A 144,179-nucleotide genomic window follows, 5' to 3' on the forward strand; every position below is an offset into this window, starting at 1 on the left:
TAGACACTGGTGCGCAGAAATGCTCAATCGAACATCAGCGGGTTCCAGGTATACCAGTGTCAGGGCAAAGCAATGTTTCAGTAGGGTTCTCAGGTACACCAGTAATCTGCCCGGTTTCAAACCTGGTGCCCATTACATTGGGTCCTTTCACTGAGCAGTGTCCATTCCTACTGACCAAGAATTGTGGTGAGAATTTGTTGGGGAAATTGAAAGCTGTGATTTACCTTTCACCGGATGGAGTGTATTTGACGATTTCGCCACAACAAAATCCAGTTTTGCAGTTTGTATCCATGCAATTGCCAAATGAATTAAGTACAGTCCCAGCATGTCTATGGTCCATGAATGATAATGGTGTCAATGTTTTGCAAGTAGAGCCAGTCCATATTACCTTGAAACCAGGTGTTGCCTTGCCATGTATTCCGTAGTATAGAATCTCAGTTGAAGGTGAGCAGGCTTTGAAAAGCATTGTATCTGATTTGGTACATCGAGGAGTAATTGAAGAAATTGAAGGGAGTGTGTGTAATAGTCTGATTCTTCCAGTATACAAGAAAGGGGATAATGTGATCCTGTTCCATTTTATTATTGATTTGCGTGCGATTAACAGGATTGTTGCTCCACAGTTCACTATTGTCCCAGATGTTTCTACAATTCTAACAATGATCCCGGCTACCGCCACTCATTTTAGTGTGATTGATTTGAAGAATGCTTTTTTTAGCATTCCAGTGCATGCTGATAGCAGATATTTGTTCGCATTCACATTAGGTGGGCACTCCTTCATCTTTATACAAGTACCACAAGGCTGTACAGAAAGTCTGAGCATCTACAGCAGGACCTCAAGCAGGGCCTCAAAAGAACAATTGGACATGTTAGAACTACCCTCTTCCTGCACACAATTACAATACATTGATGACTTACTGATAGCAGCAGATTCAGAGGAAGCTTGCAAGGAGGGCACTGTATTGTTATTGACACACTTAGCAGAGCATGGCCATAAAGGATCACTTAAGAAATTTGAATATTGTTGCCAGGAGGTGGCCTATTTGGGTTACCTCCTGTCGAAAGAGGGCAGATGCTTGACGCCAGAACAAATTCAGAGCTATCTGATACGTCTGTCCCAAATACGCAGAAAGAGGTCAGAGCTTTAACTGGCATGGCCTCACATTATAGACTGTGGATTCCGAACTTTTCTTTAATGATTAAGCCTATGATATGATATGATATGATATGATATGATATGATATGATATGATATGGCATTTATAACGCGCCTATACTCAAGTGTTTCAAGGTGCGAAGAGGCAAGAGAGGGTTAACAAAGGGAAGACAGACAGCGAACATACGAGGCCAGGTGTAATTCAGATCGTGCAAGTGCATGGGAAGGGGGAAAGGGACAAGTGTGCGAGGGAAGGGAGAGGGGAAAGTGCAGTACATGGGATAGTAGAATAAATAAGATAATTAAAAAAGGCCATATGGTGGAAAGTGCAAGGTAAGTGCAGACATACATGCTGGTAGGGGTACTGTAGGGATACAGAAAACAGTCCCCAGATGCAGGGGTTGCCAGGGAGGCAGTGCAGGTGTGCAACTGGCTGGGGCTGGGCCCGAGATCAGAAAGGGTGGCCAGGTAAACGGTGCAGTTTCAGCCAGTAATTCAGCAGGGGAGAGGGGGAGAGAAAGCAGAAGCAAAGAGGAAGGTTTGGAGGTGCTTCTGGGACCGGAGATGGTTCTTCCCAAGTTTCAGGGAGGCAGGAAGGGGGGTCTAGAGGGAGGCCCCTGCCGAAGAGAGAGATCTACCACCAACTTGTTTCTTGTAGAAGTGACTGAACCTGAGGGATTTGGCGGCGGATGAGCAAAGAGCTCGAGAAGGAAGATATTTAGGAAGAGCGAGTTGAAGGTATTGCAGCCCCAGGCCCCAGAAGGCCTTGTGGACAATGCAGAGGGTTTTGAACTTAATCCTTGCAGACACAGGGAGCCAGTGCAGAGATTTCCATCATGGAGAGATACGATCCCTGGGCTTGAGGCCAAGGACAAGTCTCGCAGTCCTGTTCTTGATAAGTTGCACAGGGCGGAGAGTAGAGGCAGGCAGATTTAGATAGAGGCTGTTATAATATTCCAGCCTAGAGAGAGAGCCTAGGGAGCCTAAGGCAGAGGTCATTGGTGGAACACCACTCCTGGATAGCAGACAGACAGTCAGAGATGAGGGAAGGAGAGGAGGAGGCCGAGGTTAGCCTGAAAATGAGCTGGGTATCATCCGCATAGCACTGAAAATTGGGGCTGAGAGCGGCGAAGCGGTGGGCAAGGAGTGCCAGGTATTGGTTGAACAGCCAAGGGAGAGGTTAGATCCCTGGGGGACAGCACAGGTAGAGAAAAAGATATCAGAGAGGAAGGACCTGGGAGGATCGGTCGGAGAGGAAAGAAGTCAGCCACGGCAGCATCTGACCAGTGATACCCAGGTTATCACGGAGAAGGTTAAGCAGGATGGCATGGTTGACAGTGTCAAAGGCAGAAGAGAGTTCAAGCAAAATGAGGACGAACGGGGTGTTAGAGTCAAAGTTGGAGAGCAGGTCTTCACAGATGTTCAGGAGAGCAGTTTCAGTGCATCTGGCAGCTCTGAAGCCAGACTGATGATCATGACGACAACCAACAGATTTGTGTGTGGAGATTAAGCTGGGAAATGCCCAGTTTCTCCAGGAGCTTGCTCAGGAAGGGAGTGATGGAGATGGGGCGATAGTTAGCTGGGCAGGAGGGGTCGGCAAAGGGTTTCTAAAGAACAGGGTGCACAAGGGAGTGCTTCAGGGGGGATGGGAAGACTCCAGTGACGAATGAGTGATTGCAGAAATCAACCAGGGCAGGAGCCAGGGAGTCAATGTGGTCCTTGATAGTTTTGGAGGAACAGGGGTGAACCTGTTTTGACAAGACTTTCATAGATCGGACTTGTCTAGAAACCCCGTCAGCAGAGAAAAGGGGAAAGGCAGAGAATGAGGAAGTGGGCATGGGTGCAGAAGAGCCAGAGGAAGAGCAGGGACTAGAGGGAGGGAGGTGATAGGGGGAGAGTGAGGACAGCATGTCCTGAGTTTTTGAAATGAAGTGAGAAGCTAGTGCCGTGCAGAGGGCCTGGGAAGGAACAGGAGAGGTGGAGCCTGTGGCAGGATTTGCCAGTTCCTTGGAGATTTTAAAGAGTTCAGCCGAGTTGTTAGATGCTGCAGTTATGCAGGCTTGGATATGACATCTCTTCTTGGTGAGGACGGAGAGCCAGTATTGCCTTTGCAGCAGGCGGCAGGCCAGTTTGTCAGTGGATGAACATGAAGCACACCATTTCCTCTCGGCCACCCTGACCTTGTGTTTTAGGGTGACGAGGTCTAAGTTATACCATGAGTTACACTTAGCTTTGGGCTTCCGGTGGATTCTCATGACAGGGCAAGGATATCAAGAGTATCAGATATAGAAGAGTGGAGCGTGGAGATGGCTGTGTCAGGGTGAGAGTCAGCAAAAGGGGAATGAGTGGGTGAGAAGGTGGCGGCGAAAGCCTCAACTGACACGTGCTTCATAGGTCGGATGACCGCGAAGGTGGGTGGCAGTGATGGAGATGGCTTGGCCTGAGGGGTAGGGAGGGTGAGGTGGGAGGATAGGAGAAAGTGATCACTCCAGGAGAGAGGAGTGGAGAGAGGGACAGAGAGGGAAAGATCTGAGGAGATCAGAACATCAAGAGTGTGCCCTGCTGAATGAGTTGGGCCAGAGGGAAGAATGGTGATTGAGAGAGAGTCGCAGAGGTTGTGAAAGAGTCCAGAAGGGGGACAGGAGGCATCCAGGTGGATGTTGAAGTCTCCAAGAAGGAGGATTTGAGTGGTTGAGGCAAGGAGTGAGGAGGAGAGGTACGCCCACTTTGTGAGGAAGGCATTGACGAAGAAGAATATTCCTTCTCCCTTTCATTGGAACATGGCTTGCCAGACAGCATTTGATTCGCTCAAAGCTGCGTTGTGTTCAGCTCCAGTTTTGGGCACACCGAATTATGAAAAATGTTTTGTCCTGTACGTGCATGAAAGAGATGGTTGCGCTTTGGCTGTATTGATACAAGACCATGGGGGAAGAATAGACCACACGATTATTTTTCCTCCATACTGGATCCTTTTGCATGCACTTTGCCGCATTGTCTGAGAGCTTCTGCTGCATCAGTAAAGCAAAGTGAAGGGATGGTTCTGGGTCACTCTTTAACCATCATGGTACCTCACTCTGTAGACATTCTGTTAAATTGAACGCAGACACAACATCTCACGTCGGCTCGACTAACAAGCTACGAGCTGATTCTCTTTGCTCCACATATGCAAATTAAGAGATGTTGTGCTTTGAATCCGGCTGAATTACTACCTTCTCCACAGGAGACAGAAAACTGTGACATTGTATCACACAATTGCCTTTTTGTAACTGAACAAGATACTAAGGGAAGGGTTGACCTCAATGACACACCCTTGAGAGAACCAGATGGAGAGCTATTTTGTGATGTCTCTTATTTCAAATTTCCAGACCGCACATCCACTGTTTACTATGCAATCCCCACCTTGACTACTATTGCAGAGAGCAAACAAATCCCACATAACTCGGCCCAAGCCCCAGAAATAATCGCCTTGACTAGAGCCTGTGAAATATCTGAAGGTCTTAGTGTAAACATATTTACTGATAGTCAATATGCGTTTGGGGTAGTTCATAACTTTGGACGTCTTTGGGCTGAAAGGGGTTTCTTGACATCACATGGTACGAAGATCCAGCATTGCACTTTGATAGTGTAGTTGTTGTCGGCACTCGCACTCCAAACCAAAGTAGCAATAATGAAATGCGCTGCACACCAAAAAGTGACGTATGTCGTAGGAAAAGGGAATGCTTTTGCCGACAGAATTGCTAAGCAAACTGCAAATGACGTACACTCCAAAATGTACATTGTAGATTCAGCAAGATGTGTCACTGATACTTGCATGATGGAAGAAGGGATTGATAGTGTAAAATAAATTCAGACAGAGGCTACTCCTGAAGAAATGAAACAATGGTGAAAGGGTCCCAAGGGATTAGACAATAAGCGTTGTTGGGTTGATCATGATAAACAAAGATGGATGTTACCCAATGCATACGTTTCCGCCATAGTCACCATGGCACATGGCCCGACACATTTATGTGTGAAAAAGATCTGTCAGCTTCTAGACCCTGTCTGGTATAATGAGAACATCCCAAAGGTTGCTGAGCATCTTGTCCAAAATTGTATGGTCTGTCTGCAACAGAACACTGGAAAGAGAACACTCACACCTAAGGGTAGTTTTGGTCTTCCCTCCATGCCATTTGAAATAATTCATTTCGACTTCATTGAAATGGAATGCTGTCAGAACTACAAATATGTCCTGGTGGTGATCTGTGCTGTTAGTAAATGGGTTGACGCCTACCCACTGAAATATTGTACGGCTATGTCAACTGCCAAATCTATGTTGAAAGAGTATTTCCCCAGATTTGGATTATCAAGAGTAATTTGGTCTGACAATGGACCGCATTTTGTTGCAGCTGTAATACTGCAAATATGCACAGGCCTGCAAATTGACAAACGTTTTCACTCAGAGAGGCACGCTCAGAGTGCCGGACTTGTGCAACGTCATGACAGAATTCTGAAGAATAAACTAGTGAAGATATGTGCACACAGAAAATTGAAATTGCCAGATGCCTTGCCTTTAGCCTTATTTTCAATGAGGACAACAGCACAGTCAAGAACTGGTCTATGAAATTATCATGGGGAGGCCAGCAAATGTATGGAATGTACCTAGGCCCAAGAAGTTGAGTGACATAGAATACCTCTGTTAGCCAATTACTGTTATCAGTTGACTCAAAACCTGTGTTTGATTCATCAGCAGGTACAAGAGGCTCTTCCTGCCAAACACGAAGGGCCAGGTCACCGTCTGCGGCCAGGGGACTGAGTCCTCATGAAAAGTTTTGATCAGAGAAACTGCCTTGAACCTCCTTGGAAGGGTCCCTTCCAGGTTCTCCTGGCCACGCAGACTGCAGTACATATCAAAGGCCGAAAACATTGGATCCATGCCACGCACATGAAGCAAGTCCCACTCCCTCTGCTCTATGACAAGTGGGGCGACAAAGACATTGATGACACCATCTTCCAGAATGCATCAGCATCAATCAACACACAGAATGCCAAGCCTGAATTGAATTCCCTTCCTGAGCCCAAGGGGTCTGGGGAGCTTGCAGAACCATCTCTGCTGCCTTCTTCTTTGTCTGCATCATATTTCTCCAACACTGTCTCTGCATCTGCACCTGTTCCTGGAGACAACAGTGTTTTGTTTTCTGATCAATCCCTGCCTGGTTCAACCAGGTACAATCTGCGACCACGTGACAAGAAGAAAGCTACAAATTTGCAGTAGCCTTTACCTTCGGCCCTGCCACTTGCAGGGCCGGGGTTGAGGGGCTAAGGAAAGGGAGAGTATGAGCCAGAAGGAGGCACTGACACACACATTCCTGGTGCTTTTGAATGTATACAGTCTTTGGTACTTGTGGGGACAAGCAAGGTTATTGTTCCAACACATCTGTGATCTACTTGCATTCTCTTTGAACCAACAAATTGAAGGATATCTGAATCATGCCAGCCCCTCATCAACTGTCTGCTGGAAGTTCACAAGAGGGCAAAGGGTTGGCAAGGACAGACAAGCTGCCTACAGGGAAGACTAAAAGTGCGATCAGGTGCACAGAGTATAAATAAGTGATTTTTCCTCTATATGTGCAGAGGGTGCTAAGAAGTAGGAGTATTCAAGGAACATTTTATTTTTTGGACCTATTCAATTGTATTTTTTGTTCCCGGGTTTTTAGTAGGGCAACATAACCATAACATCCCTTTCATAGAGTTTTTATTTTTTTTCTGAATTTCACAGGTTTTTAGAAGGGGAACTTAATCATAACATCTTGTTAATAAAGTGTTTTTACTGAATTTACACTTTCATCAGGTGATTTTGGGAGATATGTAGTATAATTTCATTACTTTATATACATGTAACATTGAACATACTGAACCCCCTCACTAATGATATTTGAAAGGCATGGACTGAGCGCCTGTCTGTGGACGGGAGTGGATGAGGACAACAGTACCCAAACAGTCAGGGGGTATCTGAAATTGTACTATTATTTTATATGAAAAATGCACAACTTTGAAAAAGGACACATAAAGACATTACAAGTACTAATAAATAAATAGGTGAACCTAAAGGTCTAAACGATAACCATGCATTTAGTGACCATGTAGAATGAAATGGATTATACATAACAAAAAAAGGTATGCCTCCAACATAATTACCTCACAAAAACTGTGCAGCCCGGAGCGACAGTAGATGCACACAGTACAACAAAGACAAATTACAACAAAATAATATGTGAACTTCATTTTTCTTATGTGTGTGTAATTTTTTTGTATGATATATATATATTTATTTATTTTTAACAGACCAGGTAAAAAAAGAAGAAAGGCCAACAAACGACACAGAGGAAGACAGGCTGAAAAGGATAGAAGTGAAAATGGACATACTAAATGACAATTTTAACAGTTTAAGCCAATTTGTGGAGGAATATGTGAGAGGAAAAATATGATATAACTGTCCCACCTGTGCCAGTCCCCTTCTCCATTTTCTAGTGAACCATCCCCAAACCTTCAAGAAGAAAATAAATGTTTTGATGAAACATTCATCCCTTCACCCCCTCACAAATCATCCCCTCACAACCAGCCCGTCTTAAACCCTAATTCCCCAATATTTGTTTCAGTGTCTGCTTCCCCCTGTATTTCTCTTGATTGATGTGTGTTTGTTGTAGTGGAAGGGTTTGAGGCAAAAACTTTTTAAAAAAAGAGTTAAAATGTCCGCAGACAGCGCGCCTGTTCTAGCTAGCCGTAAGCAATAGAATATGGATGTTCTAACGGCAATACACCTACCCGTACCAATGGCAACCAAGATGGAACTGATCTTAGAACGCACCATCTGTTCAAGTTGTGCGTAAATTAACAGAATGGGACGTCCTAAGGACATTATACCTCTCCGTACTACTCACAAACGATATAAACAAGTTCTTAGAACACACCAGGTGTCCGGGATGTCTGTAAATGAACAAAATGGGAGTGTCCTAGGGACACTTTACCTGTCCGTACCATCCGCAGCCAAGATTGAACTGTCCGTAGAACAGGCGCAGTATGTCCGTAGTCAAACAAAATGGAGGTGTCCTAAGGACACGGTATCTGGCCGTACAGTCAGCAGATCATGTGCGCACATGTGCACTACACCCATAAGTACTGCGAACATCGCGCCTGTCCGTAACTGTCCGTGTCACATGTGTCGCACTTTTAATTAGTTTCACCCACGTGCATGCGCTCGTCTGGTACTCTGCATTTGCTGTCCAGCGGGCACCCATTTCCCTTGCGGATGTGTTCAGGACGTCATCATGTGACCGCACACACGCTTAACATGTGGACTAATTTGCGCAGTTTGTCTACTTCTGCAACATTTCAAAAGAACTTATACAAACATGAGAAATCATTTAACAGTATAAAATCACCATTTCACATGTCCCATACAATGGCCCTACCTTTGAACGTATTGTTTAGAATTTTTGCAATGCTTTTGAGTGATCAATATGGTCACGAGTTGCACCCCTCCACTCCTATAAATGGCCACACCCATGAGCTCATCTTTATTGTGTTTCTGGCTATATCAGATTGTGTTGTGCTGCCTTTACTGCTGTAGCGAACATTAGCCGACTAATCCTTATGGCATCCATGGCTACTGTTGCTTCATTAGCCTCAGCACCACCCCCAAACCCTCCACCGCCAATACCTCCCCAAGGGCCTGCAGAGGGAAATACAGGCGAGGATGTAGAGAGCGAGGAAGAAGAGGAAGAAGAGAATGAGGTGGAGGAACTCTGCACTACAAGCACTCGCCGGGAGTCGTGAGTGTGGCGGTTGTTTACCGTTTATGGGAACATACCAAAAGCACGTGTGAACCAGGTCAAGTGTAACCAGTGCAAGTTGGTGCTGATTCGCAGGAGACCTGGTGCGTACAGCTTTGGTACGACAACCATGAAGCGACACCTAACTCCGTTACACAGTGCGGACATTAGCAAGGTGGTGCCATGTGAAGAACATAGAAGATTGAGTTCCTCCACAGCATCCTCCGTGTCCGATCCTCTCACCACAAGAGACACTCATGTGGGGGAGCGCATCCCTCAAGCTGCCTCACAAGCCATTTGCGATTCTGTTGGCCCTTACCTTTCTTCGGGTCACAATATTGTGTATGTACTGCGACGCAGTACTCTGCAGGGGGGAGAGTCTTCGAAGTGCTTTTGAGGCTATCCTCACAGAGCACCAGAAGAACTGCCCCCACCTAAGTAAAGCCCACCCTACATCTTTCTCTCTCCACCTGCCATTTCTTATCCCCGTGGTTGGTGTCCCTTGCTTACCCTCCTTTGCCCTCCTCTCCTAGTGTGTCATGTGCTCAAAAGCGATAAACTGGAAAACAACAAAAATTACAAAAAAGGCTCTTTTCAGAGCCGCCTTTATCAGTTTAATATTAGAACTGTCAAGTGACCGTTGTAGGCCCCCGCGCACTATTAAAAAAAGTCTGTGGACAGTCGAAGGATGCACACAAAAATAAATAAATAAAGCGGGGCAAAACCAATGCACTTTTCGCTGGGAGTAAGTGATGGCTCTGAAAAGAGCCGTTCGGTGGTGTTTTGTGTGTTTCAAAAACTGTACTTTGGAAAAAACGGATTGCCAAATAGGTGACTATGAATCCAAAAAAGGTTGCAATGCATTTTGTACATTGCGAAGAAAAATCTGATTGCCAACATATGTGAGATGGACTCCATCTCTGCGAAAAATGAAAGGGCTGCAAAATTAAATGTTTTCATTGTGGACCAAATGCAGATGAACCCAGCCATATTTGTCTTTGTGCAATATGGGAAAAAATGATTTGGCAATTTGGAAACATGTCCATGACCTTCGCAAGTCCTTCCTTCATTGCAAATTGAAAAGAAAATCCAGAGACATGGCCTAAACTGTTTTGTCTGCAATGAATGATAATTATATCTGGATGAAGCTCTGTCTGTAAAGTAGCACAGAGAGATACCAAGTCCAGCCACCTCATTCCACGCACGCCATGCAAGTGCACTTCCACATGAGGAAATCCAAGATCTGCAGATAGACCGCAACTTTCTCCATGCACCTTCAACCAATGTATCCATGAGTATCCCAAAATCCAAATAATCTGTTTTCGAGCACACAGAGCCATGGCAGTCTGGTCTCCTGTCAGGGAAAATACATTCTCACTAAATGTCTCCGTTCAGAACACACCCACTGAACTTTACTGACCAATACCTACCTTCGCACATTCTCATTTGCATGCGTCTCCACCACAGAATCCCCGTTTGTAATACGCGCTGCCTGCATACTACCGCCATGTCCGCAGACACGTAGAGGATCAGAGCGTGACGACTGTACATATAAATATTATTCCCCTTTTCCCCCTTAAGGTGGGCTCTGAAAAGAGCCATTTATTTTGTTTTTTTTGGCAGATGCCTTACAGACACCTGATATATTGTTTTTGTTTAAACATTTTTTCTTCTTACTTTAATCCTACAATCATTATAGAACCTTCTCCAAAGCAAGCCTTGCATTCCAAAAGAACATAGCATTTCCCAAAGAAGATAACGCAACACCACCTCTTCAAATTGAGCCACATTACTGGGAACAATGTTCTCATGGCTGCAGAAAAACATACCAGCTCGTAACATTAAAGCACGCATGCCGCGATTGATGTTACACCTCCCAATACTTTGATCAGGACAGAAAACAGAACTGTTGTCCCATTTTCCTCTAGGGAATAACCCAGAAAAAATTACTTTTGCAGTTGGAAAGATGTTCATGACTGCTTGGACCAACTGTTCCAAATCTTCCAACAAAGTACGTGAACTCACGTAGCCCAAATGGCAAGCACTGTAGTGCAAAAGTACCACATGGGCAGTGGTCATCGTACGCATGTCTCTGCAAACTTGGAGAATTGCCGCAACATTGCAATCAGTCTCAGCGCTCCACACCACCTCCACTCCTCTCACATCGAAATTGTGTGCCACATACCTACTATCAGAATAGTGCTGTAAACCATGGACAAAAATATCTCCAAGCACCAAAACCCTCACTCTCTCCACCTCTGCCATCTTCAGCATACGCACCCGCCTTTCGACACAAAAGAACAATGTGAACATCTGATTGGCTGATGCCTACAGTCCCCTTTCCATGCTGGATTTGCTGTAGAACCCTGTATGTGACACGCCCTACCCGCGGACAAGCGTTGTCTATGTGAGGCATGTAACTCTTAGCCAGTCCTTCTACTCTTTCCACACCACTCGCCAATCCATTCCCTCATTGGACACAGCTAAGCAGTCACACAACCATCCACCAATCACATTCAACATCTCTACATCTAACTGCGTCATCAAAGTTTTGCACTACAAATGTACTATTGATCACTCTGAATGCAAGTCGCATATCATTACAAAGCACCTACTTCAAAAACTACTGTGCAAGTGTCGCAGATTTCTACATACAGCTCCATGCATGCGCACATTCATCAGTATAAAGTACAGTTATGCATATTTTAATCAGAGAACATGTGCAACCCTCATGATTTCATTTAAACAAACTAATGCCACTAAATCTGCATTGCAATACATACCAATGCTCCCCCTTTAAGTGCAAGACTTCTGATTTTTCATTGACAAACCGCACTTCTTACTGTCTCCCACATAACCTATACATATGTAACAACCCTCCCTATTTAGCGCAAAACTCGATTTTCCATTAGACGATGTCACAATTTTTTAGTGTGTATCCCCTCCATTAATGCTACTTCCAATGCGATCGTATGAGAAAAATAAATGCTCCCGATTGCTGGGGTGACATCTCCCTCTGAGGGTCTCCCGATTTTGCGGATTCGTACTTATAATATGAAAGTAGTGAAATTGTTCCCATGTACTATAATGACGTATCACTTACAAACCTCTCTGCTATGGACAACACAGTTTAAAAAAAACAAGGCATTTTCATAAACTAAAAATTGTACTGATTTGCGAATCACGTTCAACTAACATACTGCAAATAACATACAAAGGCAAGCACATAGTGAAGTGAAATGCACACATGCATTGTGTTGAGATATCAAAGGAGAATACTCCGACGAAAGATGCAAAATGAACGTGTACAGTAACATCACTGCTTTATAAACACAAAGTTACTAACTTCTTCTTTTTACAATCGCAGTGAAGACTACTCTCCTGAAAATCAACAGCATCTACACCGCAAATGACATATCTGAAGAAACCTGGTAATTTCCCAGAAATAAGTAAGTACAGTATTACCTTTATATTCTTACTGTTCCTCAAAGAGACTGTGTGGTTTATTTATTTAATTGGCGCACCAAAACAAACATTGATTTCTGAACCATTCTACCCACAAATCCCCATTTATTAAACAAAGAATAACAGGCAGAATGGCTCACAAATCCCTGTGTTTTTGGAACACAAATAACAGACAGAAGCCTTAGAATGTTAGTATTAGAAAACAAATAGCTGTTTCAATTTTATACCATTATGTTTACTGTTAATGCTTCTCCTCAACACTAGCTCACTTTGTACTATCATATGAAGCACATTGTAGTAGTATACAAACAGAAAAATAGCCTTCACAAATCATTGTAACGGCTTGTGGGATGTTTTACCCATGCAACCGAGCCCTACCACAAAAACTGTGCATTACTGGCATTGAAAACATCATGATGGCCAGAACTCCCCAGAAAATGCACAGGGAAAACATGAAGAATAGGCTGCCACCCATTTTTGCCTATGTTGTGAGCACAGGAGGGCACTGCCTAAAACCACCATTGGGCTACACACACAGTAGCCTGAAACCATTGGGAATGGCAAGGCTGATTGCCAAAAGCAACCCAGAGCTGTTGGGAATTCATTTTCTTGATGTCAAAAAGTTGCTAAAATCATGGGGGTGCAGTACCAGCTTTGTCCACAAACTGGCGCTGGCGGTCTAAACTCTGACAGGAGAACTGCTACTTCAGAAGCTAATCAGCCTCCTCAGACAGCTGGAAACTTCAAAGCCTTTTTGGTTAATTAAAAACATTTTAAACACCTGCTGTTCTCTGAACAGGCTGATTCAATTAACATTGCAAGAGGCTGGGAAACCTTCTCACCTCAGAACTACACACAAGAAGCCAGGAGATCACATGGACATGCTAACCAAATACAGAGTGGCCCCCTGGCCAGCTAACCTCAGCCAACATATAAGACTCTTGCAATTGAATGGGGTAAGTTGATTTTCAGTGTGGACTGTAAACAGAGCCCTGCCTGGGAGAGGAGAGACATGTGGTACTCCCAAGTTTCTGGGGGTGGACTCAGACACTTTTGTGGAATCATATTGCAGCAAAAATATGTTTAAGTTAAATGCTTCTAAAATATTGTATTACGCTCACAAAAATGTGTAATTTGGAGATCCTTATTCTAAGAAATGTACCCACAATTCAAGACTTGATTCAACTTTGTACCATGTTCTGAGGCAAAATCCTGCTATTTATTGATATTACAGACACTGGGTTTATGCTAGAGACCTAGTAAATTAATGGAATATGGGTAGAAAGGTGGTGTACATGTGTGCCATTTTTGGTAAACGTCCGATATTGCTAAATCAACTAAAAACGAAAATAAGTTGTAATTTTTGAACGCAAGCCCCCAGGAAGATCAGAGTTGGGCCAGAATGTACCTTAAGTAATCTGTAATGTGTACATGTAATGTCAAACAACTGTGTATCTGGGAAATATGTGTAGTTATGAAAAATGATTTCTAAGGTAAAAGCAAAGGGGCGTTTCTTCAATAGATCGCAAATGGCTGACATCACTCTGACACACTATCCGTTCTCAAATCAGGGACCAAAGAATCCTTTGACCTATCAAATCTTGAGAGGGTTGGGCATGCAGAATTAGCCGACCCACCCACTTTCTAAACACATAAAAAGAGCCACTGGAAGCCAGATAGGACTTTCTTTTTCACTTTCTGCGGAGCATTTTGACAGACAACTCCACATCCAGACTTCAGACTTCACATCCAGAGACTCCTGACTCCAGAACAAAACTCCAAGAACTCTAGAACCCAGCAGCTGAACTCCTATCAGCAGGCCTTCAAAACCTAGCAACCAAACCAAACTATTCAGACAGCCAGGCTGAGCTGTCTGATTCTGGCTAGCACCCTGTGCCAGTACCCAGAAAGCAGTGCTGAATCCAGAACCACAGACTAGACCAGAAAGGAGAGCTGTACCCAGACCAGACCGCTGTGAGCAGAACCGGTGCCTGACAGACCCAGAAGGCAGAATTATCCAGTGAGCAGAACCAGGCAGAGACCGTCCGTGGCGAGGGAACCGCAGTCCAACCCTGACCCGATCCCTGGCAAAGTCGCATTCCTGTCCAAAATATAGTGTGAGTACCGCCAGAACTGTGCAAAACCCAATCTCTTAGTTTAAAATAATCTAATTCAAACTATTTTAACCTATCGAGAACTGCATCCTAGAAATCTTGTGTTCCTTCTGTGATCTTTAAAGCTGAAAACTGTCATCTGTCATTCTGAAACTGCGATTTAATTTCTGAAAAACTACCTTCACAAAATCGACCGTATCTCCAGAACCGTTGCTAGGAGCGAGTTTCAACTGTCATCTTAAAGCCTACAATCTAAGCTTTCCAACACGCCTACTTGCTACTCCTTATAGTGCCTCCATAATCATGCCCGACGCACTCAGAAAATTTGCCGCGATTCGACATTTTGCTTCATTTTAGCCACGGGTAAAAATATTTGTTGTTGCTTCCATCCCTGAAATCTGTTTTCAACCTAATAACCATCCCTGAATTATTGATAGGGCTGGCCTGAACTGATTCAAAGTATCTATCACCTACCCTGAACCCCCTATAGGGAATTAAAAGCATTGTTAGCATATTTTTCACTTAATTGCAACCACATCAAAGTATATTGCCTGTGTTTAAAACTCCTACCTGTTTTCCTCTAAGCTTGCTAGGGGGGACTGAATTATATTTGATTGCATTCCTGAGAACTGTGTGCTTTCCTTCCATCTCTTTACATTGCATAAAGGGGGGGGGTGAATTGCTACCAGGGGGAAAAGTGATTACATTGTTTTGGTTGAAATCATATCAAGTTTCTTTTCTGTACTGCATTTCATTCATCATTTTATTGTCTTTGAAGCCATATGAGCATTCTCAGCTACTTTATCCTCTCTATATCAACTTCTAAGCCATTAAAAAGAGTGTACCACTATAACATTATCCATTGTTGATCAACATCATATTCTCAAGTGTGATATCAAATATTAATTTATTATAAAAGTGTGATATATATATTGTTTAATTTTCAAATAAACCTTTTAATTTGTAAAACAAACCTACTTCTTGGCTCAGTGGGGTCAGGGGGATTCTAAGAGAGGGGTGTTATATAAGGGTTGTCACCCAGAGTAACGAACTAGACATAAAGATATATCAATAAGGGTTTCCCTCAGCATCCCAGACTAGGCATTGACTTAGCTGTAGTGTTGAATTGAATCCGCTTACAAGCCCAATGCACATTCACACACCACCACAAAGAGCTTCCCCATCAAACTCATGCACGCATGCACACAGTACACATACACTGTACAACAGACCAAACCATGCCTTCTTTTTTTTCAACAGACCCCAAAGAATGCCTACCAAAAAGCAAGTCTGAAGAAAGGAACGCAGAAATAGATCAAATGAAAATAAAAGTGTCCAAAGTAAGCATCGATCTGTAGCAGAGTTTGTAGAGAACGTTGGAACAAAACAGCTAATACAGTCATTTAGCGAAACAAAGGAAGCTTCAACTACTGAAACTTTACCTCCTCCATCAAAATGTGGCACGAAACACAAAACTCTTCACAAAAAATTGGCTACCAGAAATGCTAACAATGCTCCTATTAATGCTGATATAGTAACAAGAACCCATAGTAAAAAAAGTATTTTAGCAAAAATGTTTCACCACATAGTCCTTCAGAACCTAATAAGAACATGACCGAAATCATCCTCAACCCTTAAAACCTACCGTAGAAAATTAATCCTACAAGCTTTCGTGGATAGTGCAATCCTTCTCAAAAGGAAGTTGTTTATATTAGTGTTAAATAGGATGAAACCACTAACAAAACTAAGTACTAAACTACAAAAGAAACTTATCAATAAATGGAATGTCAACTAAAATAACTTCTTACATATTTGTGTGGGTGAATGGAGTCACACAACAACCAGAGAACCATATTTTAATGAAGAAGCATACAAACAAAATCAAACAAACACAATTGTCATCCACAGCAGTGGACGAGGGTGTGAAAAAATAAATAATACCATCATGGAACTAGAAACACTGCTTACAAAATTATCCCCTGAAACCTCAGAATTACCTCTTGATTCGACTGAACCAGACCGTCCAGTATACAAATGGTTGTGCACGTCAATATGTGACATTCCGAAAAAAAATCTTTCAAATCTTTACATCAGTTCCTCAATCAGTATGTGAAAGGTAAAGACAAAATTAAAATGAAAGTACTGCAAAATATCGATATCTGTCCAGTGCGCGAATAAACAGGACTACAAGGACATTCATTAGCTTGCATTCCAGGACCTATTTGCAAAAGCACCTTCCATGATATCAAAAGGATATCAGTACATCATTCAAATGTAAGAAATATAGTGTATTAAATATACTATGCTAACAGCCCAGCTTTAGAATTAGCCAATTTAAATAACACTCTTCTGAATGGTACACCAAATTGACCGTATTCTGAGAAAATATTTTGGAAGTGAAAGCCACTTACAAAATGCAATCGTTTTAGAAAAGACTAGCAACAATTCTGCACATAGCAACCTTCTATTACAAATATACAAAAAAGAAATACTGACATTTAAAAGTGCATCGGCTGAAGTACCAAACCATGTGTGTGTGTATTGCCACAGAATGTTTCACAAAAGGAACACAACAAATATAGACATAACATACAAAATAGAAGACAATGAAGATTCCAAATGGTTTGAATTAGCTCTCTACCTTTTAGCAGAAAACAAATACCAAATAAGTGAATCCCTAATAAGTTGCTGTTACTGCACGACAAAACTGAACAACAACCAAACTCCTTCACGTGCTATCACAAATAATTTGGAATGGTTCCCACTACCAAAACCCCTGCAATAACTCAAGTTGTATGAGAGCATCATAATTCAAACAGTTCACCCATTTCAAGCAATTATACACCTTCAACCAAAAACAGCAAAATTACCTCCCTCTGAATTGGTGAAAGGCTTTTGTGGCAAAGTAGTTTATTTGCCGTTAGATCTAACAGAAAATGTATACACTCTACAAGTGCAACGTCCAATAGAGCATTCTTTAATTGTCTTGGTAAATGGTGTACCAACAAAAGACAAAAAAAAATGGCAACAACTGGTGGACTTGCATAAAGTTAGACAAGCCTTGCAATATCTGAAAGACAATAACAAATACTACAAAGAAATAAATATTGAAGAAAGCTTAAGGGAAACAACTGAAATAATTCAAGAGTCATCAGAAAGTGGTCAATTTGAACGTCTGCATCCTGCTGCAGTATCCACCCTCTTGGACCATTACATAATTCATCCATTGCATTCCAATGAAAGCATAGATGATGCACTAGAAACTTAACAAATGCGACAAACCAAAGGGTCACCAATGAGCATATGGGAAAACAGTATAGAAGCACATGCTTTTCCACTGCTATTTCCTACTGGCAAAGGTGGAAGATACGATGATAGACCCACTCAGATTACGGCATCAGAATACCGCTCATTACGAATGTATTTGCAAGATCCCAGATTTAGAAAAAATGGAAAATACATATTCCACCTGCTCTTTGAAAGTGAACTAGCAACCCTATGTTACGGAGTTGCACACATTTTGAAATCTGGAACCCACTTTCAAAATATGTCAGTTATGCAATTAATACAAAAAGTACAAGTAAAAGATGAGCTTTTACAATCAAGTGTAACAAATTTGTTTGCAAACATGCGTGGTACAAAAGAATACTGGTTCTGACGGCACAGAGACATATGTTGTATGATCAGAAACCTTGGACCACCAACTTCGTTTGTTACACTAAGTTGTGCAGAATATGCATGGGAAGATTTCCATGAGTTCCTACGCATATCAAACAACAACAAAACCAACATAGATTAACACTTTGCTCTCTAGATCCAGTTAATCTGTAAAGATATTTCCATCATTGTTTCATTGATATGCTACACTTTTTTATTTGTAATAAAACTGTTCCTCCCCTCAGAGAAGTGCAGCACTTCTTTTTGAGAAAAGAACACCAAGCGAGAGGAGCACCACATATTCACATGTTTTTATGTATCAAAGGTGCACCTAAATTTGGCCACGACAGTGATGCCACTGTTTTGCAGTTCATCCAAAAATATGTCACTTGTGAAATCCCTTCACAACGGACACATAGTGACCTATATGGACAGATTTTACAATTTCAAAGACACAAATGTGGCAAACACTGTTGTCGCAAATACAAAAGCAAAGGGAAATACTACACCAATTGCTGCTTTGGTTTCCCTAGACCAGTTACAGAAACAGGTGAAGTGAACAACTTCATGTCTTCAGTTAGACATTGTGTTAAAGGTAAATCACCTAAGAACACGTATTACATAAAAAGACCAGAAGAATCAAAATATATCAATGATTACAATGCAATCATTGCCCTCTTATGGAATGCAAACATAGATGTGCAGTACATTGCAGACAAGTCCACTGCAGTTGCACTATATGTTACAGCCTACTTAACAAAAGCAGAAAAAAACAGAGCTTCAAGAACTCTGGAATAACCTATCATCAGACAAAACACTATCTCAGACATTGTACAGCTTAGGCATAAAAATGCTCTCTCATAGAGAATGTGGCACCTACGAAGCTGCAGATCGTTTAACCGGTACTGCTTTGTATGGACAATCTGAAAATATAGTATGTCTAAGTCTTGGTCCTGCTAAATCTAGAAAAATAGTTCTCAAATCATATGAGGACATAGAAACAATAGCCAAATCCCAACAGCCAAGAGATTTTGAAAAACAATTTACTAGACACATACTACCCGAACAGGAGTACCACTTTGGAAACCATGTGTCTATAGCACATAGCCCAAAAGTTTGCATACAAAAATAATATAAAACTAGATGAAAACAAAGGTAGATATAGAGTGACAGATTGTGAAGGCAGCTTAGTGAAACTTACCAAATGAAGCTTAATTAATCATATCAAATGGTCACTAAAAACTCCTCAACAGAAAGAACTATATTACATGTCCCTGCTACAACTTTTTAAACCATGGCGAATAGAAGAAGAGATACTAGATAACTATGACTGCTATGAAGACGCTTTCAATGCAAATGAAAGCACTATCACCAATGTGAACTTTACGCAGTACAAAACAATGTTGCACAATGAACAGCAACACAAGAAGAACTCCAGGTCCAACTAGATAAGGATGCTCCTGACAGTAGTCAACCTTCTGTAATAGGAAGTCAAGAACCACTGGGACAGCCACTAATAGCATATGAGGCAGAATTAGCTATGACAGAAGTAGAAAACACCATGTGTAACTATGAAGAAGGTACAGAAAACTTAACTGTACTACAATCAAAACTTAACAAAGACCGGCACAACATTTTTGAAAAAGTAACAAAAGAAATTGCACATGGTGTACAACACAAAAATAACAAACCTATACTGCTATACGTCAGTGGTGAAGCTGGTTCAGGCAAAACATTCTTAATCAAAATCATCAGCAAGTTCCTTCAACAATTGACAAAAAACAAACTGTCAGCTGTTGTAACTGCCCCTACAGGTTTAGCTGCCTACAACATAGGCGGTGTCACTTTACACTGATTACTACTCCTTCCAGTAGAACACCAAAACAAATTAGACTATTACAAACTTTCTACAGAAGCTGCAATGGAACTACTCAGAGTGTTAAAACAAAAGAAAATGCTACTAATAGATGATGTGAGCATGGTCTCCAACCTAATGTTGGCTTTGATTCACCTCAGATTTCAAGAAGTACTTAAAACAAACCTCAAAGAGCTCTTTGGAGGAAACCACATTATTGTTTTCGGAGATCTTCTTCAATTGACACCAGTGAAAGGTAAACCTATTTTTAAAACCTTAGGACACAAACCCCGCGGTAAAACTGTTGGCAGCGTAGGAAATGTCAACCTTTTTCAACATTTCCAATACAGAGAATTAACAGAAAACAGACCTCACTTACGCCAACATTTTAAAAAGTATTAGAGTTGGTGTACTATCTCAAGAAGCACCAGCAATATTAAAAACCCGGCACATCCATGCACTTTATGGTGATAACTCATGTGCTACTGATGTTATGGAACAATTAGCACACAAAAATGTCAATTGTATGGCCGTAATGTCAACTCTTGCATGCTGTTCCAAATTCAATGAAACAATGTTGAAAAAAGAAATGCAATCAGTAATTGAAATTTGCTCCACAGACAAACTGGACGTAGATGGTATGACACTACCCATGTGTCAACAAGCCACAACAGGACTAAATACCTTAGAACACAGTTGGGTTGGCGAAAATATAAAAATTATCCTTAAACTATAGAGTAATGCTTAAATGTAACCTTGACGTGGAGCAAGGACTAGTTAAAGTAGCACTGGGTACAGTTGTTGGCTTTAAAACATACCCAAGTGACAACAACATTTAGTTTGTCAATATTCTCTTCGACAAACTTTCAGAAGTACAAAGCATAGGCCGCTCAACAGCTCGAATCCTTCTCTTCAAAGACATGTATTTTCGCAAAGAACAATTTTCTCTAACTCTTGCATATGCAGTCACCATTCATAAAACCCAAGGTCTTACCATAGACAAAGCATTGATAGATATTGGTAACACAGTCTTTAAAGAAGGCATGAGCTATGTAGCACTATCACACTTACGTACACTTGACGGTCTATTTCTAATCAACTTTGATGCAAGTAAACTGAACGCTGATATTCCTTGCATTTTACAATACAATAGACTATGTTCACTGTACACCCCTCACCTAAAATCATATCCTGTTTCACAAAAAGGAAAACATTTGAAAAGATAACTAATTCAAACTGAAATGCAACAGGATCTGATTACAAATCCTGCAAAGAGAGCAAAAGAAGCGAATACTTCATCAATTACCACAACCAAAGAAAACCTATTAGTGAAAGTAACTCAGTTACTTCTTCAAAGATGCAACACACACTCCGGAAAAATGACTTGGACACAGAACTATCTGGTCCATTCAAATTTTCAAATGTAACTGGTGTTAATTGCTACGCAAATGTAGCAATTCATATTCTATTTCAATTGCCACCAATTGTTGAAAACATTTACTTACATAGTACAGACCAATTGTGTTTGCAAATGTTAGTCCTCCATAGAAATGCAACAACCAATCCTGACAACACGTATAGTGTTCACGGAATAAGACAAGAATTGGACTACTGTGCCGGAATGGTGAAATTCACTATAAACCCACAAGAACATCCACAAGAATTTCTAATGTACTTAATACAAGTACTGGAAATCATACCTATAAATTAAATCTTCCTGAGTTCATACACGTGGAAACATACGATACGTGCACTCTCATGTGCAGCAATGTGACACAGGAACAATTCCCTAATGAGCACTTTCTGTATGTATCCATATCTAATTGTGAATCCATTCCATTTCAGCAACTTGTACAAAATGCAAACCACTGCAGATTATGTAATACCTGCAATTCAGATAATTGTGCCACCTTAATAATACAAACAAATAGTAGCTACATAATACTAATGCTTCTACATTGCAATGCAGATGGTACCAAAAACAACTGCAAGCTGACTGGATTCACACACGGTCAAGTATCACTTGGTAAGAAAACCTTCACAACAATAGGTATAATCTACCACGCAGGAGCCACAACCAATGCAGGTCACTACACTGCATATATTAAAAAGAAATGTGGATGGTTTGAATGTAATGATAATACCAAACGCTTATTTAATCTTCTTAAAACCAAAATTTAATAACTAATCTGTACTTCAACATTAACATAAATTCAATTAAAAAACTATAAACAGTTAGAATACGCCAACAGGTATCTAATTGGCCCAAGATTCTCTAACAACCAAACAGATAAATGAATACCACTAAATTGTAACAAAGAATAGACAGTTAGAATATGCCAACAGGTATCTAACTGCTTCGGAAATCTGCAACAAGCCAACAGATAGAACATTAACCAGAAACAACAAGTGAACACTGAAAGGAAACAGACTGTAGCATAAAACATTTTTTTTTTTAATCCGACAAAGATTGTTTTTTTCCCACACACCCAATGATTTGAAAAACAAACACAAAAACTGAGGAAATGCACAGTATACTGGTTTGTAAACCAAATATGAGGGTCCAAAAAAAGCTGAAATTTCTATTATGCAATGTAATAAGTCTTTATAGAATACATACACAAACATGGTCTTTTCTTTCATCACAGAAATTGAAAAACAATATTTCCTCCAAGCATGAAACTCATATAACAAATATATGGAATCTCAACAAATCAAGCAGTAAGTATAATTTCAAACATTTGATTGATATTCGAATCTACAGGTCTGATATATGGCTGTGATATGGTGCGGTGGTTGTAGCCAGGGCGTAGAGTCTTGTGTGTATAGCCTACGGCCTACAGCCTACAGCCATGCACCCAAGACCACAACCACCACATTATATCAAACCCATGGTGGCTTATAACTTCACTGCTTATAACTTCGGTCTTGGGTGCATGGCCCTTGGCCATGCACCCAAGACTCTAGACCCTGCCCACAACCACCTGATAAGTATTCGATTCTATGGGTGTAACTGTGGGTGTGATATGCTGCGGTGGTTGTGGACAGGGCCTAGAGCCTTGGGTATATAGCCTACAGCCTGTGGCCATGTACACAAGATTCTAGGCCCTGGCCACAACCACCACAGCATATCACAACCATTGTGGCTTATAACTCATTATCACACCCATAGAATCAAACATTTTAACTGCAGCATATAGGCAATTTCCACCCAAGACTCTAAAGATCTAGAGACACACGTCGCGGGGCGTGAGACCGAGTTGGCCAACTGAGACTTTTCCTTTGCAATAAAACCTAGCTTTGGGAATACAACCTCGTGTCTGGCGTATCTATCGTGTGTAGTGACTCGCCTTGTTTCCATAGACGTCAGGGTCCCCTAGGGGCCCCTTTCAAGATGGCGCCCGAATAGGGACCCTCCCCCACTTGTTCCATCGCGTAACGTTGTAATTGAGAAAGGCAGAGAACGGCGAGGACGGGACGATCGAGTCAGGATCAAGAGGTGTTTGGGGCGCCCTGTAAAAGTGATGAGAGACTCCTTTGCAGATCTGCACACATCTGATCCCTGATCGATGTGCCTGGCTAGAGAACAAGGAGGCGAGGGTCCCGAAACGAGGCGGAAGCCAAGAAACGCAGACACAATGTCCTTTGGTGTGTCAGTATAGAGACAACTTGATTTATCAGGTGAGTCATTCCCCGATTCAAAGCATCCTGATATTGGTTGAGAGTTGACTTTGCAAAATCAAACGCCCTAGGTAAGGTTGATTAACCAGGGGGAAGGTTGAAACATGCCTGGGGTATTGTCCACCCTAGCAGAGTTTTTCCACTGTGGCAGACAATCTTTGGAAGATGGCCAAAGTGCACCACCTGGGGGAACGCCAGCGTATGAGATGTATGTGAAGTATGGAGTGGGTGCGATAATATTCTGTGAGTCTTGGCATAGGCAAACCAGAAAGCAACAAGACCATCAGTGGCCGATTAATGGTAGTTTTGAGATAGCGAGGATAGACAACCTGGAAAGGGTTTTGATAAGAAAGAAAGCACGTCCTGCAGCATTTGAGACTATTAAAGACTGGAGAAAGGAAGCAATGCTCCAATTTAAAAGCAGAGCAAAGCATGCGCACAGGCATAAATAAAAAGGTGAGGTAGCGGAAGAAAAAGAAGAGGAGGAGTGGACTGAGAGTCTAAGAAGGGCAGGCAGGCATGAACAGTTGAATATAGAAAAGATATACCCAGAACGAGAATTACACTTAGCAGATGAATTGATAGAAAATATATTGACCCATACAAAACAAGGCCCAAGATCAGAAGTAAGACCAGACACGTCAGTAGCTATTGCCCAGACACCGCCCGTAGCTCAAGCTCCCCCTACGGTAGCTCAAGCCCTCCCACAACCACAGACCGCGCACATACCATTTCCTATTAGCCAACTAGGCCCACAACAGACACTCCCTGTTCCCATTGTCCCATCTGCACCTCCCGCCTTAGACACAGACTCGGTACCGTCCCTTCCTCCCGGGGTTGAAGTTGAAACCGCGGGGACAAGAGGCAGGACTGACCAACGGGGGTGCACGAGGGTAAACCGCAGCGCAATCAGCAAAGAAAGGAAGGTGGAATTGCAGCAACAGGCAGAGATGTATATAGATGGGAATGATGGGACGGCAACATTGTTTTCGATATATAACTTCCATAGAAGCAACGAAAGACAGGTAGTGTTGGAATGCATGGGTGAATATTTGGTGGAGAAATGGAAACAGCTAATTGGGAACTTACCACCGCAACGATTGTTAGATTTGAATGCATTAGCACACTGTAGGGAGAGGGATGAAGAAGTGAGAGAACATGTTTATAGACTTTCTGAGCTTAGAGATGAATTAGATAATGATTATGTCGAAACGTCTTCTGCACCTGTCAAAGTGTTTGCTACACCTGCATACAGGAGTAGGGATATCGGGAGACTTGGGAAGGGGGAAAAGGGGTCGCATAATAAACGGCAGCAATTACCATGGCCAGGGCAGAAGGAGATGGTGAACGAATTATCGTTGCTAAAACAGGTGGGGGCAGACTTGAAATAATGTCTAATAAGAACACAGGTACTATTGCAGCAAGTAACAGGACATAATATAGGGCGAGGGAATGCACAAGGAAGGAATAGTTTGAATATGTATGGGGGAACAGTCGGACCAAATCAGTGTGCATATTATAAAGAGGAAGGACATTGGCGAGCGCAATGCCTGCATCTACAGAATAGAAATGGGTCTGGTCAGAGGACACAGCATAGAGGACACCCAGGAGCGAATGGACCAAATAGGAATAGTATGCAGCAGCATCATAATAACGGAGGTAATCAAAACCAAGGCCAAAACCAAAATGCCCCAAACCAGAGTCAGGGAAGCAAAATCAACAATATGGAAATCAGAGTGGGGGAAATAGAGGGAAGAGTGGAAATGTTTTTGATACACAGCCAAACACGTATTACAGTAATAGTAATGATTACACATCGGACGATGTGTTATTTCCCCAATAGGACAGCCCAGGACAGGGGTCAGAACCAGTGTCTATTCCTGTGAATCAGAGAGGGCCCTAAGTAGAAATGAGAGTCGGGAATGAGGAGCACCGCTTCCTTGTAGATACAGGAGCACAGAAGTGTTCAATAGACCATCACTTGGTTCCGGAAATACCACTGCCAGGGCAAAAGAATATTCACGTAGGGTTTGCAGGTACACCAGTCATAAACCCAGTGTCCAAACCAGTCCCAGTTACCATAGGACAATTTACTGAACATTGTCCTTTCCTTCGGCAGACGGAGTGTTTCTAACGATATGGCCACACAATGCCCCTGTGTCAGAATTCATGTCTGAAGCGTTACCAGGGGAGCTAAGTAAAGTACCAACCTGTATATGGGCAATGCATGACAACAATGCGGGATGTTTAAAGATAGAGCCAGTAAAGATTATTTTAAAAGAAGGTGATACCCTACCGCGAATACCCCAATACAAAATTTCGGTTGAAGGTGAGAAAGGATTGAAGTGTATTGTTACTGATTTGGTGAAATTAGGGGTAATCGAGGAAATCACAGCCAGTACATGCAACAGCCCGATTCTTCCGGTTTATAAAAAAGGAGGTAATGAGGTACTATACCGTTTCATAATTAATCTATGCGCATTGAATAAGGTAGTAGATCTGCAATTTCCTCTAGTGCCAGACGTCACTACAATATTGACAATGATACCTGTTTCAGCAGAATATTTTAGTGTAGTAGATTTGAAAAATGCATTCTTTAGTATTCCAGTGGACAAGGACAGTAGATATTTGTTCGCGTTCACATTAGGAGGACGATCATTTACATTTACGCGGATTCCGCAAGGTTACACGGAAAGTCCAAGTATTTACAGTAGAGCATTAAAAGAACAGCTAGAAATGCTGGAATTACCCATGGGTTGTTTACTTTTGCAATACATAGACGATCTATTGCTGGCTGCAGACACAGAGGAAATTTGTAAAGAAAGCACTGTATTACTACTGTTACACCTAGCGGCACATGGCCATAAAGCTAGTTTGAAGAAATGTCAGTATAATCGAAAGGAGGTGGCTTATTTGGGCTACCTACTTTCAAAAGGAGGGAGAAGACTAACACCAGAACGCATAGAAAGTATTTCTTGATTGCCTATTCCAAAGACACAAAAAGGAGTCAGAGCCATAATAGGTATGGATTCATATTGCCAACAATGGATTGGTAATTTTGCATTAATTGTGAAACCATTAGTGAATTTAACTAGAAAGGATACGGTTATGCCTTTGCAGTGGGATGAGGAATGTCAGCGAGCATTTGATGGATTGAAAACTGCATAATGCTCGGATCCAGTTTTGGGTATGCCGAACTATAAGAACATTTTTAGACTATTTGTGTGTGAAAGTGAAGGATGTGCATTGGCGGTTTTGACACAGGAACAAGGTGGAAGAAATAGGCCGTGCGGCTACTTTCTTCTGTGCTGGACCCTGTAGCGCGTGCACTAGCACGATGTTTGCGATCTGTCACGGCGGCTGCTGCGTCAGTGAAACAAATGGAAGGGATGGCATTGGGGCATACTTTAATTCTGATGGTGCCACATGCCATAGACGTTCTATTAAATAGGACACAGACGCAACACCTCACCTCTGCTAGATTGACAAGATATGAGATTATCGTGTTCACGCCCCATATCCAAATTATGAGGTGTAGCGCTTTGAATCCTGCAGAATTAATGCCACTGACCTTAAAAGAAATTGGGAAGAATGAATCAACCCCCCCCCACGATTGCTTAATGGTCACCGAGGAAGAAACCAAGGGAAGAGTTGATTTAAGTGATATTCCACGGAAAGAGCCGGATGGAGAGTTATTTTGTGACGGCTCATGTTTTAAATTACCAGATGGCACGACAACTGCCGCATAGGCTATCACTACCCTAGAGAGTGTTGTAGAAAGTAAAAGAATCCCCTATAATTCAGCACAAGCTGCGGAAATAATAGCATTGACCAGAGCCTGCGAGATTTCTGAAAATTTGAATGTGAATATATATACTGATAATCAGTATGCTTTTGGAGTGGTTCATAACTTTGGTCGACTCTGGGCTGAGGATACTCGAACCCGGCATACAGCCCTCCACCATATGTGGCTCATAGGAAGATGACAGTGGGGGAGGGGAGGATTGGAGAAGAGCAGACTGTAGAGATAGGAAATGATGAGTGGGTAGCTGCACAGATATTATTAAAATTACGAGGTTCACTAACTGGAGAAGAGAGGGAGGTAGTAAAGAGAACAGACGAGGATAGTGCAAGAGAGAGTGAGATGAGGGGGGAGGAGCTATTACGACAAAAGGAAGAGATTTTGGAAGAAAGATTAGCAAAGCTAAGGGATGAGCAGAATGAATTGATCAAACAGCTTGAGAGGGAGGAAAGAGAGAGAGTGAGGAAAAGGAAAGAAGGTAAGGACGAATTGGAAAAATTAAGGGAACGAAGTGAGGAGCAAAGGAGAGAAGCTGAAAGGGTAAAAGCAGCAGCAGACAGGGTGTCAAGAGTAGTGCTGAGAGAAAAGAAGAAGGAAGAAGAAGAAAAGGAAAAGGAAATGGCAATATGGAGGAGGAGGGTACTATCAGAGACAGCTAAGAAATATGAAGAGGGGAAAGTAATAGAAAGAGAAAGGGTGAAATGGGAAAGGAAAAAAGAGGATGAAAGAATATTGGAACAGATGAGCAACGAAGTGATGGAGGAATTAAAAAGGAAAAGGGAGGAAAATAGTAGGGAGATGGAGGAGAGAAGTGAAGGGGAAAGAGAAGGGAGGAGTAGGGAGAGTGAAAAATAGGGGGATGTATATAGAAGTAGAGAAGTAGCAACAACATCAGCACTAGGGGGAGCAGTTGGTAACAAAGGAAGAGGAGAAATGGACCTAATAGACTTAGAAACAGTAACAGTAAAAGGGAAAAAGGCAGTGTGGGGGTTACCATTTATGACTGACTTTTGCAGTGAGGAGGAAGAAGGAGTAGAGAGGGGAGGAAGAAAGAGTGAAAGGGAAAGCTTAGATAAGCTATACCTCACTCGAACAAACATAGACTCGCCATGGATCAGTAGGAGAAGGGAGGAGCTGGAGAGAAGTGAGGAGGGGGTGCAAAAACTAGTGGAAAAACAAACCCATGAAACCACACCATCCCCATCTCCATCACGCCCTCCCCATCGCACCCTACATGCTCAACCGCTGCACGCTCGCTGCGCACAATAAAGCTCGCGCCCTTCATGGACGAACTGACTCCCTATGCATGTCGGCTTAGAGACCTCCCTAGTCGCAGGCAAAACAGACAAATAAACATGCCCACATTAAACACAGGAAATGACGAAAAAAGGGGAAAGGACGGAGAAGGAGTTAGGAGCAGGGGTAATAAGGACGAACTTGAAGAGGTAAAGGAAACGGGAGAAGAGGAGGGGTGTGAGGACTCGATATTATGGAACGTAAAGGGGGACACAAGACACAATTTAATGCCACTGTTGGAGAGAGGAGGGGTTAGACCACAGTATGTACCTTGGAAGCATACGGACAAAGAAAATATAAAATGTAGGCTGCCATCACTAAGTGGAGGTGCGGGTAAGTGGATATATGAAATGAAAAAACACACCGCAGGACAGAAACTAGCAGTAGGAGATGTGAAGGGCCTGTTAATATCAATATTAGGGGATAGAGCGGATGACATTTGGAAGAGAGCGGGATTCCATGGGGTAACAATAACGAACACATCGCATGATGGGGCACCATTTGCAAACTGCAGACATGCGCTATGGAAGGCACTGAGAGTACAGTACCCAGACACATCAGACATAGGAGCAATTACTTCCCGTAAGATGCGTGAGAATGAGGATCCTGTTGATTATATCCAGGATATTCAAGAGAAGTGGCGCATGGAAACTAGAGAACAATGGGACAAAACACCAGCCATATTTTATCATATACTAGTACAAGGGCTCCCAGAAGGAGTTCAGAAACAACTAAAGAAAGTAGTGGGAATGGAAGCAAAACCATGGCCAGAAATACAACTGACTATAGTACATCACTGCAGGACATGGCAAGGAAAAATGAAACAAAAGGAAGAGGACAGGAAAACAGAAGAGGCCAAACTAGTACAGAAAAAACATACTAAATACACAATGGAAGGGGCACTAATAACTACGCCCACACCAATGGCCTAAAGCCCCACACAAGTAGTGGCTGCACAAGATCCCGCTCAAATAGCACCTCCACAAAGTGTAATACAGCAAGTGCCGCCATTGCAATTGCACGCACCAAACATGGGAGGAGGGTACCCAATGCAAGGAGCTGGGTATTATAGTTATAACAGGGGGAGAGGAGGATTTATGAGAGGGAGAGGATACGGATATAATACCCAACAGCAGGTGGGGGGACTTAGAAATTCCTACCCCACAGGGCAACCAGTATACCAGGACAACACAGGGAGCTTCCCATGGCAAAGCAGGGAACCACCCGTGTGTTGGAGTTGCGGATTATTAGGACACATGTCACGTACGTGTAGGGTCAGGCCAGGAACACCAGCATGGAATGAACAAGCACAACCTAGGACCTCACAAGAACAGCAGGGCATACAGCAACAGCAGACGTTACAACAAGGAAGTGTCCCACAACAACAAATAACACAACAACAGCCACAAACATATTCACTGCCACAACAACAAATAACACAACAACAGCCACTGCCACAACAACAAGTAGCGCTAACACAACCACCCCAAACTCAACAAACGCAATTGGCTAGGGTGACGGTGTTGGGACACAACCCTTACACAGGGAATGGCCAATCATTGTACCCTCAATAGGACAGCCCACAGACGGCCTTGGTGTGTCCCATCCTGTCAGTAACACCTAATAGTGCGGAGGAGCCACGCATAGAGGTAACGATAGGTGACAAAAAATTATCATTCCTTGTTGACACCGGGGCAACCCGGTCTTGCATAAGGGAAGGTAAATTTAAGATGTCAGGCGAAGCCATGAACACCCAAGGATTTTCTGGGGCTAAAGGGTTGGTTCCCATTACTGATAACGTTCCCTTATCTATTGGAGATTATGATCTGTCGGTTCCACTTTTGTATTATAGTGCCTCACCAGTAAATATATTGGGGAGGGACATAATGAACAGGTTGAATATGACGATCTCCTTTACAGAGGATGGCATAATTTGCTCTACTCCAGGGATTAACATGCTTGCAGCACGACAGATTATGCAAGCATACTGTGGACAGACAGCGATTAGGGTGGAGCCAGTAGATGGCGAGCTATTCCAGTATGGCACAGACATGGCATTTGCATGGATGCCAGGGATAGAAGGGAAAATATGGAGGAGGCCAGCAGCCTATCTGTTCCGACCAGAAACACCTGTTAATGAACCAGAAGGAAAGGTGTTTGTAATGGACATCGAGAGCATTATTGCAACAGCTGATTATGTTGCTGTGCACGCCCAAGATAAAGAAGGGAGAGCATGGAGGGCAGTGATAGCACTAGCAGAAGGATGTAGGCTGACCCAGGTGTCAGATGAGGAGCTGTTTTCAGAAGAAAAGGAGGAAGGTGAAATGGTGTTCATGATGAGTGTAGAAATATGGCTAAGAGTGGCTCACAAACAAGTAGCACAGAAAATTGCAATGGCACTTGAGGCACCCGCATGCACCCCAGTCCCATTCTTTAAAAAGGATATGTCAAAGGTGCCCAAATCATTATGGACTATTAGCCCTTATGACGTGGGATGCATAAAAAGCATAGGGGGTGTTAGGATAAAATTGAAAAAAGGTGCCATACTACCAAGAGTGAAACAGGACCCATTGTTAAAAGAGGCAGTTGAGGGCATATATGAAACCATAACGGCCCTTATAAACAATGGCATATTGGTCCCCTCAGAATCACCATGTAACACGGCTGTGTACCCGGTGCGCAAGGCTAAAGGGGGGTCTTGGCGCTTCATACAGGACCTCAGGCCCTTGAACAACATAGTAGAAGCAGAGTATCCAGTAACAGCAAACCCGGCCACAATATTGTGTGGCATTCCCGCAGAAGCGTCACGATTTACAGTGATTGACCTTAAAAATGCTTTTTTCTCAATACCATTACACCCAGACTCACAAGATTTGACAAGCTTCACTTACCGAAATACAAAGTGGAAACATACCAGATTACCACAGGGGTATTGTGAATCACCCTCAATTTTCAATAGAGTAATACAAATGGATTTGGGTAACGTTGAGGTGGAAAGCACAGTGTTACAATATGTGGACGACATAATAATTTTCAGTACAAACGAAAGTAAATGTAGAGAGGACTCCTTAAAAATGTTGACGATATTGGCTGAAAAGGGGTACAAGGTAGACATGGAAAAGATACAATACTGTCAGGAACAGGTACTTTACATTGGCCAACTGATATCCCAACATTGAAGAAAGATTGCACCACAAAGAGCACAGGCCATTTCAAGCACTCCTATGCCACAGACTGTGAGAGAACTGCAGCAATTTCTGGGGCTGTGCAACTACTGTAGAGCATGGGTATTTGATTACAGTTCATACAAAGGACCCCTGCTTGAGGGTTTGAGAGAAGCCAATAAAGGGGAGAAAAAGTTGGGGTGGACTATGGAAATGAGGGAGGCCTTTGACGAATTGAAAGACGTGATATCAACTGCTCCAGTACTGGCATCCCCAGACTATGAGCGACGATTTTTTATATTTTCACATTGCGACTCATTAGTGATGAAAGCAGTATTGGCCCAAAAAACGAGCATGGGCTATAAACCAGTAGCATTTTACAGCGGTCACTTAGACCCTGTGATGTTAGGCCACTTCCCTTGCGAACAAGGTCTCGCTGCAGCTGCTTTTGCAGTGGAAAAAGCATCAGCAATAACCATGGGGTGTCCAACTACACTGTTTGTGGAACATGCACTATTTGCAATATTGAATAAACCCAAGTCCACACTAACGACACAGAGGGCATCAGGTTATGAGATCATTTTGTCTAGAGCTGAACTAGCAATTGTTAGATGTAGCACGGTTAACCCTGCAAGGTTCCTAGCAGAAGTAATTGAGGAGGGAGATTACGCCCACGACTGCACCCAAATAACTGAAATGTACTCATGCACTAGAAAAGTTGAAGAAAACGCACTAGAGGGAGGTGAGCTTTTGTTTATTGATGGGTCATCAACTATTGATCAAGGAGATGGGATACGGAGGACTGGGGCAGCAGTAGTAAAAATGATGGAGGCGCCGGTGTGTGTGGCTATTAAATGTGTACAATTACCACAGCATTACTCTGCTCAAGCCGCGGAACTAGTTGCACTAATATTGGCATTGAAGGAAAGTTTTGACAAACGAGTAACCATATATTCCGACAGTGCATATGTTACATCCACTGTCCACTCAGGGCTATCAAAATGGACAAGAAGAGGGTTTAGGAGAGCTGATGGCACTCCAGTGCAACATGCCCTCTTGTTGGCTGAACTAATTGAAGTAATAAACGACCACCAAGAACTAGCCCTAGTCAAATGCACCGCACACACCAATGGTGAAGACCACGTCTCAAAAGGGAATGCAGCAGCAGACGCACATGCGAAATATGCTGCATACTTTGGTGAGATATGGAACCCCACAGACTCACAGAGAGGGGGAGGGAGGGGAATGGCTAGGGAGATGTTAATAAGAGAAGGGTACACCCATCTCCCAGCCACACAGATTATGGAGCTACAAGCGGCTGCACCAATGGCCAAAAAAGAAATATGGGTAAAAAGAGGATGTACAATGTCACCAACCGACACACTATGGCGCCAGGGTGGCACTGGAAAAGTTGTAATACCGTTGGCACTTTTAAACACCGCCCTGAGCCAATTACATCACCCAGCCCATACAGGCAAGGAAATAATTGCAGCACGAATTAGAGAAGATTGGTTTTGTCCCGAGTTAAATTCTCATGTGTCAAATTTTATCAGCAATTGTCTCACATGTCAACAGTTTACGGCCGGTCATACCCTAAAAGTGATAAGAGGTACCATACCCCGGCCAGAAGGACCTTTTCGGCACCTTCACATTGACTATGTTGATATGATCAACATATGTCAAGGTAATAGGTATATGATTGTAGTAGTATGCCCATTTTCTAGGTGGATTGAAGCAGGGCCCTGTTCACACCCAGATGCATTTAGAGCAGCCAAATTCCTAGTAAGGGAGGTCTTCCCCAGGTGGGGAGTGTGCGAGGTGTTAAGATCAGACAATGGCCCGCATTTCGCAAATGAAATGTTCCAGCATATCACATCCCTGCTGAGCATAAAACACAAATTTGCATGTGCATACCACCCACAGGCTAACGGTGTATGTGAACGCCTGAATGGCTTATTGAAGGAGGCAATTGCAAAAATACAACAAACAACAAAGAAAAGTTGGTTGTATTGCCTTCCATTAGCCCTATTTGAATTAAGGAATAGGCCAGGGTCCGACCACCACCTCACCCCTCACGAGGTGGTTACTGGACGTCAAATGCGCCTTCCCCTAACGCCAACGTCAAGGGCATTCACTGACCACGAAAGTTCAGCGAGTGTGTTAGGTGATGAAATGTATCAATATGTGTCTTCTTTGATTACTAGTGTTGTGTTTGTGTCTCAACAGCTCGAGCGCACACGGGGCGGGTCTACCTGAAATCAAGAAGAAGGCGCCAGTACAGAATTGGAAAAAGAGAACTTGTGCAAACTTGCCAAAGGTGACCACGTGCTACTTCGCAATTTCAATAGGAAGTGGAACGATAAGAGGTTCACCGGCCCCCATCTGGTAGAGGACGTATCAACAAGAGCAGTAAAACTAAAGGACAAGCGTGCCTGGAACCACCTACATGATGTAAAGATCTACAAACTGCAGACCCGCCCCAGCGCCAACGACAGGTCCATTGGAAGAACAGCAACAACATCCCCGACAGCGGAAGGAAGTTCTACCACAGACAACGACCCAATTGTTCCCTTACCGTGTCACTACCCAGCTACCCCGGAGACAATAACTGACGAAGAAAGGGGTGATCCCCATACTGCCCACCCCATGGTCACACGTTCAAAGAGTAAAAATACTTCCGCCATCTGAGCCCAAACCCCCCGCCCATTGACTCCCAAGTACAGTCATAACTTAAACTGAAAGACATTGCCTGCACAAATACACATGTAAACACGTGAATGTTCTCTTTTTCTCTCGCACATACAGGAACTGCGTATTATTGTATTGTTAAGAAAAGAGCTAACTAACAAGTTCACTGTCCAGGCGTAGATGGTACTCCCAGACGATAACTACCCAGAAGAATTGTCACACCAATTTGTATACGAAATAAAAAGGCCAACATACCTAAAAAGGAGAAGGGTACGTGTCTACTACACAGCCTTCCTCCTGGCCATAGAATATTCCATGCCCCACCTCCGCCCATACTTGCCGATCCTAAGAGACCGATCACTCAGAGTAGCGTGGGAGCAGCTCTTCGCCTGGGCACTGAATGACTATTTGATAGGGAGAGCTTAAAGGAAACAAAACTAACATTTAATAACAAGCATTTTGAGAATTTTTAGGCGGGCAACTTTAACGTCGCAAGAATACGCTGCCAGGACTGCAGCAAGGTAAGAGCAAAATGCCGGTGAGATTAGCATATGTAATAAAAATAATAGGGATTTTGATGATCACCGGGTTCTTGGCTGCCTCTGTCTGGCAGTACAGCTATGCTATCAATTTTATTGCTGCACCCAAACCTAATATACCCCGTTCCCTGCTGCAACAGGTGTTACGTCAGGTGGTAATAGTAACATTGCACCCAAGCAAAATAGAGTTAAACGCAGCACATACTCAGACAATAAAGGTATTGATAATTATATACAAGATTCAGCACACGTCACAAACAACATATGGTACCAACACATGACCCGCATTGGTAAGCAGACAACTGAGGATAGCTGCTACGTTTGCTCATTAATACCATACGCCATGAGTGCTTCACGAACATTTGTTGCCACAGAAATAGATGAAAAGACAGCACAGTGCATAATATACTTGGCACTGTTGCAAACGAAAGGAAGATTTCAAGGAACAATAGTGCACATGACATGGAAAACACGAGACTCATACATATATGAAAACAACTTCCTCAAGACCTATTTGAGTTATCACAAGACCAGTTTGCATGCTGAAGCATTCAAATACATAACAAGTGGCCCTGCAAAAGGAGAAACAAAGAAAGTAACACTGCAGTATCTACCATGTGATTGGTACGCCACTGAAGTTCCGGGTAAACAAGCATGCTGGGAGAGGCCGCTGGTGACGATAACAGGAAAGGTGTATCTGGATAACAGTTGGGAGATAGGAGTGATTGGCAGCAACATGGTAACAAAAGAAACTATCTCAACCATCGAGACACAAAATCACCGATGTTGGACGACGTGGATCAAGTATGTACCAATGCTCACGTGGGTAGAAGAAGATGAAGACCCAATAACAATACTACCGTTGACTGCGCCCAAGGTATGCTACCAGCATAAAGGAGAGGTGGACGTAGGATATAACACCAATTGTGCAAGTGTGATGGAGTTACCTGAGGGGGGAGCGGGAACAGCAGTAATAATGGACCATTATTGGGCCTGTGGAGAAAAGGCATACCATACACTGCCTCCCCTGTGGAATGGTGTGTGCACAATGGTACACGTCAATGTACCATCACTAGTGGTACCTAAGAAGCATGTCAATGTGGCGAACTTTCCTAAAATGGATGAAGGAGATAAGAGAAAAAAGAGATCTGCACCACTTCGGGAGGAGCAAGGGAACAGGACCAACAGCAATGATACTGTCTTAAATAGGAGAAAAAGACAAGGAGAGCCACTGACAGGAAATTACCTGTGGGGAAGGTCGGAAACGGCACTAACATCAATACCGCCAGAACACAGACTATTCAGCAGAGCAGCAATGTTCTTCTCCTCAATAATACACCCGGGACTGCAGGCTTACGCAAACGCAAAATAGCTCCAAATAACTAGATGGGAACTAATGATGACCATCAATTCTACAGTAAATGGGTTTAACGCAATAAAAGAGGAGCTGCGAGCTGTAAGGATGGTAGCACTCCAGAACAGATATGTATTGGACCTTCTCACAGCAATGGAAGGAGGAGTTTGTGCAAAGATAGGACAATCATGCTGCACGTTCATACCTGCCAACGATGCTGACAATGGTACACTGACAGAAGCAGTTTCACAATTGGCCCAGATGCACTCCAAAATGATGGATGAAAGTAACGGTGTAAACAAGGATAAGAGCTGGTTTTCACTATTATGGTCATGGATGCCATCCTGGCTGTCAGATGGACTGAAAATAATAGTGGGTTGTACTATTTTGGCTGGAGCTACGCTGATCATAATTAGATTTTGGAAGGCCCGGAAGGCACGCACTACTGACGAGTTGCTGGAAATGGTGGGAATGCACCCCTTGATGCCAGCAGATGACGGCCAGCATACAGGTGTGATGATACAGGAGAGGGAGAAGTTGCGCACCCAAATCATCACCAACCATCTAGACCCACCATCAGTGAAGGTCGAGAACCCAAGAAACCCCAGGAGCTACATAGGAAGATGGGTATACTGTACTCCTGGAGGAACCTGTGAATATATGTATTGGTCATTTGAAGATCATGTAAACCATTATGGACATCTCGGAGGAATAACTAAGATATGGCGAGTAAGAGGAGATAACGAGAAGGATATGTTTGTGGTCGACAAGTCGACCAGAGGGGGGACTGAAGTGGGAGAATGGAAGACCAGGCTCCCGTCCTTCACCTCTCGCGCTTGGCCTAGAGGGTCACGACCCAGACACCCGCCACGAGAAGAGTTTGTCCATTTACCAGACGACCAGATACCCTGGTACAGGAACATACGGATGTGTCCATCTGCCTGCCCAGCAGCCCGCACTGGCCATGCCGACACCTGCGGCACGGATCAACTAGACTAAAATCTACACGTCGTTAGAGATGCCATGACGACCTAGACAACGGGTAACACATCTGTACAAGTATACACACTGGACATTCCCACACCAATCTACACGAAGAATATACTCAGTGCTATGACGTAGGCGACAGGCATATTCACGGACGTGCATCTTTATTATTTTTACATAGGCTTTCAGAATGCAGAAACGCAAGACGCGTCATGAACTCATCTATAAAGCTTGCTCACGCTTCTCTTGAAACCCGTTACCACCATGAGAGGTATAATGAAGACACGATACTGGTCATGGAACTATATGCTACTATAACCTAAAGCACCTACGCACCAAACGGACTACTTATGCACCAGGCCCGAGTAGGCCTCAAACAAGAGCTCCCGTGGATATTAACAAAGCAAGAGTCAGGTTGCTGATCCTGCAGAAAGAGCCCGGTAGAGCAACCAGCCAAGGTCGCAATGTTGCAAACCCACATTCCAAGAACACATCATCAAAGGCACGATGTTGCAACCTCGTACTCCGCGCACCAACGTTAAAGTCAAACCGGCAAATTAAACCAGACGCACAGTGGAAAAGCAATATTAATTGTGCAGAATTCTGCCTCTTTCACGGTCCCTCCCCACGTGACCAAGCCGAACCTGACGAGATGCCAAACCCAGGAGAGAAGAGGCGTCTGGATCTCTTGCTACGGGACACAGGCAGATACACATGAAAGGCTCAATGGACATCTGCGACAGTGGGAGCGGTCAGCCTTCCAGCTATGAATAAATCCTCACATTGTCTGCACGTACCCATAGTGAAACATTGTTGCAACTTGCAGGTACACCGAGAGCTGGGAACAGCGGTGGTCCCAGGCTGGGAAGCTCACGGGCGCACCAATCAGAACATGGGGCTCTTATCACTGACGCCAGTAATGTTAACCAATCCCCAGGAGTCTTCATGTAACAATTCTCATGTATCTAATTGTAGGGACAACCCAGATATACCACCTGACTGCCCTTTGTCCACTAACATCGTTCTCTATATGTGTGCTATACTAACCCTACCACTCGAGCAACCAATTAAGAGTGGCGATAGGTTTTTTGTTAACTTTCTGAAGTGACGCAAGTAGCGCGTCATAATACAGTAAAAAGGGCCTGCGAGCCCCACGATTGTGTGTGTGTCAGGACGGACGCGTACGCTCCTTGACCCATCCCTGCCGTTTTGTTTAATAAACAGCAGAGTCACCTTGCTCCTTGTGTGTGTCTCATACTCTATCTCATCTGGGATATACACGGGAGGAGTTGGGGCCTCCCTGCCTGGAGGTCTGCGGACGGCCCGGCCGACCCCGGCAGAATTTCCCCCCGACAAACCCCAAAGGTTAACGCCCTCACCTTAGGTAAGTGAACGCCGAGCTCTCCATCTGCCTCGGGGCAGGGTGCCGTAACCAGTTCCTTCACTGGATAGGGTGCAGGCCTCTTGACCTCAGAGGACTGCTGTCCGTCGGTAACTGCACGAACGGTGAATTCTGGGCGCTTCAAATGTCTTAAAAGTCTTTTGTAATGATATCTCTTGTTTTGGAGTTCCGGCGATGGCGGATGGCGGGCTGATGAGAGTTGAGGATCGAACCCGCGTGAGGAATAGAAGCGCCTGGAAGCACGTAGGTAAGCGCTTGTAGCCTGCTTCACGATGCGCACTAACTGTCCCTTTTATCTTGCAGGTACAAGTTCGGAGCTTTAGAGAAGCTGAAGGGTGCTGGAATACCCACTGGATTCGGCGTGGGAAGGAGTAATGGCACGTGAGTAATAAAGTTGCCCAATGTCTTTAAACGCACCTTCTTTTGTCTTTCAGATGCGGGATGCAGCGCCGAAGGCCTCCGGAGCGTGCGAAGAGCTGGTAAGCTTTTGTCTTTCAGATGCCGAAATGCAGTGCGATGACCTCCGGAACATGCGAAGAGTAGGTAAGCCTTTGTCTTTCAGATGCCGGAATGCAGCGCGAGGCGTTGGTGACAGCCGATGGACCAGGTAAGAGATGCGCTGCCACTGAAGACCGTAGTGCTAACCTGTTCTTTCTTTGTCTTTACAGGTGCTGCTGAAGACTGGATTCCAGGATGGTAAGCCTTTGTTTCCTTAGGCCCAGGATCAGAAGCAGAAGACAGGATGAGCGTTCTGCTGCAGAGAATGCAGAATAACACAAAGCAAGATTCATCCATCGGGTGTGGTTTAAATTGCCTCCTGTAGTGCTTAGGTGTCTCCTTCCACAGCCACGCCTAGGTAAGAAAAGAGTTCCTGCTTTCCAGAAGAGTTCCAGTGTTCTGAACCTAGGGAGTGGCTCCTGCCCCACCCAACAGGAAAAGTAGTCCCAAACAGAAGAGGATCCGGGGTTCAACTGGCAGGTAAGTAAGCAGCATGGTCTGCTGCAGGTAAGTCCACCCAAGCATTATGAGCCCGGCGCTTCCAGCGCTGGGACTGGGCATCTTTATGAGCCTGGTGCCACTGGCGCCAGGACAGGGTCCAAAAGGTCCCAATTGGGACTGGCTGGCACTCGGAACCGGGGTTATGGGTATGCTTCCAAGGGAGTCGGGCAAGTCCTGATCTTTTGGAAGCAGAGATCATGACATTGAGACCGAGTTGGCCAACTGAGACTTTTGCTTTGCAATATAACCCTAGCTTTGGGAATACAACCTCGTGTCTGGTGTCTCTATCGTGTGTGGTGACCCGCCTTGTTTCCATAGATGTCAGGGTCCCCTATGAGCCCCTTTCACACTGACACCACGCGTGTCCTTAGAACAGTTTGAACTTGCCAGCGCACAGAACGGACGGGAATACTATCCTTAGGACACCCCTCATTTTCAGTAATTAAGAACATGCCGGACAGCGCAACCATGGCTAATACATCAGTAGCACCTGCCACCTAAACAAATACAGTATTTCACCCATCTCTTCCTCCCTAATCCTCCCCAAGCACTCTTGCACACCAAAACACTCCCCAAAACTGCATTTCGCCTCTGTTCGCCTCCGTGCTGTCAAAGGATCCAAGATGGCGGGCGCATCGGAACAATCTGATGCACATCATGCCTCACTTCAGCCAATCGGCGGACATGTTGCGTGTCCGCGGACATGACGCGAGGCCATTAGCCAATCAGTGTCCTGCCCGTGGAGCGAACAGGGAAGTGTCTCCGCGGAGTGGACATAGATATCATTAATTTTTTTAGACCTACTTTTCAGCGTTTTAAAGAAAACTACTGGACTGATTTTCACCAAATTTACAAAAGCATGCTTTCAGGACCAAGCCCCAGTTGCAGCCGCAAATTTGATGAAAAACCATCCAGCGGTTTTGGCTGTAGGCGTGCACAAAGTTTTTCCCCCATTCAGTCTATGGGAAAACAAGACATTTTGGGACCCCCCCTCTAACTTTGCCCCCCCAGACCAAACCTCCATATACTTGGAGTGGGCCATATACTTTTTTCCAAAGTTTGGTGAGGATTCGTCCAGGGAGAGCGGAGTTATAAGCCGTCCAAAAAGTGCTCTTCCTGTGGAAACAGCAACTTAACCATAACTACACGGCCACTAACGCGGCTGTGTACTATTCAATGAAAACACTTTGTTAAGGGGACGTTATGGTTCTTGATGTCCTGGGTGTTAGTCTTAGCAGTGCACAGTGGTGGTGCGAGTTATGTTTGCTTAGCTTACCATAACTAGCGAATTTCAGGGGTTTTTCGGTTTTACTTTGAACCATAAAGTCCCTTTAACAATTTTTTTACTGAATATATATATATTTTTTTTCTTTTTTTCTTATGTAATTAAGTGTCCATGGTCAAAATGGGACCTTTACACTACAATCCACCATACAATAAATGATTGTAGATCTGATTAGGGAACACTCCAAATTAATTTAGGGGAAATGATTTGAAATCATAATATGCAATAACATCACTAATATTGATTCTAAAGAAAGTAAATCCCAGTAAATCTTCAGAAGAACCAAAAAGTTGGGGGTGTGAAAGGTGGAAATAACATAAAAAGGTGGATCCCGGATAGAGCTTATTTTTCGGGTTATTGAGATGAGGCAGCCGGCAATGAGCCTATTCTTTTGTCTTGGAACAGCAGGGGAATTAACTCTACTCTAGAAGGAATTACATTACTGAAGGGATGTGATGTGTTTGCCCTCCAAGAAATATGGGTGAGTGGAGAAATGTTATTGGAGGGTTATAACATCCTGAGTAAGTAATCCATTGGTGTGGAAAAGGGGCGCACGATGGGCGGCCTTTGTAGAGGGGCAAAAAATCATATCTCTCTTAGAGAGTACAATCGGTTTGGGAACTCCCCTTTTGTAATGTGTGCCATCATAGCCAATATGAGGTATCTGGTGATACATTAATAATCAATGTGTACTCACACCCGGGAGGTAAACATGATAGATAGAGGAGAGATTATAAATGATACAATAGAATGCTGGCTTTATCAATTTAACCATAATGTCCCTTTAACATTTTTTTTACTGAATATATATATATATTTTTTCTTTTTTTCTTATGTAATTAAGTGTCCATGGTCAAAATGGGACCTTTACACTACAATATACAATACAATAGAATGCTGGCTTTTGGAATCCCCAGAGTCTGAAGTGCTGATTATTGGAGACTTGAATGCCTATTGTGATGTAGCTAAAATGGAGATGGATATGTGGAATGAGCTTTTGGATGAGTACATGAATACCCTACCCTCTGAGTTGAGGAATTGTGAGGTAAATCGAAAACACCAAACTCAGATAGTGAATGGAATCACTTGGTTGAAATTGTTCCAAAACTGGGGGCTTGAATATTTGGAACCGGATGAAGGTGGGAAAAGGGAAGACACTTGGTCGAATGGCAAAGTAAGTCACCACCTGGATTATATGTTTGTTAGTTAAGAGACAAAGCAGTTAAAGGCCTCATTTGAACACATAACCACTCCCCCTGAATGACCACAAAACACTTAAATGTAAACTTTCTAAAATCACCCAACAAAAATGAGATATAGGTGATGATATGAACATTCCGTGCTCTGCGGGGGGATTAGGATTATATGGAATAAGAGAAATTTCAAAAAAATCAACCATATGTTTAATATACTCCCCTGACAAGAGATAGCATTAAATGGTCATAAAGTAGTAGGCAATTTGCTGGGTATGATGCCAAGAGATAATTGTAGGATTAGCATTAAACAGAAACATGGGAAAACATATACAAATAAATATGACAGTCAGATTGCTGAGAAGAAAAAATGGGTGAAGGAGGAAGTAAGGAGCATTAAGAGCATTAAAATTAACTATGGGCTAGGAAGAAGATACATAAATAAAAACAGAGCGTATAAGGACCAGATATAAAAACTGGTTAAATGTCCATAAGTACAATGTTAACAACGCGAAAAACCCATGATTCCAAGAAATGTTGGTACCTTTATCGTCAACATCTGTTGGAGCATAGTAACAGAGACAATAACAATGTTGGACAAGATTTTTGGATAGAATACATCTCCAGGATTTCTATATGGAGAATAGGATGTGCCTTGTATATACAAAGAGCTGGGATAGCAGTAGACAGATCTTCCCATATGAAGTTTCGGACATACTGGAAATAATAAAACAACATGAAGGCATCTAGGGCGGAATAAAACATAACCCTAAAAATGGGCCCAGTTTCTATTTCACTTATTTTCCTGCATATGGGACAAGGGCAATATACTGGATAGCTGTCGTAAAGCCATAGTTGTCCCCATTTTAAAAAAGGGGGATAGAAAGATCCCTGACAACTATCACTTACTGGCTATGGCCGAAAGCAGTTGCAAAATATTCTACTCTCTTTTGGTAGGCAGCATAAATAAATGGAGCAAAGAGAGAACTTCTCCCCATCCAACAAACTGGGTTTAGAAAGGAGCACAACAGACTTGATAACCTTGTAATGCTCAATCATATAATCTCAGACACTGTGGATAAAATAGGCACTAGTCTCTATGTGTTACATCGACTACTTGAAGGCCTTTGACAGTGTCGACAGAGACATACTTTGGAGAAACTAGCGGACAGGAAGATATGCCCCACTATCCTATAGTTCCTGAGAAAAATGTACAGAGACACTACAGTAGTTATCTAGCTGGGCAAAGGTGATAAGATCTCTGCTGCAATTAAAATGAATATGGGCCTTAAGCAGGGCTGTGTTACCTTGCTGGTGTTGTATAATCTTTATGTATCAAACCTATGGGATAGTTGTTTAGTATAAATAATTTCCCCCCAAAAGTGGGAAGCCTTGGTATTAGCATTCCGATGTATGCAGACTATCTGTTAAAGACCGGGAATAGAAATTTGGTGAGATTTATTCTCCTTCTTCGGTTTAACATATTACCATGTAAGGAGTATACGGGTGCCTGGTCTGGAATACCTAGGGAGGAAAGATTCTGCAGGCATTGCCGCAGTGAAATAGAATCAATCAGACATATACTCACGGGTGTGAGAACTTACAAGAATGGTACCATAATGATTACAGTAATCTGGTGAGTGACCTTAGAAAGATAATGTCTGATCAGTTTTGGTCAACTATATACATGGCTGAACCTATGGTATATGTAGGTGCAGCCTTTTATATATGGAGGAGAGCAATTACCAAATTTTAAATCTTCTTGCAAATTATGAATAAATGCATCAGAGTAGTATGTGCATATGTTGAGGGGTTCTCTAAATAGTATATATGTACCCCGGTCATGAATATGGTACTTGGGTGGGGAGACAGAGGTGTCTTGGGCCAGGATTCTGGAGGCGCCCTATTGGACAAGTACCTGTGATGAAATGATATTAGAAGGGGGGGGTTTATGACTCTGCATGACTACTCACAATGTGGAAAATGTAGATGTGCCCTTATGAATTGAAATATTGATATATATGATGTAATGTAATATGTAATATGTCTGGTTGCTATGCTTTACCGTTTTTAAAAACATTTAAAAAGAATAAAATAATAAAGTTAAAGTAATGCATTTAAAAGCAACAAACAAAATCATTTTGTTTTATTCAAAATCAATTCAATAATTCATCACCAATGTTAATAACAAAAAACAGATCAAGAAATGAATATATAAACATATAAATTCCAAAGACAATTATTTTAATAAACTAAATTCATTTTGAGCTATTTTCCTCAGAAATCAGATCGCTCTAACTGTACACAGCCAGAGGAGTTTGAGATTAACCCTTTAATATACCCAATCTTTTTTCTACCTGTTGCCAGATGTAATACGGAGCAGATGTCACAACCAGGGATTTTGCCCCATAAACAGTACTCCAAAACTGATCTGATGTGTAGTCCAAAAATGCTTGGTAACCCTTCTCGTATAAACCCTGGAGGATGCTGCATTGCATAAGTAAATGCCTAGAAGTTTCAACAGCAAGGTTACATATAGGACAGTGGCGTTCATCCCTCATGAGATCGATACAAGCCCCGGTATTTTCATACACTGGTAGTGCTTCAAAATGTGCAAATAGAATTAAGATCATCAATTTAAGAGAATAGACTTTGACTAAGTAATTAAACAGGAAGCTTATATTCATTCCATGAGCGAATATAGATGGTATACCCACTTTTTTGAGTGATAGCCAATAGATTGAATGCAATCATGTCCTTCGATTTCCTTTTGTAGGCAGTTGCTTATACTACCTCCAATGACTCAGGCATTCCTTTCATACCTACGTTCACACAGTGTTTTACAACCAGTTTTTCCATATCGGTAAACCATACACTTAGTACACAGCACTGGCCATGGCGCATTGTCAAATTTAGGAACCTCCTTTTTCTGGGCCAATAAATCGTATAGTAGCGTATAGTAGCCCATAATTAAGGCACTGTCAACCGGAATTCAGTCTGGGAGACCAACAAGGATCTTTACATTCCCCCTCAAGTTTCTTGAGCCAAGATATGAGGCCCAAAGGCAAAGTGTCCAAAGCATATAGGATCATAGAGAGTATTGAGGTCCTATATGCAGAGAGTTTGGCCTCTGTAGATCTTCCTCCGTGTCTGTCAATCATATTTTTTAGTAACAGCCATTTTATCCATTCATGGAGGAGATTGCGTTTGCATGCCATATACTGTCTAATTTAGGAGAAATGTGAATACCTAGACTTGTTCCAGGCTTGTTCCACCTATCGCCAAGTAAACTGCTTCCCCCGATATGTCCCTTTACCGATGGTCATAATCTTTGTCTTTCCTGTATTCACACAGAGACCATTTAATTCGCCATACTCCAACATGGCTTCAATCGAACATTGATGACCCATTGTAGTACGATCGAATATAACAGTATCATCTGCATCGGTAATGCAGTGAATATTCTTACCCCTGAAACTTTGGGGATAATTGAGTGTAGCCTCTAAAGTAGAGATAAGGTCTGCCACATATGAATTGTACTCAGTGGCGCGAGGACACAGCCCTGTTTAAGGCTGTCAATAGCATAAATGTGTTCCATAAGGATGCCATCTTGGGATAACCTCACAATTACCACAGTGTCACTATATTGAAATACAGTATCGAAGAATCCAGGCCCCAGCCACTTAGCTTGTCCCATAATCTTCCCCTGACTACAGTGTCAAAAGCAGAACTAAAGTCCACAAAATGCATACAAAGATTAGAGCTAGGATCTTGGAGATTGTCGGATATAAGCGTAAGAAGCACCCAAACAGCATGACTAGTACTACTCCCTTTCTTAAAGCCCACCTGTGTGCTACTTAGGAGAGACATTGTGTCAAGCCATGCAGAGAGCAGCTCCAACAATAAACATGAAAATATCTTTGTGCTGCTGTCCAACATGGCCATTAGTCGATAATTACCTGGGACAGAATGTGACCCTTTCTTGTAGGCAGGGATCAGGATTGATTCTAGCCATGTGGAAGAGAGGCAACCAGTATTGCACACACGCAAAAACAGGGTCCTCAAGAATAGAGCCCAATACAGAGGGTGATTCTTGTGGACCGCATTACAAAAGCCATCTGGGCCCATGGCCTTAGTTGATTTACACTATTATTGAGGGGATGTTTGCCTATTTCACATAGTGCCAGACCCAAGAACCAGTCTTGGAAATGTTTGGGACATAAGATTGAGATTTATCTATCAACCAACATGGTTGGAAATGGCACACACTGACTGATCAGTGTTGGCTGTACTAAAGGTTTGAGAAAGGAACCAACATTTATTGGTATCAATTGTCTTGAGCAGTCTATCTATATGTCACCAGTTTTGAGACTATTCATTATATCTATTAGCACATTACCAGCTTTTGTAACTAGATCTAGCTACCACTTCGAGTTTGTTTTTCTCACTCATCTGAATACAGTCATTTTTACCTATTTCTTAAAGGGTGCCATTGAGTTGTTTCTTCCTTTTGGCAACGCCCAGATCATACAGGACCCCTACCTGCCCTGTTGGTTGTGCCTGCAGACCTGTGTCATCACAGATACAGTACACCTGTCTAACAGGTCTGAGATTTAAGGTAAAATAGGTAAAATAGCTGATGTTAAGTGAGGACCAGCATAACTATTTCCAATTTACAGTAGGATTTATGCAAAGACATTTCCTCTGATGTTAATTAATTAATTGACACGTTCTGCTGAGAAGAGCATGGTCACTTATTGCAAGAAGACTAACATCAAGCTCAGGTGGATACCTAGATACCTAGAAATTACAGAATTTACACAAATAAAATCAATGCAGCTCTTATGAATTCCATTAGACATGTTACCACTGGCTCCCCAGTACTGCCAACAACCAGCTGTAGGTCAAATTCCAAAAGAGCTTTGCACCAGCCCAAACTTTTTGACTGGGCAACTGAACCTCATCCTACCCCCATGCCTCCCATCACCAAGTGTGAACAGTCTACATTAAAGTCCCTGGTTAGTATGACACCCACACAGGGATGGCTAGCACACCATGAGTCTAAGGTCTCTATGATTGCAAGCATGAGTTTCTTGGTGATGTCATTGCCCAGAGGATCGTACAATGTTAACAACAAGAATAAGTCAGACCCCCAAGGTGTTTTGGACAGGTTAACGGCTAGGAGATTTTTATGAATAGACCTGTCGTAGAGTTCAAGTAGATCATAACCAGCCTTTGCGCCAATACAAAGTCCACCTTTTGGGCATCCCTTTAAGACCGGGGAAGCAAGACTATGAACCATCGTATAGCCATCTAGTTTAAATCTGGAGGTCAGCCAGGTTTCCTGTAGTGCAAACATCTCCGCCACAGTCAAACAATGCAGACCCCCCTGGTTTCGGAGAAATTAATTGAACCCTCTTGTATTCCAAGATAACACAGTAAAGAGGGCCATAGCTTATAGAGGTAGAATTCAACAGGCCCCATACACATTGAACCAACAGCCCTCCATTTTCGGGGCATTTGACCTATAGTCAGCACTCCCCTAATCTACAGACTGTCGAACATATGGCCCAGAAACCCCATGCCCCCATGGATGATTGTTCAAAACCACAGGGCGAAAGACAGTTAACTCGAAACCCAATGCTGCAACCAGCTTAATGTATCTTATTTCAGCATACCAAGAAGGGTCAATGTTATGCAAGGTACTAGAGCTCAAGGTTTCTTGGACACTCCAACACAATGTTACCAAGCTTCTATAGTTGTTTCTATAGTGAAGGGCCACTGAAGAGATCACCACCTATGTCACGGGTTTTAGATCAAATAATTTGCTGCACATTAGATATGATAGTCATTAAAGATGTAAGTGCAATAGGTCTCCCCAGAGAAGTGGTAACTGAAGCAACTGCAGGATTAGCCCTGAATACTACCCAGTTGTCCAGGGGTCCTTGCAACATGACCCTCCTTACTTCTCCATTAGCAGATACTTTGATGACCAGATAGGGCCCCATCGTTGAAGATGCAGAGCAAATAGGGTTAGATTTGGTGTTGTTGGATAATAGGCTCTCCTTTTGCCGCAGCTTCTGTTTTGTAATTGGCAGTTTCTTTTTTTTACCAGTTTCCTTTTTTTTCCAGAAGTTTAATAAACTTCGGAGACAGCAGAGAATTGTGCATAGATTGTTCTCTGTGCAAGTCAAATTACGCCTCCCCCTTAAATTCGACCAACACCCTAACACATCCTAACCTTACCTCAGTGGGTTCCGCTGAAATAAGAATGCTGTTAGTAGGGATAGAACTTGAAGCTAAAGCACAAGGTATATCTGCAGGCCCAGAGGCAACAGGGATGTTTTCAGGGATAAGTATGACTGAATGATCTTCTTTTGTGTGTTGCAGCTCTACAGGCTTGTTTTTAGTAGTCACAACAACCTGTGGTGGCCTTCATTACCAGTAATGCTGTCTTCATGGGGTTCCTCAAGCACTACCCCAGCAGTGACTGTATGCCCCGTTGCTCCTCAGCAATGATTGGACATAATTGAAACAAGTCATCCATTTTTTAAACCAAGTTATTAGGATTGTTAATATTTGCCATGGGACATTCCTTTACATGGGTACCTTTCCCCCAATGAACAGTGTGGTAATGAGGAATATCAATCTCTGACTCACTATCACTTGAGGAAAAATCAGACCAAGGAAGTAAATCTTCCTAGTCAGGAGTGGCCAAAAGAGGGGATCTAATCACATGATTGTAGTCAACATTGACTGGACCCAAAGGGTTGTGTTGTAGATTTAGACGATGATTCAAGAGTGAGCCATTATTATCAATGTTAGAGAAGCCAGGAGAAAGATCTATCACTGCATTCTAAGGTACATGTGTGCATGCAGTTTCATTTGTAGGAAAAGCTGCAGTTAGCACAAATCCGGCCCTTTGCTCAGTGCTGGCAGGTTCCAGTAAACTGGTTATCTTGGATTGAGTTATGACCTTGAGACGGGAGCAATCCTTCTTGTCTTTCTTTGAAGCAAGGACTAGCAACAAGTGTGTATGCATGCCTCATGTCCAGGCTAGCATCAATCCAACAGTGATCCCAACGGGGCAATACGATCTCCATGGACGATGCTGCTGCTGTGCTTGAAAATGTGGAGAACCGGGCAATGATTGCAAAGCCATTATTGGGTGATGTAATTGATTGTTTCTCAAGTCATATGTAATATTAGAAAAAGTCGTAAATCCGTGCAAAGTATTTAGCACTAGCGCAAACATTGCGTGGTTCAACGTACTGAACCGGGAGCTGATTCACAAAATGATATGTGCGCAAAAACATGCAGCTCCCCCAAAAAAAAGTAGATCCTGGTACACACAACACACACCCCAGGGCAGCATTGACATAGCACTGGCGAAGCATTCTGCACTACCATGTGAAGTGTGACATTGACCGGACCAATGGGAAAGAAGTAATCAAGGATGACCTCCCAGCAATCACCAGTTCTTCCACACCTTTTTTTTGCATCTGACAAGTCCTCCTCCAATTACTTCCACTGATCCGCGCCCCACTATCATACATAAAGGCTACACCCACAAATCCTTGTCCCAGTACCGAGTGCACCCACAAATTCTAGTCCCAGTACCTCCACTAATCTGGGCACCAAATCCTCCATAAAGGCCGCACCCACAAGTCCTTATCCCAGTACCTCCACTAATCTGCACCCCCATTCCCACATTAAGGCCACACCCACATGTGCATATCCCAATACCTCCCCTAATATGTGTCTCCAAAACTAAATAAAGGCCATACCCACAAGTCCTTGTCCGAGTACCTCCGCTAATCTGTGCCCCCCAATCCTAGATAAAGGCCGCACAAACAAGTCCTTGTCCCAGTACCTTCAATAATTTGCACTCCCCAATCCTACACTAAGGGCACACCCAAAGGTCCTCATCCCAGTACCTTCACTAATCTGTGCCCGGAAATCTGTATTACTCCATGCCTACTTCCCTTCCTCACAGTACTTACCCCAACAAGGTGGAAACTGACATTCATGCACCCCAAATACACATTAACCCAATGGCCAATCTTCCATTGCACAGTAATGACACTGCGTGTTGTATGAAATGTCAATATTTATGAGAGAAATCCTTCTGAATCTGACACCTGCAGAGTTACATAATGAAGTCCCAGACCACCTTAGACCTCCCACACTCCAACACAATTTGGCTAGAATACACTCTTGACAACAGCTCACTGGAAGTCCCATCCATACCTCATGCTCTTAGAAACACAACACTTGTGTTCCCACTGATGTACTAATCCTTGCTGGTGAACATACACACTGTATGATGGGCTACACTCTGTTGTGAAAAGCGTACAGTAATGGATCTCCAGACCCTAGAAGGTACTAAACAGGTGTGATGGCCTTGCTTAGTAGATGGTGTTGTCAGCCTGACAATATTTATAAGTGCAAGGACACGTGCCAGCTATGCACCTTGAAAACCCATAGCACAGTTTAGTGTTGACCATTTACCTCCCTCAAATCTTCAGGTCAGAGTCTTCCATGAACTAACTTGCATATATTCTCCTCCTACATGATCACTTGGAAGCTGTTCTGGTGGTACCAGGCAGTCACCTCTTCCATGGCTTCAACTTGGATCACACTCAGCTGCACAACAACAGCCAACCACAAGGTTTTTGCTGCTACCCCCTGGTCATTTGCCATTCAGGTGATACAGTCCTCATGTGAGGTGGGGAGGCCATTGAATCAAAGGGGCCCAACATCCTTTTTTTTCATCCACAATTCTAATAAGCTATATCTGTTGTGGAAGAGTTAGCACATCCACACAGACAAGAAAGTGCCAATGGGCTACCCAAACAGCCATGGCAGCATAAAGGAACACTACATAAAATAATGAACAATCTGCAGATGTGGATGGGCAGAGGTGAATTAACTGTCTCCAAATTCCTCAAATATCCCAGCACTGAAGAATATTTGGCCAGAAACCTTAAGGAATGTGTACCCAAAACCAATAAGAGACCCACAATATTTTCATATCAATACCTCTGATCACAAAATGTCTGACCAAATCGCCCCCAATAGACACACAGTTCAAGACAAACTCAACCAACACTGATAAATCAAAATCAAACATGCAGTACCCCTAACAAAATAAATAGAATCTGTCAACCATAGCTTGCTACCCACACCCTTCCAATGCTCCATTCCCTGCTGGTGAAACCCATGTTCATTTGGCCATATGGGCAAATCAGTCAAAGTAATGCCACTATGCATACCTCAATTAACCCCCACAGATAAGGGGTTAATTTAGGTATCAACTCCCATGAAACATTTGTCAACACCCATGAAAACGTTTACAAAAGAAGTGCCTTGCCAATCACAGCATAGAAGGTTGACACACCTACGGGCACCAGGCTAAGAAACAGATATGTAGCCTAAAGACGTGAAACACGTGCAACTCTAAGGATGCCACATCCCTTCATAAACCATAGTCCACATACCTACATTGGCCTTGAAGGCATCATACTAAACATCACACTCAGCCGAAGCATGCACACATGTGCCCCTGCAAGTAGGCCACTACAACTATGTGTCAGAGACTATGCCCTAAAACCACATGACAGCCATAGGACATACTCAGTTTGAGAACATGTGATAACAAAGCATTTCACATGCCCAGAAAAAGCACAAAAGTTACGTACAACAGCAATTCAAGACATGCTGTACATGGCAAACGAGAGAGCAAATATTGAATAATAAAACATTGATGTATTAAAGATAAACTATTTACAAATAAGGATATTAGAAATTGTCATTTTACAACAAAATAAATACTATAAAAAGAAATAAATTACTGCATAAGTATGTACATGAGTAAGTGGGCTAGTTCATTGACATGTCTGACAATACCTGTGCCAGGGCAGATGTTCCCTCAACATCTTCATCTTGCAGGCTGTCCTCGGTTGCCTCATGGAGGGTTTGCAGGGCCTCCCTCATCCATTAAACAATCTCCTCTCCTGCTCGGTAGCCCATGCCTGTGTCAAACTCTCGGCACCCTCGGTCCTGGTAATTGCCATCTCATGTGTTTATTAATGCACGCAAAACCTGTCCATTTCCAAGAAATAAGGAAGTGTGGTAAGTGCAATACAAACTGCTTAATTCACTTTATTAAAAAGCAAAGTGTCAGATGGGAGTAAAGCAAGATACAACAAACTCAACAAGCCCAAATCAGGCTGAGGATTATAAGGCAAAAACCACAAGATTTGCATAGTTACAAAACCCCTACAGATCCCTATACATTGGAGTCTACCATTGGCTTGTCATTATCCTAAACCACACCAAAGTCCATCCCTTCAAGTATAGTCCTCATTACAATCACATCATTACCATACAATTTGGTAAGAAGGTATCCTTGAATGTTGCAACTGTCCTAGACAGCCAATTTATTATTTGAGTTACTGACCAGGAATAGAAAGATCAAACCCCTGTTTCCAAGAACAAAAAGCTACTTGCATCTAATTTCTCATGCCATGGCTCCATTTGTCACAAAGAGCTTCCCCAACCTTGAATATTCTACATAGGAACTTTTGTCTCGATACTCACTGCCGGTGAAGGTTAATAATCGTTTAATTGGGGTCACAGGATGAATAACAGGCTTTATGGGGCACTGTCTGCTGGGGATAATGTCTTCTATTTCACTGCATTTAGTACATGGAAATAATGGCACTAATTGGCCATAGAGGACATTGTGTATGCAACTTAGTTTAGTGTCTTTGGCCATATTTCTTCTTGGCACACCATGTGCCTGGCAATCAAGTCTTCTGTGTGTTTATTCAATTATCCCTTGGACTAGAAATAATTGCTACATATCTACAATTGTGTTATGGGTGTAATATCTCTTTGCCGCTCTGTCGGCACTATCTTGTACTGTACCCTTGGCTGTCTCATACTTTCAGGTTAGAATGGGCTTTTCATAAAGATGGACAAATAAAAGGGCTGCAGAACGGCAGCTTTAAAATGACACATTGTGCAGTTGCTACAAAATGGTGGAATTTCTGCTCAACACTACATTGTAGGTCATCAGGGATACAGTTTCTTCATGTATGTATCTCTTAGTAATCTTCTCAGTGTATTCAGCACCCTATATTTCTCAGTGTATGTTGCAATGAACTCCCTCAATGTGGCACAACTGCCTACATTGTTGCAGGCTAATTCTATCCTATTTGTGTTTATATTTTAACAGCAACATAGTAAGTCACTTGTCCCTATCCTTCTTGTGCTAATGTGTTGGCTGTATTCAGGCTTCTTAAAAAGAGTCCAGGAGGATTAAAGGTCTAAAGTCATTAATTTATTTGGGCTCTCTTATCTTAGTTTTACGTTCACGCTTTGGGTTTGTGAGAGGTGCTGTATGACATGATTTTTGCCCCCTTTGCACCATCAGGTGTGCCCACCACCTCTCCTCATCCTGTTGCCTCAGGAATTGCACCTGGGCCTGCACCCATTGTCTTGCCTCCTGCCTTACTTGCACAATGTGTGCTCCTTGTTGCCTCCACCTGGCAGCATCCTACCAAGGATTTGCCTCCTCAGCACCAACATCTCTGGTGCAGGTGCTCCCTCCGATTTGATGGCTGCCTGCTTTGGGGGAGTACTGCACCTGCTGTGTGATCACTTGCCTGGCATTCCTCCACTGCTTGTTCCCCTGTTGGTTCATGGGCATTCTCTGTGACCATGTCATCTACCTGTATACCGACTTCCACGTGCACCAGGCAACCAGGACAACCACAGCAGGCCATGCTGTTGGCTGACTTGGAGACCTCAGATGATGTTGACTGGGGCACAATAAGGAGGGGCAGGAGGGGGCCATTGCAGTGGACTGTCCAGAGTGGCCACTGCCAGTTGTGACAAGAGGCAGCACACTTGACTGGGTTGCTTTCCAAGCATCTCATGAGTTGCATGAACATCACTGAGAGATGCTTGCTACCTCAAGCCACCCACCAGCAGTGGCAGCACTCCATCATACATAGCCTAATTGGCCAGAAGCGTGGTATCTTTCTGTGTGGAGGCATCAGTGAAGGTGGGTAGTGTTGTAGCAGATGGCTCTAGGGAATGAGGGTTTGCTGATCCCTACATGGTGGATTGCTCTGCTTCCTGTCATAGGGCTGGGTGTGCAGCCTGTAAATTCGCCTCAGCACCCCCACATAAAACTATGGGCAGGCCTGCAATGGCCTCATCCTCCTCCTCCATCAACCCTCAGACCCCAAATGAAGTCTCATTGCCTTGGGGCCCCTGCATGGTTACATCACCGCAACCCTGTCCCTCTGCTGCTGCAGTGTCCTCCATGATGATGGGATCCAGGGGCTCTTCCTCAGCAGCAGTTTCATCAGAGGTTTGCGCTTCCCCGGACACATCATCCTCTAAGGAGGTGGATGTAATTGGGCATGCCTGAAGTCTACGTATCCATTTTAAGGTCTTGTTACTGTCATGCTACTCAACAGCAAAGGTTGTCCTCTTTTCTGCAGTTGCTGAAACTGTGGAAAAGGTAAGATATAGCATAGGAATACACCATAAGTGCCAATGCATGTGTACTTCCGTTCGATTACATTAGTAGCATGTAGTCTTTATAAGTCAACAAGCAACTGTCACACACACAGGCCCATACTTGGTAAATGTAATGAATCCTGCCTCACAAGTGAAAGAAAAAAAGGCAATTTACAATAGTGAGACACGCAAATCATACACATGACAACAACTCATTTGAAATCCAAATAGCAATGACCCAAGTGTATCCTGCAGGCAGGGCCACTGAAAGGACATCTAGCCACATGTGTTGATGGCATCATAGTCATATCCCCATCAAATCACATCTTGCTAGTAGCAACCCTGACAGTCCAACATGAAAGGAAGCAACAAGTACAGGCACCTGTTGTGGAGAATCAATCAGCAATGCTGTCGATCCTAACACAGTAATAATGACATTCCATGCATGACCCCTCATTCTGTGAGCTGCCTGATCGATATGTTGCATCAGATTGACAAATGCACTAAACACATGTGTCAGTTCCATCTTCTAAGTGGATATGATGCAATCATCATTCCATAAATTAACAATCCATATCGGAGGTATGTATGAATTTTCCTTACAGGCCTCAAAATCTCTATCTGTGTTGTGTCCCTTTCTGTGGCCTTTCCGTCAGTATCTCACATTGCATGCACACAAGTATCCTTTGTCACCCAAAACTGCCAGACCTACACATGTGCGCTTGACATATTTACATTGTGTGCATGAGGTTGCATGCCAGTTACTAATTGTGCGACAAACATGCTGTGAAAAGCACCGACTTGCTCAGTTCATACATATTGATCCAGGACATTACATATCAGTGGTACTGTTTACCCTGTGAGAACTTACCAGGAGCATGGATGCAGACCTGCACATGAAGCTCTGTGTTGATCCTCTCCAGGATCCAGAGGTGAAGTTGTGTCACTTGATGGCGGCCTGCAGTGTGCACCTCCACAGAAGTCCCACCCTCAAGGGCCACCTTCGCCTTCTCCTGTCTCCGGATCCCAGCACTTCTTGGCATTGTCCACAGTACGGTCTGCCTTTGCCCTCCACGTTGATGGCAGCCATGATATCCTTCCAGATCCTTTGCGGTCCACATGCCCCAAGCTGCTTCTGCGGATTGAAAAGGGAATTGTAATGGGCCAGGACTTGTTCAGCCAGGAGGCCAACTTCGGTAACAGAGAAAACATCCCACAGCCTCACCACTTTGGGAGTGCTGGTAGATGTTGCAGACAAGGAACACCTGAGGCTGGTGGTGTGAACCTGGGACCTGTCTTTATCTGAACTGTGATGGTATTATGGATGTCTGGAAGTCATTATATGGCAGACAAGGTGATCACTGAGCCTGCCAGTGGGCCCACATAAGAACCGTCTATGGGGGAATCCAGGCACTGCACGTGGTCAGCAACCAGTCACACAGTACCAGGCATCAAGAGATGTTGATGTAAGGAGGCAAAATATGGCAGGAGGAGGCACAAAAAGTCACAAGGCAGGAGGAACAGCAAGGCACTTTACATCCACGAGGCATCAGTGACAATAATATAGGAATGGCTCTATGTGTATAGGCTCTGAGCCGTACATAACACGTGCTGTTTAGGCACACATATGCCTCTGTAACACTGTAAATAGGGTGCTTATGCATGCCTCGCAACTGCATGTCCTTTTCCTGGTGTGTATGGAATCAATCAATATTTTGGGGTACCTTGCAGAAGATAAGGCATACTTTCTTCTCAGGAGAACATTTTCCCTTAATTATCGCATTGTACCATGAGTGAGAGGAGTCCACGGGGTGGACGAGGATGAGAGCCAAAGAAGGGGACACCTGTAAAACATGGTGGTTAGGCTACATGTGTTCCAATACCACCAAGGCCTACTAGTTGCCAAGTGGGGCCAGCCTGCAGGGCAGGCACAGGCAGCACCCCAGGAACGGTAACACGTTCTGGAAAAGGTGCCTCCAAGTAAGAAGGGCTTCACTGAATAGGAGTTGCAGATCCTCATGGATTATGCCGCAAAAAGCCATGTCAACCTGTACCATTGGGAGAGCAGTGTTGTTGGGGTAAGAAAGTGATGGGGATTGTGGTAGGAGGTCACAGGTTTGATAAATACCTGTGGGGTGGAGAGGTGCACTGTGGAAGAGGTCCAAAAATGGATGAGTGACCTCACTGGGTGGACCAAATAAATGTGCGGCAGAAATTTGCCCTCGGACCAGGCTGCTGGGGGTGGATCACCACTTGTTGAGGAGCTGCCTCAATTTGAAGAGGTCACCTGTGTCCTCATCACGAGTGAGCAGGTGGTTGGCGTGGGTGGCTTGGACACCTACACTGCCACATCAAGTGAGTGCCATGTGTGCATGATATATATGCTGTCCTCACCACATGCTATGCAATCAAATGTGGCAGTACAGTTGGTCATGGTCCTTCGCTCCCATCCACTATTACTAAAGTAATGCATCCATGGCCACTTACATTATATGTAGTGCTTCATAGACCTGTATGTGCCAATGGACTGAAAGATACATGTCATTGAACACAGTCACACTGTCAATTTTGTGGATAGTGCAGTCTCAACATGTAATGTGGTTCCCATGGAATCACATTCAGTGGTAGATGACATTGGAGTAATCCATTCAATGGCCATGCCAGGCAGTTGATATGTATAAGCTGCAATGTCATTGGGGGTCATTATGAGTATGGTGGTAGGAGGTTACCGGCACTGGTAAGGATGTCGGTGCCGTTAACCCCCTATCGCCACATTCCGAGATCCCTTAGAGGGTCCCACCAGGAACGGCTGGTCTGACCATGGCCCGTTATTAGCTCCTTCCCCATTCCCATTGAGCCCTATCGGGGCTCAAATGGGAATGGGGAATGGTATTCAGAATGGGGATCTACCAGGTCCTCCAATATCGGAATGACCCGGTAAATCCCCATTCTGTCTACCCGGACCTCGACATGGGTTTGGAGGCAGCTACCTCCAAACTCGTAATGACCCCCATTGACAAGTGGCATGAGTGAGTGTACTTGATAGAAGTTTTAGTGGTTGGCTAAAAGATATTTGAAAATGTTGACTCCACATTTGGACTGTCAATACTTCAGTGCTCATGCGAGTGCAGAATGGCCATATCCATGTTGTAATCTCCTCACACACGGTGTTGATGCACACGAGTGTGGGTAACCACAAATCTGGCCTTTGGCAAACTAACATGGGGATGTTGGCAACACAAATTCCTGCATGCATGTATTGTTTGAAGGAGAAAATGTGTTACTTCCACAAGTTGAAAGCATGCATGGATGAAGTGAAGAATGGGCTCAGCAATGAAGCACGGTGCTCCATCCGTCTAAAGTTATATCTTCCACTCTCATAAACATCTGTATGTATGGTCACCAACTCCTCAAATCCATGGCTTGATGCAGGACCTAAAGTGTACAAACATGACTGCACAAAACCTTGCTTGGTAGGCACCTTTGCCTTCCACATTACAGAATGCCCAGTTTCAATGCCTGATGTATTTGTAGCAGGCCCTTTTGTGTTTGCATTTGAATTTAAATGTGCATGTTCAACTGGATAGTAGGGCTCTGAATATTGTTGTCTGACTTCATGCTGGGGATGATACAGAGGATGAGGAGGAGGGGGCAGAGGATTAGGCACAACCATCCATCAGTGTAGCCCAGGGTGCTGTGTTTGGGGATAATTCACTGCTATTGCAGGCCATCTGCAGCAGACCCACCAACTCCTCTTCTGAAGATGATGCTGAATCAGATGTCGAAGGCATACTAAGCTACATTGTGCAGGGACCAGCACTGAGTAGTCCAGATGCCATGGAGTTCCTTCAGTTACTAGAGGATGCTGAGCCCAAGGAGGAGAGCCAAGAGACCCTGGTCCTGGCAGTGGAGAGGCCTGAATAAATGGTGGTTTCTGAATCTGCAACATTGCCCTCTACCATCACGGAGGCAGCAGCAGAGGCTGATGTAAGTGAGAGGGTTGTACATGATGGGGCATGAGGGCATGGAGGCATTTGGACACAAAGGGAGCAGTAGGGGTTGAGGTTGGTAGTGGTACTGCAGGGGTTGGAGTTTATGAGGGACATGGCAAGGGGTTGTAGACACATGTATCACAAATGTTCATGTTATATGAAGTTATGTCATGTTATGTTATGATTGAATGGTGCACCACTGCCATTTGAATGGTCTCACAGGGCACTCTCCGCAGCATTCTGCATCCTGGCTGGCTAGGCCATACACACGTGGTGGATGTGTGCCTGCCTGACACTTGGAGAGCCCAATGGTGCAATGCCCTTCAAGAGTGATCAGGGACATCCATCGTCGGGCCTAAAATATAATCTCATCCGATTGCCATATTCATTGCCAAACTACACCTACTGTGGCAGGTGAGGAGAGAGGACAAGAAACAACAGAGCCAGATGACTCACGAGTAGGGTTCTGCCTTGAGGTAATCTCTGCATGATGAGTTCTTGGCCCCAAGGGACATCCTGCGGCAAGAGATGGCCTCCTTGAGACAAACCCTGCATACAGAGATGTTGGCCTCAAGGTGGATTCCTTGATATAATGTCTGTATGAGATGTTGGTCTGAAGGGAATTCTGCTGTCAAGACATGGATTTCTGCAATCTCAATATGATGAAATATTGTCCTCAGGCGACATCCGATAAGAGAAGGCTGCTTTGCAGCAAAATCTCAACATGCAGTTGGAAAGGTCAAGGGTCAGCATTCATTCTGACTCTTCAGCCATGTGCGGTAGCCATCATCAGGAACTTGTTGCAATTGGCTCCCTCATACACGCATCACTCTCCTGAGTGGCAATAGCCAATGAGAAGCTGGTTTTGGCCCATTCATGGTTAGAAAGCCACCACAGGATGGGGGTTCCAACTGAACCATGCAGGTGATGCCATTGGCCATGTCCCCTCACACCCCTATCCTGTTACCATAACTGCCCCTTTTTCATCTACCCTGGTGTCCACCCAGTAGAGTATTGATTTTTCTACAAAAAGAAAATCACTGTCCAAAGTGAACTGTATTCATGTTTTCCTCATAACATGGCCATAGTGCTCTAGAGGGCAATGACTCAACTGCGTATGCTACTGGGCAATCATTGAGCTGGGGGACTGTAAATGTAGACATGCTCAGTGAAGTCAACTGATGTGGTCATATGGATTGCTACAAACTCCCACATACAAGTGAACATTCCATTGAAAAATGAAGTGTATGATATGTGCAGTTTGCCAGGCAGATTCTGTTCTCTAGTCAAAAATAAATGTCCAATGTCATTTCATATCTCTTGGCTCATACAGCACCCACAATCCCTGCAGAGATACCCAGAACACTCTATTTCCACCCATTTCCCCATTCACCCTTATGGACACTGACCCTCCTAGCACCAATATGGAAGTCCAGTGTTAGGTGGATGTGGTGAGTGGTCTACATCACACATGCGGTACCACCAGGTAAGGTTGTTCACTGTCATGAATTAGCATGGCTGTTGATCTATGCATTCCAATAGTGGCATCATGTGTCACATCTAGGGGTGAATGATTCAATATGGTGATGTATGGGTGAGGATCACTGTCACTGAAGATGGGAGTTGTCCTACATCATTGAGGGTGTAAATGTTTCTGTGACACATGGAGCCAGTCTCCCCGGGATGTTCCTGTGCACAGGTGATGCAGCTGCTTATATTTGGTGCAGCATTACATTTGCAGTTCTGTCATGTCAGCCTTACATGCCATCTCCTGAAATATGTCAGGTCAAGTAGCCACTCCATTATGCATGAGCATGCAACACACCAGACTCAGACTCTCACATTCCACGTAAGAGGATGACACAGATGACACGTATGCATGTGGATGACATGTGAAGTCTGCTGTGCATTACTGGCGAGGTTTGAAATGTTGGAGGGCAAAGTGTCCTGTGTACTGTTGATGCTGTGTTCCCAATAATGTGAACTAGAACTGTTGAGAGTGAGGGGTGTGTAATCTTATGTCATGCTCATATATTTGTGTATTTTGTGAGTGACTACATTGTTTTCATGGAGATTTGGAGAACATCTGTATAATAGTGCATGGGACATGTTGAGGGTAACAGATTACATGAGGAGGAAAGGGGTTGCTGTGTAGGGCCATGGAATGATGCACAACCAACCAAGGGTGGCAATCGGGGGAAGTAGCTCACACTGCCTCAGGTAGGGTGGTGGGTGGAAGGTGTGTAGAGGCAGGTATTATGGAAAGTTTTTGCCTTTCAGATAAGGCTAATATGCAATTTCAGGACTGTGACACAGAGTGTTGAGTACACTACTGTGGGGGGGGAGCATATTGATTAGAAACAGAACTGTGTATTACTACCCAGTAGGCCCAAATGCACTCCTCATTGGGTACAGGACCCAATGTTGATTCGTAAATGTTTGAATAAGGCGTTAGCCCATAAAGGCTTCAATTTGGATTTGTACATTCATTCAAATTCTTGCTGAATATCAAAGGTTATTTTATAAGCTTTACTGAACAGTTTATCTCATTCAATAGAACCAGTCCCTAACACCAATGTTAGAGAATCTCTTCCCTTTAATTCTCTAATTTTAAACAAAATTAATATAATAAACAACAGATAGCAGATATCAACATGATTCTTCTTTTTGTAACAAAGTATCAAAACATCGAACAAGAAGTGAACATAGGAATACAATTGTCTCTTAGAGCGGATAACTCCCTCCAGGGAAACCCTTCAAGGTTGTAACAAGTAACCAATGCGTTTCAGATCAAATATCCATCTTCAGGGTAGGGGCTTCTCTGTTCCTATACATGGTGAGCTATGAAAAGTAGCAATTTCCTTAATTTTGATCCTGTGGGAAATTCAAACGAACATTCATTGCAATAATTGTTTAAATAGAGAGAGGCTAAAAGTAGGGTAAGGGGAGGCTAATGGTACTAACCTATCCCAGCAGGCTGGTAAGGTCCAGAAAATGACCTATCAATGGAACAAGAGAGGAAAAAATAGCCAAGGTAAGCGTTTTTAGTAATGTAAAAAACGACTCACTCAGAAGTAGCAAAATGTAATGGGAAGTGACATCCCTGCACTCATCCAGTCTTCTGGTGAAGATCACTGGAGACTGGGATGCGGCCACGCACAGTACGGCAGAAACCCTAAAGTAAATACGTGATACTCATATTTAGGGACATGAGGCAACCTCATGAAGAATCACAAAACATTAAACATTAATCTCCATTCAATCGAATGCATTTAAATTCGGGCGGCGGGCAGTAGTCCATAGAACGCTCGATCGTGAAATCTAGAGCCTCACAAGCAACATGGAGAAAGCGCGTGCACAGCCCCATCGGTCTTGATTCCCAAAGGGGACTGAACAAGGACTCACTGAGTTGTGGAGTTTCTCCTCCTGCGCCGACTGCTAGACTGAAAGCAGCGCGGCTACGGGTAGCGCCTACGTTGACCTGGCAACCGTGCGCATGCGCACTGGGGTGGCCGGGCGGAAGCCATCTTGGTGTGGGCCTACGGCCGTAACATAGGTTGTCATGGGGATTAAGAATGCGTGGGAACATCCAATCTGTTAACAATCTCGATGAGCTCAACTAGTGGGGATAATGACCTAGTATACTGTGTGTATATTAATAGAAGGAATGGAAAGTGACAGATGCACGTGTGGGCACAACCGCGGTTCAAGGGAATCCGCAGGGTGCCCCCACGACGCATCAATTTTGTGTTCACTCATAAGGGCTTCTGGAGGGTTGCACACAGGCCATATCACAAAGATGTGCAGTGCTGGTATATTGGTTGCATGTGTCACTTCATTGGTATACAATCAATTACAGATCACAAGGTACATACATGATGAATTATTTTACCCTGCATTGATTCCACCTGGCTAGTGACCTGGCGTCTCGCCAAGTAGCATAACTAGACAAGGCCATATCTTAAGCACAGTGTAACATTAATCAGGCATTGAGCAAGGTCATGTCGAAATTCGAACCCTCAAATTCTCAAATTCACATAGCAACAGTTCAAACGGTTATGATTAACATTGGTGCAGTCAGAAGCATAATTTGAATCATGTGGTATATATTCCAAAGTCACACAAAACACATCAGGTCAAACTCAGTGTTCATGCCTCGAGGCCTTAATGAATCCAAAAGATCGATCCATAGGATCTCCCGCTGTGACAATTTACGTTGTACATCGCCCCCTCTGCTTCCTGCTGTTACCTGCTCTAAGATGACACATTTTAGCTGTGCAACGGTGTGCCGTGCTTCTACAAAGTGGACTGCAACTGGTGATTTCGGATTTTTTTTCCGAATATTGGACTTGTGCTCAGTCCATCTCGTTTTCGCCTTCCTGGTTGTCATGCCAACATAGTAAAGTCCACATGGGCATTTCAAAGCGTATATTACATTCTGGGCGTCACAGGTACAGGAGTGTTTTAGTAGTAGAGGTTTCCCTGAATGGGGATGCAAGATGAAGTTGCCCCTAATGATATTACTGCAATGTTAGCAGTTGTGGCACGGGAGCGTGCCTTTAAATTGAGTTGATGTCACTGGGGATGGAATCTTGGCCTTCACTAGGCTCTTACGTAGAGATTTGCTGTTTCTGTATGCAAACGTCAGAAGATCAGGGAACAAGTGTTGTAATTGTGGGTCCAACTGTAGCATTGGCCAATGTTTTTTTATTGCCCTCTTGATTCTCATACTTTGTACTGAGTATGTGGTAACATACACTAGTTGTTCCCCAGACTTCGGTGGTTTAGGTACCTATTGATTATCAGACAGAGGCTAAGTAGGCATATCTGCTCGATTGCAAATGAATGTCCCAGCAGAGAAGTAGTCTAAACTTGTCCTCCCTTTGGATATGGTATGGGCCTAAAGAGATGCTGACTTAGTGGTTTAGAAATCTTATTGACTACAGGCTGACAGCCTTGTAGAGGATGCTGCAGGAATTGAAGATGTGTAAGACTGGCAGTGGGTGACAGTGCAGATATTTGCTTATGCAATTAATGTGGTCTCATTTGCGGAGTACGTTGATGGATAGTGCAACTGCATGTGGGACACATCAGGGGTAGTAGATTGTTAGACAGAAGGGTTAACTAGGGTTGTGGCACACACGCATGTGGGAGGCCTACTTTGGAAACAGCACTCAGTAAGTTCATGTTACTACTCTTTGAACGTCGGTTTAAGGTGTGTTCCTTAAAGACCGCAAACTGGTATCCTTCCCACTGGCTATCCGGATTTCCACAGCACTCTGCAGAAAATTCGACGAGGATTCCCACCAAACTCAAGGGAAGAAGTTAACCTTGAAGGACTTCTCTGTCGATGGAGTTTAAGGCAATTCAGACCTGCAGCAGGGCTTCACCGGTCGTCCAGGAGTTGCAGCATTCCTATTCCTTCAACTCGTCTTCGGTTCTTTCGTTCCAGTGGTCGACTCTGCTTTCCAAGTCCAGAGGCCTACTTTGAAACAGGTTTCCCCCATTCATTCCAGCCTTGCTGTCACTCACGCAGCAGGGTGGCTGTCCTTTCCGGACAGCCAGCCAGCCAACCACGCCAGAGTGCATTCAGGTCTCCTAGGAGACTAAGCACAGGGAGTTTTGGGCACCTCCCTCACATCCTGTCCACCCCAGACACCCTGGCGCCAGAGGAGGGCTTAAGCACTGAAGGCCGCCAAAGGCCAACGAGCACGCAGTGACAAACACAAGAAGGACCTTTCCTAAAGAAAATGGTGAAAAAAGTTGACCGGAGTCTGTTTTTAAAGATAGGTCCTCGGTGCCATATTGAAAAACATGGCTGAACTGATTTTTGGATACCGTTGTTCGCGGTCGGTAAAATCATGGTAGTTTGATGTAAACCACTGCCACCAGCCATTTAAAGTAGTAAAGGGTAACATTTGACTATTACATGAGTGTTTTGACTCAGAGGAAGCTGGGCAACCCCTCCAGCACTCTATAGGAAGATAGTCTGTGCTGGGTCTGTACATTTAAAGAGACTAGTACAGTCAATTTAACTTTACATGCTCTGGGAGACAGTAGTTAGTCCCAGAGAAGGTATTTAAACCTTGGGAAGTCTGAAAGACATCCCTGTGCCGCTGCAGTGAAGGTGCTGTGTGACACACAGAAAAAGACGATGCCTATGGAGTGGTTTTAAAACTCCATAACCAAAGAATACAAAAGTAAAACACACTGAAAATGAAAAGTTCAAACCCCCAAAATATAGCAAAAGAGCTGGAGGGCTCTAAGGGAAAGGGAAGTTAGCACTTGTGTGAGAAATCTCCCTAACTTCCTACTTGACATGTGTGTGGATGTGTTTTTTACACTTTAGGGCAAGGATATCAATGAGCTGGTAGTGCCTGTTTGCCAATTCAAGAGTCACATTCTCAAGGTGTTGTTATGGGAAAGCTGGATTAGCCAGATTTCATAAATGACAGCCATCAGAGATATGGGGGCTCATTACGAGGCTGCCGCCGGTATTTTCTTTTTCCGGCGCCCAGGAATGGGAAATTACCGGGTCATTACAGCCCTGCCAGACCCGGTAATTGCCAATTCCTGGGTGCCGGAAAAAGCCGGATGCTCTGCTCACGGGTGTCGGTACGGCCACCAGGTCAGACCTGGCAGCCGCAATGGCACCCGCAATGGCACCCGCAAGCAGAACTGGTAGTTTGCCGGTCCAGGAACTACGGTACCGGCATGCTTACCGGTACCATAGTTCCCACACCGGCAAACTTATAATGATGCCCATGGTCTTAGTGTGTCTGTTTCACATGGGCTGTAAAGTATGTGAAGTTAGTTTGTACTATCTGGTTGTGTCTGTCCAGTCCGTGTGCTCTTTGGCCTGCTAAAGGAATGGGTGGTGCATGTAGATTAGGGCACACATCCTCCTTCACCTCTTCGGCTATGCCATGCCAGCCATGCTGTGTAGTAATATTATGCAGGACACAGTATGACACAATGATTTTGCATTCTACATGTGGTGCATATAGCAATAGGACACCTCAGTGGTCAAGGGGGAGGGAGCGTGAATTCAGCACTCTGAATGTGTACTCCACTATTCCCTAGAGGATATGGTTGCTGCATTGTAGTGCACCTCACCTTAGGTGGTTGGATTGCTGATCGGGGTGAAATGGGAGACAGTGAGTAGGCTCTGTCCCCTCCAAAGATGTAAGTGGTTATGGATTGCATGGTGTGTCATTTCTTGTGTTTCTGTGTGTCATGTGACTGCTTGTGTGTGTCTGTTTGTAGTTGATACTCAGCTATGAACCATGTGTTACCAAAGGTTCCCGATGCCAATGCCTGGTGTATAGTGGAATGAATCAAGGTGTAGCTATCAAGCGTGCATCCTGTATGCATGATTTGGCTCTTGGCATCACAGATCACAGGGAAGTGGTATCTTCCACACACCTCCTCACCTGGCATCCCAAATATTGTTGTGCTTGGTGGAAGATGTGGCTCTTCTCCCTCATGTAGTTATCTCAGTCCTAGCAATTCAGGGCCCAACATTGTGGTAATTGATTCTTAGGATTGCATTGCACCTTTTATACGTGGGGTTTCATAGCACTTTGTGCTTTGCGACGGGTGGTGGTAGGATCATTCTCCTTTGCAGTCAACGTGATAGCACTATTGTTTCTGTGAATGCAGTTTACATAGCACTTGATGTGGCGTGTTTGTAGTTTGCACGTGCTTTTCTCCCCACGCTCATGTTATGCCTCATTTTGCTCTTTTAATGAAGAGATTTGCATGTTTAACCCCCTTTTCCTTCTTTGCACTGGCCCTTTGCCCACGCTGAGTTCAATCCCATAGAAAGCGCTCTTATTCTGAATCCAAATATGTTCAACGTAAAATCCAAGCCATTATGAAGAGTTCTGAGGTACACAGTGGCAGTTTTGTGCAAAGGACTTGCGGTATATCCACTGGGACTCAATACAAGCGAGCCTCTCGACAGCTTTATTCCTTGAATTTATTGCATTCATTCACAGTTTGCCTTAAAGATTTCATAAACTTGCTGTGAAGAGCACAAAAGTGGTCACTTAAAGTCAAACTCAAAAGGCTGCATAAGTAATACATCTTGAATAAATTGCAAGTCCTCTGTGAATTCTGAAAACAATATTAAGACAAAAAATGCAAGAATTGGACAGCTAGAGCAGACACTGGACTGCCAATCTCAATCTCTCAATGTATTCTTAGTGGCAGCCTTGGGATATTTCCAGGTCATTTAGCTGATGTGTTTCCCTGTTGCAACAATACGATTTAATTTGCACGGCAGGACAATTTTGTTTCAAAATGCAATGCTAGGATTCCGTTCCCAGTAAACTAAGCCGATTTCAGCGCTCACAACATTTATCTCGACATTAATATTTAGCAATGTTGTTCAAGGTTGATATTCATTTTGCAAGCAGCTATAGTGCAATTATAGAATAACGCAATGCTGCATAATACGGTATTACCCGTTTTCTTCATTTTTATTCACCATATATATTATAAAACAACATATTATCAAATTCATAGTCTGTCGTCAATAAATACTGAAAAGGTTAAATATAAATATGTGCATGCTTGGGTTTCTGTAAATATGACTATCTATCTATCTATCTATCTATCTATCTATCTATCTATCTATCTATCTCTATCTATCTATCTATCTATCTATCTATCTATCTATCTATCTATCTATCTATCTATCTATCTATCTATCTATCTATCTATCTATAGCTCTCTATATTTATATCTGCCTGTCCATCTAGAAATGTATTCATCAAGGAACAAGAGCAGCGCAAGTCTAGGTACAATGTATAGAACAAATAACAACTGATAATTATTATATGAGTCTCAAAAATTGGGAGGACAATGAGTAAAAGCCAGCTTGCACTTATAACGGTTTCAAACATGACCATGTCACCTGGCAACATATGTTTGCAGTGTGTGCACCTACAAACCCAAGGGATTGAAACCACACAATGTTTGTGAAGCAGGCCGCGAGTGCTTTCCTCCTGGTACAAATCAATGAGCAAGTGGGTGCATTTGTCATAGTGCGGCCCCAGAAGAATATGATACATTGGGCCTCATTACAACTGTGGCGGCCACGGAATGAACGGTGCCGGTAAGGGACCGGCACCGTTCATACCAGGCCGACACATTACAAATTCTCCAGTGGATCCCGCTCTCTACGCCTGGCCAGACCAGATGTGCAGAGCAGGACCCGCTAGCAGAACAGGATGCTAACAATGGGCCCATCATTAACGGACCCGTTGTTAGCATCCTCCCCATTCCAATTGAGCCCTATGGGGACTCGAATGGGAATGAGGACGTACCGGGTCCGGGACCTGCATAACGGAATTACCAGGCCTTCCAAGGTTGGAATGGCCCGGTAAGTCCCCTTTTGCGGGACCCAGACCCGGACCCGAGTTTGGGGGTAGCCATGCCGCTAATGAGGCCCATTGGCTTCAGATAATAGTTATGTGGAAGCATATGTAAACATATTGAAGGAAACCCGCATATGTTGCCATGAATGAAAACGTGTTAAGTCTGTCCACCCTTCGACTGTTAATGATTTTCCAACTGAAATAAGTTTTCAATGAAGAAAAAACTGTGAGAGTAGTTGGTTCAGGAATTGTAGCATGCTGGGGCCAGATTACAGAATCTTTATGCTTATTTAAATGTACTTATGCACTGTATTAGCACTACATGGAAAAGTGCACTAGTGCAAAAAAACACATCTCTTCAATGTATTTTTGCAGCAGGGCCAAGTTTGCGTTGATGATAATATAATTCCTATTTAGCACTAAGGCAAACTTTTCTACGGTGCGATATTGAATTGGAAGAAAAGATTTCTGCCCCAGGGCAAACTTTGCCCTGGTGCTAACAACGTGAAACATTGCACCTGCACCATTGCAAAGTTTCAGTAGTCTAGTCCCAGATGTGTAAATATGAAATTTTGGCATATGGGGCCCGATTCATTGAAATTCGCACAGAAATCCTGGAAGGGCTGCACATCGAGAAGGACACTTCATAAGCATGCAGCACCCCTGCAAAACGCGAGAGCTTCCAACAAAAATGTGCAGGCTCCCGCATAAGCCAAGACGGCACACCTGCAGAACAGAAGAGCTTCCTCGTAAATCGAGGCTGCACCCTCAACAAAAACATGTGGGCTCCCTCGTAAACCAAGGCGGCACCCCAGCGAAAATGCAAGAGTACCTCGTAAATTGAGGCTGCACCCCACAACGAAAACGCACGGGCTCCCTCGTAATCTAAGGCGGCAACCAAACAAAAATGTGCAGGCCCCCTCGTAATCTAAGGCGCCACCCCCAATGAAAACAAATGCGCTCCCTTGCATGTTAAGGCACCCTTGGGAAACTGCAAATCCACCGCCCCTACACCCTAAGCACCAAATCTTCAGCATATACCCCTACTGCACATCAACCCCTCAAGTCCAGATACCACCCACCACCCCCCTTCATCTCCGACACTGCCCTAGGCACTCAATCTGCTGGCATATACCTCTAGTGCACATCAACCCCTCAAGTCCAGACACCATCCACAAGCCCCCTTTACCTCCGACACTACCTCAGGCAGCCCCCTCAAGTCCAGACACCACCCACCAGCCCCCTTTACCTTGGACACCATGCCAGGCAGCCCCCTCAAGTCCAGACACCACTCACCAGCCCCCTTTACCTCCGCCACCACCCCAGGCAGCCCCTTCACCTCTGACACTTCCCCAGGCACCCCTCTAAAGAACAGGCCCCACCCTCTTCACTTCTGACACCACTCCAGGCAGCCACCTCAATTGCAGACACCACCCACCAGTTCTCTTTCATCTTTGACACCACCCTGAGCAGCCCCCTTCACCTCTGATACTACCCCAGGAACCCCTCTCAAGCCCAGACTCCACCCACCAGCCTCCTTCACCTCTAACAGTACCCCAGGCAGCTCCCTCAAGTCCAGACACTACCCACCTGCCCCCTTCACCTTGGGCATCACTCCAGGCAGATCCCTTCACCTCTGATACTACCCCAGGCACCCCTCTCAAGTCCAGACACCACCCACGTGCCCCCTTCACCTCTGACACCACTCCAGGCAACCCCCTCAAGTGCAGACACCACCCACCAGCCCCATTCACCTCGACACCACTCACTCGAGGCATCCCTCTCAAGTCCAGACACCACCCACCAGCCGCCTTTAACTCTGACACCACTTCAGGCAGCCCCCTCAAGTTCAGACACCACTCACCAGGCCCCTTCACCTCCAACACCGCTCCAGACAGTCCCCTTAAGTCCAGACACCACACACCAGCCCCCTTCACCTCCAACACTTCCCTAGGCACCCAATCTGCCGGCATATACCCCTACTGAACATCAACCCCTGAAGTCCAGACACCACCCACCAGCCCCATTCACCTCTGGCAGCACCCCAGGCAGCCTCCTCAAGTCCAGACACCACCCACCAACCCCCTTCACCTGTGCATGGAGGCCAACATCAAGGGACGACGAGCTGATCTGAGGTGTTTGCAGGCGTCCCTGCATGCAAATGCTCAGGCACACAGAGAGGTCTTGATGCTTGAGATGGAGGCCCAGAGGACTACCCTTCATGCAGAACTAACATCCACAAGCAGAATTATCCATGATGAGGTGGGTGCATTCAGGCAGTCACTTTTGTAGGAACTCTGTGTATCACGAGCATATGCACATGCAGACTCTGTTGCCTTCCATGATGCAATGCATACAGACATCGGTGCATTCATCAGTGTCACACATGGCCGCCGCCTCTGAAGAACAGGCCTTGGCACTGCATGGTCTGCCTCCAGCACCACACCCACCTGCAGATCATCAGCAGGATGAGGGCCCCAGCACAGACATGCCTCCTTGTCCACCATTGCCCTGATGTCCATGATCCCGTGGATGTTTTTTGTTCTTTCTTTTTTTATAGTCAAATGTATTGACCACTCATGTGGACATTGGCATGGACCCTACCCCTGCCCCCTCAAAGATGGACTACCGGTCCATGATGGAGCATTTTTATGGTCATGGCATTTATTTATTTTTGGTTCTGTGTCCCTTGCTCGGCCATGCATATTTGTTTGTTTGATTACAAGAACCCTGTGCCAGAGGTTGGCATGTGTTTTGGTTCATGCCTTTCCAAGGTGGAAAGTTTTTTTGTTTTTGTTGTTTTTTTTTTACATTTGGCTTCAGTTTTGCAGTTGCCCTCTCAAGGCCATAACATTTGCACTGGTTGACATGCAGCCATACTCAGTGATGTCAACTGCCACGGTTGTATTGTGGTAGACGGGATGGCATCTGCAGGTAACATTGGGTTGAGTGAATATTGACACATGTGTGCGGGCGGCGTGTATGATACTGTACTATGGCTGTTATAATGCCTTGTCCCATGTTGTTACAGTGCTCCGGAAGGAGGTAATGACTGCACTCCCGGGGGACACACCCCGCACCCTTTGACATCCTAACTCCCCATGCCCTCTGCCAGGCACTGGACCTCCTGTCAAGCATTTGAAGGCACAGTTTGCGGTGGAGGTGATGCGGGAATCACATCTTGCTGGCTCAGTCAGTAGGTAAGCACGTGCACTGTCTTGCATGTTCTGCCAGTCTAATTGTTCACCATGGTTTTGTGGGATGTATTGACCCACTTTTACACTGCTGTGCTGCATCACTCTGTTATGATGGTGCCAGAAACAGCAAAATGGCTGCAAAAACCCTTGTGCACACCAAAACCCCTGAAAACCACGCTTTTCCACGCACAAAAAGATGGCTGCCCAATCTGCCATGCATATTGTCGGTGGTGGAACAGAGCTCTCACTACTGAAATGTGTCACTGTGCTCCACAACAATTGAAAGTGGAGTGCAGACGGAAAAAGCAGTGCTTTGCTAAATGAAACTCCAAAATTCCTTTAAATCTTTTTTTTTTGCTGCTGAAACTTCAGAATGCTGGTGCAAACACCTTTCAAAAAATTCAAAATTCTTACTGGGTGCTACAATTCACTTAGTTATAAAATCATTGTGAACTTACAAGGTCCTGAAAGGCTGAAAGCATAGAGAGATTTTCACAGCAAAAGTGGCCTGCCTGTGGATCTGTCAAAAATCTCTGTGCAGCAGAGGGCTACTGTGATGACAGCTGTCAGGGTCCTGCCTGATTAAACGTTAACATGTATAAACTGAAAATGAAATGTTTGCAATCTAAGAGGCCTGTTACTGATAGTAACCCATATTGTAATTGTTTGATCCCATGGTTTAAAATCTTGAATGAGAATTCTAGCTATATTTGATACAACAAGTTTGTTTTGTGCTATGGAAAAGGCCACAGAATTTAACAATTAATTTAAACCTGGCTGAAGCTGCAGAACTTGAATAACAGATTTTTCTCACAGAAGGAAGGTCTTTCCCCCAAGCAGGAAATCACGCAGATGTGTTAATTACAGGGTAGTAAAGAACCTGATCTACATAGGCAAAAGGAACAATGACATGCTGCAGCTCAGTAAATTTGAAGTGTGAAGACAGTCGTAAATGGCCTCTGCAAGGAACAAACATGGGGGATGGCTCCTGAGCTTCCAGGGAGAGACCAAGGGGTGGAGACAGACAACCATTTGTTGCTTAACATGGACAAAGAACATATTTAAAAAAAGACTGATAACTTACTGTTTAAAATTGTGAAAAATATAAAAGTAACAGAGTTGTTAATTTAAAGTCTGGCTGCACGGGTGAAGAGGCGCCAGAACTGTGTGACATGTTCTGGACACCAATGGGAAGAAATGTGATTTTACGCAAAACGTATTTCCGTTAGAATTATGAAACTTTATACACTTATTCCCATGATAAACATGCACACTTGTAGAAATTTGCTTAAAAAATTGACATTGTGTTCATAGTGAAAAGGGAAAGATTCTGGGAAAAGCGGAGACACGATCCCACAGCTACGGGGTTTTGAGGAGTAGCTGCTATATAAAATATGTAATCTGTATATGTGATTTTTATACAGGTTGCACATGTGGAAATATGTATTTTGCCAAAAGTAGATTTTGTGTTCCAGGTGCTAGGGTGGTTTTTCAGCCTCATAAAATTGCACCATAAAGATGACACTCTGTTTCTCTCCTCCTATCAAGGCAGAGAGTAGACTCTGACCCAATCACCTTTCAAAGGGGCAAGCTTAGGCTAAACGGGCCCACACACCCCTTTATGGTGTAATTTCATAGCATAAATAGAGACAGCTCACCATTCATAAGGACAGACAGATTCACTTACTGTCCTGATGCTGGCAGAGCACCCTGCTGCTGAACACTACATCTTCCTTGCTCCAGTCTCCAGAAACTTGGCAAAACAAAAAGGCCTATTGCATAGCTGAACCATTCTGGGCTAGGCCTCAAATTCCAGAACAGAACCCCACACGCCTAAGGGGAAGCAACATAATACAGCCAGGCTGTGCTGTTACTGCTTGCCTGCTGAAAATAAATATCCTCAGAACCAAGAAGGGCAGATCCAGTCCAGTCCTGTGCCGTATTGTCATCAGAGCGCCTTGCTGACCCTATCCAGTCCTATGCCGTGCTGTGACCAGAGCGCCTTGCTGACCCTGCCCAGTCCGATGTGCCAAGCTGTCTTTCCAAAACCCGATCCAAACCCCTGACCAGAACTGACAGTTCCATTTACAAAGGTATCCAGTGAGTATAAATAGGAAGAATTGTGTCACTAGCATATGTACCTTGCATAGTCTTATCCCTATCTTAGACCCATCCTATCTTGTATTCAGAACCTGTATTGTTAGGAGTATCTTTGCATTGTCCAAACCCTCTCTCCAAACCATCCTATCTTTCCTCCAGAACTAGTACTGTTAAAACTATCTTTGCGTTGATCCTTTTCTCTTCTGAAGAAGGCGAGTTTCCTTAGCAGGTAGTCACCCTGATCAAGTGACCGTGTTCCTGTGTGGTATTCATTTTGTTTATAGTCATCCTCTAGTGTAAGCAACCCATTTGTCATTTTAAAAGTGCACTCATGTTTTCCATTCTTGAGCCTATCTTGAAAAACGACCTCCACTAAAACGTCTATAACTTCCTCAGTTTTTGTGATAGAAACATAATTGCAACTTCTGCGTGTAGCAAACATTGATATATAGCCATCGCACCTAAAACCGCATTCCAAATCAATGCGATTCTCCCGTTATCGCCAGTATTGTGCAGTGAAAAGTTTGCCACAAATTTTCATTTTGGGACATTTGTACACGTGTAAAACAGCTTTTAATTGCTTCTGACTTGAATTTTAAGATTTCAAATGTTTTCTTGGGATTAAATCATTACTTGTGTTTGTGTGCAACTATCCAAAGCGGCTCCCATAAGAATTTATAACAATTTCAGCAATTTTGACTATATTTGATGTTTTTGCCCAGTCCATCCTAAAGATAACTTTAAACGCCTTTCTGACAGCTTGACCGTCAATTCCGTTTTCTCTTGTTTGAAAGGGGGAAAGTAGGATTGATATTCTGTTTGAATTCTACCATTCCTGAATACCTGCTCGCTCCTCCTATCCCTTTACATTGCCTATTGGGGGTTGAGGGGTGTGCAGGGGGAACCTCTAACCACAGTGCTATCTGATCTGAACCCACACAAAAGTATTTATGTGCTGAATTGTTTTGCTCACTACTTACTCCTTGTGTATTAAAGAGATTATTCAGTGTTACTTCACCCCATTGGTGATTGTTGTGTACCTCTTAAGACATATTGTGATTACATTTTAAATACATAAATAAATATTTACCTTTGCAAACCAGCCTGATTCCTGGTTCATTGTGACCGGGGGCGGGGGGTTCCAATAGAAGGGTGTGATATGAGTGGTATATCGTTCAGAATGAAGAACCTTTAGACAAAAATAAATAAGGATTTCAGGTGTGCACTACATGCTAGGCGTTGACTTGGGTGTATGCCGGATTGAAATCACTTACAGCTTGGGGGCTCGTCACGAGATCCTGAATTAGACATACCACTTGTGACAGTCTAACACAGCGTGCTAACTGACGGGGTACATACACCTTGTTGGGCTATCATACTGTGCTACACTGTAAAAACACCCTTCAATAGAAATACTCAAAAGGGTTAGGGCTGTTTTGCAAAAGTAAAGTAACCGTGAGATAAGTCAGAAGGAAATTATTATTTTCCGTAATGGCGACCCTAGTGGAAATCAATATTGCAAGGGAACACTTACTGCACAAATTGTTTGTCAGGGGTGAACGGGTAGAGCAGGATGAGAAAGTTTGGCTGCAGGAAATCAAACAACAAGTCACTGCCACTGAATTAGATACATGACAGGACCAGGGTCCATTACACCAGGCGCTTAGTGAATTGTATATGGCCCCAAAAGTAAAAGAAGAGCAATGTAAAATTGCCAAAATAGCGGCTTACCTGTACCTCCACATTGGAGTAATACAGGAAAAATATGCTGAAAGCCTCTATCTGGCAAAGAGGCAAGTACAATCCACAGAGAAAACCCACACTGACCTGGACTCTGCAGAGCAAAGGCTACAAAAGAGCCAAGAATCAGAGAGAGAAACCAGACAGTACCTGACAAAATTAAAGAAAGATATGGATCGCCTGCAGCAAGAGAAGGCAGAGCAAGATACCAAAATACTGACACTGCAAAAAGAGTGTCATGAAAGGTTGGATTCTCTACAACAGAGCCAACAAAAGCTGGAGCAGCTATTAAATTATAATAGAGCCTGCGCAGGGCAGATGGTTGTCCTAGAAAATCAGATTGATGAACTAATGGAGGAAAATAATAAATTAATAGTAAAGGATCTCCACACTCAAACAGATTTTGATGAGGAGCGCCAGAAATTATATGCCATTAGAAAACAGAGGGACAACGTGGCTGAGCAGAGGGCCACTCCAACTCAGGAAAGGGACGCCTTAGGCCAGGAAGTCAGCCATTTAAAAACCAAGTTAGAAGAAAATCACATGACCCTTCAGAGACTGGGTAAACACAAAATGTACTATGAAAAGTGGTAAGAGCATACCAGGAGGGTGGGAGATGCTCTGGCAAAGAATAATCAGGCCAGTAAGGACTGAACTCAGGAGGTGAGTCTCCTGCAGCAAAAATTGGCCCAATTCTCCCGAATCAGACAGGAAGCACAGATAGACAATGAGGCTCTCTGTGAAAAAATCGACAGGCTCCATAGACAGATAGCCATGCAGGAACAACTCATAGAGACAAGTAAGGCCTTAAAAGAGGAGCAAAAGGGTCAGATTCTTGCATGTCATCAGGGAGTAGGGGCTGAAAGAGATGAGGTTAGATGGGCGAGGGAAACCCCTGAGCATAACCTCAGGAACCCTGTCATCAGGGAATTTAGTCCCTTCAATTCCATGGACTCTGCGACCCCCAAGTCCACTGGCTCATATGAACCAAGGGACATGGGGATGGTAGACTTCAACACAAAATTGGAAATATGGGGCTAACACATATTCATGGATTCAAACTCTGAATGTTGGGTCACAAAAAAGTTCATGCAAATCCTGGCACACTCCCGCCACCTGATAGCAGGCGTAAATGTCAATGCACGTCTATAAAGCATGCAACACACACCAAACAAAACGTATCCAGCCACGATGAATCCAGCCTTTGTCAGAGCAATTGTGCACGGACACCGCAGGAGAAGGAGGATTACCAGGGCCTTCATCTTCAACCTATGTACCACTCTCGTCGGGATGACAGATGACCAGGTCTATGGCAGGTACAGGTTCCCTTACACCATATCATCCTAGACCTGGTCAGTGAGTGGAAAGATGGGCTAACATTACCCCCATGGGCTTCCAAGCCCTTAGCCCCTATAACACGTGCTCACTGCCTTACATTTCCTTGCAAATGGATCCTTCCAGCGGACCACTGCCATAGTAGACAGCATCTCCCAGGCCACACAATCATGCTGCCTACACCGGGTGCTGGCGTGCATAACTGCACAAAGTTCTCAGCGCCGCCACATTTAAGAACACAGGGAGAAAGGCAAATAGTCATGCAGGATTGTTATGCTGTGGTGTGCTTCCTACGAGTGCTTGGTGCAATATTTTGCACCCATGAAGAGGGAGTTGGGGTCCCAAGACCACCCCTCCACCCCATTAAGTTCATGATAAGATGGAAGGCCAGAAAAGCCCATAACCACCCATTTTATTTCAGACAAATCTCAAATGCACCAATGATTGAGAAGTACACAGAGAGGTGCTCTCTCAGCCAGCCATACAGACCAAGTGTGGTACGAATCTAACCATGTGTGGGAGAAGAGCCTGAGACCATGGTTAGAGACATCCATATGGACAGCCTCGACTGAACATCGAGAAGCCGTGGTGCTGACACGACTAGTGACACCACAATGTAGCAGCTTTAAACATGAAGCACATGTGTGTCCACACTGAAACACACAAGCACACACTCGTATACATGAAGAACATGAGCGCACAGTTCTATAGTCCTTTTAAAACCACATTTTTTAAAAAAAGATCGTTCTTTAAATATGTATGCCAGCATATGAAACTTTAGGTCCTTTAAAAGCCTATTCATGCTTTATGTAAAAGGACTTAAGGCTTTTGGAAATACCAAAATCCCATTTTAAAATTAAGGAAATGATGAAATAGGGCAACCATTTCCTACTATTCAGGCCTTCAGTTGCACGGATTTCAGAAATCCATCCCATATTGAAATCCACACTTTATTGAAAAGCTTTACTTCATTGTTGTAGTTAAATCATTTCCACTAAAGAAAATTGATTATTTTCTAAAATCTTTTGGTGTTACTATTTTATGGAAAGAAAAGAAATCAAGCCATGGTTCATTGAGCCATTGCGTGGTCACTAACCTGCTTACTAAGTCTGTATATTTTTTCTGACAAGTACACTTATTTTGAGAACATTGTTCAAAGTATGCTTTTTTTAATTTAAGTTCATTTATTTTACATCTATATATATAAAAGTCAAAATGTGTTTGTTTGTGGCTGGATTTGTGGTGAAGTGTATTCCTTGTACAATTCCACACTGTTTCACCAATCTGCATCAAGTTTTGAATAGTTGCCTGTTAGGACCCTGCGGACATTACTGACTTTGTGACATTTGGACACTCCATTCTGTTGGCTGGATTTCAGCACAAGTCAAAATGTGTCTGTGGGTTTGAGGCTTGGTGGAGCGTTATTCCTTATACAATTGTGCACCGTTTTAATAATCTGCACCACATTGTAAGTAGTTACCTGTTAGGACCCCCCGGACGTCACTGGCTACATGACATTTGGACACCCAAACCCGTTCCCTGTATTTAAGCACATGTCAACATTTGTTTATGGGTTTGTCGGTTTGTGGCTTGGTAAAGCATTGTTCCTTATACAATTCCACACTATTTCACCAATCTGGACCACATTTAGCATAGTTAACTGTTAGAACCTTCTGGACATTACTGGCTAGATGACATTTGGACAACTAACCCCGTTTCCTGGATTTCAGCACCTTCACACATGAAGTGGTTGCCTGAAATTGGCAAAACATCAATGTGGTCGTAGAAGGACCGCTTCCAACACGAGGAACAAAGCTCAATGTCCAGGCCCTAGGATGCACAGTTCCAAGATATTTGCCAGGCGACAGGTGGGGAGAGAGCACAGAAGGTCCCAGTATGGAGCAGCACACCAACACACCCCCTCCCCAAAGTCTGCTCCAGATTAAATCAGCCAGTCACACACACACATTCTCGGTGCAGTTACTTCAGGGTGCAAAGCACATCAAGCGATAAGCGAATCGGAAGAGCGACCTACAGGATGAGTGTTATCATGTCTGTCTACAGAACCCGTTCAGAGAACGGGTACTTCTGCTAATCTAATTTAAATGTAAATACCTTGTTGTTTTGTTTTTCATGTAACGTGCTATGGTTAAAAAACATATACACAAATATTATAATACAATGAATGAAAGAAACATACATTATTGATTTCTATACAGAGTAACATTTCGATCATGTATAGCATTACAAGAAAATTAATAATTATAAAATTCATATTTTTAAAAGAAAGCAAACTAATAACATTACAATATTCATATCAAGCAATCATACGGTTACCTCATTTAAAATTATTTTCCATACAAAGTATACATCCCAGTAATTACCAATGAGTCAGCAGCATATATAGCAGCCCAATATTGATCAGCTACAATCATGGCAAGATTATGAACCAAGTCCATGTAGCCCCTATAGTAAAAAGTCATCAACCTTGGGCATGTAGTGAGTAAGTGTCTTGCTGTTTCTATACTGTGTTGTCAAAATCAGCATTTTCTACATTCATAGGGGACAGATGTCCGTGCTCTGGTGTACTTGTTGAAGGGAAGTATATTAAAGCAAAGTAACATGATACATCTTTAAAATCATAATTGCCATACTTCAGGAGATAATCATGTGGTTTACCTATCTTAAAACCATGCACCGTATTAAGTGCGTATCTTTTCTTTGTATTAAGGTAATCTAGGGCATTAATCATGTCCCATTGACAAGCCTTCTTTTTCATTTGTATGTAAAAACATGGGTACTCTTCAACATTATGTGAGATAGTGAGATCTATGTTCTGCAGAAAAGAGTATACTGTTGATCGCAAAGTTTCCATCAAGGCCTAGTTGTGTTCTAAGCGCGTAACATCTACATCTGATTATATGATTCGAAAAAGGTTTTCATGGTCAGCTGATTGCATTATCAGATTGTACAATTTAGTGTAAAAAATATTTCTCAAAGTGGAGTGCGATACAATTCCCAGCTCGCATTAGACTCTACATGGGCTGTATTTGGCAGTTTGAGGACAAGCATCCATAGCTTTCCTTCTATTCTGTCTAACCATGTCACATATTTCCCTTCAAGCATTCTCAAGCACATACAACTCCTGGAGTTATGCTACTTTTATAAATCTCAATTAATCCCTCAATGGAATGTCCACACTTTTTAGCAAGGCACTTTCTAATAACAATCCATTTACTAATCAATTTGGTTGATAGGGTATTTTCATAATATGTAATCCTAGGCCGATTAGTAATGGGCAACCCCAAATAAGTACAAGAATCCACCACCTCTAAACGCTCCTTATTTATCCGCCACACAAAAGGTTTATTGTTTAATAGTCTCCTTCTAGATTTGTGTTGCTCACCTATTTTCTAATAATACATTTGTTTTTAAATATAATTTGTTGTGATTGTTTCTTTTGTTATCTTTTTCATGTACTTTGTTATTTGCAGAAAAAATATGTGACTGTGCAAGCCATTGTTTTGTGATGCATACCATGCAGCTGTAAAATCAATGAATTCCACGGTTCTTTCATTTGTATAACACTTTGTTTGTTTGTTTGTTTTATTTGCTTATATAGCACACTGAGACTGAAGGTATCTGGGTGCTTTTTCTTAAGGTACATGGTTAAAGAATTGTATACAGTGCAGTACAAAATACAGTAAATTGTACAGTGGTGGATAAAAAATATTGGCATTTACAAGTATATACATGCTCTTGAAATTTACAAAATGTAGAGAAAAGCAGGTTCATCATTAGGGCTTAAGGTAGGAGTACAACTGGCCGTAGGAGTGTTAAGAGTGTATTCTAACAGGGCACTGGGCAAGGTCGAGAAGGTTTGCTAAAGTCTAGAAGTCACAATAAAGTAGAGTGGCTATTTAGTTAGATTGCGAGAATAACCAACATTTTATTTTGTTCCGAAATGAGAGGAACACAGGATCAGTTCTTAGTGCAGGTGGAAGCTTGTTCCAAGTCTTAGCTGCTAACAGCAGGAAGCTGGAGCCTTCTGTTTGGTTCAGTTTGGAAGTCGGAATGTTTAGACAATGGGCGTATATTGATCTAGTAGGCCTAGTAGACTCTTTCCTAGAGAATATGTTCATCAAGTACTTAGGAGCTGAGTTGTTGAGGCACTTGTGGTGGATCATGAGCATTATGAAGGTGATCCTATCTTGGATCGTGAGCCAGTTAGTGTTTTGTCTGATTTCTGTAAGGTGGTTGGATTGAGGGATGTTAAGGGCAGCTCTGAGAGAATTATTTTGCAGGAGTTGTAACTTGTGCAGATTCGTTTGATTGGTGCCTAAGTAGAGAGTATTACAATAGTCCAGTTTGGACATTATAGGGCCCTAGCAAGTGTGCGACAGCTGTTAGTATTCAGGTAAGGTCAACAGGCATTTATCAATGTTGATGTGTATGCTGTTGATGAGGCGGAGGCATTGATTTGTCTTTGAAGGTTTAAAGCAGAGTCTAGATATAAAACTAGGGTTTTTGCTACCTTGTCAACTTTGATTAGGTGGCCATCAATATTAAATGAAGAGTATTTGGGGCCTAGTTTGCTTAGTCTTAGTTTAGAGCCGATGAAGAGGATCTCGGTTTTATCGTCGTTGAGACAAATTCCGTGATTAGCTATCCATCCCTGTATTTTGCTGTACATTTCATTAAGGGATGTGGTGTCAGATTGGTAGTTACCAAAAAGGGTGATGAGTATTTGCGTATCGTCTGCGTAGTTCATGTATGATACGCCTAAGTCATCTAAATGGTCAAACAGTAGCTTAGTGAATATATTGTAGAGGGTGGGTGATACACAAGATCCTTGAGGAACGCTGGATGTGATGGGGGATGGATTAGCTGAAGCGACGGGGAGAAGACACTCATGGATTTGCCCACTAGGAAGGAGTTGACCCAAGCTGCAGCTTAGCTAGAGAACGAAGCAGCTGTGCTTAGATGGTTAATTAGGATGTTATGGTTGACTAAATCGAATGCTGCCGATAAGTCCAGAAGGAGGAGTAGAGCCAGCTTACCATTATCCCTTGCCTCATCCATTTGGATTTTCAGATCAAGGAGGGCTGTTTTTGTCCCATGTCTTGGTCTGGATATATGCTGCCTTGTCAAAGATTTTTAGGAGGAGAGGCATGGTGGTTATTGGTCTAAAGTTAGTTGGGATATTGGGGTCAAGGTTTGGCTTTTTGATGAGCAGCATGACCCACACGTCTTTGAGATGTTTTGAGATGGTGCAGGAGGCGTTTATAAAAGAGGTGATAAAAGAGGCAAATTCTTTGGCTCCTTCTTTTATGATGGAAGCTTGGCATATGTAGCCTTGACACCTGGACGGTTTAAGGCTTCTGATGATGGATTCCACCTCTATTGAGGGGACAGGAGTGAATTTAAAGGCTATGTTTGGAGTAGTGGGAGAGGTGGATTGGGAATCGTGTTAGATTGCGTAGAGTTTGGAAAGCTTTTATTGGCAGTAATCGACAGGCTAGCTCTTTTCGCTTCAATTTTACTTTGGAGTAGTGTGATCTTTTTTAAGTAGAGCCTTTTGGATGTTGGTACACCAAAGGACATCTTTCTTGCAGGAGTCAGGTGGGGTGATAGGAGATTCCAGTTCTTTGAGGATGGTGAAGAGCTCCTTGGTACTGGATTTGATGTTTGAGATTCCTTTGTTGTAACTCTTCCTTTTTGTTTCTAAGATAGCAGTTTTATATGAAGTGGAGGAGATTGTAAATGTATCCTTATTTTGCGTTGGTGTTTTTTTTTTTCCAGGATGCCTATGTCTTTTTTAGCTTTAGTTATCGATTTCAACTCAGTAGTGAACCATTTGTTGAGGTGTGCTATTGGTTTGGCTCTCCTTAATTTAAGAGGGGCCAGTTGGTCCAAAGCATCTAAAAGGTTCTGATTATATAGTTCAACCATTGTGGCAGGATCTAAGTCTGGGGGTGGTTGTTGCTGAGTGATGGGTCGAATTAAGGGGAACATACTTTCTAAGGAGATTAGTTGTTTGTTCCTAATTAATGCTGGAGGGGCTTGGATATACTTTGGTGATGGTGGTTTAGAGTCAAGGATTTCGAAAGAAATGATGTTATGGTCACACCAAGCACACAGCGTATTTTAGTATTGCAGTTGAAATCTGCTACCCAACGTAAAGTTCTGCCTTTGCAGTGTGTGGTGTAAGGTATCCGCAGAGAGAAACCTATTTCTAAGACGGTATTTTGGATCGCTAATGCATTAGTATCTAGGTTGTCATGTAAGCCTCGGTACAAATTGCCTAGAAATAGGATTTGCGAGTTGGGTTTTGTGTTTTGAGTGAGGGGACAGGTTATGTCATCCTCGAAGGAGGATAATTGGCCAGGTGGTCTGTAAATAGTGTGGATGAGGAGTGTCCGTTCTGATGAGAGCGGGACTTTCACATAGAGGAGTTCTCCAGATGAGAACTGGGTGATGGCACTTTCTCTAATGGCTAGGGTGTTTTGGCAATGATAGCTACCCCGCCACCTTTCTTGGTAGTTCTATCAGTCCTAAAGATAGTATACTCATCTGGAACTGCTAACATCAGAGCCGGGCCGGTAGCTGGGTATAGCAAAGTTTCTGTGATCGCCAAGAAGTCTAATTCATTAGCTCTGATCAGGTTTGAGATGTCTAATGCATGAGCAATTAATGATCCTGCATTAATAAGGGCTCCCTTAATGGTGGCGCCTTCTGGTTGTGGCGGATGAGCAACGGTATTGAGTGTGGGAGTTAGAGGGGAAGGTGATGTGACAGTAGTGCTAGTGCGGTTGAACCTTGGTAGTTTATTTTGAGTCTGAGGTCCTGATGAGGTGCAAGAGCCAAGTCTCATGTTTATGAAGGAGGATAGGCATGGTGCATTTGAGATCTCATATGTGTCATGCATGGCGAGGCTGTGAGTCAGTGAGAAGTGACCGAACAGTTTGAGGGACAAGTTACCTGAATTCTGTTGAATTGGTACAGTCGTCAGTATGCAGAGATTAATTAAGCGTAAGGTGGATGTCAAATGCAACAAGGCTAAAGGCCAAGTGGAAGGCACACTCCCCTGGATGTATCAGGAATTCCCATGAATCGACGTTGGTGTTGGCGGCACTTGTTAATGACTGGGAGCTGAATTGGTGTTGGGCAGTGTATGCTAGGTATATTGGGGCAGATTGGATGCAATGCTTGGTAACAGGTAGGCTATGCACAGTACTCAATGTCGGGGTAAGCTAGATGCAGTACACAATAATTTGAGTAGGCTAGTTGCAATATATAATATCAAGGCAGTATGGGAGTAGTACAAAGTGTTTAGAGTAGGCTAGATGCATTAACTAGCAACCAGGCAGGCTAGATACAATACAAGATGTCAAGGAAGGCTAGATGCAGTACAAATATCGGGGCCCACTGGGTGCTGTACACAATCCCAAGATTGGCTAGATACAGTCCCAAGATACAATCCCAAGATTGGCTAGGTACAGTACGCAATAACAGGGCAGGCTGGATGCACTGATCTATATCCAGGCAGACTAACGCAGTACACACTAATTTGAGTAGGCTGGATGCAATACATATTATAAGGCAGGCTGGGGGCAGTACACAGTACTTAGAGTAGGGTAGATGCAATACAAGGCAGGCTGGGGGCATTACACAGTACTTAGAGTAGACTAAATGCAATACAAGGCAGGCTGGGGCAGTACAAAGTACTTAGAGTAGACTAGATGCAATGCAAGGCAGGCTGGGAGCAGTACACATCACTTACAGTAGGCTAGATGCAATACGAGGCAGGTTGGGAGCAGTACACAGTGCCTAGAGTAGGCTAGAAGTAATACAAGGCAGGCTGGGAGCAGTAAACAGTGCCTAGCGTAGGCTAGATGCAATACATAGTATCCAGGTAGGCTAGATGTGGTACACAGTAGTTACAGTAGGCTAGATGAGGTACATACTAGCATATTCTACTTTTAATATGCATGTTCCTGCATTTTAATCTAGTTTCTATTCTCTTTGAAAATAATGTGGATGAGAGATAGAGCAACAGAGTTGCTTTTCTGATGTCATGTTGTCAAAAGAGAAATTATATTGTGCCTCCTATTGCAATGAATATATGTATATTGTCCTACGCCAAGATGCTTGTAAATCACTTGCGAAGAAATCTGTGTTGCAAGGTCCTGACCTTAAAATCAATGTAAGCCGCCATTTTAGGTCAATCCGCCATTTGAGGTTCGCTTTCTTAAGTCACCCTGTGAGTTAAAATGGTGGACGATGTCATTCCCAAATACAACATGGCTGTCTTGACCTCTGTATGTAGCTAATATGTAACTTGCCTGCAGGCCACTTATTGAGGTCGTGAACTGAGACCTTGTGGTTCGTTGACCTGTGTGTAAAGGATTACTCGTGCAATGAAACTAATCCGCAAGCATATGTTAAGAACAGTGTATTCAAATACTGAACGTAGAACACTTGTTTAACTAAATTGTATTAATGTTTGAGAAGACCTGCATGGAAAATCCCAGAATACACAGTTGCCGTATAGGCTTGTTGATATATGTATTAAAAGCAAACCAGTTACATGTGGATGTGCGAAACTCGGCATGAACCCTGGATCGGTGATGTATTAGCGGAATATTAACCCAATGTAGGGCTGGACATCGTGCTCACGAAGAGTATAAAAGACCAATGCATTCTAAGGTACAGGGTCTCTCACTGAACACACTGAACCACGCTGGAGTTCGTTGTGTTGCACTGAGGGCTGATAGCTATCTGATTTTCATCTGTTCTTCGTAACTGGATACAGTATAAAATAAAGTACTTTGTATGTTCCTTTGTAACCCGTGTTCGGTGTATTTCATTTTGGGGTACTCAGCCTCGATATTTTTGATTTTGTTTTCACAATGTAAGTGAGAGCCAAGCCAAAATCAATATGTTTTAAGCTAACATATGTTTCAGCATATATAAGTGATTGTGAGCTTTGTAAAGACCATTTCTAGAATTTCTGGACTAAGGAAATCATCATCTCTTCAATGTAGAAGACAAAACAGGCACCCACAACAGATGTTAAAGGGCGAGCAAAAAAGGGGAATCCTTTACAATCTTTGTTGCTAATTTGGGGAAATTAGCCTTTCAACAGAAATGCAGTAGGTGATCAGGGTATTTCTACAACAGTAAGGGCATGTTCACATGAAAGGCGTATGCCTTATGAGGCGGGTTAGAAGAAGCACACCAAAATGGTTTGGGGGCCCAGAGGGACAGGCAGCAGGAAGGGCAATACTAATACTTACACCAAAAACAAGAGCCTGCTGCTAATGGTTGATAACAAGGTGGTTAAATGATTCAAAACCTACCTGTGTCAACCAGTAATTCAAACACTGATTGAATCAATCTGAAGAGGTTAGAAGCCAGAAAAAACACACAATTATTGTTTTACTAGTGTTCATGCATTGAGTAGTGGCGATACATACACATTACAAACTACATTTTCCAAATTATAGAATTCACTACACAAAGTTTTGTGCCAAATATGCGAATATTCTGTAGTAATTCACTGAAAGAGAGGAAAAAAGATTGAAAGGAACAATTATGAAAAGGTGCAAATGACCCTCTATTTCGAAAGTGTGCAGGAACAGAGCTGGTCTTAAAACAGTGCAAAAAGACGCAGTGCGTACCTAAAGGGTTCAATCTTATTTTTCACAAACTTCAAATAATTAGTCACTTGTTAAGAATAGGAACAATTGCCATTAGGCCAGGTCGTTTAGAGGTCTAAACAAATGTAGATTGAATCACTGCTTTACAACAGAAAAAAATCATGCCATTCACAGAGCTAAACAGGTATAGATTTGATCAGTGTTTTACAACCCTTAGTGTTGTTTGTTAAAAGACAGAGCAACTCTTCTGCTGTAGCGGTTTGTAAGTGATATCACATAGTCCATACTCCAATGTGAATAAATGTGTGTGTCATGCTGGACTTCTGGAGAGGACCGATACCATAAGTAACCAGTACACTTCCTTATTTGAAAGTTTTCCAATGCTGTTTCCTCAGCCTTGGAAGTGTACACCAAATGGGTCTGCCAGCACGGCAGGAGTGAACAGCAGACAGGGAAAATAAAAAATGTTCACTGATAGTAGGGTTGGTCCAAGAGGGACGATACTATTGTGCCCCGTTCCAGCAGCAATGAAGTGGTGTGGGCCACCTTTGTCAGGGCGTGGCTTGGAGACCCTGTTAAAAACATATTAAAAAAAATAAGAAACAATTTTAGGGCTTCATGTCTTTTCTGGTGCCAGAGGATATAAATCACAGGGAAAACAATGTCATTTATCTAGTTTTAGGCTAGCAACCAAGTCCCTTGTGGTAAAGGCCTTATCGTGAGAGTCTGTAGTCCCCTTTCCTCAGCACTGGATAGCCAAGGTGCAGAGTTCCCTCGAGTTTGCTAGATTCAGGACAAATGGAACTATGAAGTGAAGTGGTACTCCTATTGATTGTGGTGGAGTTCAAAATAAAAGATGATTTCAAGTGTGCATGCACTTCATACTGCAGGAAGATAGAAAAAGAGATAGAGGGAGGGAAGAGAAGTGGCTGAGGTACCTTCAAAATTTAGTTGTTGTACCTTCTGAATCGACAGGCAGGTAATGGCTGTAGAAGCCTGGCTCTATCAATCTTACCTGAGTGAGCCCCTCATTGGATCTAAGGGAAAGGGGTCCGGCGGGCTTGATGCGCACTGGGTAACTCTGGAGTCGTAATGAAACTCGTCACTCTCGCTGATAGACGGCCATTTCTAATTGCGCAGTAGGTAAATCGAGAGACAGCAGACAGCACACGTGAAAAGGAAAAGAAAAAGAGAGGGGCGCTGAATGGATTTTCATGCATGCCGCGAGTAAAAATACACAATGGAGAATGCACAAAATGTGGGTTAGATGAAGGACACAGGCTCTGATGTTCCATCTCACTGATGATTTATATTAAATAAAAGGAATACATGCCTACCTTCCCTATGCTACGGGTTTGCCCTACCTAACCAAACTAACTAAGGTGCTTGTCAGAAAAAGTTCCAGATAAGAATCAGTCCACTGTCACGACAATCCTACTCTAACCCCTAGCCCCCCTGGCCCACCTGATCTCCTCTTTCTCCCTTAATTTCCACTGTTATTCAGAGAATGCACAGCTCTCTTTCAAGCTGACATCCTCTACCTCCTCTGTCTATTTTCATACCTGACTGCCTGACTGCTATCCAGGCATGGTGCTCTGCTAATGAACTCTGCCTTAATGCCAGCAAGACAGAGATCCTTCTCATTGGGATGCCTGCTCCTTGTTTCCCTCCCACTCTCTGGCCTGACTCATTGGGTCCCCTCCCCTTTCCCACCTGTGAGGCAACATACTTGGGATCATCTCTGACTCTCTCTCTCTCTTTCTCTCCACACATCAGGGACCTTGCCAAGAAGTCAAACTTTCAGGTTCACCTTCTCAGGGGCATTCTACCTTTCCTCACCTTACCCCAGAAGCTCAACATCTCAAGAGCCCTGGTTCTATCTAGGCTAGACTACTGCAACAGTCTCTTCCTCAATGTGCCTCTTTTCTCCCTTCGCCCCCTTCAACTTATTCAGAATAGGACTGTGAGATGTATCCTTGGCCACAAACCAAGGGACCACATCTCTCCAGTCCTAAAATCTCTTCAGCGGCTCCCTGTGACCGCAAGGATCAATTTCAAGACCCTTTGCATCACCCACAAGGCTGTCTGGGTCCCGGTATCTCTCTACATCCAGCTTTCCCTCCCTAAATAACTCCTGGACAGAGTCCTTTGGTCCTCTGGATCCAACTCACTGCAGGTCAAAAGGTTTCTCCAGGCAACCTTTTGCAAGAGAAAATATCAAGGCTGAGTAACCCAAAACGAAATACACCAAACACAGGCTTATAAAGATTCTCAGATCTTTATTCAAATGACTGTACAGTTTACAAAGAAACAAAGTATCAGATATCTATCTGGCCCTCAGTACATCACAGCGAATACCAGCCCTTTCGGTGAGAGAAGTGAGAGGTACTGGACGTCGAAATATTTGCATCTTTTATACAGTTTTCAATCGTAATGTCCAGCCCCTCTGCAGGTTAAAAATTTCAGTCTAGGGTTTGTGCCGAGTTCACCTCTAATTTATCCAACTATATGCATGTGGATTATGTCCAGTTTGTACCACAACAAATCACAATGGCAACAGTGTATCTTCGAATTTAACATTTAAGCCTTAATACACATTTTATACAATGTAGTTCAACAAGGGTTCATGTTTAGTATTTAAACAACATTGTGTTTGATGAATGTCCGCGGATCGGCCTTGTTGCCTTAGGTAATCCTTGATCTACAGGTCAAACGCAGGGCAAGGTCTCATTACACGGTCCTAACATTTAGCCTACGGGCAGTTTGGACATTAACTCTGCGCGAAGGTCAGGATGGCTAGGTTACAAGCAGAAAAACACTGTCCACCATTTTAGAACACAGAGTGACTTTGAAACAGAAATCAAAATGACGGATGGACCTAAAATGGCGGCTAGGCCAATATATACAATAAAGGAGGTACGATATGATATCCCGTTTAACAGTGAGGTATATTCCTTTCCTCGCCTTCCTCCTCCCTTTGGAATGCCCCCCCTCAGACTTGAGCCGGATCTTCTTAAGTTCTGGAAACTTCTCAAAATGTAAATTTTCTCCTCTTCCTTCCCTCTCCCCCTCCCGTGCGAACTCTCTCTCTGATGCTACGACTCAGGCCAGGTCCCTTCAGAGTCCTACAGAGGCCAGACCAGCCACTACCAGTTCCCTCAGCATCTTTTTCCAGAACTTGCCCTCTGACTCCCTTTCCCAGACTAGCCCAACTGGTCCTCCCTGTCCACCACACTCATCATTCCTTTCCCCCTTTCCCCCTGGCACTTGCCACTTTGGCCCTCCTATCACTTCCCTGCCCCCCTTCCGTGGGGGCACTCCACTCCTGCACTTCTCCCTAATCCCCCGTCCCCTTGCACTTACCACCTTGTCTAGCTCTTGCATGGTAGGATTGTCACAAGGCCAATCTACCAGTTTTTTGCTCTTCCACTTTTGTGATTCCCAGGCCACCCCATCGTATCTTGTGGCACCTGTAAACACTTGTGTATAGGCACCATACAACTGTCCAATAAATACATAATTAAAAAAGAAAACCCTACCATTATCATAACAACAAAAAACAGGAGAATTACTCCCTTCTCCTGCAAGCTGGTTCTTCACCGATTTTAGTTCAGTAAACTATTCTCAATTAATTCATGGAAATTACTTTTAGTAATGCACACTGTTCTGATGCTGGGCTCTTCACCTTTTCAACCTTCCCTTTCTTGTATGTACTCTTTCATTCCCTCTTGCTCTCTTCTTGTATTATTTTACTTGTATTTATTCATCTCCTTTCACAAGGTAACATTATCCAAGACTTAGGACTCTTGACTTCCTGGGTTCTCAAAATGTATTTCAGAGTTTCTGGTTTCACTTTGGGCTTGGCTCTTAAGGTTTTCACTTTTCAGCAAGTTTCTTATTTTGTAATATCTCAAGTCTTTCTCCTTGACTATTTTGTGTGTAAATCTTCGAGTAAAGATCAGCATTCCGGGTATGAGCATTCCAATATTGATTCTCTTTCTCTTCATTCAAGGTTAATATCTTATTTAGACTGGGACGACTATGAGCTCTGGTGTGGTCATGCACCACTTAGTTTTAGTCTGTGATCAGGATGCTGTGCATCTGCATTTGTTTCACTTCTCTGTTCTCTTTCCCAACACTGTGCGCCTGAAGTGTCTCTTGTCTCTCTCTAAGGTACGGGGCGCTGTGTGTCCAGCTTTTCTTCTGCATACACCTGCTCCGCCCTGGGGAGAAGTGAATGATCTCTGTGATTTGGCACACTAATATACTGTCAAACCACAATTAAAAGATGTGGACCATGAAATCAACCTGTTGATTGAAGAGTGTATAGCCAAAGATAGGCAAACATTCAATGTTTGTCAAACAACATGGTTTGAAATCCATTAGTAATTACATTGCACCAAGCAAAAATATACCAAGCCAGAGTATTTTTTCAACTTTTGAAGTTCCTCGATTATACAAAAACCTGCCACAAATTGCACTTTCGGCCCAGAAGCTCTGTGAGAGCCATACTCTACATTTAAAAACCATTTTGTGGCCCAACAAACAGAAGATTGCTTGTGCATCACTACACATTGTGTGTCGCTCGAACGGACGCATCAAGAGATCTCCTCTTCTAAGGCGTTTCCTCCAAAATGCTCCTACATCTGCAACATAGGCAGTGGCATACAGATAATGCCTGCTCTCTACCTTCATTCCTTTGGAACATTATAAATAACATTTTAGAAAAGTTGCAAGTTGTATCCGAGTGGCTGCAGCAGCTGAATATACATGAAAATATTGTGGTATCTGGCAATGGGGCAAATATTGTTTCTGCAGATTCCACCATATACTATTCTTTGGCCATTGATGTAATCTTCTGCCCCCTGACTTTTTGAAGGAGAATAACAGATGGTTTACATTGGTGCGAGCAGCACAATTAATGTGTTGACATTTTCACCTTTTCTTTAAGGCACTTGCAGCATGGGCTAACATTGAGGCACAACGCAACTTTCCATGTCAACAACTTGTACAAGATGTGTCCACAAGGTGGACCTCTGCTTTTTCGATGCACTGTCTTGATTTGCTCTAACAAGCGAGAGCAAAACAAGACAGTACAAGAGTAAGCATTGCAGCATGTAGTGGCAGATTGATGATATGACTAATAACTCAAATTAGTTCATGTAACCGCAGCAAGCACTCCATCTGAGACCAGTTGACACAGACAATCCTGCATCTGCAGAGTATGCCATGCCAAGTGAAGCAATACCACTAATAAGTCCAAAAAAGCAAGTAAAAGCAACACAATGAACAACACCATGATGCTTTTCAAACAAAAGTGAATATTTCTGGCATTCTCCTTGCTGGACATGGAACACTGCAAGCTAACAACCCTACACGATAATAAGTTTAAAAAAACACAGCTTCCAATGTGTCTGGTAGTTTTATCTTGTAGAAACATGTTTTTTCCGTTCTAATACAAGACATGGAATCTCTGGCTGCAATGACTGCAATGAGCCCACTGTTAGCTGACCTACCACTTGCATCCAACATTACCAGCCAACAATAGGCTTACCAGCTCAGAAACAACATGCATGTTAGAAAGTACCTCATACCACACACAATAGTACCTGTTAAGAAAACCTTTATTGACAAGCTACTCAGTCCCCTTGGAGCCAGGTATCTCAGTAAAGGTGCCACACCATTTGCCACTGATCCATTAAAACACCGGAAAGAAAAGCAGTTCTGGGCCAGTCTTTCCAGATTAGCCTTTAAAATGCTGAGCTTCCGGGTATGCCGTGTTTATTGGTAACAATTTAGCTCAGCTGGAAATATAGTGTCTGAAACAAATACTTCAATCAGTGCTGAACATGTCCAATGCCTTTCTTTCTTGAAAATCATTTGCAACTATTTCCCGGAACCATAGCTGCCTACGTACATGTGTGACAGGGAGTCAGACAACCATGATTCATATATGAACACACTGCCGATATTTGAGGAGGCAGTTGATTTGCTATTAGCAATCATAATTGTTGATAGAAACCAACAAAACATACTTCAGTCTGAGAAAGATTGAAGGAGATCAGCCAAACACAGCAGACATATTTATAACACATTGGCACTCATTACGACCTCGCTATTGGCGGCATGGCTGCCACCGAAAAAGCGTCCGTGTCCGGGTCCACGGAATAAGGAATTACCGGGCCATTCCGAGTTCGGAAGGCCCGGTAATTCCTCTCTCCAAGGACCCGGACCCGGTCCTTCCCCATTCCCATTTCAGCCCCAATAGGGCCATTGCGAGTTGGCACGTTGTTTGCTCCCTCTTCCCCTCGCGAGACCTGGTAAGCACGCCTGGTTTGACCAGGCGTTACTTACCGGGTCCCGCGAGGGGACCTCGTAATGAGGATGTACGGAGTTAACGGCGCCGGCACCTTTTACGGCGCCGTTAACCCGTACCGCCAGGGTCGTAATGAGGCCCATTATGTTGTAATGATGCAATTTTGGTCCCTTGGCAACATATCCTTCAATGTACTATAGGTTGTCTTTTCTAGAGCCAGGACCATTTTTCAGATAGTGGCTTTTTTGTGAGAGAGAGACAGGGCAATATTTTCCATAAGGCAGAGTGATAATACACAAGTGCAATTCCATGCATGCCACTAAATGAAATTTAATTCCATACAGAAAAACAACAGACACTCATGTTTCTCAGCCAAGCCACACAATTGTGCTTAATGACCACCCTGAATAAATGTACTTTGATTATATACCCTATTTTTCAACATAGGGAATTTATTTATAAAAGACGATGCCAGAAGTATAGAGTGACAGGGGAGACCAGTTGGGGCATCTACATTCTTTGGAGCCCCTGTTGAATGCAAGGGATGACCCTTAATTTTTCATGGGGTGGCCTTTTTTATACAATGGATCTTTCTCAAGGAGCAGCTTTTGTACAAGTGATGATCCCTAATTTTTCAAGGAATTACTTTTGTACAAAGGATTACACTAACTCATTTTTCACAGAGCAGCTTTCATACAAGGGGTGACCCTCAAAAAGTACTGCTTCTGCACAAAGTATAACATCATTTTTCAGATATTGGCTTTAGTTCACAAAAGGGATCAACCTTAACAGTATTTCAAGCAGCACCTTTCGTTCATACACAAGATGCCTTTTATCACATTTTCAAGGCACGGCTTTCGAAATAAGCAACACCTTTAATTTTTCATAAGCAGCTTTTGCACATACAAGGGATGTCCTTAACAATTTTGCAATTAGCAGCTTTTGTACAATGGAACATCTTTCATGTGTACAAGGGATCACCCGTAACAAATTATTCATGAAATAGCTTCTGTTCATTAGATGACCCTTATGTTTTCAAGTAATGGCTTTTTTTCATAGAAGGGATGACGCATGGTTTTTCAAACATCATCTCTTGTGCAAGAGATGGCCATTGCAGTTTCAAGGAACAGCTTTCATACAAAGTTTGTCCGTTGACAATTTTGAAAGGGACAGCTTTCAAGCAAGAGATGATCCTTCATTTTTCGAAGCGCAGATTTCCTTCATACAATGGATTCCCCTTAACAATGTTTTAAGGATAAGATTTTGCAGCATGGGATTTCCCTTAATTGTTCAAGGCACAGGCTGCATGCAATGGGATGACCCTTTGTCTTTCAAGGAAAGGCTTTTCGTGTACAAAAGTGACATCAGTTTGTTCGGGAGCGGATTTCAATTGAGTAATGAACCTTAATTTTTCAATCTGTAGATTGTGAATAAGTTATGATCATTAATATTTCAATGAGCAGCGTTTGCATATGGGATAACTCTTAATTTCTCTGGGTGAAACTTTTGTCCAAGGGATAACCCTTAACACATTTTTAAGGAGCTGATTTGGTACAAGAGATGACTGACATTACGGGGAGCGTGTTTCCCACAAGGGACAGCCTTTAATTTTTCAGGATCAACGTTTGTAAAAAAACATGAACCTTTATTTTTCAAGGACCTTGTTTCCCACAGGGGATGGCACTTAAAAAATATTCAATGATTGGATTTCGTACAGTGGTTGACCATACATTTTTCAAGGAGCAGATGTGTGTGCGTGGTCCTTAACAATTTTTCAAGGAACAGCTTTTGTGACAAGGAATGACCCTTCATTTTAAAAGGAGTGACTTTGACAAAATAGATGACCCATACCTTTTTCAAGGTGCTGATTTAATTTGTACAAGGATGTCCCTTAGCAATTTTTTTTTTAAAATAAAACATTTTATTGTTTTTTATGACTGAAGCAAAACAGCCACAGAACAAAAGAACAAAAACCACAAACAAAGCGGCAGAACAAAAGCACTTCAGGACAGCGTCCACATCTTAAATCAACAGAATATCATTTGCGTTACAAAACACCAAGAGTTCTTCCCCCGGCCCACTCTCCATCCCTATGTGCAGTAAGCATCGCTGACCTTGGCCTCAGGGCCCAGACTCGTCCCATTTCCCCCATATTTTAACTGCTTTGGTTGGGCAGCCTCTTGTGCCATAGATTCGGTGTTCCATCATAGCACATGAGTCCATATCCAAAATCCACTGTTCCAGTGTCGGGGGGTCTGGCACTCCCCATTTTTGTGCGATGTTACGCTTCATTAGGGCCGTCGCAGTATTCAGTAGCAGCTTGTCCCATTTATTAAAGTCAGATGGGTCCGGCACACAGAGGATCAGGACCCTCGGGTTCAGTTCAATGGTGCAAGTGAGCCCCCTGGAGAGCTTTGTACAGCAAGCATTCCAAAAGGTACGGATACGGGGGCATAGCCACAGAGTGTGGAAGAAGGTACCCTCCTCCTCGCCACATCGGAGACAGTTTTAGTTCGTAGCCCTCTTCCAGCCATATAAAGTAGTTCTAGGGTAGCATATTCTATGCAGGACTTTGAGTTGCACTTGCCTGAGCCTGGAGGAGAAAGCCACCTCCCGTGGATGCATAAGAACCTGGATCCAGTCCTCTGGATCTATCTCCCCTACATCTCTCTCCCATTTAGCCTTTAATCTCGATAGCTCGGGGGAAGCAAAGGATGTAATGGTGTTGTAAAGGATGGATGTGCATTTGGTGGGGATGTAGATGGGGAACATATTTCGCTCTATCAGTGTGTAGTCGGGGACCGTGTCCTCTGGAGATATGTGAACTCTCAGGGCGTGGGACAACTGCATAAAGTGATATTGTTCTGTGGTAGGCAGCTGAAATGCACACTGCATGTCCTCGAACGAAGCTAGTTTCCCGTCCCTCAGGGTATCCTCCACCCTCAAAATTCCTGCTCTTACCCAGCGTGGCCATGGTTCAAGCTTCTCAATTTCCCTCAGGTTACCATTTTGCCATAGGGGCTGTGCTGCGGTTATCTTATATCCCCACTCAAGAAACACTTGTGCCTGTCGCCAAGTGGTGGTGATGTGGGCTGTAGGGGCTGTTGTGGGGATTGATATAATATCTGTAGCGGGTCAAAGCCCTGCATGGCATCCAATTCGGCTCTGATGTGGGGCAGTGCCCGGTCCCCGTGGATCAGGTCATTGACCACTGCGAGCTGTGATGCCCAGTAGTAGGTCTGGAGGCGGGGTACCCCTATCTCACCCTCCCAGCCCGATCTCTGCAAAGTTCTCAATGCAATACGTGACTGGCCTCCCCCCCAGATAAGTTCCCTGAGAAGGATGTCTACTCGGGTAAATTCAGAGGTAAGGATCATAAGTGGGGCGTTCTGCAGGACGTAAAGGAATCTACGGAGTACCATCATCTTAAAAAGCGTGGCTCTCCCCATGAGAGTCAGAGGAAGGAGCTTCCAGTGACGAACGACATTAACAAACCTTTTTATGATCGGTTGGAGGTTATACATCGCATATTTGGTTAGATCAGTGGTAACCCAAATTCCCAAGTATTTGAAGCCCAGCCTTTCAATCCGATAGGGGCAGATCGGTGGGCTGGCCTGCTCCCCTCCCTTCACTGGGAAGAGTATTGACTTCTTCCAGTTGATTCGCAGTCTGCTAAATTACCTGTAGCTAACGAGCATCTGGGTCACTATGGGACAGTTCCGAACCGGGTCGGCCAGGTACAACAGGAGGTCGTCAGCGTACAGGGAAGTATGATCCTCATGCCCCTCGGGCCATCTGAAACCCGTCAACTTCCTGCACTGGCGGTTCAATCACGAGGGCAAAGAGGAGGGGGGACAGGGGGCACTGTCTTGTGCCTCTGCCCAGGGGAAAGGATTAGGAGGTCCACCTGTTCACCCTGACCTCTGCTTGAATGTTTGTATAAAGCAATTTTTCCCATCCCAGAAAACCCTCTCCAAAACTCATACGGTCCATGATTTCCCAGAGGCTTTCCCATCTGATTGAATCGAACGCCTTTTCAAAATCAATTGCTAAAAGGGTTAATGGGGTGTCCAGAATAGGGGCACGGTCTAGCACCAGATGGAGTCAGCACATATTCATTCGGGTTGATTTATGTGGCATGAAGCCACATTGATCTGGATGTATCAAGGTGTTGACTACTTGCTGGAGCCGGTTGGCCAGAAGTTTAGCCAGGACCTTTGCTTCCCCGTTAATTAACGAGATTGGCCTACATGAGGCACATTTCTCCTGTGGTTTATCCGGTTTGGGGATGACCACAATGGTGGCCTTGCACAGGTCTTGTGGAAGGGAATCTTGTTCCCGGGCTGTCAGCAGCATCCGATGCAGGGGGGGGCTATGTTATTACTCCCTAGTTTCTGCCAGATTTCGGCCGGGAACCCATTGGGGCCCAGAGATTTCCCTGGTTGCAATTGTGCCAGTGCATCTGCTATTTCAGCTTCGGAGATGTCGGTGTCCAGCAGCTCTCGCTGTGGTTCCGAGAGGGTAGGGATTGCTATGTCTTCAAGAAGGGTTTGGTCAAGCGACACTGATGGGGCCCGATACAGCGCAGCGTAAAATTGGGCGAATGCCTCTGCTATCTCAGCGGGGTGATGATTTCCCGAACGCAGCACTGTCCCTCATCTCTCTGCTCTAACCACGCCAGCATTTTCCACGCCTTGTCCCCCAGCTCATATATCCTAGCTCTGGATTCCCAATGGGCCTGCTTGGTGTTATCCAGCATGAGATTGCGGAGATGTGTGGTGGCTCGTTTAAGGGATATATGGGTCTGGGGGGTTGGATCGAGGGTATGTGAATTTTCCCGATGGATTACCTCGGCTTCGGCCTCGTTTATTTTCCGGAGCCTCTCCCTCCTCCTACTCGCCGTCCAGAAGATGATTTCCCCCCGTTACACTGTCTTGTAAGCCTCCCAGATCACCACTGGGTCGTTTTCACCTGTATCGTTAATCTCAAAGTACTCGGTGGAGACCTCTGTGAGGCGGTGCACCAATTCTGGGCAGTTCAGATAGTAACTGTTCAACCTCCACATTCTAGGTGGGGCCGTACCATGTAGGCGTGATTCCACCACCAGGGGTGAATGATCCGAGATTCCCCGGGGAAGTAATTCCGCTAAAAGTAATCTGAAAAGATCCGTTTGCGGGATGAATAGATAATCGAGCCTAGAGAGGGAGCCGTGGGCACCTGAATGGAATGAGTAGTACCTGGTTTCGGAGTGGAGTTCCTGCCACACATCACAGAGACCCAGGGTGGATACAAAGCTGGAAAGCCTTGTGGGGACAGTTGGGTTACGATGTCTAAGATGGGAGCGGTCCATGGAGTTACACATGACGTCATTAAAGTCGCCTCCCAGGAACCATTTATCGGGTTGGTGTTTACCCATAAGGGTGGTCAGTTCTTCTAAAAGCACCTGCCCCAGTCCCGGTGGGGAGTAGATTGAGACAAACCCATATGTTTCCCCCCAGAGTGTACCCCGGACCAACACATAGCGACCCCGGGGGTCCTGCTCCTGTTTTTGTAGTGCGAACGGGATGCATTTGTGTATATGAATGAGGGTGCTCCTTGATCCCATGGTATATCCCGCGTGGAAGAAATCCTATAATTGGTCCGCTGAAAGAAATTACAGTGCAAACCCGCTAAGTGAGTTTCGGTAATCAGGGCCACATCGGGGGAGTGTCTAGAGAGTAGTTGCTTAATCGGGCATCTCTTGATCGCAGAGCCCATCCCGTTCACATTCCAGGTGAGGATCTTAAGGGACTTGGGACGTGCAGTAAGTGGCATTTGAGAATGGTCAGGTGTCATCTTGCAAGATTATTTGAGGGGTAGGCGGGTGGCCCACGGGGATATCATCTCGGTGCATAGTGGTGTAGTGTAAAATAAACAGAAATGGATGGTTGAGTCGCTGCCTGGCGTGCTATAAGACCAACTAACCAGAAACACTGCTGTCCCTTGGGAGTTGCAGGGATAAGCTGGTCTTGAAACAACCTGGAACTCTTCCCAACAAAACCTTCTCTCCCCCTCCCCATACTCCTCCCCAACACGAAGTACCTGTCGCCCCAAAATGTGCTGACAATCAGAGAGAAAAAGAGTAGATTGTCAGCGTATAACAGCCCCTATAGAAGTTCAACTAGAACTGATGAGGGGGGGAATAAGATACCCCAGGTGCGAGGGTAGCAGATCCCCGCTTACCGCATTGTAGGTGTGTGACATGCCTTTGGTGTCCTTACGCGGGCCCCTTGTGGTGGCCTCCATGGTATGGTTGCCTAACGGCAGGAGGTTGAGCCATGGCGCCGGAGGGTCAGGGGGTGCTGGTTGCTCAGGTCTGGGTCATTGTTCCGGAGGTGTTCTAGGGTTTCTTTGCCTGTTTCCTCGGGGCCCCGACCAGTCCCCCTCAATGTGCTGCTCTGCCCAGCGCCATGCTTCACCCGGTTCGTCGAAGTGAACCGTAGTGCCTTTGTGATACATTTTCAATTGTGCAGGGAAAAGCAGGCCTTACTTGACACCCAGAGATTGCAATTGTCTCTTAAGTCTTGCAAAGGATTGCCTCGCCTTCTGTACCTCCTTTGTATAATCAGGGAAAAAGGCCCTTGGTCCTAGCCAGCTGTAGGAGTGCGTCCCGGTATTGATAGTTCAAGAACCTCGCTATCACAGTGTGTGGAGGAGCGCCAGGCAATGGCCTTCCCGTGGGCATTCGGTGTGCTCTCTCTATGGAGAAGAAATTTGAGAAGGAGTGTGAGTCGAAGAGGTCTGTTAGTAGTTGTTCCAGAAAGAGTTCCATACATGGGCCCTCCGCTTTCTCGGGGATACCGAGTATACGAACATTGTTACGTCTGGACCTCCCTTCGCTTTCTTCGACCCTCGCCTCCAAGGTCTTGAGTGTGGCCGCGACTCCCTGGAGTTGGTGTTGCACATTGTGTAGCCCATCCTCTGTATTCGAGATGCACTGCTCCGTTTCTCCAGTACGCGCGGACAGTTTCTGCAGGTCATGTCTGAGAAGGGACACATCCAAACTTATCCGATCAATCTTCTGCTCCATGGACAAGCGTGAGTCGGCTATTGCTGCCATGACATCTTTGAGAGAGAGCGCGTCGGCGGGTTCCATGTCTCCAGATAGATGCGGTTGAAGGTCGGTGGCCTGAGAAGAGGCGACTGTATATTGTTCAGTTCTATTCTGCATGGCAGGCTTTTTCTTTTTTTCTTTGCCCATGGTTGCAACCCGTTGTAATGTCGTGGTGGAGCTCCTGTCTCTTGGTCTCACGAAGTGTGGCCCGGTTCGGTCGTGACTCAATGATGAGGTGAGAGGCTGGGTTTTGCTGTTTATTGTTAGTTCACGTATGATTGCCGACTCCGATGCCAAGCCACCGCACTCTGCTATGTTGGCAGGTGTTCCTACTAACCCAAAGTTTGTCTGGTTCTCAGGATGTTTATGCTTAATTGATGGTTTCGAGGTATTGGGTGAGGGGGGATTCCTTGGGTGGTGAGAGTGGCCTAGTCGTCCTGCTACCAATAGCGGTCTATTGGTCTTACTCCCACTGTTTTAGTGTCAGGCCGCGAGCGGGTACGTGTTAGGCTGTAGCGGCGCTCCGTCACTCCGTCACTCCCGACTGCCCGCCCAGCCCGGCACCAGTGGTATATGGCAGAGGGACCTCCTGGATGTATATGGGGGCACCCCTCACTTATTCCAGGCCGTTCCGGGTCAGGCTGATATGTGCCTCCTGCAGTCTCTCTGGCTAGACTCGGCAGGCCCACCGGTTTTCATTACCCCATCACCTCAGGGCCCAGGGGGGAGCCGGCTATATTGTCCTTTTCCGTGTGGGTGGTGGTACGCTTTGTGCTGATCCGCTTGGACGTTGTTTGTTCTGGTCCATGGAGGACCCGACAGTTATTCTCTGGGCGATCCAGCAGTGGCCCGCGGGCCTGTGCTTAATTGTCCACCCCGCCCCGGTGCCGTGGGTTGGCCACCCTGAATCACCCGCACACGTTGCTGTTGCGGTCCCCAGCGGGCACCCCTGGGCAGTGTGCACGGGAGCGGCACCGCCCCAGGGATTGGTCCGGCCCGAGGACCCGGGCCCAAGCCGCAGAGCCTGCTCCGTTCATCTCCAGCAGCATGTCACAGAGCGCGCGCCGCCCCTGCCCGACCCGATGTTGCTCCTCGGTTGCGTCCCTTGTGGACTCAGGCATGTCTGGCACCACCACCAATCCCCTCGTGGGCCCTGGATGGCGGCGGCCGATGCTGGTGCCGGCTGCCGTCTTGCGTTGCGGCCGTGCCCGGGAGAATCAATCCGCCGGGTTAGCAGGCCGTGCAGGGGACGCATTCAGGTCCGGATCGGTTCGGAATTCAGAGCGCTGGAGGTAGGCGCCACCTCTGCAGCCACGCCAAGCCCCCGGCCCAGCCGCGGTCAGGACTCCAGTCCCCTCAGCAGGGTGTCACTAGCCCGGTCGGAGCCGCGGATCTCCAGCAGCAGCCATCTTCTTTTGGGGACTCCGCTCAGGGCCTCGGACTTCGAATCGCTGGGGTTCAGCGCAGCCGCCTCCCCAGTCACCACGACTTCTCAAACTTGTGCCGTGGGGTTTCTCCTTTCTTGCGGCCCTCTTGGAGCACGGCTAGCGGTCACATATCAGGCTGGTTTTCCAGGATGTATCATGCGGCAGCGGGAGTCGAAGGGACTCACATCTGCATCGCCTCGCAGTTGGCCACACCCCCCCCTTAGCAATTTTTAAAGGAGCAGCTTTGTACAGGGAATGACCCAAAATGTTTCAAGGAACAGTTTTCATTAGTATAAAGGGTGCCCAGTAACAATTGTTCATGGAGCATGTGTTATACTAGGGAGGACCACATCTTAACCATTTTTCAAGGAGTAGCTTTCAAAAAGGGATGGCCCCTGACTTTTCAAGGAGCATCTTTCATTTGTCCAAGGGATTAACCTTAACAATCTATTCACAAGGAAGGACTCTTCATTTTTAAAGGAGCAGTTTTCTTACAAGAGATGTCCCATAATCACTCTTCAGTGAGTTGCTTTGCTATAAGAAATGAATCTTAACAATTGTTCAAGGAGAAGATTTGATATCAGAAAAATAATACAATGTATTGTTTTTTTTTTTTGGTAATTGTTTTAGGGTTTTTGTTTGTATTTTTTTACAAGGGAAAATGTGAATACAAAACTTGGACAAAAAACATGAATTGGGGAAAACAAAAGGATGGGAAAAAAGTCTGCCTCACTCTGCAATCTTCCGGGTCGACTTTGAGCTGGAAGCCTGGAACCTCTATAGATGTGCCACCCTATCCTTTCCACTCTATTTCATAGTAGCACCACTGCCCCCACAGATCATGGCATAGTAGTTTCTGCAAACCTGGAAAAATTCTATGACTCAAAGGATGACGTTCTGCTGCTCCCTGCAGTTCTTAAGAGCTCCCCTACACGTTATGTCAACTTTTGACACTGGCAGGGGGGGCTCGCGGCTGGATGACTCAGCTGCATAGTCACCTGAAGAGAAAACAATGGCATGCTTTCTCTCCATGTCCCTCAGCATCCTTGTGGCTGTGAAGTGGTTGTGATGTGGTTCCCTCTGCCCCAGATCACAATATCCCCACAAATGGTGCACTGGGCATGCATTGTTTTGTTTGTCAACAGCCATATTTTTCCAGCACTTCTTCCCGCTTAATGGGATTTCTATGAAGCCACATTAGCCTGCAGCTACAGCTCTGCCTGCGTTGCCTTGGGATGCTGCTTTTCCATGAGCCTGATCCTGGGTTTACATATTCTAAAACCCTTTCAGTACTCTCCTTAACTTCCTTTAGTCCTCTCTCCATTGCTCTTTCTGCCTTGCACACTAGCTATCCGTCTCTCACCCTTTATCTCTCTGTGTCTCTACCAACCAACACAGTACCTCTCTTCCTCTGTCTCAGGTCTCAGGTACAACCTTTCAAGAAACACAAAGTATTTGAGCCATTGAATTTGAATCTTCAAGCTGATTTGAAACACTTCAAGCTAATCAGCATACATTAGCTTGAATCATAAGAATTCTGACTAAGCCAATAATTAAAAAACACAAGTCATGTTAAGTTAGCTCAACATGATTCAAGCCATTCCCTGTCTATTGGCTTGAAGTGCGTTTTGAAACATGGTGAACTATTGATACGGGATGAATTAATTCCATCTACTTTATTAGATCCATCCTCGTGAACAGTCTAAGAGCTAATTGGTACCCAAGGGCTGGAAAAGTTTTGAATGAGATTGCACTAGTGCAGTCACTGACTGACACACATTTTGTTCATGTTTTGACTAGTCACTCAATTCGAATGACATACACGTTGAATTGGGCATGTTGCATTTATTTAAAGTGGTCAAACTTTAATAGAGTTGAGTACTTTAAGGCTCACATAAGGAATGCTATATGGGTATCAATGATTGCACAGCAAATACGGAGGTGTGGGCCGCATGTCTGTGTTGTGGAAATTGAAGGTTTAGTCTCATCTCACCATGCTGCTGAACCCCTCAGCTTCCAAAGTTTTTGTTTTAAACTTGTTGACTGACATCCCGAAATGCAGATTTAATTCAGGTGAGCAGTGATTTTCACAGAGGCCACTGCCATTCAACATCTGCCCCATCGATTTAGCAACTGGCCTTCAAATAACATGTGCTAAATAAATATCTTCTTTGGTACCCAGTTGGAAGGAGCTCCTCACATTACAGTTCACATGTCCTTGAAGTCAGGATTAACTAAAGGTATGTGCAGTAACGGAGTGAGAAAGACAATGACACAGTGGTGAGATGCATTCTATAAGGTTTCATCGCAATGAATGGATTAACAGCTGGGCAGAAAGGGCAATGGACAGCAAGTGGCAGGCTTACAGACAAATACAATTCAATCAGAGGTTGGCAGAGTTGTAGTTCAGGATTAAAAAGAAAGGATATACAGATTGTAAAATGGCTGCCTTTTTTACATCTCTGTCATGCAATTTATTGATTTCCTTTGCATTGTTTGCAGTATTTAAATAGTTATAGAATGTTAGTTTGGATGTATTTATAATTTTAGCAGCATTGCTGGGCAAGGTACTGCTTACTGTATTTATTTGAAGTGACCCAACTCGACATATCCCAAATTGCATTAGGTGAAAAATGAAAGCCTAGACTGGTGTGGTAATAATGTGGTAATACTATTTGTAGCATCTAACCACATCATTCCCTGCAAATAATGGGTGTGTAGGGAATTAACGGCAAATCTTCTCCTACAATTGCCACCAATTGTGGAAAATATTTACTTTCATGGATCAGATACAAACCCTCAACCTGCACAAAAATGCCACTAAATCTCTGACACTATCGACAGGGCCTCAAAGATAAGGCAGGTATTGGACAACTGTGCGAACATTTTTAAATTACACATAAACAATCAGGAGGATCATAAGAATTCCTAATGTACTTATTTGAATTAATAGAGACAAAAACATCCCTATCAATGAGATCCTAAACATTTCATACACTTGGAATCATACATGCAGTAGCTGAAACCATGTTTCTCAAGGGCATGCTCTTCATGAACGATTTGTGTATGTATCCATACCAGATTTAATTCCATTTCAACAACTTCCCCACAAAGCAAATCATGGAATATTATGCTTATTTTGCAACCAGACAATCTTTCAAACAGAGAAATAGATGTTTTGCATGCCCAATATGCAATATGAATGATTTTAAGGTACAATGCAGATGGCAATATCAGTTTCTATAAACTCAGTAATGTTACACGCGCCTTAGTATTTCTTGACAAGAAAACATTCAAACAGCATAATATACCACACAGGTGCCACAACCACTTCAGGCCATTATGCTGCGTATGTGAAACAATAGATGGTTGGTTTAAATGTGACAACACTGCGGTTAATCAAATACAACGTTACAAACAAATCTAACACATACTTAATGTACCTAAAATGCAAATATAGTAATTACATTGTGCTTTTAATTCACATTTACAATAATATACAGTTAGAATAGGCCAATTGGTATCTAACTACTTTAAACATAAACAAACATACAAAACAAATATGCCTTAATTACATTACACTTAAAACACTCCATCACACATCTAATTATTAATGCATCCATACTACCATTATACTACTTTCTACACGTACCAAATGTCTCTGCTACCCAGAAACATCACAGTCTTAAGAAAATGAGAAAACGTTGAAAAAGATGTAAATGTTGTTCAAAATAAATATAAACAATGGGGCTCATTATGACTCTGGGTTCAGCCGTGCCGGTAAATACCGACATGGCTGACGCGGGAGTCATGAATTTTCCAGCACCTGCCAATGGGGACTTACCGGGGCATTACAGCCCCGGTAAATGCCCATTGCCGGGTGCCGGAAAATGTTACTCCCCATTCCCATTCGATTTCCATTGGACTCAATGGGAATCTGTGTTAGGGACAATTCCCAACAATGTGCCAATTTCCCTTACCTTTTGAGACCCACAGCAACTTTGCTGGATTTCTAGGATTTTAATTTTTACCTGGAAAGAGTGTGAGCCTTTTTCCCCACTCCTTCATGTATTTTGATGTGTGTTTTCAATCTCGTAGGGTAAGTATACACCGATATTCACGTAGGTTGCTCACGTGTATTTATTCTTAAATGTACACCAGTCACATAGCAAGCATAGTCTTTATATAGGTGACACTGGACATCCCACCCGGCAGTCCTCAGCTCTCAACCGTCTCTCTTAGAATACTCACACGTGCTCACATCACGCAGTGCCCACACACCAACTCACGCGCTGAAGATAAACCACGTGCTAAAACTGCTAAAGCTAAAGCTAGATTCACTTCTCCACCCGTACCCTTAGAAGAAATTATATGACATTACTACACTTCTCCTCCGTAGACTTAAAAGAAAAATGTTCTACTTCACCACGCTACACCACTTCCCCCAATGGTCCAATATGACCAAACACCAAACCAGCACTACGTGTGGCCAGCACGGCAGTACCCAGAGCTTAGAGCCAACATACCTCCAACCAAAACCCTTAACCAATGAAAAGAGAGAAGGCTGCTTGCCCTATACAACACTGCCCCAGCAACAATGCGATCAAATCAAAAGAAAACACTCGATAGATGCCCCGCAGCCGCCCAGAACAACCAATTACCCCGCTAACACAGGCGACTTAATCCTCTGACAACCACAACAAATATAGCCAACAATATCCGAACTACAACAAGATCAAACAAACCGACAGGACCCGACCCACGAGAACTAAAAACAATAAACGAGAACTCCACCAGTTCTGAGCTGCCCCTCAGAACCTGGGCCTGCCACACCCAGACAATGCACACAGCTAAATATCTAACATGCAACCGCCAACAAGCACAAACCCCATCCGTCCCGAGCTGCACCTCAAACCCAGCTCCTAGAGCAAACCAACTCGCAACTGACATGGGCTATGAATACAACCACCAGCCCCCCCCCCCCACATGGAGTCAGGGAAGCACACCTCACAAAACCAACCGTCCCTACACACACCTCAAACTTAAAGTCAAGTGTGGCCCCAGGCCACTGCCAAACTAACGGGACATCAGTCCCTATGTCCTACCCACCTTTAACACCCGCTTAGTGTGGCACCTGGCCACTGCCAAACTACACCTCAAAGTCCACTCCCAATGTGGCCCCAGGCCACTGCCAAACTAACAGGACTGATCCCTACACACACCTCAAACTTAAACTCCAGTGTGGCCCCAGGCCACTGCCAAACTAACAGGACTGATCCCTACACACACCTCAAACTTAAACTCCAGTGTGGCCCCAGGCCACTGCCAAACTAACAGGACATCAGTCCCTATGTCCTATACACCTTTAAAACCCACTTAGTGTGGCACCAGGCCACTGCCAAACTACACCTCAAAGTCCACTCCCAATGTGGCCCCAGGCCACTGCCAAACTAACAGGACTGATCCCTACACACACCTCAAACTTAAACTCCAGTGTGGCCCCAGGCCACGGCCAAACTAACAGGACATCAGTCCCTATGTCCTATACACCTTTAAAACCCACTTCGTGTTGCCCTAGGCCACTGCCAAACTACACCTCAAACTTCACCCCCAATGTGGCCCCAGGCCACGGCCAAACTAACGGGACATCAGTCCCTACACACCAATAACACCATTACCAGTATGGCCCCAGGCCACTGTCACTGGCGAAACCTAGAACGCCATGAACCTGGCATGCCAACTATGCGCAGATAAAACACTCCTGTGGGCCCACCCAGATGCCGACAAAATCTTGCAACATAACAAGTTGCCAACTATGTCAAACTGCAACTTTACTATAACCTGACTTGTAGGAAAATACTGTAGCACACCACCTGGGCCCACCCGGCAACCCACACATACAACAACCCAAAAACATGGGCATAATCTACACCACAACACCTAACCAAATAGCGCAACAGCGCAATGTAGCACCGCCCGGTCACTACATCTAATTGTTAACAAATGCATGTCAAACAGACCCGAACAGCTAGGTCCCTAAATTAATGCTGTGCGCCTATATATGCTCCACTACCACACAAAACACCCATATTCAGGTATGCACACCGCTCACCTAGATGCCCACAAAATCTTGCAACATAACAAGTTGCCAACTATGCCAAACTGCAACTTTACTATAACCTAACTTGTATAACCTGACTTGTAGGAAAATACTGTAGCACCCCACATAGGCCCACCCAGCTACCCACACATACAAATACCCAAAAAACGTGGGCATAATCTACACCACGAAACCTGACCAAATAGCGCAACAGCACAATGTAGCACCACCCGGTCACTACATCTATTTGTTAACAAATGCATGTCAAACAGACCCGAACAGCTAGGTCCCTAAATGAATGCTGTACGCCTATATACATGCTCCACTACCACACACAACACCCATATTTAGGTATGCACACCGCTCACCCAGATAGCACATACACAGGTTCTCATAAAATCCAAACACACAGAAATAGATAATGCAAAAATCACTAACTGAATTTATGGACAAATAAGATGCAAATGCTCTATCAATGGACACATAAGATGTGTATATTACAGCACCCCACTTTCACCCATCATAAAAAACCCCTACCGAAAGTCTTTTCTCCCCACCCCACCTGGAAGGGAAAACACAAAAGCACTGCCCAATGAAGAACCCATGATCACAAGTCTGCCTGTCCTACCCCGGGTGTAAGGAAAAAAAATAAAACACATTACAAAGAATGCAATACAGTTCAATAAATGTCATAGAGAACAACAGCCCCTCATCCACCTGAAAGGGAAACCACAAAAATAGAAAAACACTGTCATTAACATGAGAACATATTGACACAAAACAGGGCCGCAACAACACATACAATCACTTACATCCCTACTGGACCATACAGAAATAGATACGACCGGGGCCATTAACACTGCACTCCACTCACTCATACTGGCTTCACAAACATACAACAAGGTCCCTCAGTCCTCAATTAATGTGAGATCATTAATTCTCACATAAAAGTCATACAATTCTGGATCAAAGTCTTTCAGAGTAGAGAGCAAGGAAACACATCTATCACAATATTAATTATGGTGACAACCTTCTGCTCCACACAACAGACACCGATGAACACATTTCCTCTTCACATGGTCACAGCACTTGCTGCTGTCAGCTTCAGGACGCCGCTTCCTTGAGTTATTTTCCAACCCAACTGCCTCTCCAAGTTGTTTGTTACAACGTTCACTCTGGGGAACAAGTTGATTCATAATGCACTCCATGCGCTGCCCAGTTGCGACCACATTGATGAAAATGCTGCAGCCAAAGTTTGAATTCATAGACCTAGCACACACTATCTTCCTATAGAGTGTTGGCGGGTTACCTAGTATCCCCTGTGTCTAAACACTCAAGTAACAGTCAAGTGTTCCCCTTTCCTCTTGAAATGGCTGCTGGCAGCGGTTTTAGAACAAACTACCATGATTTTTCCCAACCGCGAACACCAGTAGCTAAAGATCTGGTCAGCCATGATATTGCACCCATGACCCCTGTGTAAAAACAGACTCCGGTCATCTTTTTTCACCCCAGGCCAAAGGCCCAGGTTTCTTTTCGGAAAAGTCCTTCTTGAGTTTAACTATGTGTGCCAAACCAGGTTTGGTCCCTTTGTTTGATGCCCTTTGGCGGGCTTCAGTGCTGAACCCCTCTTCTGACGCCTGAGTATCTGGGATGGACAGGATGTGAGGGAGGTGCCTGAAACTTCCTGTGCTTAGTATCCTAGGAGACCTGAATGAACTCTGGCGTGATTGGTTGGCTGACTGTCCAGCAAGGACAGCCACCCTGCTGGGTGAGTGGCAGCTTGGCTGGAATGAACTTGAGAAAACTGTTTAAAAGCAGGTCTCTGGGACTTGGAAGTCAGAGTCGACCACTGGAACAAAAGAACCGAAGACGAGCAGAAGGAAGGCTGCAACTCCTGGACTGTTGGTTTGCCTGGTGAAGCCCGGCTGCAGGTCCAAATTGCCTGAAACTCCATCAACAGAAGCTCCTTTAAAGATGACTTCTTCCCTTGAGCTGGTGAGAACAACCAACTCATAAGCCACCTGGACACCGTTTCCATACTGGTCGAATTTTCTTCCGAGTGCTGTTGAAAACCGGATAGCCAGTGAGAAGGATACCAGTTTGTGGAGTTTAAATCACTCACACCTTAAAACCGACGCTTAGAAAAGCTTGTGGCCTCTTCCCTGGGCAGTGCAGGAACCTCCCGATATCCTCCTTCTTGTGCCCATGACTGAAGCTCAGGAACAGCAAGATCTGCAGGAACTGCCAGGAACAACTGCCTCAGCTACAGCTTTCCTTCATCAATAAGGTACTGTGCAAACGCGGTGTGGAAATCCTTTCTGCTGCGGCGAAAGTTTGTGAAACTTTCCCAAGTTGAGAGTCTTGTTTGCTCCTAAAATGACATAACTCTTTTTCTGCCAAATTACTTCCTCAAACATTGGCAAAGACTTAACCGTTTACTACCAGAGCTGTGCTATCCTATCCAAGACTCTGAACCATTGACGTTGGCCTAGGCCTATTGAATTGAATTGCCAGTTGTAGTGAACTGAAACTGTTTGGCCTGCCTATGAAAGTAATTGGCCTTTAATTCTTTTAACCTTTGTCTTTCTAACCCTTTTAAAAGTTACTGAAGTGCCATTTTGCTTCCATTTCAGGGGAGCCTAACTTGTTCAGAAATTTATTGATTGTGTACTGTAGTGTATTAAGATTGTGATATTGAGCTGCTTGTTACTAGTGGAATATTTTCCAACTGACTGTGTAAATAAATGTATATTCTTTTACCAAAAAACCTTGAATAATGTTTGTTTGAACTACTGTGATTGCAAGTCATTTGTGTAACATCTTTTACTGCTGACATTACTCTTTAGATAAGTGTGGCTGCTCAGTTACTGCTACCACAACTGTCTAGTACAGGCTTGTACCAAAGGTGAGGTTGTGCTTACACCTGTAGTCTTAATTGTGTGTAGAGTTCCCAAACGGTACTGCATGTAATTCTGCCTAACAATGGGGGGGGGGGACAGATGCACCGGCACCATTTATAAATGGTGCCGGTGCATCCATCAAGGTCTGCGAGCGGATGCCATTCTGCCCACCAGGCAGACCTGGCAGGCTGAAAGGCACCCGCTCGCAGAACTCGTAGTTTGCCGGTCCGGAAACAACGGTACCGGCAAGCTTACTGGTACCGTTGTTTCTGGACCAGCAAACTTGTAATGACCCCCAATGTGTTTTTTAAATCCACCTTGGATTTCTGTTCCATGACCCAATAATTACATTATGTTAGTAGAACAACAGTGCATCACACACAAATGTTGTACAAAACATAGTACATACAATGTACTACTTATGAAAGTCAAATAAAGTAAATGTATGTACAAATCCTAAGTTTATATATCTTCCATACCATGTTCTACAACTATATTTTCTTTTCTTTACAGAAAAGGAAACACAGCTGTTCCCGTGCACTACTTTTCAACATCAAAAAATCCACTCTTTGCTGAGACTACTACTTCTACTTTTCCCATACTCCAAAACTCTGATAGAGGGTGTGTCATGACAAGAGGTTAAATTTTCTAAACAACGTAACTACTCAACTCTAAGTGAGCACACTATTCTGGCCATGGCCAGTCGCCATATTGTTAAGAGCATTATCATCCATCCTCTAAACAATCTGCCCACTTGCCATTGCCACAACAATATATACTGTGACTAACACTATTATACCCACACTCCAAAAGTCCAAATCTGCCTCTAGTTGCGGTTCATATTGTTCAAACTAAATAACTTCTCTACCCAAGGAAAGAGTACGATTCTCACCATCAGCATTGGCAAAAATGTTGGGTGCATTAAACCCAAAGGAAGTGTACTCGTGTAGCCATGCCCTAGACTATCTGGCAATAGCTACTGTTACATTTGCCACTCCCATTAAATAAGTATTAGATACAAATGAAACATTTTTGTAGCATATAACATAACACCACCATTCTCAAAGGATGGCTACGGGCACTTTTTTCTGTACAAGATGTCAGTGGCCACATTGTTGCAGGCCGCAACAATATGTACTGTGACTATTACTACTACTGTACCCACACTCCATGCAGCAATGTCCCAAACAGTCTGCTATTCACTGTTGCATTAATGGTATGTACTATGACTACTACTACACCCACACTTTAAAAGTCCTGTTCGGCCTATAGCCAGCGTTAACATTGTTCAAACTACATAACTATTAGACCAGGTGAAAGCCTACTATTGTGACCATAGCCATTGGCCAGATCGTTCGGGGAAATAAATCCACACAAAACACAATCTTGTCGCCATGCACTAAACAATTTCTCTATAGCCACAGTCACATTTAAAAGTGTTAAACCCAAAATAATAATTGTTGTAGCATATAACATAACACCGCCATTCTCATTAAATGTCCGTGGACACTTTTGCTGTCTGGGTTGCCAATGGATAGTAAAAGTTACTGCAAATATGCTGACACACCTGCAACCATTTTCACATACAATAATGCATGCAATGTCCTCCCAGGAACTCGTTCATCCTCAAAATAGCCAGACATGTATTTTTCAGAGGTTTTTTAAACCACAATGTCTGCGGATTATGTGCGCAGTTCGCAAATCTGACATGACGTCCTTTTCAAAACATTTGATTCTCCTCAAGTTTCTCAATGACCAATCATCGGCAGTGTGTGATATCCATAAATCACATGTGATTCACAGGTGTCCACGATCAGCAAATCAGGAAATGAGTCTCTGTACCGGACTAAGATATCACTCATTTTCTTTGCCATACAATTTGAGCACTTTAAAAAAAAATGATATAGTTGATTTACACAAAATGTACAAAAGCACGTTTCTGGGGCTAAGTTTAGTGAAAATTCACCCAGCTGTTTGTGCTGTAGAAGCAAGCAATATTGTTTTTCTTTCATGTCTATCCAGATTTCAAACGTTTAGGGACCTCCCCTATACATTTGCCCCCCCCCCATGAAACTGCAACAAACTTTTGCAAAATAATTCAAGTCAACTCTATACATTCTTTTGTAAAGTTTACTGAAGATTTGGCATACAGCGTCAAAGTTAATAGGACACCCAAAAACTGCTCTTCCAGTGAAAGTGCAACTTCACCATAACTACAGGGTCGTTACCACAGACCACACTATCTTATGAAATACATTTTAATTATGCAACCTTCAAACTAAATCAATTTCCCTACAAAACCATAGCTCACCTCTTGACAAGTTAGATTGGAATAAAGCATCACATCTAATAAGGTTAGACAATTGAGGTGACATTTAACTACTTTAATAATAATAATAATAATTAGGCATTTATATAGCGCTACGAACCCTCAGGTATCTGAGCGCTGCTTATTATTACCCACTTTAAAGTGAAAATGAAATCGAGATAGCTACCTTAGCATTATTGTATGCAGAGCAGAGGAAAATGAAGTGTTGGGTAGCCTCACCTTTGTCTGGGAAAATGGACAGATCTGCATGTTTTCGAACGTTCCATTATTCATAGTAATCCCTAGTGATCAAATCACAAATCTAAGCATTAGATATAAGGGAGCTACTATATTAACCTCATCTAAATAACTCTCAAATTCCCCTGATGTTTTTGAGAGACAGATAGTCATGCCCCCTCCCACTACCAAAAGCTTTTGATATGTATTCTCTCCAGCTATAGATTTCAAGAGCGCCCTGACAGTGGAGTTTAGCTTCATTCATAATTTTCTAAGGTCTTTACCAGAGGTTCGATGAACCCAGTTCTTATATCATCATCTTTATGTGGTTTGCCTACTTGAAAATTCTCTGGTGCTTATTGTTAAGGATCTCCATCAACTCATATGTGTATGTCTGTAATGATGGGGGCGTTTAGGGCTTTACTCTGATATGTTTGCCCACATCTATTTGACCAATATCTATATGTAGTAATGCATTTAGTGCATTAATTGGTCCTTCAAACCAAAATGAATGGCTGCCTCCATGACCACCAAAAGCACTGAAACTGCTCTTCTTAATACCCGGAAGACCTACTCTCTAATCTGGACTCTTACTCTCCTCTGTTCTGATCCTCCTCATACTCTCCTCTGCTTTTGACACTGTCAACCACTCCATCCTTGTAAACCATCTCTGTGATAACCTAGGCATCACAGACAGGGCACTGGTGTGACTTACCTCTTTCCTCTCTAACAGACCCTCCCAAGTTCAAATGGGTCCTTTTCTCTCCTCCACCTCACTCTCTAGCTGTGGCATCCCTCAGGGGGCTATCCTATCACCATGGTTTTACAACATCTATCTGACCCCTCTGGACCACCTGATCTCCACCTACTCTCCTCACTTCCAGTGTTATGCAGATGACACACAGCTCTCTTTCCGGATGCCTTCGCCTACCTCCTCCTCCACGTTCTGTCTTGTACCTGACTGCCTGACTGCTATTCAGGCATGGTGCTCTGCCAATGATTTCTGCCTCAATGCCAGCTAGACAGAGATCTTCTTATTGGGACGCCTGCTCCTAGTTTCCCTCTCACTCTCTGGCCAGATTCCTTGGGTCCCCTCCCCAACTTGTGAAGGAAAAAATCTCGGGGTCATTGTTGACTCCTCTCATTCCTTCTCTCTATACATCGCAGACCTTGCCAAGAAGTCACATTTTCAACTTCATCAGCTCAGGGGCACTCCCCCAGAAGCTCAATGTCTCCAGAGCCCTAGTTCTCTCTCAGATTGACTACTGCAACAGCCTCTTCCTAGACCTTCCTCTTTCAACCCTTTGCCAATCCAACTAATCCAGAATCGGACTGCAAGACTCATCCTTGGCCACAAGCCCAATGACTGTATCTCTCCAGCCCTAAAATCTCTCCATTGGCTCCTGGCAACTGCAATGATCAAATTCAAAACCCCTTGCATCATCCAAAAGGCTGTCTGGGGCCTAGGAACTCTCTATATCCAGCTTTCCCTCGAAATTACCATCCCTCCAAAATCCTTTGATCCTCTGGCTCCATTTCTCTGCAGGTCAAACGTTTCTCGAAGCAGATAGTGACAGGTAGAGCCCTCTCTTCAGGCTGGCACCTCCCTCTGGAACAGCCTCCTTCCACCCGCAGACCTGAGCCGGATCTTCTTAAATTCTGGAAACTTATCAAGACCTTCCTTTTCTCTTCTTCCTAGCATTTCCCCCCTCCCGTGCTAAACTCTCCACCTGCTGCTGCGACTGGAGCCTTCAGAATCATACAGGGACCAGACGGCCCCCCTTCCAATCCCTGCCAGCTTCCTATGCCAGCACTTGCCATTGGGTGTCCTTTCCTGGACTATCCCAACCCTGTCCTCCTGTTCACTGCACTTTTACTGCCTCCCTCTTTTCCCTGGCATGCTGGCCTGAATAGCAGATGCCCACCCACACCTGCAGGACTTCCCCCACTCTTGCACTTCTCCCTCTATCCCGCCCCCTCGCACTTATCACCTTGTCATCCAATTGGATGGTAGGATTGTCACAAGACCAATATAAAGTTTCTTGTTCTTGTTGTTGTTTTCTTTTGATATTCCATGCCCGACCCCCTTTTTGCCTTATGGCATCTGGAACACTTTTGTACTGGTGCCTTACAAATGTCTAATAAATAAATAATCTGAGGTATCTTCTTGTATAAATATTTTCTGTTGTTACCAATTAGTCACAGGACTCCTTTCCCCATCGATCTGTGCCATAGGTTGTGCCACATACTGCTAATGCCTTTGTATTATAAACTTCCATAGCTGCCGTGACTGATCGGTTCCCCAAGCTGGCACTACGTTTGACTCCATTTGGCTTGTTCTGATATACCATTTATCTCTCTTGGTGCACCGCTCTCACCTGCTGTGTTAAGCCTATATCCCAGATCATCAAAATGTCTGACTTCTCTATTTGCTTTACTAGCTGTCCACGTTTCATTTTCTTATGACTTTATTTTTTGGTCAACACATCATGGATTTTGTTTTCGTTGCGTTGACTACCAAATCTTTTCACAGACAGAGATCATAAACAAATGCTAGCTGTTTTCTAAGACTACAATTGGTTTGGGGATTTTAGCACTGCATCGGCTGCATACAGCAATATACCAATTTTCTTCCTGTCAGGTTTGGGATGTCCGCCTCTAATTTGCTAATTCTCTTATACACACATTATAGAATGGGGGAAAGGTTCATGCCTGCGTACCCCTTTGGTAGTCGGGAAGGGATTTGTCTTTTCTGCCAATTGACCAAACCTTGCACACGCACTTCTATTACTGAAAAAATTGATGAGGCAGTCCAGCAGCCTGCTGGGAGGATCAAGGGCCAAGTAGATCCATAGAACTGTTTGAGGGGCATTGTCAAAGGATTCTTGCAGGTCTAGGAAAAGGAGGTCAATCCAGCACTTATTCATGTTCACATACTCGTGACTAATGAGCATTAATTTGAAAACCTGTTTAATGCAAATGACCCCCTTTTGGAAACCAACCTGCCATGGCCTCATGATTGTGTTTTCTATCACCCATTCTTCCATTCTTTGCTGCAAAACCTTTCCATATATTTTACGTATAGAGTCTAATATGGAGATTGCACAGAAGGTGCTATGATAGTTTTTAACCCCTTTTTTCTAAGTAGGGATTATTTCCACCCATCTACAAGATCAGGTATTCTCCTTCCACATTTGACAGCAGTTAATATTGCACAGATGTACAGTGCCCACACAAAGCTGTGGTGTTTAATAAGCCACATGGGCATATTACATGGACCTGGTGCCCTCCCATTATTTTGTGAGTCAATTGTTTGTTTGATTTCCTCCAGTGTTCCCACTTCACTTCAACTACTAATGTTCCAGAACCTTTGATTCTGTTACTTGTGAGACCACACTTACTTTGAGAGTCTTTGTATAGAGTATGTGTCAATGTGCTTCAGTTACTTCCCTGCCTGCACTAGCTTTTGTCTCTTCAGTTGTTCTAGAAACCATTCTCCAGAACAATTCACTATTTGTTTGATTGTGGGGATACTGGCCTACATTGGGAAATCCAAGTAGGGCATGTCTGGGCAAAGCCACCATGAAATAATTTTTTCTATATGGCAATATATTGTGCGTAAAAGGATTATTGTCCAATTTTTTTCACAGAATGTGTACTGTAAAGTGCATTATAGCAACCCATCAATTTGAAGTAGTTCATGGATGTCCTCCTCTTATACCCACCTGTTTCACTGATGAACTTTCATGGGCAAGGTTTATGGTTGATATTTATCCGTAAAAAAAAAAAAGAAACCTCAAGAGCATCCCCTCTGAAGGCCAATTTTAATGTGCTCAATTAATTTTATTGTCAGTGCTGTGTGGATGTGTTAAATTAGGTATTTCCAGAACAAGATAGCATTGACCAGCTCAACGGGAGTCATGATGTTGTGATGTGAAATCCATACCCGAATTAAAGCAGCCAGGAAAGATGTTGGTAGTGCAAGTTAGCTCATAGCTGCAAGGTTTGTGACTCCATGAATGATGTGAGAAAAAAACAGTAATGCTCTTAGAACGGTTTAAGGGAGAATTCTTGTCCCTGTGCTAATTCCCTTCAACCTTAGAGACCCCCAGCTCTTTTGCTGAACTTTAGGCCTTTTTAATTTTAACCCTGGAAAAAGTGGGACCCTATTCTCACTCTTTCATGTATTTTGACCTGAACTGGATTTTATGTTTCCTCTGTAAAGCCTTGCTTCTGTGCTGAGCTCCTTTTTCTGATCGACCCGAGAAGCTCTGGAAGGGATGACTTTTTCCCTTGGGTTAGTGGGACCAACCAACCCCGGGACGAACATAACAAACATAACAAGGTTACACTCCATGGGAAGCCTGGTAGGTCTAGTGAACCCTCTGGTGCCAAACCAGAGAGAGGTCAACAGAAACCCCCATTCCAGAGAACATTTTGGAAATGATTTGTAGGCAGGAATGTAGTCCATGTGAAAGGAGATCCCAGATGGAAGGGTAAACATTCTATTCTGGGATCCACACTGCCTCCTTAGCCTTCATCTCATAGGGAGAAGCACAAATGGCAAGTGTACAATTTGAACTACTGGCTGGAGACCCCATTGGAGTTCAAGCCAGTGTTTCTTTAGTGTCCTGGGTCTGTGGGAACAACAAAATGTGGGTGTTTATGACTCCATTCCAGACAACACCAAAGAATATTGTAAGGATGGTGTTCTTGTAAATGATCAGCAGACCCCTGCCATCAGAGACACTGGGGCAGGCCTTACAGTAGAAGATGCATGTTTTTTCAAACCTGAGGATATAGCAAAGGCAACCAAAGGCCTGGCTAAACTTGCTGGAGGCCTTATCCAAATGGCTACTATTCTGCCAGCTCTCATCCAGTACAATAATATGACTGTTAGAATTCCTGTTAGTGTACATAATGAAGGGCCAGGGAGAGTCCTATTGGGAAATGATTTGACAACTCTTGGTGTTGTATCTAGTACACCCAGGCCTCACAGCAAAAAGAATCAGGAGGAAACAAGATTGGCCAGAGAAGCAATCTTGAGAGACTCTCAGTTTGAGGTAGCAGAGATCTCCAATACCTTAAATCCACAGGAAGGCCGCCCTTCACTAGAAAGAGACAAATGAAAGATCCAAGCTCTCTGGGAGAAAAAAAGGTTTCAAACCTAAGCCCATTCATAGGACAAGGACATCCTCAAGGGGACTGTTCAAGGTCACCCCAGTGGCCCCTTCCCCAGCTGCGGCTGAGTGGGAAGACCAACCAAACTCTGCCGAGACAGCTACTGGTGACACAGAGTTGGAAGAAAGCCTTCCCTGTGATGGAAATCTGGATCCTAGGGACCATCCGGAGCTGCAGACATTACTTGCAGAAGGTGTCCCCTCTATGGCAGATGGCAGCAGAGGACAAAATGTGTGTTCTTCCCTAGAAGGTCTGGCCAGCAGACATCTTCCCAGCTTTAAGGGCAAGGGCCAGGGAAGCATAGGATCTACTGGGAGGATGGCCTCCTTTACAGTGAACCTACTGAATCTACCCCAGGGGACTACCGGAGACTGGTAGTGCCCTAGGAGGTGAGACAACAGTTTCTACAATTAGCACATGAGATTCCTATGGCTCGCCACTTGAGTTTCAAGAGGACCAAAGAGAGGCTATATGTGTACTTCTACTCTCCCAAGATGGGGGCTGATGTAGATACATCCTGTAGGAGCTGTCAGACTTCTGGCTAGAGTTGGTCCAAGAATGTGGTACCCCTTAATGCCCCTTCATGTGGTGGGAGTCCCTTTTGAGAGAGTAGGGATTGACATTGTTGGTCCCCTAGACCCTCCAACTTCCTCAGGCAACTGATTGATATTGGTTGTGGTAGACCATGCTACCAGGTATCCTGAGGCCATACCTATGAGAACTGTTACTACTCAGTCAGTGGCTAAGGCCCTCCTTGGTATCTTTACCAGGGTAGGTTTTCCTAAGGAAGTCATCTCTGACAGGGGATCAAACATTTTGCCCCACTACATGCAGGCCATGTGGAAGAACTGTGGAGTGACTTATATGTTCTCAACAGCCTGCCATCCCCAAACCAATGGCTTGTGGAGAGGTTTAACCATACTATGAAGAGCATGATAGGTGCTTTAGAGGAACCCATTTTAAGAAATGGGGACCTTCTATTGCCATGCCTCCTCATTGTAGTTAGAGAGGTCCTTCAAGCAGGGGTTGGGTTCAGCCCCTTTGAACTTCTTTATGGTCATCTGGGCAGAGGCCCTTTGGCCCTAATCAAGGAAGGGTTGGTGAGAGTTCCTTCTCTACAACCAGTGAGAGTCACTGACTATGTGCTAGGCCTCAGGAAGAGCATTGCACTGATGATGGCAGAATCTTCAGAAAACCAACATGATGGAATTTACTCCTGACCAGCCTGTCTTGGTTATGGCACCTACAAGGCAGAGAGCCTTACAGGACAAATGGATTGGACCCTTCAAGATGGTGGGTAAACTTGGAGAGGTCAATTATTTAGTGGACTTGAGCAACCCCAAGTAGGCCCCTAGGGTCTATCACACTAACGGGCTGAAGGCTTATGTTTCCAGACCAGAACTAGGAGCTTTGCTTCTAGTCTCTGATCAAGAGAATGAGAGTGAATCTCTCCCTGATCTCCTCAGGGGACAACCTTCAGATGAGACAATTGAAGTAGGGAAACTCTCTTCAGATTTGACTCTACAACAACTGGTGGAGTGCAAAGCTCTGTTGAATCAGTTTTCCTCCCTGTTTTCACTGACACCAGGCTTGACCCCTTGGGGCCAGCATGCTATTCTCACTGGCAAGAGTCTCCCTGTCAAAAGCAGAGGTTACAGAATGTCAGATCATGTCATCACCCACATAAAGGAAGAGGTCAAGAAGATGCTTGAACTTGGGGTGATAGAGTCATGCACAAGTCCATGGGCTAGTCCAGTGGTACGAGTGCCAAAAGCAGGAATCAAAGAGTTGAGATTCTATGTGGACTATAGAGTGCTTAATGCATCACCACAACCAATGCCAAACCTTTACCCAGGACTCATGAACTGGTGGACAAACTTGGTTCAGCCAAGTTCCTCAGTACATTTGACCTGACTTCAGGCTATTGGCAAATAGCTCTGACCAACCATGCCAAGGCAATACAATGCATTTTCCACCCCAGGAGGTCTATACCACTTTAGGGTTATGCCTTTTGGACTCAAAAGTGCACCTGCATCAGGCCATTGCCTAGCAAAGTACAAGCTGTATACAACTGTGCTACCCCTATTACCCAGACTCAAGTGAGAGCCTTCCAAGGTCTCACTGGGTATTACAGGAACTTCATAGAGAACTATGGTACCATAGTTTTCCCCTTGAATTTGATCTCCACACCTAAATTCCCCAAAAAGGTCAGGTGGAATGAGTAGTGCACTAAGGCTTTTGAAGGAATGAAGAAAGCCCTTTGCCAAGCTCCAGTCTTGAGAGCTCCCGACTACAACCAATCCTTCATTTACAGACAGATGCTTCTAACACAGGGATAGGTGCATTTTTGAGCCAACTGGATGAGAAAAGCAGGGAAAACCCTATCTGCTTCATCAGCAGGAAGCTGAAGGACCGTGAGAAAAGGTGGGCTACCATAGGACGTGAATGATTTGCCATTGTGTGTTCTTTGCAAAAGTTTAGGCCATACTTGTTTGGTTCTACTTTCATTGTTCAGACAGACCACCAACCCTTGAGATGGTTAATGAAGATGAAGGGAGAGAATCAATTGTTGAGATGGTCAATCAGCCTCCAAGGGGATGTAATCACCAAAATGCTGATGTCTTGACAGAAAGTGTGACCGACTGGAATAGGAGATTCATCCAGCAGAATCCTTTAGATGTGTCGTAAGGTTTTAATACCTTTTCTTCTGTGAACTACTGTTCCCAAGAATAGTAAGGTGAAATTGACTTTACTTTTACAGTCTCGCTAGGGGTCAAGCACATCGCAACGTATGTGGAGTGCTGGGCGGTTACCTAGAAGCCCCTTTTCCTACATTCCCATGTAACACTTTTTATGTTACCCTCACCACTTTAAATGTGTGGTGGCAGTGGTTTAATGTTAATATCATCGTGTTTTTTTTCTGGCAGGCTAAAGTATAGCACCCATGTGTGACCATTTTGTCAAAATGGCCCGGTTTTCTTTTTTCACCATTTTCTGTTTGTGAAGTCTTTCTTGGGTTTTACTCTGTATGTTGTGGCTGAGTTGAGTCCTTTGTTAATTTTTCCTTTTGCAGGCTTCAGTCCTGAAACCCGCCCCTGGTTCCAGTGTGTCTGGAAATGAAGGATGTGAGGGAGGTTCTTGAAACTCCCCTGTCCTTTGTCTCCAGGAATGCCTGATTGCAACCAGTCCCGATCCTTCTGTGTGATTGACAGACAAGGCTGTGCATGAATGGGTTTTGGGACTAGAGTCATAGTCAACCAGTGGGAGAAATACCAGATGAAGAAACCGTGAACAAAGCTTGCTGCATCTTTCTGGACCTTTGAATAGCCTGGTGAAGCCTTGCTGCCGTGCTGAAACTCCTTTTTCTGATCTACAAGAGACGCTCTGAAAGGGATGACTTCTTCCCTTGGGTTAGTGGGACCAACTAACCCTGAGACAAACTCAGCTGGGCCATCTTCCCTGATTGCTTGTTCTTCTTCACTGCTGCAAGAACCGAGTGCCAGGGGTCTAGAAATCTGTAGTAGAGTGAATGTCTGAAATCCAGGCTGAAGTTCCAGGAGTCTCCTAAGGACCGTCCAGAAGCAGGACCAGTGCTTGAGTCCCCTCAGCAGAGTGCAGGATGCAAGTAATGAAGGGAGCCCACCCGGTATCCGAGAACCACGGTGGTGCTGTTTATCGAGCGCTGAAACCGCAAAGTGCCCCTGATCTGAAAAGAGCCCATAGTTACTGACGAGCTTCAAATTGCTGCTGCAGGAGCACTCCAGACATCCTCCCTCTTGTCCCCATGACTGTGGCACAGGAACCCAGGGTCTGCACCACTGCACCAGGACAGAATCCAGCTCAACCACTCTTCTTCAAATCAGAGGTACTATTTAGACTTGGGGTACTTACCTCAGTGTCTTTTAAGCTGTGCTTTTCTCAATTGAGACTTGCATTGGCTTACTCTAGAGTTCATTCCAACTCTGCTTTGCTTCTCACAGGCTTAACAGCTTGTAACTCTACAAGTGATTTCCACAACCTCTTTAACATTGTGCAAGACCTTTTATCTAAGAAGCTATATAGACTCTGTTCCAATTAACTTTGGCTGTCCTGGCTCCCTGCAGACTCTTCTAGTCCATTGACTTTGATATTCCTGTCCCTCATAGATGGTGACTTGTTTTAGACTGTTTTTGCTGGGAAAGGCTTGTCTAGATTTCATTGGGAGATTTAGTTGTCCTCACATATATTGAGAACCTGTTTAACCTTTGTTTCCTTTCTTTAACCTCTCCTTTCTGCAACCTCAGGATCTGCATAGTATACTAGTGATATTTAAATGCCATTAATGTTCTTGTGAATGAAGTCACCTCCAGGTGTAGGAACTATTAAAATAACATATCCAAAGAGTATCCACTAACTTGTGCTGATTCTGGAAATGTATTTGAAACTATATTTGATTGTTATTTGATTGCATATTTGATTGTTACATACTTTGCCCATTTTAAAGAACACTTATTTAAAAATATATGTTAACTATATAAATAACTATTCATAACTGAAACCTTGAGTGTAAGTGTTACTTGGCTACTTGTATTTGCAAATGTTATTGCTACAGCTATACAGCTCACATTTACCCCTCTTGGCTGCTCAGTCACAATACCAACTTGTGTAGTACAGACCTATACGAAAATGTGGGTTACCTAATTCCAAGAAGATATGTGTTGTGTTGTGTAGCCTCACACAGTGTTACTAGACCAATTCTTACCTGACACTGATGGCAGGTGGTGTGATTGGCGTAGAGTGGTTACATTGACTATGTGCTGTACTTGTGCCCAACTAAACCATCCACATGGCTAAGCTCCACCAAATAGTTAAGCAATTTGTAACATCCAATTATGGATAACTTTAATGAGGCAGCCTTGACAGTAGAACAACTGAAAGATATGTGCTAAACCAAGGGACTGACTCTGAAAGGAAAAAAGTGTGAATTGATTGTAAGGTTGTAAAATCACCAAGGTTTGGGTAGTAGGCCCGCAGGTAAGTGTCGTGTAGTCTTACCTAACAAATGGTATTTGGATAGGTTTATGACCATTCTGTTTGTTCTCTCACACTATGGTGTGGGGAATGGTGTATGTGGTTACACCTCATCTTATTGCTTGCAACTAACTTCAGCTGTCTCGTCCAGGTACCACAGTAAAGGTTGGAATTGGTGCCCACAGTTTATGAGAAACCTGTATGCAAACCAGCATTTAGAAATTATAATTATTCTGTATTCCACAAGGACATACCACCAAACGGATTTACTGATTCCACAACTCGTAATCGAGCTAAATCCCTCAATTACAAATGGCAGATTAGAGATACTAATTCCCATTCTTGGAGCCTAACAGATCCCATAAGCTATTAGATGAATTATAATGATGCATGGTAATTCTGCCCACAGTAATTCCTCTGGATTTGATGGTAAAGTGGAGTAGAGCCATGGTATCTCATCCACTTTACTGCAACAGTTGCAATGCTCGATGCAGAAATGTGACTATAAAGTGCCAGTAACAGACAAATCGCTACTTTGCTGTCAACACTGTATCGTAATGGGGCATGTTATGTTGTGCTAGTGTGAAAGCCTGTGTCCATGGGCCAAAGTGCGTGAGGAGAGAAATGACCAGTGTTAATATATTATGTGGTATATTTGATTGTAATTGATTGTAATTCAATTTAATTGAAACAAAATATATATTTGTTTGGTTTTCATTTACACACAAGGACCACTTTCCTAAGGCAACAGCTCCCTCTAGCAGTGACAAAAGGCAAAGCGGGCAGTCTCTACTGTACATGACTGCATCAGAGAAACATACATCTGGCATGTTATTATACTGAATGTTGATAGTAGGAATGCAAAACACAGAATTTACTGTTGTATGGCTATGTGGGACTCATTTGATACATTATTGGAATGATAAAATGTGTTTGGCATGTCTGGTTTCTATTCTGCAACATCCATGCCTAACTCTAACCTCAGCAGTGATAGTTTAACACAGTATACTCTATAACTAGCTTGTATTAAGTCAGATTATCAAAAAATAGCAAACTGCAATTATATATTTGCACATACCAAAATGACTTTGTGAATGTACAATTGCACAAGTTCAATGTAGTTTGCTCCAGCACTAATGCACTTTTGCATGTGCAAATGCCATTTGCCATTTGTGCATGTGCAAAATGCATTTGCACTATAATATGCTTGCTCATCTGTGTCCATGGGTGGTATTACCATCAATTATACAATGGAAATCACCTTTTCATCCAACAGCAGCCCAAATACAGTGATGTGTTTTATTTTGTCCAATCGAAAATGTGCAAAATGCAATCGTGGCTACACAATTTATCATAATATGACCAGGAACCTGGAAAATGGACTATGTGACACCTACAACAGAACCTCTGGAATAAGGACTGTGCAAGCAGGCAAACTCAACATACTATGCATCAGCCAAAGAATCTCTCTCAGAGATCCACTACCGTGAACCACCAGGACAGACACGGCCAGCTCAGCGGGTTCCATAAAGTAACCAGGAACAGAGGCCTCATACCATTAAGTACAGACACACACTCCTACCAATATGCTCATTCTCCACTTTACACCAACAAACAATAGAATGCATTTACACCCCTTGATCAATTTTGGCCTAGCTGCACACATACCTACACTACTCTTTGAGCACCTCAACACTTTGTTAGCACACATTCATACCCCACGAAAATATCGGCCTAGCTGCACACGTAATCTGTTACACAGGCACCACAGCAGACATAATGCAGACTCAGGGGCCAACTACCTTGCTGCACAAAATCCACTGATCTCTCACAACTACTGCACTGCAAATAGCATTAGAATGCAGCCACCTGAGCACAAATCGCACTGGCTGCACACATACCAAGTGCACCAAAGCACTATTTGCTACCCTACTCTCTCCACTGACCTGCACTATGGTCCCCAAGGGCGTCCAACCCACAACGCTTTGAGATCATACCGATGGTATATAAGGTGCTATACAAATGTACAATGACATAACATATAATAACTGCCTCTTTGTTAATCTGCATTCTAGCTTGTTTGATGGCAGCAACCATATCGTGGTCATTTTGTTTATTTGCCATTACTTTCAGAACGTTTTCTTTTTCTGATTGATCAGCGGGAGCGTTATGCTTTTGTTCACAGCAAGAGCAGAATTACATCATATGTGCGCTGATGTACGTGCAATAAGAAATAGGGTTAAACATGCCCTAGTAAAAAATAATATTTTCGAAGCATTTTTGCACCAAGGCAATATGTGCCATAGTTTTACTACTTTTCCCTAGTAAAATGAATGAAAGATGATGAGTGGTATTACAGAAACGGTGCACATGGCTAGGTGCAACTACTGTTAGGACTTGCGCTAGTGAAATAAATATATATATATATATATATATATATATATATATATATATATATATATTACATGGACGGGGTAGCATCCATGTAGTTATGGCTAAGTTGGTGTTTCCATAGGAAGAGCATTTTCTGGGTGGCTTATAACTTTGCTCCCTCTGGACGAATCCTCACCAAACTTTGCAAAAGAAGTATATGGCACACTGTACTGTACTTATAACATTATAATAAGAATCCCTTGTACACATATTTCATGAAAAGTACATACACATGTGATGTCATCAGTGATGTCATCAATGACATTTGTGATGTCATCTTTGATGTCCTGGGTGTTAGTCTTAGCAGTGCAGCATGGTTGCTTAGCTTACCATAACTGATGAATTTCAAGGGTTTTTCGGTTTTACTTGGAACCATAACATCCCTTTGACAAAGTTTTTTCACTGAATTTCATAGGTTTTTAGTAGCGCAACTTAACCATAACGTCCCTTTAACAAAGTTTTTTCATTGAATTTCGAGGTTTTTAGTAGTGCAACTTAACAATAATGACTCTCACTTTATATGAATATCATATGGAACTGACTGAATCTCTTCTACTGTACTTGATGTCCGCAAACTCATTTAATGTTCGCGGACATGTTCGAAGAACAGTACCACTACCTAAAAACTCTGGGGGGGGGTATGTTTGATTGTTATATCATAACATAGGAACATTTAACAAATTTAAAAAAAAAGCACACAAACACATTATATGTACTAATACATAAGAAATGTAACCCATATACACAACACACTAACCATTCATCTAAAATGGAATATACCACAAGAAAATAAATTGGCTTCCAACATAATTACCTCACAAACACGACAGAACTGAGAACAAGAGCAGACCCACTGAGTACATAGGACATATCTTACCTGAAATAGTAAGTGTACTTAATTTTATTCATATATTTATAAACTTTCTGTATTAGATAAAAAAATATATTATCTCTTTTTTTTCTCTCACAGACATGTCTAGTACTCTGGAACGGCTAGAGGAACATTTCCCTCATGAAGAAATGGCACAAGATAGTGAAACTAATGGTAAACACATTTAACACATATATATATATATATATATATATATATATATATATATATATATATATATATATATATATTTGTACAGAGCATACCAAAATAGAAAATACTTCAGAAAAACCTGTTATGGATAACACTTTTCACAGTATAGAAGAAAAAATGGATTTATTGTTGACTAATTTTAATAATTTGAAAACTTTTGTGGAAGATAATTTTAAACCAAAAACCTTGTACCATTGCCCCACATCTACTTGTCCCTCCTCACCATATCCCAATCAATTATCCCCAAACCCTCTCCATAACCCAAAACGTTTTGATGAGACTTCCATCCCTTCTTCACCTAATAACAATCATGATGAAACCCCTAATTCTCCTGTTTTTGTTTCTGTTTCTGCCTCACCATCTCTGTCATAAATTATTAATATATGTTAAATAAAGTTTAATTTTTATATTGTGTTGTAAATAGTTTCAGTTTTTTTTTTAAAAAAACAATGTAGGTGTCCGCGGACAGTGCAGGTGTTCTGAAATGTTCGTAAATAAACGAAAATGGAGGTGTCCTGAAGAACACTATACCTGTTCGTACTGTTCGCTAGCAAGATGAAACTATTCTAAGAACACACGCGGTGTCCTGAAATGTTCGTAAAAAAAAAAAAAAAAATTGTCCTAAAGAACACTATATCTGTCCGTAGTGTTCGCTAGCAAGTTCAAACTGTTCTAAGAACACACGCGGTGTCCTGAATTGCTCATAATTTAATGAAAATGGAGGTGTCTTAAAGAACACTATACCTGTCCGTACTGTTCGCTAGCAAGTTGAACATGTTCTAAGAACACAATTGGTGTCCTGAAATGTTCGTACATAAACGAAATTGAACGTGTCCTGAAGAACACTATATCTGTCCTTACTGTTCGCTAGCAAATATAAACTGTTCTAAGAACACACGCAGCGTCCTGAAATGTTCGTTTCACGTGTGATGCAATTTTAATTGGTTCAGGACCCGAAAAGTGTCCGTAGAACATCAACGCGCATGCGCTAGCCAATCTCCGTGCATTTGGTGTCCTGCGGACATGCGCTTCCTTCGCGAACTTGTTCGCGAACGGATCATATGACCGCGCCCACGCTGATCGCGTGTTCTGAATGCGGACACTGTTCCCCGAACAAATTAAAAGTACATTTTCAATTAATCCATAATATTTTTCAATAAAATCTCACCATGGCACAAGTCCCACATAGTAATCCTGAGTTTCTACATACCGTTTGAAACTTTTGAAACTTTATTTTTTGTTCGATCTGTCCGCGGACAGCGCGCATGTCCGCGGACTGCGCACAAGCACCCCTATAAAAGACCACGCCCTAGAGCTTAATCTCATTGTGTTTTGGCTATTCTTCGAAACACCGCAATTTTTGCTGCCACCTGCAGATTACACCATCATCGAGATGGCATCCCTGGCTGCTGAACTGCCACCTGGTGCTGCACCTGCTTCAGCACCACCCCTACCCCCTCCACCACCACCACCTCCCCAAGGGCCTGAAGAGGGGAACAGGAGTGAGGATGCAGAGGAGGAAGAAGAGGATGATGAGAATGAGGTAAAGGAAAACCCTACTACCCGCACTAGGAGTGAGTCTTGGGTGTGGCGGTTATTTACCATTCATGGGAAAGTTCCTAAGGCTCGTGCGAACAGTGTTACCTGCAATGATTTCAAAATGATAATCAGTCGCGGGAAGCACGGTAAGTACAGCTTTGGGACCACTACTATGAAGCGACACCTGAGGTCATTTCACTCTGGGGCTATTCGCAGGGTTGTACCTTGCGAATAACGTAGCAGGTTTATTTCCTCTACTTCATCCTCTGTTTCTGATCCTGTCACCACAAGGACCACCTCTGTGGGACAGCGTCTTCCTTAGGCTGCCTCACAGGCCATACAGAATGCTGATGACCCCTACCTTTCGAGGGTCACAGTTGTATGTATGTACTGTGACACAGTACTCTGCAGGGGGGAGCGACTTCGTAGTGCTTTTCAGACTATCGTCTCCGAGCACGAGAAGATCTGCTCACTACCCAAATAAAACCCACTCTACATCTTCCTCTCTCAGCTCGCCCTTTCTTATCCCTGTGGTTGGTGTCCCCCCTTTACCTTCCTTTCCCCTCCTCTCCTAGTGTGTCATGTATAAAAAACAAAAAAAAATACAAAATATCAAAATTTTTTTAAAAAAAATAAGGCTCTTTTCAGAGCCGCCTTTCACAGTTAAAAAATAGAAGTGAAAATAAATGAAGCAGGGCCCTTTGTATTTTTTAGAAGTACGCGGACAGTTTGCGAACATTTAAAAAATTGGATTGCTACCCCATCACAAACATTGCAATTTTCTCTGGGAGGAAGTGGTGGCTCTGAAAAGAGCCTTTGGGAGGTGTTTGTAAGTCAAAATTTATAAATGCTTAACACCTACTTCAAAATGGTTGTTGTAATTCCAAAAAAGGTCGCAATGCATTTTGTACATTTCTCAGAAAAATCTGATTGCCAGCATAAGTAAGATGGACTCCATCTCTGCGAAAAATGTATGTACTACGAAACATAATATTTTCATTGTGAAAAGAGGACATGCCAAAATCTCTTAGAAAGGCACAAACAGCCTTATTAACATTGCGCCTTGCTTTTTCCATTTGTGGACCAAATGAAGAAGAACGAAGCCACATTTGTCTCTACGAAATCCGTGAAAATATCACTTGAGAATTAGGAAACATGTCCATAACCTTCCCAAGTCCTCATTTCATAGCAAATTGCAAACAAATTCCAGTCACATGTCCTAAACTGTTCCCTCCACAATGAATTACAATTATGTCTGGATGTTGCTCTGTCTCCAAAGTAGCACAGAGAGGTAGCAAGTCCAACCACTTCATTCCACGTACTCCATGCCAGTATACTTCCACATGTGAGAATCCAAGATCTACAGCTACTCCACAGCTTTCTGCATGCACCTTCAACCAATGTATCCACAAATCTCCCAAAATCCAAACAATCTGTTTGCTGAAACACACAGCCATAGCTATCTTTTGTTCTCTCAGCAAAAAGAGTATCTGAGAAACTCTCTCCTGGCACAACACACCCACTAAACTTTCCTGACCAATCCCTTTCAGTGCTTATTCTCATTTGCATGACTTCTGAACCCAAAAATCCCCGGATGTAACTCCTGATGTCTGCGAACTACCGCCATGTCTGCGGACATATCGTAACATGAACAGCCATTCTACCATTTCCACTTCACTCTCTCTGCCATTCCCACATTGGATGTAGCTAAGAAATCACATGACCATGCACCAATCACATTCAAGACCTCTACATCTAACTGCATCATCATAGATCAGCACTGCAAATGTACTGTGAATCTCTCTGAGTACAAGTGTCATATCATTGGCAAGCACCATCTACCAGAAATACTGTACAAGTCTCCAAGATTTCTACTTGCAGCTCCATGCATATCCATATGCATGAACACAAACTTCAATTATGCATATTTTCTGTACAGTAGATGAACACATTTTCAAACAGACTTTTAGCTTGTGTAATCTGTAAAATAAATGTACTGTATTTTTTTCAATTTCCTAAAATCAACTATCACTCATAAACCTTTATACTATTTACTTTCTTTATACACATACACTCAAATCATGTTAAACTAACATTTTTTAAATGAAATATATAGACTACATATATTCAAACAAAATTGCATGCAAGCAAAATCTATGTTTAAATCTTTAAAAAAATACTTATACAATTTCATATTTTTTTGTTTTTATTTCTTTATTTATTTACTTAATTACTTTAATTTAGACATGACATTGAGGCGCTATTACCTAGAACAGCTTACTTACAGAAATAGTGGTATTCACTGGTATATTATAAATTTCACAAGACATAGTAAAGATATTTTTTTTTGCTACAGGTCATTCAATACAATGTGTTCATTAAGAACATATCATATGTACTGAACTGACGCAATGTATCTTATGTAAATACATTAGTTTAATGGTTTTACAGAAGGCACTGAGGATTTCAATTAAAAAATCAATATCTAAATTAAAAACAGCGCTATATACAAACAAAGTTACTAATTTGAAGCTTTTACAATTGCAGTGAAGACCAGTCTCCTGAAAAGAAGCAGCCAAATTCGAAGAACAAAGAAGAACTAAGAAGTTACCTGTTAATTTAAGAAAAAAAGTAAGTAGAATATCACCATAATATTTGTATTATTAATCAAATATACTATAACGTTAATACAAGTTATTTCGGTGCCTAAAAATAGAGATGGTGTACCATTTTGTCCAAAAATCTCCATGTCTTAAACTGCGATTTACAGCCAGAATGGCCCACAAATTCCTATTTTTGGACACACAAATTACCCAACTGAACCGCTACAATTTTCATATTATAGAACAAACAACTGTTTTAATTGTATACATTAGATTTACTATTTGTACTTTTCCACACCACTAGCTTACTTTTTTGTTGTCATCTGAACCCCAGTTTAGTAACACATAAATTCAAGAATACCTATCCCTACTAGTTGTAGTTCACAATGCACAATAACACACCATTTCATACATCGTTATCATCTTACTCAAACACTCATGCACACAGCACACATACATTCCAGAACACCGCAACCCATATCTTCTTTATTTTTTTCAACAGACCTTAAAGAATGCCTACCAAAAGTCAAGTCCGTAGAAAGCAACGCAAAAGTAGAGCAAATGAAAATAAATGTGTCCAACATAAGCATCCATCTCTAGCAGAATTTGTAAAAAAAGTTGCAACAAAACAGCTAATACAGTCATTTAGTGAAACACAAGAAGTTTCAAGTACAAAAACTTTTACTCCTCTATCAACATGTAAAACAAACCAACAAACAATTAACAGAAAATCAGCTATCACTACAGATAAAACTATTTCTTCAATTTTTAATATAGTGCAAAGTAAGCATACCAAGAAAAGTATTTAACCAAAATGTACTGTCACAAAGTCCTTCAAAATCTTATAAAAACAGGATAGAAATCAGGTTCAATGCTTAAAACCTATCGTAGGAAATTAATCTTAGAAGCGTTGATGGACAGTGCAATTCTTCTCAAAAGAAAGTTATTTATTTTACTGTTAAACAAAATGAAACCACTAACAAAACTAATAACTAAATTACAAAAAAGACTTCTCAATAAGCGAAATGTCAACAGAAAGAACTTCTTAAGTATCTGCGGAACTGAATGGAATCACACTACGAGCACAGAACCATATTTTAATGAAGAAGCGTACAAACAAAAGCAAACAAATACAATTGCCATACATAGCAGTGGTCGAGGTTATGAAAAAGTGAATAATACCATAATGGAACAAGAAGTATTCCAAACAAAAATATGCCCTGAAAACTTAGAATTAGCTCTCCATTCAATTGAATCAGAACGTCTAGTGTACAAATGGCCATGCACGTCAATGTGTAACATTCCCAAACAACGTTTCAAATCTTTACGCCAATTCCTCAATACATATGTAAAAAGCAAAGACAAAATCAAAATTAAATTATTGCAAAATATGGATACCTGTCCAGTGCGCAAGTACACAGGACTACAAGGACATTCATTGGCCTGCATTACAGGACCTACTTGTAAAACCACTTTCCATGATATCAAAAGGATATCAACACATCATTCAACTATAAGAAATCTAGTCTATAAACTGTACTATGCTAAAAGTCCTGCTTTAGCACTAGCAAAGTTAAATAACATCCTTCTACATGGTACAGCAAACGACCTACTTGAAGAAATTCACTATATCCAGAAAAAATATTTTGGAAGTGAAAGCCATTTACAGAATGAAATAGCTTTAAACCAATTAAGCAACAATTCTACACATGGCAACCTTTTGCTAAACACATACAAAAAAGAAATACTAAAATTTAAAAGTACATCAGCTGAAGTACCAAACCATGTATGTGTATGTTGCCGTAGAATTTTTTATAAAAGTAACACAAAAACTGTGGACCTATCATACAAAATAGAAGACAATGAAGATTCTAAATGGTTTGAATTAGCTCTCTACCTTGTAGCAGAAAACAAATACGAAATAACTGAGCCCTTGAAATGCGAGGTCAAAGAGTTAGTTTTCAAGCTCGGCAAGCGGACCCCTACGCTTGCCGGGCTAGGTCGTTTCCCGAATCAGGTGTCACTAATTCGTTATCAGTAGCTCCAACCACCTTCTTAAGTGGTTTAACTGGACAATTTCGCAGAAAGTGACCAGAAGTCCCGCAATACAGACAAAGTTGCATTTGCCGCCTTCTCTCTCGTTCTTTCTGCGTTAATGGTCCTTTAACACCACCGATTTGCATAGGTTCAGATACGTCGGTACTCTTGGAGGTAGCGTGGGTTTTGATCGGTGCTCGGTTTTCATACTTGAACCGATCTGCTTTTCTATTTTGAAGTCTGTGATCAAGTTGAACCACCAAGTCAATGTAGTCTGCGCAGACCTGGGGTGGGTTTACTATCTGAGCTAGAACATCCTTAAGCTCTCTGCGCAGGCCTCGATGAAACAATGGGATCCTTTTGCTTTCTGGACATCCAGTTTCCACAACCAGTCTGTTAAAGGTGGCTATGTAGGACAGAAGATCCTGATTACCTTGTCGTAAGGATAGCAGTTCATTATCAAGGGCCTGTCCTTGAGAGTGTCGAGCGAACAATCTTTCCATGCTGGCCTGGAAGCCCTGAAAATTCTGGAGAATGGGATCATCCTGATTTACCAATGGAATAGACCAATCGGCAGCACTGCCACTGAGGTAAGATAGTATAAAGGCTACCTTGGTCTGGTCGTTAGGGAAGGCTCCGGGTCTGCATAGAAAGTGTAAACGACATTGGTTCATAAAGACAGCATATTTCTTGGGATCCCCCGCAAAACGTTCAGGCGGGGCCAAAGGCATGTGTCCAGGTAGATTAATTTGTACCGGGTTACTCAAACCCATTGATGTGGAAATGTCTCCAGAATTAGGTAAAGGAGTGTTCCCTGCCTGGGCCTGTAATAACCTTTTGGCTAGGTCATCAGTTCTTTCCTTAGATAAGACCAGTTCTCTTTTGAGAGCGTTAGTCTCCTGGCGGGCTGAGTGCACCTCTGCCCGTAATTCCCCCAAAAGCTGGGCCAGCTGGTCAGTCTCGGAAGTCTCCATAGCGCCCGGGTGGGAAATTGTGGGTAGGCTTCGCGTTCTGTAACGCTCACCTGGTTCCCACGGAGGCGCAGGTCTGGCTTCGAGTGCTGATGCTTCTTCAATGGTGAAGCGCAGGACTCTGAAGATGGACAGGAAGGGCCCCTCTACTCTGGCTTTCCTGGCTCGCAGGAATATTCCACTGTGCGTGAAAAGGGAGTATTACCTACTGACGGAATAATGCTCAAGCCTCCCACTCCCTTCCAACCCTCCACATTACCCTTCCACGATTCCCTGTGAAGTCTCACCTTAGGGTCTGGAAGGATGAGTTCTCCATCCTGCTTCTGATGCAGGGGCGTGTTGAAACCCAGTTACTTCACCGGATTGAGGTTTGATGGGAGTTCAAAATAAGCTTGACTATTCAGGTGAGGCGTTGTAAGAGTTCTGTTGCAAGTTCAAAAGTTCAAGCTTAATAATAATGTTCATTGTCTTTTTGCAGCAAGCGCTAATGCTTATGTCTTTTTCCCCTTAGGGGCCGGGGTTCGGAATGCCGGAGATATGGCGCCGACCCGAAGTGAAACGTGCAGTTCCAGTAAATGACAGGTAAGTTCTGGATGAGCGTTCAGGTAATGTCTTTGCATTCGCTCATTCAATGTCTTTGTATTTTTTCCCCATAGGGGCCGGGATCCGGAATACCAGGAAGCGGCAGGACCCGAAATGAAATGGGAATGACCCAACAAGTAAGTCTTAGAAGGAAACTGAGCCTTTCCTATTCCCTTCCTTCTCTCACCTTGTTTTCTTGTCTTTTTCTCTCCAGGCTCAGGGAAGTGGGTGCGGATCCGGATGATCGCTGCTGAAGATGGAGGCGCCCAGGAAAGGTGAGTAAAATGCAGCGCTGCAGCGATCGAAGAAATGCTTTTAAAATGATGTCTTCCCTTTCAGGATCGTCGGTGTGATGTCTCCGTGATGCAGCTTTAGCAGGTAAGGTCTTCTTTCTCTCCAATTCTCTCTTATTTCCCCTTGCAGGCGATCCAGGATGCTGACAGGCGTGGCTGAAGTCCAGATGCAGGAGCTGACACGGTGAGCGTCCAGCTGCGAGGAGCAGAACAACGCGAAGCGTGAGTTGCTGATCGGGCGTGGTTTAAATAGCTTTGGAAGAAGTTCCAGATATGTATCCTTCCACCGATCAGGTATGTATCCTTACCTGACCACACCCAGGTGGAAAGTAGTCCCACAGGTAAAGTAGTTCCATTCAGGCCTCAAGAGGGCCTGGATGTAGCAGCATGGTCTGCATCAGATAAGTGCACATTAAAACACTTGAACACATGTCTAGCTTTATGAGCCTGGCGCTTAAGGCGTCAGGACAGGGGTCTAACATGAGCCTGGCGCCTAAGGCGCCAGGACTGTGTCCAAAGGGCCCCAGCTTGGGCCCGCTGGCACTTCCCTGGGGGAAATGATGCCTGCCTCTGGGGTTGCTGGGTCGGACCTGGCTCCTTGGAGGTAGGCACCATGACACTGTTTTACAGTTTATTGAAAAATATGTCACTTGTGAAATTCCATCAGAAGCCACAAACAGTAATCTTCATGCACAAAGTTTACAATTTCAAAGACACAAATTTGGAAAATATTGTCGTCGCAAATACAAAAACAAAGGGAAATACTACACCAAATGCTGATTTGGTTTCCCTAGACCAGCTACAAATACAGGTCAAGTGAACAACCGCATGTCTTCAGTTAGACATAGTGTTAAAGGTAAGTCAACTAAAAATATTTATTAAATAAAAAGAAAAGAAGAAGAAAAATATATCAATGATTATAATGCAATCATTGCCCACTTATGGAATGCAAACATAGATGTGCAGTACATTGCAGACAATTCTACTGCAGTTGCACGCTATGTCAAAGCATACTTCACTAAAGCAGAAAAGACAGAACTCCAAGACCTCTGGAATGACCTGTCATCAGATAAAACAGTATCTCAGAAATTATACAGCTTGGGCATAAAAATGCTCACCCATAGAGAATGTGGATCATATGAAGCAGCTGATCGTTTAACTGGTACTGCATTGTATGGTAAATCTGAAAATATAGTATGGCTAAGTCTTGGTCCAGCTAAATCTAGAAAAAGAGTTCTAAAATCATATGAAGATATAGAAACAATAGCCAAACATGATCCCAACAGCCAAGAAATTTTAAAAAACAATTTGTTGGACACATATTACCCAAACAGAAGTAATACTTTGGAACACATGTGTCTATACCACATAGCCCAAAACTACACATACAAAAATAATATGAAACCTGATGAAAAAAAAGGTAAATATAGAGTGACAAGCTGTGAAGGCAGCTTAGTTAAACTCACTAAACCAAATTTTATTAATCATATCAAATTGTCATTAAAGACTCCTCAACATAAAGAAGTATATTACATGTCCCTGCTACAACTCTTCAAACCATGGAGAAAAGAAGAACACTTACTAGATAACTATGACTCATATGAGGATGCTTTCAAAGCAAATGCAAGCACTATAACTGAAGTAAACTTTACACAGTACAAAACAATGTTGCACAATGAACAGCAACACGAAGAAGAACTCCAAGCCCAACTAGATAAGGACACTCCTGACAGTAGTCAACCTTCTGTAACAGGAAGCCAAGAACCACTGTGAGAACCACTAATAATAAATAAGGCAGAATTAGCTATGATAGAAGTAGAAAACACCATGTGTCAGTATGAAGATAAGGAAGACTTAACTATACTACAGTGAAAACCAAACAATGAGCAAAGTAGCATTTTTCAAGAAGTAACAAAACAAATTGCACATGGTGTAAAACATGAAAATAAAGAATGTTCCTCTCATAATTATAAACCTATACTACTGCACATCAGTGGTGAAGCTGGTTCTGGCAAAAGATTCCTAATCAAAATCATTAGTAAGTTCCTTCAACAATTGACAAACAACAAACTGTCAGCTGTTGTCACTGCCCCCACAGGTTTAGCTGCCTACAACATAGGTGGTGTTACATTACACCGATTACTACTATTACCAGTAGAACACCAGAACAATTTAGACTATTACAAACTTTCTGCAGAAGCTGCAATGGAATTACGCAGAGTATTGAAACAAATGAAAATGCTAATAATAGATGAAGTGAGCATGGTCTACAACCTGATGTTAGCTTTGATTCACCTCAGATTACAAGAAGTACTCAAAACAGACTATGAAGAGCTCTTTGCAGGAAAACACATTATTGTTTTTGGAGATCTGCTTCAATTAACACCAGTAAAAGGTGAGCCTATTTTTAAAACATTAGGACACAAACTCTGCCGTAAAACTGTTGGCAGCATTGGAAATGTCAACCTTTGGCAACATTTCCAATACAGAGAATTAACAGAAAACATGCGGCAATCTGCAGATCTCACTTATGCCAACATTTTAAAAAGTATCAGAGTCGGTATATTTTCTAAAGAAGCAGAAGCAATATTGAAAACCTGGCCCGTTAATGCACTTTATGGCGATAATGCATGTGCTACAGATGTTATGGAACAATTAGCCCACAAAAATGTCAATTGTATGGCCTTAATGCCAACTCTTGCAAGCTGTTTCAAATTCAATGAAATCATGCTATGTAAAGAAATGCAACCAATCATGGAAATTAGCGCCACAGACAAACTAGATGTACATGGTATGACACTACCCATGTGTGACCAAGCCACAACAAGACTAAATAGTTTAGAAAAATGAATCTCAAACACAGCAGGCTTACAAAAGATATTAAAATTATCCTTAAATTGCAGAGTAATGCTTAAACGTAACTTTGACGTGGACCAAGGACTAGTTAATGGAGCACTGGGTACAGTTGTTGGCTTTCAAACATACCCACGCGACAACAAAATTCAATTTGTCAATATACTCTTTGACAAACTTTCAGAAGTAAAAAGGATAGGACGCTCAACAGCCAGATTCCTTCTCTTCAAAGATATGTATGTACGTAGAGAACAATTTTCTCTAACTCTTGCATACGCAGTCACGATTCATAAATCACAAGGTCTTACCCTGGACAAAGCAATGATATATATTGTTAACAGAGTCTTTAAATAAGGCATGACCTATGTAGCACGATCACGCTTACGTACACTTGATGGTCTATTTCTAATCAACTTTGATGCAAGTAAAATAAACGCTGATATTCCTTGCATTTTAGAATACAATAGACGTTGCTCACTATACACCCCCCACCTAAACACATATTCTGTTCCACAAAAAGTAAAACCTTATAAAAGAAAAATAAATCAAACAGAAATGCAACAGGATGTCACTGCAAATCCTCCAAAGAGAGTAAAAGAAACTAATACTTCATCAAGTACCACAAGCAAAAAAGAATCAATTAGGGAAAGTACACCAGGTACTTCTTCAAAAAAGGAAGACAAACTCCAAAAAAAGCAGTTAGATATAGAACTACTTGGACCATTTAAATTCTCTAATATAGTTTGTGTAAGTTGCTACGCAAATGTAGCAATTAATATTCTATTTCAATTACCACCAATTGTTGACAACATTTACTTACACAGTACAGACTCATTGTGTTTGCAAATGTTAGTACTTCACAGAAATGCAGCAAACAATCGTGACAACACGTATAGTGTTTATGGAATAAGACAACAATTGGACTACTGTGCTGGAATGGTGAAATTCACTATAAATTCACAGGAAGATCCACAAGAATTTCTAATATACTTACTACAAGTACTGGAAAACAAAAACATACCTATAAATGAAATCTTTCAGATTTCATACATGTGGAAACATACATGCACTCTCTGCAACAATGTGACACAAGAAGAAATCCCCAATGAACGCTTCATATATATATAAATACCAAATTGTGAATCCATTCCATTTCAGCGACTTGTACAAAATGCAAACCATGGTAGATTATGCTCTACCTGCAATTCAGATAATCGCTCCACGTTAGTAATACAAACACATAGTAAATACATAATACTAATGCTTCTAAGTTACAATGCAGATGGTACCAAAAACAACTGCAAGCTGACTGGATTCATACATGGTCAAATATCAGTTGGTAAGAAAACCTTCACAACAATAGGTATAATCTACCACGGAGGATCCACAATCAATTCAGGGCACTACACTGCATATATAAAAAAGAAATGTGGATGGTTTGAATGTAATGATAGTACCATTACTCTAAAGCAGAGATTGCCAGGAAATCTTACAAACACTTATTTGATGTTCTTAAAACCAAAATTTGATAATTAAACTGTATTTAAACCCTAAGTAAACTTGTGTTAAAAAATATAAACTGTTAGAATACTCCAAAAGCTATCTAACTGCTCAAAGATTCTGCAACAACTAATCAGATAAATGAATACCACTAAATTAGACCAAAAAATAGACAGTTAGAATACGCCAAATGGTATCTAACTGCTCCAAAATTTTATAATATCAAAACAAATAAATAATATGTTACTTCTCCAAAAAAATACAACAAGCCAAAGTATAAAGCATTAGCCAGAAACAACAAGTGAACACTGAAAACAAACAATCAAATAAACTGTAGCATAACAGAAAAAGTTTTTTATTTCAATCCAACATGGATTTTTTTTTCTCCCACAGACCCAATGATTTTAGCAACAAATACAGAAACTGAGCAAATTGCACAGTACTCTGATTTGTAATCTACTAAATATGAGGGTCCAAAAAAAAAAGAAAAAAAGTATATTGGTTATACAATGTAATAAGTCATTACAAAATACTAATACTAACATGCTATTTTCTTTTATCACAGAAATTAACAGGAAATACATGTACTCAGGTTACTAGACCAAACAGTAAGAATACAATAATAAGGAGAAACATAGCAGCATATCACATCCATAGTATCTAATACCTTTGTTCCTTATACATTTGTTTTTCACCCAAAGTTATAAGCAAATATGAATGTGATATGCTGAGGTGGTTGTTGCCAGGGCATAGAGCAATACGGACAGCGTTTTCAGGACACCCCCTACGAACATTTCAGAACAACACGATAGTTCTTAGAACACTTTCAACTTGACAACAAACAATACGGACAGTGTCCTCAGGACACCCCCATTTTGTTTATTTGCAAACATTTCAGGACACTGCGAGTGTTCTTAGAACACATTCAACTTGCCAGCGAACAATACGTACTACGCCTTCAGGACACCACCTACGAACATTCCAGGACACTGCAAGTGTTCTTAGACACATCTTCAGAACACCCCCATTTTGTTTATTTGCGAACATTTCAGGACACCGCGAGTGTTCTTAGAACACATTCAACTTGACAGAGAACAATACGGACAGCGTCCTCAGGACACCCCCTATGAACATTCCCCGAACACCACGAGGATTCTTAGAAGCGTCTTCAGAACACCACCATCTTGTTTATTTGCGAACATTTCAGGACACCGCAAGTGTTCTTAGAACACATTCAACTTGACAACGAACAATACGGACAGTGTCCTCAGGACACCCCCATTTTGCCCATTTTGTTTATTTGCAAACATTTCAGGACACTGCGAGTGTTCTTAGAACACATTCAAATTGCCAGCAAACAATACGTACTATGCCTTCAGGACACCACCTACGAACATTCCAGGACACTGCAAGTGTTCTTAGACACATCTTCAGAACACCCCCTTTTGTTTATTTGCGAACATTTCAGGACCCCGCGAGTGTTCTTAGAACACATTCAACTTGACAGAGAACAATACGGACAGCGTCCTCAGGACACCCCCTATGAACATTCCCCGGACACCACGAGGATTCTTAGAAGCGTCTTCAGAACACCACCATCTTGTTTATTTGCGAACATTTCAGGACACCGCGAGTGTTCTTAGAACACATTCAACTTGACAACGAACATTACGGACAGTGTCCTCAGAACACCCCCATTTTGTTTATTTGCGAACATTTCAGGACACCATGAGTGTCTAAGAACACATTCAACTTGACAGAGAACAATACAAACAGCATCTTCAGGACACCCCCTACGAACATTTCAGAACAACGCGAGAGTTCTTAGAACACATTCAACTTGACAGAGAACAATACTGACAGCGTCCTCAGGACACCCCCATTTTGTTTATTTGCGAACATTTCAGGACACTGCGAGTGTTCTTAGAACACATTCAACTTGCCAGCGAACAATATGGACTACGCCTTCCGGACACCCCCTACCAACATTCCAGGACACCGGGCGTGTTCTTAGAAACGTCTTCAGAACACCACCATCTTGTTTATTTGTGAACATTTCAGGACACCACGAGTGTTCTTAGAACACATTCAATTTGACAGAGAACAATACGGACAGCGTCCTCAGGACACCTCCATTTTGTTTATTTTGCGAACATTTCAGGACACCGCGAGTGTTCTTAGAACACATTCAACTTGTCAGCCACAACCCCCATTCATATTCACGAACATTTCAGGACACAGCGAGTGTTCGACAACGTGTTCAGAACACCCCCATTTTGTCTATTTGCGAACATTTCAGGACACCGCGAGTGTTCTTAGAACATATTCAACTTGACAACGAACAAGACGGACAGCGTCCTCAGGACACCCCCATTTTGTTTATTTGCAAACATTTCAGGACACTGCGAGTGTTCTTAGAAAAGTTTCAGTTTGCTTGCGAACAAAACGGACACATATTGAGTTCTCAGAACACCCCCCATTCAGTTTATTTAGAACATTTCAGAACACCCGTGATGTCCGCAGACAAATCGAACACAAAAACAACGTCTAACACATAAAAAAACACAACTTTCATCCTATCTCATACACTCCCACCCTCCCAAAACACTCCTACACACCAACACACTCTACTAAATACAAATTTTGAACAAAGTATCACCGCGCTGTCCGCGGACGACTGCGAATCCAAGATGGCGGGCGCTACCGAAAATCTGACGCGCTTCACGCACCATGCCGTCCAATCAGCGAACACATTGCATGTCCGCGAACATCACGCAAGCCGATTGACCAATCTGGACACTGTCTGCGGAGCGAACAGGGAAGTGTGTCTGCAGACCGAACACAGATATCACTAATTTTTTTGTACCTACTTTTTGGTCATTTTAATAAAAACTACTGGACGGATTTTCACCAAATTTGCAAAAGCACACTTTTGGGACCAAGCCGCTGCTCCTGGTCTAAATTTGGTGAAAATCCATCCAGCGGTTTGGGCTGTAGACGCGAGCAACATTTTTTTCCCATTTAGTCTATGGGAAAAAAAAAGTTTTGGGACCCCCCCCCTATAACTTTGCTGCCCTGGACGAATCCTCACCAAACTTTGAAAAATTCAGAGTGACCCAAATACTTTTTTTGCAAAGTTTGGTGAGGATCCGTCCAGGGAGAGCGAAGTTATAAGCCGCCCAAAAAGTGCTCTTCATATGGAAACAGCAACTTAACCATAACTACATGGCCACTACCGTGGCCATGTAATATATTCGTTCTATTTATTTGTACATCAGGCCAACGTTTTCACTAAACATACATGTGTCACTGCATTAATGTTTGTTCCTGTGCTAATTTCACATCTAGCGGTGCAATGTTCCTATTAATCCTGCCCATATTCTTGCCATGCATTTTTGAACCAGGGCAGCTTGCACACTAGGGCTATGTCTAGGACACACTTTGCCCTGAAGCAAAACTGAATGGAAAGAACATGTGTTGTTCACTAGGGCTATTTGTGACCTAATGGTAATTGCACTTGCTTCGGCACACATTTTCTGCAATACCACCCTGTGTTTTTGTAAGAGGTGACATTTTGCCCTAGTGTAAACTACACCTTTGCTAAATGCAATCCATCTTCAGATGTTTTGCAGATTAAAGTGAACAGCTTGTATCAGATAAAAGACAAATGTATCTTGCCCTTTTTACACTGAAAGGGCACACCACCAACCTTACAAAGTATCGACGACTCTCAATATATACTCTCAATGTTTTCTAGGGTGGCGTCATGACCAGAAAGAATCAGGCGAGAATAGTTGCACATCTAGACTGTAATTCCAGTTGCAAAGGCATACATTCCTCGCGTAATGAGAAATGATGGGAACGGAGAGGGAGGAAATGACATGTATTATTAAGTTTGCCAGCGTGGCTGTATCATTTGGAATAACAGCCGTGCCTGTTGAAATTTACAAGCCCACAGAACCAAGTGCACTCCAGAGACTAATAGAGGAAGGTTTAATATGCACTAAATCAAATTATTGTATTCCACAGCAATAACGTGATGGTGTGCACAACTGGTTTAGCTGTGCAAAGAATGCTAAATGAGATGCTCTATAATAGTATATATTAAGCAAAATAAAGGCTTATTTTAGGCCCTTCTCTCAATGATCGAGCATACAACAATGCACATGCGCCACATATAAAGATGTGCCGTCTGCAAAACATCAGACCTTATTCACATGTCACACTGTGCCTAGCCTCTAGCGTCTTTTCCCAAATCTTGGCAGTGTCTTTCTAAATAGTTAATTCTACTCTAGAACGTCAACACGTATTAAAACAAACAATACATCGATCGTTTTGAACACGTAATAAAGATGCCTGATAGATAGATAGCTAGATCAGAAAATACTTACAGCACATACATGAAATCCCAAAAATTCATAAACAGATCGAAGGATAAATATGTATATGTCTATTTAGCTCACTGTGTGTTAGCATTCGGATATCTGAATCACGTGTCACCTGAAATACATTTAAAAAAAAAAAAGGAAATGAGCGGTAGATTACCATTCTGGTGTAATACGGTATGAAATAAATCGCGTTTGCACAAAACGGCAAAAAAAATAAAGATTAAATGCACAATTAGCGTGCATTCGGCCTGGTTGAAAACATACATTACATGCGTGGCAAGGGACAAAAACAACGATTGAGTTACAAAATGCAAACATTTTCGATCTTTTGGTACTCGATTTTTTAACCTACATCCAAATAAATCCTGTGTGCTGGTAGATGTTTATTGATTGGGTGTGCTTTAGAAAAAGCAAAAAGCATATTAGCAATTATAATATGTGTGATATTAAACCTGTGCCAAATGCTAGCACAGATGAAAAAGCCATTGTTATTGCATGCAGCTGATGCCAGAACCTGTTGACATGGAACATGGCCCTGCATTACTGGGTGTAGGAGCCCACTGTAATACGCTAGGAGTTTATACCCCATGGGTGTGCGTTGAGTGAGCACTTCTATCATTATCTGGCAATCTGAGTGTGAGAACAAGTATAATGGTTTGTTGTAGTTTAGTGTTGGTAATACAAGGGCATTGGCAGTTTTAGGCCATTAAAGCAGTCATTTCATCTGCCCACTCATGGGGTCATTTTCCTTTATGTGTCTCAGTGATTGGAGTAGAGGCCTGATGTAGGTTGTGTAATAAAAGATCCTAGATCTTAAATAAATGCTTAACCCCTGAAACAGCTGCATCTCTTTCACTGTAGTTGGCTGGGGTGTATTGCAGACTGCTGCTATTCTACTGGATTAATTCTCCTCCTTTCAGAAGATATTATCCCACGC

The sequence above is a fragment of the Ambystoma mexicanum genome, chromosome 1p (genome assembly GCF_040938575.1).
Source record: "Ambystoma mexicanum isolate Mex_15411 chromosome 1p, UKY_AmexF1_1, whole genome shotgun sequence".
Lineage (NCBI taxonomy): Eukaryota > Metazoa > Chordata > Amphibia > Caudata > Ambystomatidae > Ambystoma > Ambystoma mexicanum.